The sequence below is a fragment of the Microtus oregoni genome, unplaced genomic scaffold (assembly GCF_018167655.1).
Source record: "Microtus oregoni isolate MIOR12 unplaced genomic scaffold, Mior012 000066F_ref0000041, whole genome shotgun sequence".
Taxonomy (NCBI): domain Eukaryota; kingdom Metazoa; phylum Chordata; class Mammalia; order Rodentia; family Cricetidae; genus Microtus; species Microtus oregoni.
In genome coordinates this window covers 6,789,368-6,921,291 of record NW_024543952.1, presented here as the reverse complement: position 1 = coordinate 6,921,291, position 131,924 = coordinate 6,789,368, and positions in this window count along the sequence as shown.

Here is a 131,924-nt window from a genome sequence, read left to right as displayed (position 1 = left end):
ACTCAGTGTGCTCAGTGATCGGGGAGCTCGGGGCTCAGTACTCAGGGTGCTGGGTGCTCAGTTCTCAGTGCTCGGTGTCCTGGGTGCTCCGTGCTCGGGGTGCTGGGTGCTCAGTACTCAGCGTGCTGGGTGCTCAGTACTCAGGGTGCTGGGTGCTCAGTGCTCAGGGTGCTGGGTGCTCAGTGCTCAGGGTGCTGGGTGCTCAGTGATCGGGGTGCTGGGTGCTCAGTACTCAGTGTGCTCAGTGCTCGGGGAGCTCGGTGCTCAGTACTCAGGGTGCTGGGTGCTCAGTTCTCAGTGCTCGGGGTCCTGGGTGCTCCGTGCTCGGGGTGCTGGGTGCTCAGTGCTCTGGGTGCTTAGTGCTCAGTACTCAGGGAGCTGGGTGCTCAGTACTCATGGTGCTGGGTGCTCATTCTCAGGGTGCTGGGTGCTCAGTGCTCGGGTTGCTGGGTGCTCAGTACTCAGGGTGCTGGGGGCTCAGTACTCAGGGTGCTGGGTGCTCAGTACTCAGGGTGCTCGGTTCTCAGTACTCAGGGTGCTGGGTGCTCATTCTCGGGGTGCTGGGTGCTCAGTGCTCGGGGTGCTGGGTGCTCAGTACTCGGGGTGCTCAGTGCTCAGTACTCAGGGTGCTGGGTGCTCAGTACTCAGGGTGCTGGGTGCTCAGTGCTCGGGGTGCTCGGTGCTCAGTACTCGGTGTGCAGGGTGCTCAGTACTCGGGGTGCTGGGTGCTCAGTGCTCAGGGTGCTGGGTGCTCAGTACTCAGTGTGCTGAGTGCTCAGTACTCAGGGTGCTGGGTGCTCAGTACTCAGGTTGCTGGTTGCTCAGTACTCAGGGTGATGGGTGCTCAGTGCTCAGGGTGCTGGGTGCTCAGTGCTCAGGGAGCTGGGTGCTCAGTGCTCGGGGTGCTGGGTGCTCAGTGCTGAGGGTGGTGCTGGGTGCTCAGTACTCACGGTGCTGGGTGCTCAGTGCTCAGGGTGCTGGGTGCTCAGTACTAAGGGTGCTGGGTGCTCAGTACTCAGGGTGCTCGGTGCTCAGTACTCAGGGTGCTGGGTGCTCAGAGCTCAGGGTGCTGGGTACTCAGTACTCAGGGTGCTGGGTGCTCAGTACTCTGGGTGTTGGGTGCTCAGTACTCAGGGTGCTGGGTGCTCCGTGCTCAGGGTGCTGGGCGCTCAGTGCTCAGGGTTCTGGGTGCTCAGTGCTCAGGGTGCTGGGTGCTCAGTACTCAGGGTGCTGGGTGCTTAGTGCTCGAGGTGCTCGGCGCTCAGTACTCAGGGTGCTCGGTTCTCAGTACTCAGGGTGCTGGGTGCTCATTCTTGGGGTGCTGGGTGCTCAGTGCTCGGGGTGCTGGGTGCTCAGTACTCAGGGTGCTGGGCCCTCAGTACTCAGGGAGCTATGTGCTCAGTACTCAGGGTGATCTGTTCTCAGTACTCAGGTTGCTGGGTGCTCAGTGCTCGGGGTGCTCAGTGCTCAGTACTCAGGGTGCTGGGTGCTCAGTACTCAGGGTGCTGGGTGCTCAGTGCTCGGGGTGCTCGGTGCTCAGTACTCGGGGTGCAGGGTGCTCAGTACTTGTGCTGCTGGGTGCTCAGTGTTCAGGGAGCTGGGTGCTCATTGCTCAGGGTGCTGGGTGCTCAGTGCTCAGGGTGCTGGGTGCTCAGAACAAGGGTGCTGGGTGCTCAGTACTCAGGGTGCTCGGTGCTCAGTACTCAGGGTGCTGGGTGCTCAGAGCTCAGGGTGCTGGGTACTCAGTACTCAGGGTGCTGGGTGCTCAGTACTCTGGGTATTGGGTGCTCAGTACTCAGGGTCCTGGGTGCTCCGTGATCAGGGTGCTGGGTGCTCAGTGCTCAGGGTTCTGGGTGCTCAGTGCTCAGGGTGCTGGGTGCTCAGTACTCAGGGTGCTGGGTGCTCAGTGCTCGTTGTGCTCGGTGCTCAGTCCTCGGGGTGCTCCGTGCTCAGTGATCAGGGTGCTGGGTGCTCAGTACTCAGGGTGCTCGGTGCTCAGTACTCAGGGTTCTCAGTGCTCAGTACTCAGGGTGCTGGGTGCTCAGTGCTCAGGGTGCTGGGTGCTCAGTACTCAGGGTGCTCAGTGATCAGTTCTCGGTGTGCTTGGTGCTCAGTACTCAGGGTGCTCAGTGCTCAGTACTCGGGGTGCTGGGTGCTCAGTGCTCAGGGTGCTCAGTGCTCAGTGCTAGGGGTGCTGGGTGCTCAGTGCTCGGGGCGCTGGGTGCTCAGTGCTCGGGGCGCTGGGTGCTCAGTACTCGGGGTGCTGGGTGCTCAGTGCTCAGAGTGCTCAGTGCTCAGTACTCAGTGCTCAGGGTGCTCAGTGCTCAGTGCTCAGGGTGCTGGGTGTTCAGTACTCAGGGTGCTGGGTGCTCAGTACTCAGTGTGTTCAGTGCTCGGGGAGCTCGGTGCTCAGTACTCAGGGTGCTGGGTGCTCAGTTCTCAGTGCTCGGGGTCCTGGGTGCTCCGTGCTCAGGGTGCTGGGTGCTCAGTGCTCTGGGTGCTTAGTGCTCAGTACTCAGGGTGCTGGGTGCTCAGTACTCATGGTGCTGGGTGCTCATTCTCAGGGTGCTGGGTGCTCAGTGCTCGGGTTGCTGGGTGCTGAGTACTCAGGGTGCTGGGGGCTCAGTACTCAGGGTGCTGGGTGCTCAGTACTCAGGGTGCTCGGTTCTCAGTACTCAGGGTGCTGGGTGCTCATTGTCGGGGTGCTGGGAGCTCAGTGCTCAGGGTGCTGGGTGCTCAGTACTCAGGGTGCTGGGGGCTCAGTACTCAGGGTGCTGGGTGCTCAATACTCAGGGTGATCTGTTCTCAGTACTCAGGTTGCTGGGTGCTCAGTGCTCCAGGTGCTGGGTGCTCAGTACTCGGGGTGCTCAGTGCTCAGTACTCAGGGTGCTGGGTGCTCAGTACTCAGGGTGCTGGGTGCTCAGTGCTCGGGGTGCTCGGTGCTCAGTACTCGGGGTGCAGGGTGCTCAGTACTCGGGGTGCTGGGTGCTCAGTGCTCAGGGAGCTGGGTGCTCAGTGCTCGGGGTGCTGGGTGCTCAGTGCTGAGGGTGGTGCTGGGTGCTCAGTACTCAGGGTGTTGGGTGCTCAGTGCTCAGGGTGCTGGGTGCTCAGTACTAAGGGTGCTGTGTGCTCAGTACTCAGGGTGCTGGGTGCTCAGTACTCAGGGTGCTGGGTGCTCAGTGCTCAGGGTGCTGGGTGCTCAGTACTAAGGGTGCTGGGTGCTCAGTACTCAGGGTGCTCGGTGCTCAGTACTCAGGGTGCTGGGTGCTCAGAGCTCAGGGTGCTGGGTACTCAGTACTCAGGGTGCTGGGTGCTCAGTACTCTGGGTGTTGGGTGCTCAGTACTCAGGGTGCAGGGTGCTCCATGCTCAGGGTGCTGGGTGCTCAGTGCTCAGTCCTCGGGGTGCTCCGTGCTCAGGGTGCTGAGTGCTCAGTACTCAGGGTGCTGGGTGCTCAGTGCTCGGGTTGTTGGGTGCTCAGTACTCAGTGTGCTCAGTGCTCGGGGAGCTCGGTGCTCAGTACTCAGGGTGCTGCGTGCTCAGTTCTCAGTGCTCGGGGTCCTGGTTGCTCCGTGCTCGGGGTGCTGGGTGCTCAGTACTCATGGTGCTGGGTGCTCATTCTCAGGGTGCTGGGTGCTCAGTGCTCGGGTTGCTGGGTGCTCAGTACTCAGGGTGCTGGGGGCTCAGTACTCAGGGTGCTGGGTGCTCAGTACTCAGGGTGCTCGGTTCTCAGTACTCAGGGTGCTGGGTGCTCATTCTCGGGGTGCTGGGTGCTCAGTGCTCGGGGTGCTGGGTGCTCAGTACTCAGGGTGCTGGGGGCTCAGTACTCAGGGAGCTGGGTGCTCAGTACTCAGTGTGATCTGTTCTCAGTACTCAGGTTGCTGGGTGCTCAGTGCTCGGGGTGCTGGGTGCTCAGTACTCGGGGTGCTCAGTGCTCAGTACTCAGGGTGCTGGGTGCTCAGTACTTAGGGTGCTGGGTGCTCAGTGCTCGAGGTGCTCGGTGCTCAGTACTCGGGGTGCAGGGTGCTCAGTACTCGGGGTGCTGGGTGCTCAGTGTTCAGGGAGCTGGGTGCTCAGTGCTCAGGGTGCTGGGTGCTCAGTACTAAGGGTGCTGGGTGCTCAGTACTCAGGGTGCTCGGTGCTCAGTACTCAGGGTGCTGGGTGCTCAGAGCTCAGGGTGCTGGGTACTCAGTACTCAGGGTGCTGAGTGCTCAGTACTCAGGGTGCTGGGTGCTCAGTGCTCAGGGTGCTGGGTGCTCAGTGCTCAGGGTGCTGGGTGCTCAGTGCTCGGGGTGCTGGGTGCTCAGTACTCAGGATGCTCGGTGCTCAGTGCTCAGTAATCAGGGTGCTCAGTACTCAGGGTGCAGGGTGCTCAGTGCTCGGGGTGCTGGGTGCTCAGTACTCAGGGTGCTGGGTGCTCAGTACTCGGGGTGCTGGGTGCTCAGTACTCAGGTTGCTGAGTGCTCAGTGCTCGGGGTGCTGGGTGCTCACTGCTCAGGGTGATCGGTGCTCAGTGCTCAGGGTGCTGGGTGCTCAGTCCTCCGGGTGCTCAGTGCTCAGGGTGCTGGGTGCTCATTGCTCGGTGTGCTCGGTGCTCAGTACTCAGGGTGCTGAGTGCTCAGTACTCAGGGTGCTGGGTGCTCAGTACTCAGGTTGCTGGTTGCTCAGTACTCAGGGTGCTGGGTGCTCAGTGCTCAGGGTGCTGGGTGCTCAGTGCTCAGTGCTCAGGGTGCTGGTTGCTCAGTACTCAGGGTGCTGGGTGCTCAGTAATCAGGGTGCTGGGTGCTCAGTGCTCAGAGTGCTCTGTGCTCAGTACTCAGGGTGCTGGGTGCTCAGTGCTCGGGGTGCTGGGTGCTCAGTGCTCAGGGTGCTGGGTGCTCAGTACTCAGGGTGCTGGGTGCTCAGTACTCAGGGTGCTTGGTGCTCAGTACTCAGGGTGCTCAGTGCTCAGTACTCGGGGTGCTGGGTGCTCAGTGCTCAGGGTGCTCCATGCTCAGTGCTCGGGGTGCTGGGTGCTCAGTGCTCGGGGTGCTGGGTGTTCAGTACTCGGGGTGCTGGGTGCTCAGTGCTCAGTGTGCTCAGTGCTCAGTACTCAGTGCTCAGGGTGCTCAGTGCTCAGTGCTCAGGGTGCTGGGTGTTCAGTACTCAGGGTGCTGGGTGCTCAGTACTCAGGGTGCTGGGTCCTCAGTACTCAGGGTGCTGGGTGCTCAGTGCTCGGGGTGCTCGGTGCTCAGTACTCGGGGTGCAGGGTGCTCAGTACTCGGGGTGCTGGGTGCTCAGTGCTCAGGGAGCTGGGTGCTCAGTGCTCGGGGTGCTGGGTGCTCAGTGCTGAGGGTGGTGCTGGGTGCTCAGTACTCAGGGGGCTGGGTGCCCAGTGCTCAGGGTGCTCGGTGCTCAGTACTCAGGGTGCTGGGTGCTCAGTACTAAGGGTGCTGGGTGCTCAGTACTCAGGGTGCTGGGTGCTCAGTACTCAGGGTGCTGGGTGCTCAGAGCTCAGGGTGCTGGGTACTCAGTTCTCAGGGTGCTGGGTGCTCAGTACTTTGGGTGTTGGGTGCTCAGTACTCAGGGTGCTGGGTGCTCCGTGCTCAGGGTGCTGGGTGCTCAGTGCTCAGGGTTCTGGGTGCTCAGTGCTCAGGGTGCTGGGTGCTCAGTACTCAGGGTGCTGGGTGCTTAGTGCTCGAGGTGCTCGGTGCTCAGTACTCAAGGTGCTGGGTGCTCAGTGCTCAGGGTGCTGGGTGCTCAGTCCTCGGGGTGCTCCGTGCTCATGGTGCTGGGTGCTCAGTGCTCAGGGTGCTGGGTGCTCAGTGCTCGGGGTGCTGGGTGCTCAGTACTCAGTGTGCTCAGTGCTCGGGGAGCTCGGTGCTCAGTACTCAGGGTGCTGGGTGCTCAGTTCTCAGTGCTTGGGGTCCTGGTTGTTCCGTGCTCAGGGTGCTGGGTGCTCAGTGCTCTGGGTGCTTAGTGCTCAGTACTCAGGGTGCTGGGTGCTCAGTACTCATGGTGCTGGGTGCTCATTCTCAGTGTGCTGGGTGCTCAGTGCTCAGGTTGCTGGGTGCTCAGTACTCAGCGTGCTGGGGGCTCAGTACTCAGGGTGCTGGGTGCTCAGTACTCATGGTGCTGGGTGCTCATTGTCAGGGTGCTGGGTGCTCAGTGCTCGGGGTGCTGGGTGCTCAGTACTCAGGGTGCTGGGGGCTCAGTACTCAGGGTGCTGGGTGCTCAGTACTCAGGTTGCTGGGTGCTCAGTGCTCGGGGTGCTCGGTGCTCAGTACTCGGGGTGCTCAGTGCTCAGTACTCAGGGTGCTGGGTGCTCAGTACTCAGGGTGCTGGGTGCTCAGTGCTCGGGGTGCTCGGTGCTCAGTACTCGGGGTGCAGGGTGCTCAGTACTCGGGGTGCTGGGTGCTCAGTGTTCAGGGAGCTGGGTGCTCAGTGCTCGGGGTGCTGGGTGCTCAGTGCTGAGGGTGGTGCTGGGTGCTCAATACTCAGGGTGCTGGGTGCTCAGTGCTCAGGGTGCTGGGTGCTCAGTACTAAGGGTGCTGGGTGCTCAGTACTCAGGGTGTTCGGTGCTCAGTACTCAGGGTGCTGGGTGCTCAGAGCTCAGGGTGCTGGGTACTCAGTACTCAGGGTGCTGAGTGCTCAGTACTCAGGGTGCTGGGTTCTCAGTGCTCAGGGTGCTGGGTGCTCAGTGCTCGGGGTGCTGGGTGCTCAGTACTCAGGATACTCGGTGCTCAGTGCTCAGTAATCAGGGTGCTCAGTACTCAGGGTGCTGGGTGCTCAGTGCTCGGTGTGCTGGGTGCTCAGTACTCAGGGTGCTGAGTGCTCAGTACTCGGGGTGCTTGGTGCTCAGTACTCAGGGTGCTGAGTGCTCAGTGCTCAGGGTGCTGGGTGCTCATTCCTCCGGGTGCTCAGTGCTCAGGGTGCTGGGTGCTCATTGCTCGGTGTGCTCGGTGCTCAGTACTCAGGGTGCTGAGTGCTCAGTACTCAGGGTGCAGGTTGCTCAGTACTCAGGTTGCTGGTTGCTCAGTACTCAGGGTGCTGGGTGCTCAGTGCTCAGGGTGCTGGGTGCTCAGTGCTCGGGGTGCTGGGTGCTCAGGGCTGTGGTGCTGGGTGCTCAGTGCTCAGTGCTCAGGGTGCTGGGTGCTCAGTGCTCAGTGCTCAGGGTGCTGGTTGCTCAGTACTCAGGGTGCTGGGTGCTCAGTACTCAGGGTGCTGGGTGCTCAGTGCTCAGAGTGCTCTGTGCTCAGTACTCAGGGTGCTGGGTGCTCAGTGCTCGGGGTGCTGGGTGCTCAGTGCTCAGGGTGCTGGGTGCTCAGTACTCAGGGTGCTGGGTGCTCAGTACTCAGGGTGCTTGGTGCTCAGTACTCAGGGTGCTCAGTGCTCAGTACTCGGGGTGCTGGGTGCTCAGTGCTCAGGGTGCTCAGTGCTCAGTGCTCGGGGTGCTGGGTGCTCAGTGCTCGGGGTGCTGGGTGCTCAGTACTCGGGGTGCTGGGTGCTCAGTGCTCATTGTGCTCAGTGCTCAGTACTCAGTGCTCAGGGTGCTCAGTGCTCAGTGCTCAGGGTGCTGGGTGTTCAGTACTCAGGGTGCTGTGTGCTCAGTACTCAGGGTGCTGGGTGCTCAGTGCTCAGGGTGCTGGGTGCTCAGTTCTCGGGGTGCTGGGTGCTCAGTGCTCAGGGTGCTGGGTGCTCAGTGCTCAGGGTGCTGGGTGCTCAGTACTCAGGGTGCTGGGTGCTCAGTGCTCGGGGTGCTCGGTGCTCAGTACTCAAGGTGCTGGGTGCTCAGTGCTCAGGGTGCTGGGTGCTCAGTACTCGGGGTGCTCCGTGCTCAGTGCTCAGGGTGCTGGGTGCTCAGTACTCAGGGTGCTGGGTGCTCAGTGCTCGGGGTGCTCGGTGCTCAGTACTCAAGGTGCTGGTTGCTCAGTGCTCAGGGTGCTGGGTGCTCAGTCCTCGGGGTGCTCCTTGCTCAGTGATCAGGGTGCTGGGTGCTCAGTACTCAGGGTGCTCAGTGTTCAGTACTCAGGGTTCTCAGTGCTCAGTACTCAGGGTGCTGGGTGCTCAGTGCTCAGGGTGCTGGGTGCTCAGTACTCAGGGTGCTCAGTGCTCAGTACTCGGGGTGCTGGGTGCTCAGTGCTCAGTACTCAGCGTGCTGGGTGCTCAGTGCTCAGGGTGCTGGGTCCTCAGTGCTCAGGGTGCTGGGTGCTCAGTGCTCAGGGTGCTGGGTGCTCAGTCCTCGGGGTGCTCAGTGCTCAGTGCTCGGGGTGCTGGGTGCTCAGTACTCAGGGTGCTCGGTGCTCAGTACTAAGGGTGCTCAGTGCTCAGTACTCAGGTTGCTCAGTGCTCAGTGCTTGGGGTGCTGGGTGCTCAGTACTCAGGGTGCTGGGTGCTCAGTACTCAGGGTGCTGGGTGCTCAGTGCTCAGTACTCAGCGTGCTGGGTGCTCAGTGCTCGGGGTGCTGGGTCCTCAGTGCTCAGGGTGCTGGGTGCTCAGTACTCAGGGTGCTGGGTGCTCAGTGCTCGGGGTGCTGGGTCCTCAGTGCTCAGGGTGCTGGGTGCTCAGTGCTCTGGGTGCTGGGTGCTCAGCACTCAGGTTGCTCAGTGCTCAGTGCTCGGGGTGCTGGGTGCTCAGTACTCAGGGTGCTCGGTGCTCAGTACTAAGTGTGCTCAGTGCTCAGTACTCAGGTTGCTCAGTGCTCAGTGCTTGGGGTGCTGGGTGCTCAGTACTCAGGGTGCTGGGTGCTCAGTACTCAGGGTGCTGGGTGCTCAGTGCTCAGTACTCAGCGTGCTGGGTGCTCAGTGCTCGGGGTGCTGGGTCCTCAGTGCTCAGGGTGCTGGGTGCTCAGTACTCAGGGTGCTGGGTGCTCAGTGCTCGGGGTGCTGGGTCCTCAGTGCTCAGGGTGCTCAGTGCTCAGTGGTCGGGGTGCTGGGTGCTCAGTGCTCGGGGTGCTGGGTGCTCAGTGCTCAGGGTGCTGGTTGCTCAGTACTCAGTGTGCTCAGTGCTCAGGGTGCTGGGTGCTCAGAACTCAGGGTGCTGGCTGCGCAGTACTCAGGGTGCTGGGTGCTCAGAACTCAGGGTGCTTGATGCTCAGTACTCAGGGTGCTGGGTGCTCATTCTCGGGGTACTGGGTGCTCAGGACTCAGGTTGCTCAGTACTCTGGGTGCTCGGGGCTCAGTACTCATGGTGCTGGGTGCTCAGTACTCAGGGTGCTCGGTGCTCAGTTCTCAGGGTGCTCGGTGCTCAGTGTTTGGGGTGCTGGGTGCTCAGTACTCAGGGTGCTTGGTGCTCAGTGCTCAGGGTGCTGGCTGCTCAGTGCTCAGGGTGCTGGGTGCTCAGTACTCAGTGCTCAGGATGCTGGCTTCTCAGTGCTCAGGGTGCTGGGTGCTCAGTGCTCAGGGTGGTCAGTGCTCAGTGCTCAGTACTCAGGGTGCTTGGTGCTCAGTACTCAGGGTGCTGGGTGCTCAGTGCTCGGGTTACCCGGTGCTCAGTGCTCGGGTTGCTCAGTGCTCAGTACTCAGGGTGCTGAGTGCTCAGTGCTCAGGGTGCTGGGTGCTCAGTGCTCAGGGTGCTGGGTTCTCAGTGCTCAGCGTGCTTGATGCTCAGTACTCAGGGTGCTGGGTGCTCAGTGCTCAGGGTGCTTGATGCTCAGTGCTCAGGGTGCTGGGTGCTCAGTGCTCTGGGTGCTTGGTGCTCAGTGCTCAGGGTGCTGGGTGCTCAGTGCTCAGGGTGCTGGGTGCTCAGTGACCGGGGTGATGGGTGCTGAGTGCTCAGGGTGCTGGGTGCTCAGTGCTCGGGGTGCTCGGTGCTCAGTGCTAGGGGTGCTGGGTGCTCAGTACTCAGGGTGCTGGGTGCTTAGTACTCAGGGTGCTCAGTGCTCAGTACACAGGGTGCTGGGTGCTCAGTGCTCGGGGTGCTGGGTGCTCAGTGCTCAGTACTCAGGGTGCTTGGTGCTCAGTGCTCAGGGTGCTGAGTGCTCAGTACTCAGCGTGCTGGGTGCTCAGTACTCAGGGTGCTGGGTGCTCAGTGCTCAGGGTGCTGGGTGCTCCGTGCTCAGGGTGCTGGGTGCTCAGTGCTCGGGGAGCTCGGTGCTCAGTACTCAGGGTGCTGGGTGCTCAGTACTCAGTGCTCGGGGTCCTGGGTGCTCCGTGCTCGGGGTGCTGGGTGCTCAGTACTCAGGGTGCTGGGTGCTCATTCTCGGGGTGCTGGGTGCTCAGTGCTCGGGGTGCTGGGTGCTCAGTACTCAGGGTGCTGGGGGCTCAGTACTCAGGGTGCTGGGTGCTCAGTACTCAGGGTGCTCGGTTCTCAGTACTCAGGGTGCTGGGTGCTCATTCTCGGGGTGCTGGGTGCTCAGTGCTCGGGTTGCTGGGTGCTCAGTACTCAGGGTGCTGGGGGCTCAGTACTCAGGGTGCTGGGTGCTCAGTACTCAGGGTGCTCGGTTCTCAGTACTCAGGGTGCTGGGTGCTCATTCTCGGGGTGCTGGGTGCTCAGTGCTCGGGTTGCTGGGTGCTCAGTACTCAGGGTGCTGGGGGCTCAGTACTCAGGGTGCTGGGTGCTCAGTACTCAGGGTGATCTGTTCTCAGTACTTAGGCTGCTGGGTGCTCAGTGTTCGGGGTGCTGGGTGCTCAGTGCTCAGGGTGATCGGTGCTCAGTACTCAGGGTGCTGGGTGCTCAGTGCTCAGGGTGCTGGGTGCTCAGTCCTCAGGTTGCTCAGTGCTCAGGGTGCTGGGTGCTAAGTGCTCGGGATGCTCGGTGTTCAGTACTCAGGGTGCTGAGTGCTCAGTACTCAGGGTGCTGGGTGCTCAGTACTCGGGGTGCTGGGTGCTCAGTGCTCAGGGTGCTGGGTGCTCAGTGCTCAGGGTGCTGGGTGCTCAGTACTCAGTGCTCAGGATGCTGGGTGCTCAGTGCTCGGGCTGCTGGGTGCTCAGTGCTCAGAATGCTGGGTGCTCAGTGCTAGGGGTGATGGGTCCTCAGTGCTCGGGGTCTGGGTGCTCAGTACTCAGGGTGCTGGGTGCTCAGTACTCAGGGTGCTGGGTGCTCATTGCTCAGGGTGCTGGGTGCTCAGTGCTCTGGGTGCTGGGTGCTCAGTGCTCAGGGTGCTGGGTGCTCAGTGCTTAGGGTGCTGGGTGCTCAGTGATCTGGGTGATGGGTGCTGAGTGCTCAGGGTGCTGGGTGGTCAGTGCTCGGGGTGCTCGGTGCTCAGTGCTCAGGGTCCTGGGTGCTCAGTACTCAGGGTGCTGGGTGCTTAGTACTCAGGGTGCTCAGTGCTCAGTACACAGGGTGCTGGATGCTCAGTGCTCGGGGTGCTGGGTGCTCAGTGCTCAGTACTCAGGGTGCTGGGTGCGCAGTGCTCAGGGTGCTGGGTGCTCAGTGCTCGGGGTGCTGGGTGCTCAGTGCTCAGGGTGATCGGTGCTCAGTACTCAGGGTGCTCAGTGCTCAGGGTGCTGGGTGCTCAGTCCTCAGGGTGCTCAGTGCTCAGGGTGCTGGGTGCTCAGTGCTCGGGGTGCTCGGTGCTCAATACTCAGGGTGCTGAGTGCTCAGTACTCAGGGTGCTGGGTGCTCAGTACTCATGGTGCTGGGTGCTCAGTGCTCAGGGCGCTGGGTGCTCAGTGCTCGGGGTGCTGGGTGCTCAGTGCTCATGGTGCTGGGTGCTCAGTGCTCAGGGCGCTGGGTGCTCAGTGCTCGGGGTGCTGGGTGCTCAGTGCTCGGGGTGCTGGGTGCTCAGTGCTCAGTGCTCAAGGTGGTGGGTGCTCAGTGCTCAGTGCTCAGGGTGCTGGGTGCTAAGTACTCAGGGTGCTGGGTGCTCAGTTCTCAGGGTGCTGGGTGCTCAGTACTCTGGGTGTTGGGTGCTCAGTACTCAGGGTGCTGGGTGCTCAGTTCTCGGGGTGCTGGGGGCTCAGTGCTCAGGGTGCTGGGTGCTCAGTGCTCAGGGTGCTGGGTGCTCAGTACTCCGGGTGCTGGGTGCTCAGTGCTCGGGGTGCTCGGTGCTCAGTACTCAACGTGCTGTGTGCTCAGTGCTCAGGGTGCTGGGTACTCAGTCCTCGGGGTGCTCCGTGCTCAGTGCTCAGGGTGCTGGGTGCTCAGTACTCAGGGTGCTGGGTGCTCAGTGCTCGGGGAGCTCGGTGCTCAGTACTCAAGGTGCTGGTTGCTCAGTGCTCAGGGTGCTGGGTGCTCAGTCCTCGGGGTGCTCCGTGCTCAGTGATCAGGGTGCTGGGTGCTCAGTACTCAGGGTGCTCAGTGTTCAGTACTCAGGGTTCTCAGTGCTCAGTACTCAGGGTGCTGGGTGCTCAGTGCTCAGGGTGCTGGGTGCTCAGTACTCAGGGTGCTCAGTGCTCAGTACTCGGGGTGCTGGGTGCTCAGTGCTCAGTACTCAGCGTGCTGGGTGCTCAGTGCTCGGGGTGCTGGGTCCTCATTGCTCAGGGTGCTCTGTGCTCAGTGCTCAGGGTGCTGGGTGCTCAGTCCTCGGGGTGCTCAGTGCTCAGTGCTCGGGGTGCTGGGTGCTCAGTACTCAGGGTGCTCGGTGCTCAGTACTAAGGGTGCTCAGTGCTCAGTACTCAGGTTGCTCAGTGCTCAGTGCTTGGGGTGCTGGGTGCTCAGTACTCAGGGTGCTGGGTGCTCAGTACTCAGGGTGCTGGGTGCTCTGTGCTCAGTACTCAGCGTGCTGCGTGCTCAGTGCTCGGGGTGCTGGGTCCTCAGTGCTCAGGGTGCTGGGTTCTCAGTACTCAGGGTGCTGGGTGCTCAGTGCTCGGGGTGCTGGGTCCTCAATGCTCAGGGTGCTGGGTGCTCAGTGCTCGGGGTGCTGGGTGCTCAGTACTCAGGTTGCTCAGTGCTCAGTACTCGGGTTGCTTGGTGCTCAGTACTCAGGGTGCTCAGTGCTCAGTACTCGGGGTGCTGGGTGCTCAGTGCTCAGGGTGCTCAGTGCTCAGTGCTCGGGGTGCTGTGTGCTCAGTGCTCGGGGCGCTGGGTGCTCAGTGCTCGGGGTGCTGGGTGCTCAGTACTCGGCGTGCTGGGTGCTCAGTGCTCAGGGTGCTCATTGCTCAGTACTCAGTGCTCAGGGTGCTCAGTGCTCAGGGTGCTGGGTGTTCAGTACTCAGGGTGCTGGGTGCTCAGTACTCAGGGTGCTGGGTGCTCAGTGCTCAGGGTGCTGGGTGCTCAGTACTCTGGGTGTTGGGTGCTCAGTACTCAGGGTGCTTTGTGCTCCGTGCTCTGGGTGCTGGGTGCTCAGTGCTCAGGGTGCTGGGTGCTCAGTGCTCAGGGTGCTGGGTGCTCAGTACTCAGGGTGCTGGGTGCTTAGTGCTCGAGGTGCTCGGTGCTCAGTACTCAAGGTGCTGTGTGCTCAGTGCTCTGGGTGCTGGGTGCTCAGTCCTCGGGGTGCTCCGTGCTCAGGGTGCTGGGTGCTCAGTGCTCAGGGTGCTGGGTGCTCAGTGCTAGGGGTGCTGGTTGCTGAGTGCTCAGGGTGCTGGGTGCTCAGTGCTCGGGGTGCTCGGTGCTCAGTGCTCAGGGTCCTGGGTGCTCAGTACTCAGGGTGCTGGGTGCTCAGTGCTCAGGGTGCTGGGTGCTCAGTGCTCGGGGTGCTGGGTGCTCAGTGCTCAGGGTGATCGGTGCTCAGTACTCAGGGTGCTGGGTGCTCAGTGCTCAGTGTGCTGGGTGCTCAGTCCTCAGGGTGCTCAGTGCTCAGGGTGATGGGTGCTCAATGCTCGGGGTGCTCGGTGCTCAGTACTCAGGGTGCTGAGTGCTCAGTACTCAGGGTGCTGGGTGCTCAGTACTCATGGTGCTGGGTGCTCAGTTCTCGGGGTGCTGGGTGCTCAGTACTCAGCGTGCTGCGTGCTCAGTACTCAGGGTGCTGGGTGCTCAATACTCAGTGCTCGGGGTCCTGGGTGCTGAGTGCTCAGGGTGCTGGGTGCTCAGTGCTCTGGGTGCTGGGTGCTCAGTACTCAGGGTGCTGGGTGCTCAGTACTCAGGATGCTGGGTGCTCAGTGCTCAGGGTGGTGGGTGCTCAGTACTCAGGGTTCTAGGTGCTCAGTACTCAGGGTGCTCGGTGCTCAGTACTCAGGGTGCTGGGTGCTCAGTGCGCAGGGTGCTGGGTACTCAGTACTCAGGGTGCTGGGTGCTCAGTACTCAGGGTGCTGGTTGCTCAGTACTCAGGGTGCTGGGTGCTCAGTGCTCAGGGTGCTGGGTGCTCAATACTCAGGGTGCTGGGTGCTCAGTGCTCAGGGTGATCGGTGCTCAGTACTCAGGGTGCTCAGTACTCAGGGTGCTGGGTGCCCAGTTCTCAGGGTGCTGGGTGCTCAGTACTCAGGGTGCTGGGTGCTCAGTGCTCGGGGTGCTGGGTGCTCAGTGCTCAGGGTGATCGGTGCTCCGTACTCAGGGTGCTGGGTGCTCAGTGCTCAGGGTGCTGGGTGCTCAGTCCTCAGGGTGCTCAGTGCTCAGGGTGCTGGGTGCTCAGTGCTGGGGGGGCTCGGTGCTCAGTACTCAGGGTGCTGACTGCTCAGTACTCAGGGTGCTGGGTGCTCAGTACTCATGGTGCTGGGTGCTCAGTACTCAGGGGACTGGGTGCTCAGTGCTCAGGGTGCTGGGTGCTCAGTGCTCAAGGCGCTGGGTGCTCAGTGCTCGGGGTGCTGGGTGCTCAGTGCTCGGGGTGCTGGGTGGTCAGTGCTCAGTGCTCAAGGTGCTGGGTGCTCAGTGCTCAGTGCTCAGGGTGCTGGGTGCTCAGTACTCAGGGTGCTGGGTGCTCAGTACTCAGGGTGCTGGGTGCTCAGTTCTCAGGGTGCTGGGTGCTCAGTACTCTGGGTGTTGGGTGCTCAGTACTCAGGGTGCTGGGTGCTCAGTTCTCGGGGTGCTGGGTGCTCAGTGCTCAGGGTCCTGGGTGCTCAGTGCTCGGGGTGCTCGGTGCTCAGTACTAAAGGTGCTGGGTGCTCAGTGCTCAGGGTGCTGGGTGCTCAGTCCTCGGGGTGCTCCGTGCTCAGTGCTCAGGGTGCTGGGTGCTCAGTACTCAGGGTGCTGGGTGCTCAGTGCTCGGGGTGCTCGGTGCTCAGTACTCAAGGTGCTGGGTGCTCAGTGCTCAGGGTGCTGGGTGCTCAGTCCTCGGGGTGCTCCGTGCTCAGTGATCAGGGTGCTGGGTGCTCAGTACTCAGGGTGCTCGGTGTTCAGTACTCAGGGTTCTCAGTGCTCAGTACTCAGGGTGCTGGGTGCTCAGTGCTCAGGGTGCTGGGTGCTCAGTACTCAGGGTGCTCAGTGCTCAGTACTCGGGGTGCTTGTTGCTCAGCACTCAGGTTGCTCAGTGCTCAGTGCTCGGGGTGCTGGGTGCTCAGTACTCAGGGTGCTCGGTGCTCAGTACTAAGGGTGCTCAGTGCTCAGTACTCAGGTTGCTCAGTGCTCAGTGCTTGGGGTGCTGGGTGCTCAGTACTCAGGGTGCTGGGTGCTCAGTACTCAGGGTGCTGGGTGCTCAGTGCTCAGTACTCAGCGTGCTGGGTGCTCAGTGCTCGGGATGCTGGGTCCTCAGTGCTCAGGGTGCTGGGTGCTCAGTACTCAGGGTGCTGGGTGCTCAGTGCTCGGGGTGCTGGGTCCTCAGTGCTCAGGGTGCTCAGTGCTCAGTGGTCGGGGTGCTGGGTGCTCAGTGCTCGGGGTGCTGGGTGCTCAGTGCTCACGGTGCTGGTTGCTCAGTACTCTGTGTGCTCAGTGCTCAGGGTGCTGGGTGCTCAGAACTCAGGGTGCTCGGTGCTCAGTACTCATGGTGCTGGGTGCTCATTCTCGGGGTACTGGGTGCTCAGTACTCAGGTTGCTCAGTACTCTGGGTGCTCGGGGCTCTGTACTCATTGTGCTGGGTGCTCAGTACTCAGGGTGCTGGGTGCTCAGAACTCAGGGTGCTTGGTGCTCAGTACTCAGGGTGCTGGGTGCTCAGTGCTCAGGGTGCTCGGTGCTCAGTACTCATGGTGCTGGGTGCTCATTCTCGGGGTACTGGGTGCTCAGTACTCAGGTTGCTCAGTACTCTGCGTGCTCGGGGCTCAGTACTCATGGTGCTGGGTGCTCAGTACTCAGGGTGCTCGGTGCTCAGTTCTCAGGGTGCTCGGTGCTCAGTGTTTGGGGTGCTGGGTGCTCAGTACTCAGGGTGCTTGGTGCTCAGTGCTCAGGGTGCTGGCTGCTCAGTGCTCAGTGTGCTGGGTGCTCAGTACTCAGTGCTCAGGATGCTGGGTTCTCAGTGCTCAGGGTGCTGGGTGCTCAGTGCTCAGGGTGGTCAGTGCCCAGTGCTCAGTACTCAGGGTGCTTGGTGCTCAGTACTCAGGGTGCTGGGTGCTCAGTGCTCGGGTTACCCGGTGCTCAGTGCTCGGGTTGCTCGGTGCTCAGTACTCAAGGTGCTGAGTGCTCAGTGCTCAGGTTGCTGGGTGCTCAGTGCTCAGGGTGCTGGGTGCTCAGTGCTCAGCGTGCTTGATGCTCAGTACTCAGGGTGTTGGGTGCTCAGTGCTCAGGGTGCTGGGTGCTCAGTGCTCGGGGTGCTGGGTGCTCATTACTCAGGGGGCTGGGTGCTCAGTACTCAGGGAGCTGGGTGCTTAGTACTCGGGGTGCTGGGTGCTCAGTGCCCAGTGCTCAGGATGCTGGGTGCTCAGTGCTCGGGCTGCTGGGTGCTCAGTGCTCAGGGTGTTGGGTGCTAAGTACTCAGGGTGCTGGGTTCTCAGTACTCAGGGTGCTGGGTGCACAGTGCTAGGGGTGCTGGGTCCTCAGTGCTCGGGGTCTGGGTGCTCAGTACTCAGGGTGCTGGGTGCTCAGTACTCAGGGTGCTGGGTGCTCAGTGCTCAGGGTGCTGGGTGCTCAGTGCTCTGGGTGCTGGGTGCTCAGTGCTCAGGGTGCTGGGTGCTCAGTGCTCAGGGTGCTGGGTGCTCAGTGATCGGGGTGATGGGTGCTGAGTGCTCAGGGTGCTGGGTGCTCAGTGCTCGGGGTGCTCGGTGCTCAGTGCTCAGGGTCCTGGGTGCTCAGTACTCAGGGTGCTGGGTGCTTAGGACTCAGGGTGCTCAGTGCTCAGTACACAGGGTGCTGGGTGCTCAGTGCTCAGGGTGCTGGGTGCTCAGTCCTTGGGGTGCTCCGTGCTCGGTGCTCAGGGTGCTGGGTGCTCAGTACTCAGGGTGCTCGGTGTTCAGTACTCAGGGTTCTCAGTGCTCACTACTCAGGGTGCTGGGTGCTCAGTGCTCAGGGTGCTGGGTGCTCAGTACTCAGGGTGCTCAGTGCTCAGTACTCGGGGTGCTTGTTGCTCAGCACTCAGGTTGCTCAGTGCTCTGTACTCGGGGTGCTGTGTGCTCAGTACTCAGGGTGCTCGGTGCTCAGTACTAAGGGTGCTCAGTGCTCAGTACTCAGGTTGCTCAGTGCTCAGTGCTTGGGGTGCTGGGTGCTCAGTACTCAGGGTGCTGGGTGCTCAGTACTCAGGGTGCTGGGTTCTCAGTGCTCAGTACTCAGCGTGCTGGGTGCTCAGTGCTCGGGATGCTGGGTTCTCAGTGCTCAGGGTGCTGGGTGCTCAGTACTCAGGGTGCTGGGTGCTCAGTGCTCGGGGTGCTGGGTCCTCAGTGCTCAGGGTGCTCAGTGCTCAGTGGTCGGGTGCTGGGTGCTCAGTGCTCGGGGTGCTGGGTGCTCAGTGCTCATGGTGCTGGTTGCTCAGTACTCTGTGTGCTCAGTGCTCAGGGTGCTGGGTGCACAGAACTCAGGGTGCTCGGTGCTCAGTACTCATGGTGCTGGGTGCTCATTCTCGGGGTACTGGGTGCTCAGTACTCAGGTTGCTCAGTACTCTGGGTGCTCGGAGCTCAGTACTCATGGTGCTGGGTGCTCAGTACTCAGGGTGCTGGGTGCTCAGAACTCAGGGTGCTTGGTGCTCAGTACTCAGGGTGCTGGGTGCTCAGTGCTCAGGGTGCTCGGTGCTCAGTACTCATGGTGCTGGGTGCTCATTCTCGGGGTACTGGCTGCTCAGTACTCAGGTTGCTCAGTACTCTGGGTGCTCGGGGCTCAGTACTCATGGTGCTGGGTGCTGAGTACTCAGGGTGCTCGGTGCTCAGTTCTCAGGGTGCTCGGTGCTCAGTGTTTGGGGTGCTGGGTGCTCAGTAGTCAGGGTGCTTGGTGCTCAGTGCTCAGGGTGCTGGCTGCTCAGTGCTCAGGGTGCTGGGTGCTCAGTACTCAGTGCTCAGGATGCTGGGTGCTCAGTGCTCAGGGTGCTGGGTGCTCAGTGCTCAGGGTGGTCAGTGCTCAGTGCTCAGTACTCAGGGTGCTTGGTGCTCAGTGCTCAGGGTGCTGGGTGCTCAGTACTCAGTACTCAGGGTGCTTGGTGCTCAGTACTCATGGTGCTGGGTGCTCAGTACTCAGGGTGCTCGGTGCTCAGTACTCAAGGTGCTGAGTGCTCAGTGCTCAGGGTGCTGGGTGCTCAGTGCTCAGGGTGCTGGGTGCTCAGTGCTCAGCGTGCTTGATGCTCAGTACTCAGGGTGTTGGGTGCTCAGTGCTCAGGGTGCTGGGTGCTCAGTGCTCGGTGTGCTGGGTGCTCATTACTCAGGGTGCTGGGTGCTCAGTACTCAGGGTGCTGGGTGCTTAGTACTCGGGGTGCTGGGTGCTCAGTGCCCAGTGCTCAGGATGCTGGGTGCTCAGTGCTCGGGCTGCTGGGTGCTCAGTGCTCAGGGTGCTGGGTGCTCAGTACTCAGGGTGCTGGGTTCTCAGTACTCAGGGTGCTGGGTGCACAGTGCTAGCGGTGCTGGGTCCTCAGTGCTCGGGGTCTGGGTGCTCAGTACTCAGGGTGCTGGGTGCTCAGTACTCAGGGTGCTGGGTGCTCAGTGCTCAGGGTGCTGGGTGCTCAGTGCTCTGGGTGCTGGGTGCTCAGTGCTCAGGGTGCTGGGTGCTCAGTGCTCAGGGTGCTGGGTGGTCAGTGATCGGGGTGATGGGTGCTGAGTTCTCAGGGTGCTGGGTGCTCAGTGCTCGGGGTGCTCGGTGCTCAGTGCTCAGGGTCCTGGGTGCTCAGTACTCAGGGTGCTGGGTGCTTAGTACTCAGGGTGCTCAGTGCTCAGTACACAGGGTGCTGGGTGCTCAGTGCTAGGGGTGCTGGGTGCTCAGTGCTCAGTACTCAGGGTGCTGTGTGCTCAGTGCTCAGGGTGCTGAGTGCTCAGTACTCAGCGTGCTGGGTGCTCAGTACTCAGGGTGCTGGGTGCTCAGTGCTCAGGGTGCTGGGTGCTCCGTGCTCAGGGTGCTGGGTGCTCAGTGCTCAGGGTGCTGGGTGCTCAGTACTCAGCGTGCTGGGTGCTCAGTACTCAGGGTGCAGGGTGCTCAGTGCTCAGGGTGCTGAGTGCTCAGTACTCACCGTGCTGGGTGCTCAGTACTCAGGGTGCTGGGTGCTCAGTGCTCAGGGTGCTGGGTGCTCAGTACTCAGGGTGCTGGGTGCTCAGTGCTCAGTGTGCTGGGTGCTCAGTGCTCAGGGTGCTGGGTGCTCAGTGCTCGGGGAGCTCGGTGCTCAGTACTCAGGGTGCTGGGTGCTCAGTACTCAGTGCTCGGGGTCCTGGGTGCTCCGTGCTCGGGGTGCTGGGTGCTCAGTACTCAGGGTGCTGGGTGCTCATTCTCGGGGTGCTGGGTGCTCAGTGCTCGGTGTGCTGGGTGCTCAGTGCTCAGGGTGCTGGGGTCTCAGTACTCAGGGTGCTGCGTGCTCAGTACTCAGGGTGCTCGGTTCTCAGTACTCAGGGTGCTGGGTGCTCATTCTCGGGGTGCTGGGTGCTCAGTGCTCGGGTTGCTGGGTGCTCAGTACTCAGGGTGCTGGGGGCTCAGTACTCAGGGTGCTGGGTGCTCAGTACTCAGGGTGATCTGTTCTCAGTACTCAGGGTGCTGGGTGCTCAGTGCTCGGGGTGCTGGGTGCTCAGTACACGGTGTGCTCAGTACTCAGGGTACTGGGTGCTCAGTACTCAGGGTGCTGGGTGCTCAGTGCTCGGGGTGCTCGGTGCTCAGTACTCGGGGTGCTGGGTGCTCAGTACTCGGGGTGCTGGGTGCTCAGTGCTCAGGGTGCTGGGTGCTCAGTGCTCGGGGTGCTGGGTGCTCAGTGCTGAGGGTGCTGGCTGCTCAGTGCTCAGGGTGCTGGGTGCTCAGTACTCAGGGTGTTAGGTGCTCAGTACTCAGGGTGCTGGGTGCTCAGTACTCAGGGTGCTGGGTGCTCAGTTCTCAGGGTCCTCGGTGCTCAGAACTCCGGGTGATCAGTGCTCAGTACTCAGCGTGCTTTGTGCTCAGTGCTCAGGGTGCTGGGTGCTCAGTACTCAGGGTGCTGGGTGCTCAGTACTCAGGGTGCTGGGTGCTCAGTACTCAGGGTGCTGGGTGCTCAGTGCTCGGGGTGCTCTGTGATCAGTACTCAGGGTGCTGGGTGCTCAGTGCTCAGGGTGCTGAGTACTCAGTACTCAGGGTGCTGGGTGCTCAGTGCTCAGGGTGCTGGGTGCTCAGTGCTCAGGGTGCTGGGTGCTCAGTGCTCGGGGTGCTGGGTGCTCAGTACTCAGGGTGCTGGGTGCTCAGTACTCAGGGTGCTGGGTGCTCAGTGCTCGGGGTGCTCTGTGATCAGTACTCAGGGTGCTCGGTGCTCAGTGCTCAGGGTGCTGAGTACTCAGTACTCAGGGTGCTGGGTGCTCAGTGCTCAGGGTGCTGGGTGCTCAGTGCTCAGGGTGCTGGGTGCTCAGTGCTCGGGGTGCTGGGTGCTCAGAGCTCGGGGTGCTGGGTGCTCAGTGCTCGGGGTGCTGGGTGCTCAGTGCTCAGGGTGCTGGGTGCTCAGTACTCAGGGTGCTGGGGGCTCAGTACTCAGGGTGCTGGGTGCTCAGTGTTCAGGGTGCTGGGTGCTCAGTCCTCAGGGTGCTGGGTGCTCAGTACTCAGGGTGTTCGGTGCTCAGTACTCAGGGTGCTCAGTGCTCAGTACTCAGGGTGCTGGTTGCTCAGTGCTCGGGGTGCTCGGTGCTCAGTACTCAGGGTGCTGGGTGCTCAGTACTCAGGGTGCTGGGTGCTCAGTACTCAGGGTGCTGGGTGCTCAGTACTCAGGGTGCTGGGTGCTCAGTACTCAGGGTGCTGGGTGCTCAGTGCTCAGGGTGCTGGGTGCTCAGTACTCAGGGTGCTTGGTGCTCAGTACTTAGTGTGCTCGGTGCTCAGTACTCAGGGTGCTGGGTGCTCAGTGCTCAGGGTGCTTTGTACTCAGTACTCAGGGTTCTGGGTGCTCAGTACTCAGGGTGCTGGGTGCTCAGTGCTCAGGGTGCTGGGTGCTCAGTGATCGGGGTGATGGGTGCTGAGTGCTCAGGGTGCTGGGTGCTCAGTGCTCGGGGTGCTCAGTGCTCAGTGCTCAGGGTCCTGGGTGCTCAGTACTCAGGGTGCTGGGTGCTTAGTACTCAGGGTGCTCAGTGCTCAGTACACAGGGTGCTGGGTGCACAGTGCTAGGGGTGCTGGGTGCTCAGTGCTCAGTACTCAGGGTGCTGGGTGCTCAGTGCTCAGGGTGCTGAGTGCTCAGTACTCAGCGTGCTGGGTGCTCAGTACTCAGGGTGCTGGGTGCTCAGTGCTCAGGGTGCTGGGTGCTCCGTGCTCAGGGTGCTGGGTGCTCAGTGCTCAGGGTGCTGGGTGCTCAGTACTCAGCGTGCTGGGTGCTCAGTACTCAGGGTGCAGGGTGCTCAGTGCTCAGGGTGCTGAGTGCTCAGTACTCAGCGTGCTGGGTGCTCAGTACTCAGGGTGCTGGGTGCTCAGTGCTCAGGGTGCTGGGTGCTCAGTACTCAGGGTGCTGGGTGCTCAGTGCTCAGTGTGCTGGGTGCTCAGTGCTCAGGGTGCTGGGTGCTCAGTGCTCGGGGAGCTCGGTGCTCAGTACTCAGGGTGCTGGGTGCTCAGTACTCAGTGCTCGGGGTCCTGGGTGCTCCGTCTTCGGGGTGCTGGGTGCTCAGTACTCAGGGTGCTGGGTGCTCATTCTCGGGGTGCTGGGTGCTCAGTGCTCGGTGTGCTGGGTGCTCAGTGCTCAGGGTGCTGGGGGCTCAGCTCTCAGTGCTCGGGGTCCTGGGTGCTCCGTCCTCGGGGTGCTGGGTGCTCAGTACTCAGGGTGCTGGGTGCTCATTCTCGGGGTGCTGGGTGCTCAGTACTCAGGGTGCTCGGTTCTCAGTACTCAGGGTGCTGGGTGCTCATTCTCGGGGTGCTGGGTGCTCAGTGCTCGGGTTGCTGGGTGCTCAGTACTCAGGGTGCTGGGGGCTCAGTACTCAGGGTGCTGGGTGCTCAGTACTCAGGGTGATCTGTTCTCAGTACTCAGGGTGCTGGGTGCTCAGTGCTCGGGGTGCTGGGTGCTCAGTACACGGTGTGCTCAGTACTCAGGGTACTGGGTGCTCAGTACTCAGGGTGCTGGGTGCTCAGTGCTCGGGGTGCTCGGTGCTCAGTACTCGGGGTGCTGGGTGCTCAGTACTCGGGGTGCTGGGTGCTCAGTGCTCAGGGTGCTGGGTGCTCAGTGCTCGGGGTGCTGGGTGCTCAGTGCTGAGGGTGCTGGCTGCTCAGTGCTCAGGGTGCTGGGTGCTCAGTACTCAGGGTGTTAGGTGCTCAGTACTCAGGGTGCTGGGTGCTCAGTACTCAGCGTGCTGGGTGCTCAGTACTCAGCGTGCTGGGTGCTCAGTTCTCAGGGTCCTCGGTGCTCAGTACTCCGGGTGCTCAGTGCTCAGTACTCAGCGTGCTTTGTGCTCAGTGCTCAGGGTGCTGGGTGCTCAGTACTCAGGGTGCTGGGTGCTCAGTACTCAGGGTGCTGGGTGCTCAGTACTCAGGGTGCTGGGTGCTCAGTGCTCGGGGTGCTCTGTGATCAGTACTCAGGGTGCTGTGTGCTCAGTGCTCAGGGTGCTGAGTACTCAGTACTCAGGGTGCTGGGTGCTCAGTGCTCAGGGTGCTGGGTGCTCAGTGCTCAGGGTGCTGGGTGCTCAGTGCTCGGGGTGCTGGGTGCTCAGAGCTCGGGGTGCTGGGTGCTCAGTGCTCGGGGTGCTGGCTGCTCAGTGCTCAGGGTGCTGGGTGCTCAGTACTCAGGGTGCTGGGGGCTCAGTACTCAGGGTGCTGGGTGCTCAGTGTTCAGGGTGCTGGGTGCTCAGTCCTCAGGGTGCTGGGTGCTCAGTACTCAGGGTGTTCGGTGCTCAGTACTCAGGGTGCTCAGTGCTCAGTACTCAGGGTGCTGGTTGCTCAGTGCTCAGGGTGCTCGGTGCTCAGTACTCAGGGTGCTGGGTGCTCAGTACTCAGGGTGCTGGGTGCTCAGTACTCAGGGTGCTGGGTGCTCAGTACTCAGGGTGCTGGGTGCTCAGTACTCAGGGTGCTGGGTGCTCAGTGCTCAGGGTGCTGGGTGCTCAGTACTCAGGGTGCTTGGTGCTCAGTACTTAGTGTGCTCGGTGCTCAGTACTCAGGGTGCTGGGTGCTCAGTGCTCAGGGTGCTTTGTACTCAGTACTCAGGGTTCTGGGTGCTCAGTACTCAGGGTGCTGGGTGCTCAGTGCTCAGGGTGCTGGGTGCTCAGTGATCGGGGTGATGGGTGCTGAGTGCTCAGGGTGCTGGGTGCTCAGTGCTCGGGGTGCTCAGTGCTCAGTGCTCAGGGTCCTGGGTGCTCAGTACTCAGGGTGCTGGGTGCTTAGTACTCAGGGTGCTCAGTGCTCAGTACACAGGGTGCTGGGTGCTCAGTGCTAGGGGTGCTGGGTGCTCAGTGCTCAGTACTCATGGTGCTGGGTGCTCAGTGCTCAGGGTGCTGAGTGCTCAGTACTCAGCGTGCTGGGTGCTCAGTACTCAGGGTGCTGGGTGCTCAGTGCTCAGGGTGCTGGGTGCTCCGTGCTCAGGGTGCTGGGTGCTCAGTGCTCAGGGTGCTGGGTGCTCAGTACTCAGCGTGCTGGGTGCTCAGTACTCAGGGTGCAGGGTGCTCAGTGCTCAGGGTGCTGAGTGCTCAGTACTCAGCGTGCTGGGTGCTCAGTACTCAGGGTGCTGGGTGCTCAGTGCTCAGGGTGCTGGGTGCTCAGTACTCAGGGTGCTGGGTGCTCAGTGCTCAGTGTGCTGGGTGCTCAGTGCTCAGGGTGCTGGGTGCTCAGTGCTCGGGGAGCTCGGTGCTCAGTACTCAGGGTGCTGGGTGCTCAGTACTCAGTGCTCGGGGTCCTGGGTGCTCCGTCCTCGGGGTGCTGGGTGCTCAGTACTCAGGGTGCTGGGTGCTCATTCTCGGGGTGCTGGGTGCTCAGTGCTCGGTGTGCTGGGTGCTCAGTGCTCAGGGTGCTGGGGGCTCAGCTCTCAGTGCTCGGGGTCCTGGGTGCTCCGTCCTCGGGGTGCTGGGTGCTCAGTACTCAGGGTGCTGGGTGCTCATTCTCGGGGTGCTGGGTGCTCAGTACTCAGGGTGCTCGGTTCTCAGTACTCAGGGTGCTGGGTGCTCATTCTCGGGGTGCTGGGTGCTCAGTGCTCTGGTTGCTGGGTGCTCAGTACTCAGGGTGCTGGGGGCTCAGTACTCAGGGTGCTGGGTGCTCAGTACTCAGGGTGATCTGTTCTCAGTACTCAGGGTGCTGGGTGCTCAGTGCTCGGGGTGCTGGGTGCTCAGTACACGGTGTGCTCAGTACTCAGGGTACTGGGTGCTCAGTACTCAGGGTGCTGGGTGCTCAGTGCTCGGGGTGCTCGGTGCTCAGTACTCGGGGTGCTGGGTGCTCAGTACTCGGGGTGCTGGGTGCTCAGTGCTCAGGGTGCTGGGTGCTCAGTGCTCGGGGTGCTGGGTGCTCAGTGCTGAGGGTGCTGGCTGCTCAGTGCTCAGGGTGCTGGGTGCTCAGTACTCAGGGTGTTAGGTGCTCAGTACTCAGGGTGCTGGGTGCTCAGTACTCAGCGTGCTGGGTGCTCAGTACTCAGCGTGCTGGGTGCTCAGTTCTCAGGGTCCTCGGTGCTCAGTACTCCGGGTGCTCAGTGCTCAGTACTCAGCGTGCTTTGTGCTCAGTGCTCAGGGTGCTGGGTGCTCAGTACTCAGGGTGCTGGGTGCTCAGTACTCAGGGTGCTGGGTGCTCAGTACTCAGGGTGCTGGGTGCTCAGTGCTCGGGGTGCTCTGTGATCAGTACTCAGGGTGCTGTGTGCTCAGAGCTCAGGGTGCTGAGTACTCAGTACTCAGGGTGCTGGGTGCTCAGTGCTCAGGGTGCTGGGTGCTCAGTGCTCAGGGTGCTGGGTGCTCAGTGCTCGGGGTGCTGGGTGCTCAGTGCTCAGGGTGCTGGGTGCTCAGTGCTCGGGGTGCTGGGTGCTCAGTGCTCAGGGTGCTGGGTGCTCAGTACTCAGGGTGCTGGGGGCTCAGTACTCAGGGTGCTTTGTGCTCAGTGTTCAGGGTGCTGGGTGCTCAGTCCTCAGGGTGCTGGGTGCTCAGTACTCAGGGTGTTCGGTGCTCAGTACTCAGGGTGCTCAGTGCTCAGTACTCAGGGTGCTGGTTGCTCAGTGCTCGGGGTGCTCGGTGCTCAGTACTCAGGGTGCTGGGTGCTCAGTACTCAGGGTGCTGGGTGCTCAGTACTCAGGGTGCTGGGTGCTCAGTACTCAGGGTGCTGGGTGCTCAGTACTCAGGGTGCTGGGTTCTCAGTACTCAGGGTGCTGGGGGCTCAGTACTCAGGGTGCTGCGTGCTCAGTACTCAGGGTGCTCGGTTCTCAGTACTCAGGGTGCTGGGTGCTCATTCTCGGGGTGCTGGGTGCTCAGTGCTCGGGTTGCTGGGTGCTCAGTACTCAGGGTGCTGGGGGCTCAGTACTCAGGGTGCTGGGTGCTCAGTACTCAGGGTGATCTGTTCTCAGTACTCAGGGTGCTGGGTGCTCAGTGCTCGGGGTGCTGGGTGCCCAGTACACGGTGTGCTCAGTACTCAGGGTACTGGGTGCTCAGTACTCAGGGTGCTGGGTGCTCAGTGCTCGGGGTGCTCGGTGTTCAGTACTCGGGGTGCTGGGTGCTCAGTACTCGGGGTGCTGGGTGCTCAGTGCTCAGGGTGCTGGGTGCTCAGTGCTCGGGGTGCTGGGTGCTCAGTGCTGAGGGTGCTGGCTGCTCAGTGCTCAGGGTGCTGGGTGCTCAGTACTCAGGGTGTTAGGTGCTCAGTACTCAGGGTGCTGGGTGCTCAGTACTCAGGGTGCTGGGTGCTCAGTACTCAGCCTGCTGGGTGCTCAGTTCTCAGGGTCCTCTGTGCTCAGTACTCCGGGTGCTCAGTGCTCAGTACTCAGCGTGCTTTGTGCTCAGTGCTCAGGGTGCTGGGTGCTCAGTACTCAGGGTGCTGGGTGCTCAGTACTCAGGGTGCTGGGTGCTCATTACTCAGGGTGCTGGGTGCTCAGTGCTCGGGGTGCTCTGTGATCAGTACTCAGGGTGCTGGGTGCTCAGTGCTCAGGGTGCTGAGTACTCAGTACTCAGGGTGCTGGGTGCTCAGTGCTCAGGGTGCTGGGTGCTCAGTGCTCAGGGTGCTGGGTGCTCAGTGCTCGGGGTGCTGGGTGCTCAGTGCTCGGGGTGCTGGGTGCTCAGTGCTCGGGGTGCTGGGTGCGCAGTGCTCGGGGTGCTGGGTGCTCAGTACTCAGGGTGCTGGGGGCTCAGTACTCAGGGTGCTGGGTGCTCAGTGTTCAGGGTGCTGGGTGCTCAGTCCTCAGGGTGCTGGGTGCTCAGTACTCAGGGTGTTCGGTGCTCAGTACTCAGGGTGCTCAGTGCTCAGTACTCAGGGTGCTGGTTGCTCAGTGCTCAGGGTGCTCGGTGCTCAGTACTCAGGGTGCTGGGTGCTCAGTACTCAGGGTGCTGGGTGCTCAGTACTCAGGGTGCTGGGTGCTCAGTACTCAGGGTGCTGGGTGCTCAGTACTCAGGGTGCTGGGTGCTCAGTGCTCAGGGTGCTGGGTGCTCAGTTCTCAGGGTGCTTGGTGCTCAGTACTTAGTGTGCTCGGTGCTCAGTACTCAGGGTGGTGGGTGCTCAGTGCTCAGGGTGCTTTGTACTCAGTACTCAGGGTTCTGGGTGCTCAGTACTCAGGGTGCTGTGTGCTCAGTGCTCAGGGTGCTGGGTGCTCAGTGCTCAGGGTGCTTTGTACTCAGTACTCAGGGTTCTGTGTGCTCAGTACTCAGGGTGCTGTGTGCTCAGTGCTCAGGGTCCTGGGTGCTCAGTGCTCAGTACTCAGGGTGCTCAGTACTCAGGGTGCTGGGTGCTCAGTGCTCAGGGTGATGGGTGCTCAGTACTCAGGGTGCTGGGTGCTCAGTGCTCGGTGTGCTGGGTGCTCAGTGCTCAGGGTGCTCAGTGCTCAGGGTGCTGGGTGCTCAGTGCTCGGGGTGCTCGGTGCTCAGGGTGCTGGGTGCTCAGTCCTCAGGGTGCTCAGTGCTCAGGGTGCTGGGTGCTCAGTGCTCGGGGTGCTCGGTGCTCAGTACTCAGGGTGCTGGGTGCTCAGTACTCATGGTGCTGGGTGCTCAGTACTCAGGGGGCTGGGTGCTCAGTGCTCAGGGCGCTGGGTGCTCAGTGCTCGGGGTGCTGGGTGCTCAGTGCTCAGGGTGCTGGGTGGTCAGTGCTCAGTGCTCAGGGTGCTGGGTGCTCAGTGCTCAGTGCTCAGGGTGCTGGGTGCTCAGTACTCAGGGTGCTGGGTGCTCAGTACTCTGGGTGTTGGGTGCTCAGTACTCAGGGTGCTGGGTGCTCAGTGCTCGCGGTGCTCGGTGCTCAGTACTCAAGGTGCTGGGTGCTCAGTGCTCAGGGTGGGGGTGCTCTGTCCTCGGGGTGCTCCGTGCTCAGTGCTCAGGGGGCTGGGTGCTCAGTACTCAGTGTGCTCGGTGCTCAGTACTCAGGGTTCTCAGCGCTCAGGGTGCTGGGTGCTCAGTACTCAGGGTGCTCAGTGCTCAGTACTCGGGGTGCTGGGTGCTCAGTACTCAGGGCGCTCAGTGCTCAGTACTCGGGGTGCTGGGTGCTCAGTGCTCAGTGTGCTCAGTGCTCAGTGCTCGGGGTGCTGGGTGCTCAGTGCTCGGGGCGCTGGGTGCTCAGTGCTCGGGGTGCTGGGTACTCAGTACTCAGGGTGCTGTGTGCTCAGTGCTCAGTACTCAGCGTGCTGGGTGCTCAGTGCTCAGAGTGTTGGGTGCTCAGTACTCAGGGTGCTGGGTGCTCAGTGCTCAGTGCTCAGGGTGCTCAGTGCTCAGGGTGCTCAGTGCTCAGGGTGCTGGGTGCTCAGGGTGCTGGGTGCTCAGTGCTCGGGGTGCTGGGTGCTCAGTGCTCAGTGCTCAGGGTGCTGGGTGCTCAGTGCTGAGTGCTCAAGGTGCTGGGTGTTCAGTACTCAGGGTTCTCGGTGCTCAGTGCTCAGGGTGCTGGGTGCTCAGTACTCAGGGTGCTGGGTGCTCAGTGCTCGGGGTGCTGGGTGCTCAGTGCTCAGGGTGATCAGTGCTCAGTACTCAGGGTGCTGGGTTCTCAGTGCTCTGGGTGCTGGGTGCTCAGTCCTCAGAGTGCTCAGTACTCAGGATGCTCTGTGCTCAGTGCTCAGTACTCAGGGTGCTCAGTACTCAGGGTGCTGGGTGCTCAGTGCTCGGGGTGCTGGGTGCTCAGTACTCAGGGTGCTGGGTGCTCAGTACTCGGGGTGCTGGGTGCTCAGTACTCAGGGTGCTGGGTGCTCAGTGCTCGGGGTGCTGGGTGCTCACTGCTCAGAGTGATCTGTGCTCAGTGCTCAGAGTGCTGGGTGCTCAGTCCTCCGGGTGCTCAGTGCTCAGGGTGCTGGGTGCTCATTGCTCGGTGTGCTCGGTGCTCAGTACTCAGGCTGCTGAGTGCTCAGTACTCAGGGTGCTGGGTGCTCAGTACTCAGGTAGCTGGTTGCTCAGTACTCAGGGTGCTGGGTGCTCAGTGCTCAGGGTGCTGGGTGCTCAGTGCTCGGGGTGCTGGGTGCTCAGGGCTGTGGTGCTGGGTGCTCAGTGCTCAGTGCTCAGGGTGCTGGGTGCTCAGTGCTCAGTGCTCAGGGTGCTGGTTGCTCAGTACTCAGTGTGCTGGGTGCTCAGTACTCAGGGTGCTGGGTGCTCAGTGCTCAGGGTGCTCTGTGCTCAGTACTCAGGGTGCTGGTTGCTGAGTGCTTGGGGTGCTGCGTGCTCAGTGCTCAGGGAGCTGGGTGCTCAGTGCTCAGGGTGCTGGGTGCTCAGTACTCAGGGTGCTGGGTGCTCAGTGCTCGTTGTGCTCGGTGCTCAGTACTCAAGGTGCTGGGTGCTCAGTGCTCAGGGTGCTGGGTGCTCAGTCCTCGGGGTGCTCCGTGCTCAGTGATCAGGGTGCTGGGTGCTCAGTACTCAGGGTGCTCGGTGCTCAGTACTCAGGGTTTTCAGTGCTCAGTACTCAGGGTGCTGGGTGCTCAGTGCTCAGGGTGCTGGGTGCTCAGTACTCAGGGTGCTCAGTGCTCAGTACTCGGCGTGCTTGGTGCTCAGTACTCAGGGTGCTCAGTGCTCAGTACTCGGGGTGCTTGGTGCTCAGTGCTCAGGGTGCTCAGTGCTCAGTGCTCGGGGTGCTGGGTGCTCAGTGCTCGGGGCGCTGGGTGCTCAGTGCTCGGGGTGCTGGGTGCTCAGTACTCGGGGTGCTGGGTGCTCAGTGCTCAGGGTGCTCAGTGCTCAGTACTCAGTGCTCAGGGTGCTCAGTGCTCAGTGCTCAGGGTGCTGGGTGTTCAGTACTCAGGGTGCTGGGTGCTCAGTACTCAGGGTGCTGGGTGCTCAGTGCTCAGGGTGCTGGGAGCTCAGTAGTCTGGGTGTTGGGTGCTCAGTACTCAGGGTGCTGGGTGCTCCGTGCTCAGGGTGCTGGGTGCTCAGTGCTCAGGGTTCTGGGTGCTCAATGCTCAGGGTGCTGGGTGCTCAGTACTCAGGGTGCTGGGTGCTTAGTGCTCGAGGTGCTCGGTGCTCAGTACTCAAGGTGCTGGGTGCTCAGTGCTCAGGATGCTGGGTGCTCAGTACTCGGGGTGCTCCGTGCTCATGGTGCTGGGTGCTCAGTGCTCAGGGTGCTGGGTGCTCAGTGCTCGGGGTGCTGGGTGCTGAGTGCTCAGGGTGCTGGGTGCTCAGTGCTCGGGGTGCTCGGTGCTCAGTGCTCGGGGTGCTGGGTGCTGAGTGCTCAGGGTGCTGGGTGCTCAGTGCTCGGTGTGCTCGGTGCTCAGTGCTCAGGGTGCTCAGTGCTCAGTACACAGGGTGCTGGGTGCTCAGTGCTCGGGGTGCTGGGTGCTCAGTGCTCAGTACTCAGGGTGCTGCCTGCTCAGTGCTCAGGGTGCTGGGTGCTCAGTACTCAGCGTGCTGGGTGCTCAGTACTCAGGGTGCTGGGTGCTCAGTGCTCAGGGTGCTGGGTGCTCAGTGCACAGGGTGCTGGGTGCTCAGTGATCGGGGTGCTGGGTGCTCATTACTCAGGGTGCTCAGTGCTCGGTTAGCTCGGTGCTCAGTACTCAGGGTGCTGGGTGCTCAGTACTCAGTGCTCGGTGTCCTGGGTGCTCCGTGCTCGGGGTGCTGGGTGCTCAGTGCTCTGGGTGCTGGGTGCTCAGTACTCAGGGTGCTGGGTGCTCAGTACTCAGGGTGCTGGGTGCTCAGTGCTCAGGGTGCTGTGTGCTCATTACTCAGGGTGCTGGGTGCTCAGTACTCAGGGTGCTCGGTGCTCAGTACTCAGGGTGCTGGGTCCTCAGTGCTCAGGGTGCTGGGTACTCAGTACTCAGTGTGCTGGGTGCTCAGTACTCAGGGTGCTGGGTGCTCAGTGCTCGGGGTGCTGGGTGCTCAGTGCTCAGGGTGATCGGTGCTCAGTACTCAGGGTGCTGGGTGCTCAGTGCTCAGGGAGCTGGGTGCTCAGTCCTCAGGGTGCTCAGTGCTCAGGGTGCTGGGTGCTCAGTACTCATGGTGCTGGGTGCTCAGTACTCAGGGGGCTGGGTGCTCAGTGCTCAGTGTGCTGGGTGCTCAGTGCTCAGGGCGCTGGGTGCTCAGTGCTTGGGGTGCTGGGTGCTCAGTGCTCGGGGTGCTGGGTGGTCAGTGCTCAGTGCTCAAGGTGCTGGGTGCTCAGTGCTCAGTGCTCAGGGTGCTGGGTGCTCAGTACTCAGGGTGCTGGGTGCTCAGTACTCAGGGTGCTGGGTGCTCAGTTCTCAGGGTGCTGGGTGATCAGTACTCTGGGTGTTGGGTGCGCAGTACTCAGGGTGCTCAGTGCTCAGTACTCGGGGTGCTGGGTGCTCAGTGCTCAGTGTGCTCAGTGCTCAGTGCTCAGGGTGCTGGGTGCTCAGTGCTCGGGGCGCTGGGTGCTCAGTGCTCAGGGTGCTGGGTGCTCAGTACTCAGGGTGCTGTGTGCTCAGTGCTCAGTACTCAGCGTGCTGGGTGCTCAGTGCTCAGAGTGTTGGGTGCTCAGTACTCAGGGTGCTGGGTGCTCAGTGCTCAGTGCTCAGGGTGCTCAGTGCTCAGGGTGCTCAGTGCTCAGGGTGCTGGGTGCTCAGGGTGCTGGGTGCTCATTGCTCGGGGTGCTGGGTGCTCAGTTCTCAGTGCTCAGGGTGCTGGGTGCTCAGTGCTCAGTGCTCAGGGTGCTGGGTGTTCAGTACTCAGGGTGCTCGGTGCTCAGTGCTCAGGGTGCTAGGTGCTCAGTACTCAGGGTGCTGGGTGCTCAGTGCTAGGGGTGCTGGGTGCTCAGTACTCAGGGTGCTGGGTGCTCAGTACTCAGGGTGCTGGGTGCTCAGTGCTCAGGGTGCTGGGTGTTCAGTACTCAGGGTGCTCGGTGCTCAGTACTCAGGGGGCTCGGTGCTCAGTACTCAGGTTGCTGGGTGCTCAGTACTCAGGGTGCTGGGTGCTCAGTACTCAGGGTGCTGGGTGCTCAGTGCTCAGGGTGATGGGTGCTCAGTACTCAGGGTGCTGGGTGCTCAGTGCTCGGTGTGCTGGGTGCTCAGTGCTCAGGGTGCTCAGTGCTCAGGGTGCTGGGTGCTCAGTGCTCGGGGTGCTCGGTGCTCAGGGTGCTGGGTGCTCAGTCCTCAGGGTGCTCAGTGCTCAGGGTGCTGGGTGCTCAGTGCTCGGGGTGCTCGGTGCTCAGTACTCAGGGTGCTGGGTGCTCAGTACTCATGGTGCTGGGTGCTCAGTACTCAGGGGGCTGGGTGCTCAGTGCTCAGGGCGCTGGGTGCTCAGTGCTCGGGGTGCTGGGTGCTCAGTGCTCAGGGTGCTGGGTGGTCAGTGCTCAGTGCTCAGGGTGCTGGGTGCTCAGTGCTCAGTGCTCAGGGTGCTGGGTGCTCAGTACTCAGGGTGCTGGGTGCTCAGTACTCTGGGTGTTGGGTGCTCAGTACTCAGGGTGCTGGGTGCTCAGTGCTCGCGGTGCTCGGTGCTCAGTACTCAAGGTGCTGGGTGCTCAGTGCTCAGGGTGGGGGTGCTCTGTCCTCGGGGTGCTCCGTGCTCAGTGCTCAGGGGGCTGGGTGCTCAGTACTCAGTGTGCTCGGTGCTCAGTACTCAGGGTTCTCAGCGCTCAGGGTGCTGGGTGCTCAGTACTCAGGGTGCTCAGTGCTCAGTACTCGGGGTGCTGGGTGCTCAGTACTCAGGGCGCTCAGTGCTCAGTACTCGGGGTGCTGGGTGCTCAGTGCTCAGTGTGCTCAGTGCTCAGTGCTCGGGGTGCTGGGTGCTCAGTGCTCGGGGCGCTGGGTGCTCAGTGCTCGGGGTGCTGGGTACTCAGTACTCAGGGTGCTGTGTGCTCAGTGCTCAGTACTCAGCGTGCTGGGTGCTCAGTGCTCAGAGTGTTGGGTGCTCAGTACTCAGGGTGCTGGGTGCTCAGTGCTCAGTGCTCAGGGTGCTCAGTGCTCAGGGTGCTCAGTGCTCAGGGTGCTGGGTGCTCAGGGTGCTGGGTGCTCAGTGCTCGGGGTGCTGGGTGCTCAGTGCTCAGTGCTCAGGGTGCTGGGTGCTCAGTGCTGAGTGCTCAAGGTGCTGGGTGTTCAGTACTCAGGGTTCTCGGTGCTCAGTGCTCAGGGTGCTGGGTGCTCAGTACTCAGGGTGCTGGGTGCTCAGTGCTCGGGGTGCTGGGTGCTCAGTGCTCAGGGTGATCAGTGCTCAGTACTCAGGGTGCTGGGTTCTCAGTGCTCTGGGTGCTGGGTGCTCAGTCCTCAGAGTGCTCAGTACTCAGGATGCTCTGTGCTCAGTGCTCAGTACTCAGGGTGCTCAGTACTCAGGGTGCTGGGTGCTCAGTGCTCGGGGTGCTGGGTGCTCAGTACTCAGGGTGCTGGGTGCTCAGTACTCGGGGTGCTGGGTGCTCAGTACTCAGGGTGCTGGGTGCTCAGTGCTCGGGGTGCTGGGTGCTCACTGCTCAGAGTGATCTGTGCTCAGTGCTCAGAGTGCTGGGTGCTCAGTCCTCCGGGTGCTCAGTGCTCAGGGTGCTGGGTGCTCATTGCTCGGTGTGCTCGGTGCTCAGTACTCAGGCTGCTGAGTGCTCAGTACTCAGGGTGCTGGGTGCTCAGTACTCAGGTAGCTGGTTGCTCAGTACTCAGGGTGCTGGGTGCTCAGTGCTCAGGGTGCTGGGTGCTCAGTGCTCGGGGTGCTGGGTGCTCAGGGCTGTGGTGCTGGGTGCTCAGTGCTCAGTGCTCAGGGTGCTGGGTGCTCAGTGCTCAGTGCTCAGGGTGCTGGTTGCTCAGTACTCAGTGTGCTGGGTGCTCAGTACTCAGGGTGCTGGGTGCTCAGTGCTCAGGGTGCTCTGTGCTCAGTACTCAGGGTGCTGGTTGCTGAGTGCTTGGGGTGCTGCGTGCTCAGTGCTCAGGGAGCTGGGTGCTCAGTGCTCAGGGTGCTGGGTGCTCAGTACTCAGGGTGCTGGGTGCTCAGTGCTCGTTGTGCTCGGTGCTCAGTACTCAAGGTGCTGGGTGCTCAGTGCTCAGGGTGCTGGGTGCTCAGTCCTCGGGGTGCTCCGTGCTCAGTGATCAGGGTGCTGGGTGCTCAGTACTCAGGGTGCTCGGTGCTCAGTACTCAGGGTTTTCAGTGCTCAGTACTCAGGGTGCTGGGTGCTCAGTGCTCAGGGTGCTGGGTGCTCAGTACTCAGGGTGCTCAGTGCTCAGTACTCGGCGTGCTTGGTGCTCAGTACTCAGGGTGCTCAGTGCTCAGTACTCGGGGTGCTTGGTGCTCAGTGCTCAGGGTGCTCAGTGCTCAGTGCTCGGGGTGCTGGGTGCTCAGTGCTCGGGGCGCTGGGTGCTCAGTGCTCGGGGTGCTGGGTGCTCAGTACTCGGGGTGCTGGGTGCTCAGTGCTCAGGGTGCTCAGTGCTCAGTACTCAGTGCTCAGGGTGCTCAGTGCTCAGTGCTCAGGGTGCTGGGTGTTCAGTACTCAGGGTGCTGGGTGCTCAGTACTCAGGGTGCTGGGTGCTCAGTGCTCAGGGTGCTGGGAGCTCAGTAGTCTGGGTGTTGGGTGCTCAGTACTCAGGGTGCTGGGTGCTCCGTGCTCAGGGTGCTGGGTGCTCAGTGCTCAGGGTTCTGGGTGCTCAATGCTCAGGGTGCTGGGTGCTCAGTACTCAGGGTGCTGGGTGCTTAGTGCTCGAGGTGCTCGGTGCTCAGTACTCAAGGTGCTGGGTGCTCAGTGCTCAGGATGCTGGGTGCTCAGTACTCGGGGTGCTCCGTGCTCATGGTGCTGGGTGCTCAGTGCTCAGGGTGCTGGGTGCTCAGTGCTCGGGGTGCTGGGTGCTGAGTGCTCAGGGTGCTGGGTGCTCAGTGCTCGGGGTGCTCGGTGCTCAGTGCTCGGGGTGCTGGGTGCTGAGTGCTCAGGGTGCTGGGTGCTCAGTGCTCGGTGTGCTCGGTGCTCAGTGCTCAGGGTGCTCAGTGCTCAGTACACAGGGTGCTGGGTGCTCAGTGCTCGGGGTGCTGGGTGCTCAGTGCTCAGTACTCAGGGTGCTGCCTGCTCAGTGCTCAGGGTGCTGGGTGCTCAGTACTCAGCGTGCTGGGTGCTCAGTACTCAGGGTGCTGGGTGCTCAGTGCTCAGGGTGCTGGGTGCTCAGTGCACAGGGTGCTGGGTGCTCAGTGATCGGGGTGCTGGGTGCTCATTACTCAGGGTGCTCAGTGCTCGGTTAGCTCGGTGCTCAGTACTCAGGGTGCTGGGTGCTCAGTACTCAGTGCTCGGTGTCCTGGGTGCTCCGTGCTCGGGGTGCTGGGTGCTCAGTGCTCTGGGTGCTGGGTGCTCAGTACTCAGGGTGCTGGGTGCTCAGTACTCAGGGTGCTGGGTGCTCAGTGCTCAGGGTGCTGTGTGCTCATTACTCAGGGTGCTGGGTGCTCAGTACTCAGGGTGCTCGGTGCTCAGTACTCAGGGTGCTGGGTCCTCAGTGCTCAGGGTGCTGGGTACTCAGTTCTCAGTGTGCTGGGTGCTCAGTACTCAGGGTGCTGGGTGCTCAGTGCTCGGGGTGCTGGGTGCTCAGTGCTCAGGGTGATCGGTGCTCAGTACTCAGGGTGCTGGGTGCTCAGTGCTCAGGGAGCTGGGTGCTCAGTCCTCAGGGTGCTCAGTGCTCAGGGTGCTGGGTGCTCAGTACTCATGGTGCTGGGTGCTCAGTACTCAGGGGGCTGGGTGCTCAGTGCTCAGTGTGCTGGGTGCTCAGTGCTCAGGGCGCTGGGTGCTCAGTGCTTGGGGTGCTGGGTGCTCAGTGCTCGGGGTGCTGGGTGGTCAGTGCTCAGTGCTCAAGGTGCTGGGTGCTCAGTGCTCAGTGCTCAGGGTGCTGGGTGCTCAGTACTCAGGGTGCTGGGTGCTCAGTACTCAGGGTGCTGGGTGCTCAGTTCTCAGGGTGCTGGGTGATCAGTACTCTGGGTGTTGGGTGCGCAGTACTCAGGGTGCTCAGTGCTCAGTACTCGGGGTGCTGGGTGCTCAGTGCTCAGTGTGCTCAGTGCTCAGTGCTCAGGGTGCTGGGTGCTCAGTGCTCGGGGCGCTGGGTGCTCAGTGCTCAGGGTGCTGGGTGCTCAGTACTCAGGGTGCTGTGTGCTCAGTGCTCAGTACTCAGCGTGCTGGGTGCTCAGTGCTCAGAGTGTTGGGTGCTCAGTACTCAGGGTGCTGGGTGCTCAGTGCTCAGTGCTCAGGGTGCTCAGTGCTCAGGGTGCTCAGTGCTCAGGGTGCTGGGTGCTCAGGGTGCTGGGTGCTCATTGCTCGGGGTGCTGGGTGCTCAGTTCTCAGTGCTCAGGGTGCTGGGTGCTCAGTGCTCAGTGCTCAGGGTGCTGGGTGTTCAGTACTCAGGGTGCTCGGTGCTCAGTGCTCAGGGTGCTAGGTGCTCAGTACTCAGGGTGCTGGGTGCTCAGTGCTAGGGGTGCTGGGTGCTCAGTACTCAGGGTGCTGGGTGCTCAGTACTCAGGGTGCTGGGTGCTCAGTGCTCAGGGTGCTGGGTGTTCAGTACTCAGGGTGCTCGGTGCTCAGTACTCAGGGGGCTCGGTGCTCAGTACTCAGGTTGCTGGGTGCTCAGTACTCAGGGTGCTGGGTGCTCAGTACTCAGGGTGCTGGGTGCTCAGTGCTCAGGGTGCTGGGTGCTCATTGCTCTGGGTGCTGGGTGCTCAGTGCTCAGGGTGCTGGGTGCTCAGTGCTCAGGGTGCTGGGTGCTCAGTGATCGGGGTGATGGGTGCTGAGTGCTCAGGGTGCTGAGTGCTCAGTGCTCGGGGTGCTCGGTGCTCAGTGCTCAGGGTCCTGGGTGCTCAGTACTCAGGGTGCTAGGTGCTTAGTTATCAGGGTGCTCAGTGCTCAGTACACAGGGTGCTGGGTGCTCAGTGCTCCGGGTGCTGGGTGCTCAGTGCTCAGTACTCAGGGTGCTGGGTGCTCAGTGCTCAGGGTGCTGAGTGCTCAGTACTCAGCGTGCTGGGTGCTCAGTACTCAGGGTGCTGGGTGTTCAGTGCTCAGGGTGCTGGGTGCTCAGTGCTCAGGGTGCTGGGTGCTCAGTACTCAGTGTTCGGGGTACTGGGTGCTCCGTGCTCGGGGTGATCTGTTCTCAGTACTCAGGGTGCTGGGTGCTCAGTGCTCGGGGTGCTGGGTGCTCAGTACTCGGGGTGCTCAGTACTCAGGGTACTGGGTGCTCAGTACTCAGGGTGCTGGGTGCTCAGAGCTCGGGGTGCTCGGTGCTCAGTACTCGGGGTGCTGGGTGCTCAGTGCTCAGGGTGCTGGGTGCTCAGTGCTCGGGGTGCTGGGTGCTCAGTGCTGAGGGTGCTGGCTGCTCAGTGCTCAGGGTGCTGGGTGCTCAGTACTCAGGGTGCTAGGTGCTCAGTACTCAGGGTGCTCAGTGCTTAGTACTCAGCTTGCTGGGTGCTGAGTGCTCAGGGTCCTCGGTGCTCAGTACTCAGGGTGTTCAGTGCTCAGTACTCAGCGTGCTTTGTGCTCAGTGCTCAGGGTGCTGGGTGCTCAGTACTCAGGGTGCTGGGTGCTCAGTGCTCGGGGTGCTCGGTGATCAGTACTCAGGGTGCTGGGTGCTCAGTGCTCAGGGTGCTGAGTACTCAGTACTCAGGGTGCTGGGTGCTCAGTGCTCAGGGTGCTGGGTGCTCAGTGCTCAGGGTGCTGGGTGCTCAGTGCTCGGGGTGCTGGGTGCTCAGTGCTCGGGGTGCTGGGTGCTCAGTGCTCAGGGTGCTGGGTGCTCAGTACTCAGGGTGCTGGGTGCTCAGTGCTCAGTGCTCAGGGTGCTCAGTGCTCAGGGTGCTCAGTGCTCAGGGTGCTGGGTGCTCAGGGTGCTGGGTGCTCAGTGCTCGGGGTGCTGGGTGCTCAGTTCTCAGTGCTCAGGGTGCTGGGTGCTCAGTGCTCAGTGCTCAGGGTGCTGGGTGTTCAGTACTCAGGGTGCTCGGTGCTCAGTGCTCAGGGTGCTAGGTGCTCAGTACTCAGGGTGCTGGGTGCTCAGTGCTAGGGGTGCTGGGTGCTCAGTACTCAGGGTGCTGGGTGCTCAGTACTCAGGGTGCTGGGTGCTCAGTGCTCAGGGTGCTGGGTGCTCAGTACTCAGGGTGCTCGGTGCTCAGTACTCAGGGTGCTCGGTGCTCAGTACTCAGCGTGCTGGGTGCTCAGTACTCAGGGTGCTGGGTGCTCAGTACTCAGGGTGCTGGGTGCACAGTGCTCAGGGTGCTGGGTGCTCAGTGCTCTGGGTGCTGGGTGCTCAGTGCTCAGGGTGCTGGGTGCTCAGTGCTCAGGGTGCTGGGTGCTCACTGATCGGGGTGATGGGTGCTGAGTGCTCAGGGTGCTGAGTGCTCAGTGCTCGGGGTGCTCGGTGCTCAGTGCTCAGGGTCCTGGGTGCTCAGTACTCAGGGTGCTAGGTGCTTAGTAATCAGGGTGCTCAGTGCTCAGTACACAGGGTGCTGGGTGCTCAGTGCTCGGGGTGCTGGGTGCTCAGTGCTCAGTACTCAGGGTGCTGGGTGCTCAGTGCTCAGGGTGCTGAGTGCTCAGTACTCAGCGTGCTGGGTGCTCAGTACTCAGGGTGCTGGGTGTTCAGTGCTCAGGGTGCTGGGTGCTCAGTGCTCAGGGTGCTGGGTGCTCAGTGCTCGGGGAGCTCGGTGCTCAGTACTCAGGGTGCTGGGTGCTCAGGACTCAGTGCTCGGGGTACTGGGTGCTCCGTGCTCGGGGTGATCTGTTCTCAGTACTCAGGGTGCTGGGTGCTCAGTGCTCGGGGTGCTGGGTGCTCAGTACTCGGGGTGCTCAGTACTCAGGGTACTGGGTGCTCAGTACTCAGGGTGCTGGGTGCTCAGAGCTCGGGGTGCTCGGTGCTCAGTACTCGGGGTGCTGGGTGCTCAGTGCTCAGGGTGCTGGGTGCTCAGTGCTCGGGGTGCTGGGTGCTCAGTGCTGAGGGTGCTGGCTGCTCAGTGCTCAGGGTGCTGGGTGCTCAGTACTCAGGGTGCTAGGTGCTCAGTACTCAGGGTGCTCAGTGCTTAGTACTCAGCGTGCTGGGTGCTGAGTGCTCAGGGTCCTCGGTGCTAAGTACTCAGGGTGTTCAGAGCTCAGTACTCAGCGTGCTTTGTGCTCAGTGCTCAGGGTGCTGGGTGCTCAGTACTCAGGGTGCTGAGTACTCAGTACTCAGGGAGCTGGGTGCTCAGTGCTCAGGGTGCTGGGTGCTCAGTGCTCAGGGTGCTGGGTGCTCAGTGCTCGGGGTGCTGGGTGCTCAGTGCTCGGGGTGCTGGGTGCTCAGTGCTCAGGGTGCTGGGTGCTCAGTACTCAGGGTGCTGGGTGCTCATTACTCAGGGTGCTGGGTGCTCAGTGCTCAGGGTGCTGGGTGCTCAGTCCTCAGGGTGCTGGGTGCTCACTACTCAGGGTGTTCGGTGCTTAGTACTCAGGGTGCTCAGTGCTCAGTACTCAGGGTGCTGGTTGCTCAGTGCTCGGGTGCTCGGTGCTCAGTACTCAGGGTGCTGGGTGCTCAGTACTCAGGGTGCTGGGTGCTCCGTACTCAGGGTGCTGGGTGCTCAGTACTCAGGGTGCTGGGTGCTCAGTACTCAGGGTGCTGGGTGCTCAGTGCTCAGGGTGCTGGGTGCTCAGTACTCAGGGTGCTGGGAGCTCAGTACTCAGGGTGCTCGGTGCTCAGTACTCAGGGTGCTGGGTGCTCAGTGCTCAGGGTGCTTTGTACTCAGTACTCAGGGTTCTGGGTGCTCAGTACTCAGGGTGCTGGGTGCTCAGTGCTCAGGGTGCTGGGTGCTCAGTGCTCAGGGTGCTGTGTGCTCAGTACTCAGGGTGCTGGGTGCTCAGTGCTCAGGGTGATCAGTGCTCACTACTCAGGGTGCTCAGTACTCAGGGTGCTGTGTGCTCACTGCTCAGGGTGCTGGGTGCTCAGTACTCAGGGTGCTCAGTGCTCAGGGTGCTGGGTGCTCAGGGTGCTGGGTGCTCAGTGGTCGGGGTGCTGGGTGCTCAGTGCTCAGTGCTCAGGGTGCTGGGTGCTCAGTGCTCAGGGTGCTGTGTGCTCAGTGCTCAGTACTCAGCGTGCTGGGTGCTCATTGCTCAGAGTGTTGGGTGCTCAGTACTCAGGGTGCTGGGTGCTCAGTGCTCAGTGCTCAGGGTGCTCAGTGCTCAGGGTGCTCAGTGCTCAGGGTGCTGGGTGCTCAGGGTGCTGGGTGCTCAGTGCTCGGGGTGCTGGGTGCTCAGTGCTCAGTGCTCAGGGTGCTGGGTGCTCAGTGCTCAGTGCTCAGGGTGCTGGGTGTTCAGTACTCAGGGTGCTCGGTGCTCAGTGCTCAGGGTGCTAGGTGCTCAGTACTCAGGGTGCTGGGAGCTCAGTGCTCGGGGTGCTGGGTGCTCAGTACTCAGGGTGCTGGGTGCTCAGTGCTCAGGGTGCTGGGTGCTCAGTACTCAGGGTGCTGGGTGCTCAGTACTCAGGGTGCTCCGTGCTCAGTACTCAGGGTGCTGGGTGCTCAGTGCTCAGGGTGCTTTGTACTCAGTACTCAGGGTTCTGGGTGCTCAGTACTCAGGGTGCTGGGTGCTCAATGCTCAGGGTGCTGGGTGCTCAGTGCTCAGGGTGCTGGGTGCTCAGTACTCAGGGTGCTGGGTGCTCAGTGCTCAGGGTGATCGGTGCTCAGTACTCAGGGTGCTCAGTACTCAGGGTGCTGGGTGCTCAGTACTCAGGGTGCTGGGTGCTCAGTGCTCAGGGTGCTGGGTGCTCAGTGCTCTGGGTGCTGGGTGCTCAGTGCTCAGGGTTCTGGGTGCTCAGTGCTCAGGGTGCTGGGTGCTCAGTGCTCAGGGTGCTGGGTGCTCAGTGCTCAGGGTGCTGGGTGCTCAGTGCTCGGGGAGCTCGGTGCTCAGTACTCAGGGTGCTGGGTGCTCAGTACTCAGTGCTCGGGGTCCTGGGTGCTCCGTGCTCGGGGTGCTGGGTGCTCAGTACTCAGGGTGCTGGGTGCTCATTCTCGGGGTGCTGGGTGCTCAGTGCTCGGTGTGCTGGGTGCTCAGTGCTCAGGGTGCTGGGGGCTCAGTACTCAGGGTGCTGGGTGCTCAGTACTCAGGGTGCTCGGTTCTCAGTACTCAGGGTGCTGGGTGCTCATTCTCGGGGTGCTGTGTGCTCAGTGCTCGGGTTGCTGGGTGCTCAGTACTCAGGGTGCTGGGGGCTCAGTACTCAGGGTGCTGGGTGCTCAGTACACAGGGTGATCTCTTCTCAGTACTCAGGGTGCTGGGTGCTCAGTGCTCGGGGTGCTGGGTGCTCAGTACTCGGGGTGCTCAGTACTCAGGGTGCTGAGTACTCAGTACTCAGGGTGCTGGGTGCTCAGTGCTCAGGGTGCTGGGTGCTCAGTGCTCAGGGTGCTGGGTGCTCAGTGCTCGGGGTGCTGGGTGCTCAGTGCTCGGGGTGCTGGGTGCTCAGTGCTCAGGGTGCTGGGTGCTCAGTACTCAGGGTGCTGGGTGCTCAGTGCTCAGTGCTCAGGGTGCTCAGTGCTCAGGGTGCTCAGTGCTCAGGGTGCTGGGTGCTCAGGGTGCTGGGTGCTCAGTGCTCGGGGTGCTGGGTGCTCAGTTCTCAGTGCTCAGGGTGCTGGGTGCTCAGTGCTCAGTGCTCAGGGTGCTGGGTGTTCAGTACTCAGGGTGCTCGGTGCTCAGTGCTCAGGGTGCTAGGTGCTCAGTACTCAGGGTGCTGGGTGCTCAGTGCTAGGGGTGCTGGGTGCTCAGTACTCAGGGTGCTGGGTGCTCAGTACTCAGGGTGCTGGGTGCTCAGTGCTCAGGGTGCTAGGTGCTCAGTACTCAGTGTGCTCGGTGCTCAGTACTCAGGGTGCTCGGTGCTCAGTACTCAGGGTGCTGGGTGCTCAGTACTCAGGGTGCTGGGTGCTCAGTACTCAGGGTGCTGGGTGCACAGTGCTCAGGGTGCTGGGTGCTCAGTGCTCTGGGTGCTGGGTGCTCAGTGCTCAGGGTGCTGGGTGCTCAGTGCTCAGGGTGCTGGGTGCTCAGTGATCGGGGTGATGGGTGCTGAGTGCTCAGGGTGCTGAGTGCTCAGTGCTCGGGGTGCTCGGTGCTCAGTGCTCAGGGTCCTGGGTGCTCAGTACTCAGGGTGCTAGGTGCTTAGTAATCAGGGTGCTCAGTGCTCAGTACACAGGGTGCTGGGTGCTCAGTGCTCGGGGTGCTGGGTGCTCAGTGCTCAGTACTCAGGGTGCTGGGTGCTCAGTGCTCAGGGTGCTGAGTGCTCAGTACTCAGCGTGCTGGGTGCTCAGTACTCAGGGTGCTGGGTGCTCAGTGCTCAGGGTGCTGGGTGCTCAGTGCTCGGGGTGCTGGGTGCTCAGTGCTGAGGGTGCAGGCTGCTCAGTGCTCGGGGTACTGGGTGCTCCGTGCTCGGGGTGATCTGTTCTCAGTACTCAGGGTGCTGCGTGCTCAGTGCTCGGGGTGCTGGGTGCTCAGTACTCGGGGTGCTCAGTACTCAGGGTACTGGGTGCTCAGTACTCAGGGTGCTGGGTGCTCAGAGCTCGGGGTGCTCGGTGCTCAGTACTCGGGGTGCTGGGTGCTCAGTGCTCAGGGTGCTGGGTGCTCAGTGCTCGGGGTGCTGGGTGCTCAGTGCTGAGGGTGCAGGCTGCTCAGTGCTCAGGGTGCTGGGTGCTCAGTACTCAGGGTGCTAGGTGCTCAGTACTCAGGGTGCTCAGTGCTTAGTACTCAGCGTGCTGGGTGCTGAGTGCTCAGGGTCCTCGGTGCTAAGTACTCAGGGTGTTCAGAGCTCAGTACTCAGCGTGCTTTGTGCTCAGTGCTCAGGGTGCTGGGTGCTCAGTACTCAGGGTGCTGGGTGCTCAGTGCTCGGGGTGCTCGGTGATCAGTACTCAGGGTGCTGGGTGCTCAGTGCTCAGGGTGCTGAGTACTCAGTACTCAGGGTGCTGGGTGCTCAGTGCTCAGGGTGCTGGGTGCTCAGTGCTCAGGGTGCTGGGTGCTCAGTGCTCGGGGTGCTGGGTGCTCAGTGCTCGGGGTGCTGGGTGCTCAGTGCTCAGGGTGCTGGGTGCTCAGTACTCAGGGTGCTGGGTGCTCATTACTCAGGGTGCTGGGTGCTCAGTGCTCAGGGTGCTGGGTGCTCAGTCCTCAGGGTGCTGGGTGCTCACTACTCAGGGTGTTCGGTGCTTAGTACTCAGGGTGCTCAGTGCTCAGTACTCAGGGTGCTGGTTGCTCAGTGCTCGGCTGCTCGGTGCTCAGTACTCAGGGTGCTGGGTGCTCAGTACTCAGGGTGCTGGGTGCTCCGTACTCAGGGTGCTGGGTGCTCAGTACTCAGGGTGCTGGGTGCTCAGTACTCAGGGTGCTGGGTGCTCAGTGCTCAGGGTGCTGGGTGCTCAGTACTCAGGGTGCTGGGTGCTCAGTACTCAGGGTGCTCGGTGCTCAGTACTCAGGGTGCTGGGTGCTCAGTGCTCAGGGTGCTTTGTACTCAGTACTCAGGGTTCTGGGTGCTCAGTACTCAGGGTGCTGGGTGCTCAGTGCTCAGGGTGCTGGGTGCTCAGTGCTCAGGGTGCTGTGTGCTCAGTACTCAGGGTGCTGGGTGCTCAGTGCTCAGGGTGATCAGTGCTCACTACTCAGGGTGCTCAGTACTCAGGGTGCTGTGTGCTCAGTGCTCAGGGTGCTGGGTGCTCAGTACTCAGGGTGCTCAGTGCTCAGGGTGCTGGGTGCTCAGGGTGCTGGGTGCTCAGTGGTCGGGGTGCTGGGTGCTCAGTGCTCAGTGCTCAGGGTGCTGGGTGCTCAGTGCTCAGGGTGCTGTGTGCTCAGTGCTCAGTACTCAGCGTGCTGGGTGCTCATTGCTCAGAGTGTTGGGTGCTCAGTACTCAGGGTGCTGGGTGCTCAGTGCTCAGTGCTCAGGGTGCTCAGTGCTCAGGGTGCTCAGTGCTCAGGGTGCTGGGTGCTCAGGGTGCTGGGTGCTCAGTGCTCGGGGTGCTGGGTGCTCAGTGCTCAGTGCTCAGGGTGCTGGGTGCTCAGTGCTCAGTGCTCAGGGTGCTGGGTGTTCAGTACTCAGGGTGCTCGGTGCTCAGTGCTCAGGGTGCTAGGTGCTCAGTACTCAGGGTGCTGGGAGCTCAGTGCTCGGGGTGCTGGGTGCTCAGTACTCAGGGTGCTGGGTGCTCAGTGCTCAGGGTGCTGGGTGCTCAGTACTCAGGGTGCTGGGTGCTCAGTACTCAGGGTGCTCCGTGCTCAGTACTCAGGGTGCTGGGTGCTCAGTGCTCAGGGTGCTTTGTACTCAGTACTCAGGGTTCTGGGTGCTCAGTACTCAGGGTGCTGGGTGCTCAATGCTCAGGGTGCTGGGTGCTCAGTGCTCAGGGTGCTGGGTGCTCAGTACTCAGGGTGCTGGGTGCTCAGTGCTCAGGGTGATCGGTGCTCAGTACTCAGGGTGCTCAGTACTCAGGGTGCTGGGTGCTCAGTACTCAGGGTGCTGGGTGCTCAGTGCTCAGGGTGCTGGGTGCTCAGTGCTCTGGGTGCTGGGTGCTCAGTGCTCAGGGTTCTGGGTGCTCAGTGCTCAGGGTGCTGGGTGCTCAGTGCTCAGGGTGCTGGGTGCTCAGTGCTCAGGGTGCTGGGTGCTCAGTGCTCGGGGAGCTCGGTGCTCAGTACTCAGGGTGCTGGGTGCTCAGTACTCAGTGCTCGGGGTCCTGGGTGCTCCGTGCTCGGGGTGCTGGGTGCTCAGTACTCAGGGTGCTGGGTGCTCATTCTCGGGGTGCTGGGTGCTCAGTGCTCGGTGTGCTGGGTGCTCAGTGCTCAGGGTGCTGGGGGCTCAGTACTCAGGGTGCTGGGTGCTCAGTACTCAGGGTGCTCGGTTCTCAGTACTCAGGGTGCTGGGTGCTCATTCTCGGGGTGCTGGGTGCTCAGTGCTCGGGTTGCTGGGTGCTCAGTACTCAGGGTGCTGGGGGCTCAGTACTCAGGGTGCTGGGTGCTCAGTACACAGGGTGATCTCTTCTCAGTACTCAGGGTGCTGGGTGCTCAGTGCTCGGGGTGCTGGGTGCTCAGTACTCGGGGTGCTCAGTACTCAGGGTACTGGGTGCTCAGTACTCAGGGTGCTGGGTGCTCAGTGCTCGGGGTGCTCGGTGCTCAGTACTTGGGGTGCTGGGTGCTCAGTACTCGGGGTGCTGGGTGCTCAGTGCTCAGGGTGCTGGGTGCTCAGTGCTCGGGGTGCTGGGTGCTCAGTGCTGAGGGTGCTGGCTGCTCAGTGCTCAGGGTGCTGGGTGCTCAGTACTCAGGGTGCTAGGTGCTCAGTACTCAGGGTGCTCAGTGCTCAGTACTCAGCGTGCTGGGTGCTCAGTGCTCAGAGTCCTCGGTGCTCAGTACTCAGGGTGCTCAGTGCTCAGTACTCAGCGTGCTTTGTGCTCAGTGCTCAGGGTGCTGGGTGCTCAGTACTCAGGGTGCTGGGTGCTCAGTACTCAGGGTGCTGGGTGCTCAGTACTCAGGGTGCTGGGTGCTCAGTGCTCGGGGTGCTCGGTGATCAGTACTCAGGGTGCTGGGTGCTCAGTGCTCAGGGTGCTGAGTACTCAGTACTCAGGGTGCTGGGTGCTCAGTGCTCAGGGTGCTGGGTGCTCAGTGCTCAGGGTGCTGGGTGGTCAGTGCTCAGTGCTCAAGGTGCTGGGCGCTCAGTGCTCAGTGCTCAGGGTGCTGGGTGCTCAGTACTCAGGGTGCTGGGTGCTCAGTACTCAGGGTGCTGGGTGCTCAGTTCTCAGGGTGCTGGGTGATCAGTACTCTGGGTGTTGGGTGCGCAGTACTCAGGGTGCTCAGTGCTCAGTACTCAGGGTGCTGGGTGCTCATTGCTCAGTGTGCTCAGTGCTCAGTGCTCAGGGTGCTGGGTGCTCAGTGCTCGGGGCGCTGGGTGCTCAGTGCTCGGGGTGCTGGGTGCTCAGTACTCAGGGTGCTGTGTGCTCAGTGCTCAGTACTCAGCGTGCTGGGTGCTCAGTGCTCAGAGTGTTGGGTGCTCAGTACTCAGGGTGCTGGGTGCTCAGTGCTCAGTGCTCAGGGTGCTCAGTGCTCAGGGTGCTCAGTACTCAGGGTGCTGGGTGCTCAGGGTGCTGGGTGCTCAGTGCTCGGGGTGCTGGGTGCTCAGTTCTCAGTGCTCAGGGTGCTGGGTGCTCAGTGCTCAGTGCTCAGGGTGCTGGGTGTTCAGTACTCAGGGTGCTCGGTGCTCAGTGCTCAGGGTGCTAGGTGCTCAGTACTCAGGGTGCTGGGTGCTCAGTGCTCGGGGTGCTGGGTGCTCAGTACTCAGGGTGCTGGGTGCTCAGTACTCAGGGTGCTGGGTGCTCAGTGCTCAGGGTGCTGGGTGCTCAGTACTCAGGGTGCTCGGTGCTCAGTACTCAGGGTGCTCGGTGCTCAGTACTCAGGGTGCTGGGTGCTCAGTACTCAGGGTGCTGGGTGCTCAGTACTCAGGGTGCTGGGTGCTCAGTGATCAGGGTGCTGGGTGCTCAGTGCTCTGGTTGCTGGGTGCTCAGTGCTCAGGGTGCTGGGTGCTCAGTGCTCAGGGTGCTGGGTGCTCAGTGATCGGGGTGATGGGTGCTGAGTGCTCAGGGTGCTGAGTGCTCAGTGCTCGGGGTGCTCGGTGCTCAGTGCTCAGGGTCCTGGGTGCTCAGTACTCAGGGTGCTAGGTGCTTAGTAATCAGGGTGCTCAGTTCACAGTACACAGGGTGCTGGGTGCTCAGTGCTCGGGGTGCTGGGTGCTCAGTGCTCAGTACTCAGGGTGCTGGGTGCTCAGTGCTCAGGGTGCTGAGTGCTCAGTACTCAGCGTGCTGGGTGCTCAGTACTCAGGGTGCTGGATGTTCAGTGCTCAGGGTGCTGGGTGCTCAGTGCTCAGGGTGCTGGGTGCTCAGTGCTCGGAGAGCTCGGTGCTCAGTACTCAGGGTGCTGGGTGCTCAGTACTCAGTCCTCGGGGTACTGGGTGCTCCGTGCTCGGGGTGATCTGTTCTCAGTACTCAGGGTGCTGGGTGCTCAGAGCTCGGGGTGCTCGGTGCTCAGTACTCGGGGTGCTGGGTGCTCAGTGCTCAGGGTGCTGGGTGCTCAGTGCTCGGGGTGCTGGGTGCTCAGTGCTCAGGGTGCTGGCTGCTCAGTGCTCAGGGTGCTGGGTGCTCAGTACTCAGGGTGCTAGGTGCTCAGTACTCAGGGTGCTCAGTGCTTAGTACTCAGCGTGCTGGGTGCTGAGTGCTCAGGGTCCTCGGTGCTCAGTACTCAGGGTGTTCAGTGCTCAGTACTCAGCGTGCTTTGTGCTCAGTGCTCAGGGTGCTGGGTGCTCAGTACTCAGGGTGCTGGGTGCTCAGTGCTCGGGGTGCTCGGTGATCAGTACTCAGGGTGCTGGGTGCTCAGTGCTCAGGGTGCTGAGTACTCAGTACTCAGGGTGCTGGGTGCTCAGTGCTCAGGGTGCTGGGTGCTCAGTGCTCAGGGTGCTGGGTGCTCAGTGCTCGGGGTGCTGGGTGCTCAGTGCTCGGGGTGCTGGGTGCTCAGTGCTCAGGGTGCTGGGTGCTCAGTACTCAGGGTGCTGGGTGCTCATTACTCAGGGTGCTGGGTGCTCAGTGCTCAGGGTGCTGGGTGCTCAGTCCTCAGGGTGCTGGGTGCTCAGTACTCAGGGTGTTCGGTGCTTAGTACTCAGGGTGCTCAGTGCTCAGTACTCAGGGTGCTGGTTGCTCAGTGCTCGGGGTGCTCGGTGCTCAGTACTCAGGGTGCTGGGTGCTCAGTACTCAGGGTGCTGGGTGCTGCGTACTCAGGGTGCTGGGTGCTCAGTACTCAGGGTGCTGGGTGCTCAGTGCTCAGGGTGCTTTGTACTCAGTACTCAGGGTTCTGGGTGCTCAGTACTCAGGGTGCTGGGTGCTCAGTGCTCAGGGTGATCTGTTCTCAGTACTCAGGGTGCTGGGTGCTCAGTGCTCGGGGTGCTGGGTGCTCAGTACTCGGGGTGCTCAGTACTCAGGGTACTGGGTGCTCAGTACTCAGGGTGCTGGGTGCTCAGTGCTCGGGGTGCTCGGTGCTCAGTACTCGGGGTGCTGGGTGCTCAGTACTCGGGGTGCTGGTTGCTCAGTGCTCAGGGTGCTGGGTGCTCAGTGCTCGGGGTGCTGGGTGCTCAGTGCTGAGGGTGCTGGCTGCTCAGTGCTCAGGGTGCTGGGTGCTCAGTACTCAGGGTGCTAGGTGCTCAGAACTCAGGGTGCTCAGTGCTCAGTACTCAGCGTGCTGGGCGCTCAGTGCTCAGGGTCCTCGGTGCTCAGTACTCAGGGTGCTCAGTGCTCAGTACTCAGCGTGCTTTGTGCTCAGTGCTCAGGGTGCTGGGTGCTCAGTACTCAGGGTGCTGGGTGCTCAGTACTCAGGGTGCTGGGTGCTCAGTACTCAGGGTGCTGGGTGCTCAGTGCTCGGGGTGCTCGGTGATCAGTATTCAGGGTACTGGGTGCTCAGTGCTCAGGGTGCTGAGTACTCAGTACTCAGGGTGCAGGGTGCTCAGTGCTCAGGGTGCTGGGTGCTCAGTGCTCAGGGTGCTGGGTGGTCAGTGCTCAGTGCTCAAGGTGCTGGGTGCTCAGTGCTCAGTGCTCAGGGTGCTGGGTGCTCAGTACTCAGGGTGCTGGGTGCTCAGTACTCAGGGTGCTGGGTGCTCAGTTCTCAGGGTGCTGGGTGAACAGTACTCTGGGTGTTGGGTGCGCAGTACTCAGGGTGCTCAGTGCTCAGTACTCGGGGTGCTGGGTGCTCAGTGCTCAGTGTGCTCAGTGCTCAGTGCTCAGGGTGCTGGGTGCTCAGTGCTCGGGGCGCTGGGTGCTCAGTGCTCGGGGTGCTGGGTGCTCAGTACTCAGGGTGCTGTGTGCTCAGTGCTCAGTACTCAGCGTGCTGGGTGCTCAGTACTCAGAGTGTTGGGTGCTCAGTACTCAGGGTGCTTGGTGCTCAGTGCTCAGTGCTCAGGGTGCTCAGTGCTCAGGGTGCTCAGTGCTCAGGGTGCTGGGTGCTCAGGGTGCTGGGTGCTCAGTGCTCGGGGTGCTGGGTGCTCAGTTCTCAGTGCTCAGGGTGCTGGGTGCTCAGTGCTCAGTGCTCAGGGTGCTGGGTGTTCAGTACTCAGGGTGCTCGGTGCTCAGTGCTCAGGGTGCTAGGTGCTCAGTACTCAGGGTGCTGGGTGCTCAGTACTCAGGGTGCTGGGTGCTCAGTGCTCAGGGTGCTGAGTGCTCAGTACTCAGCGTGCTGGGTGCTCAGTACTCAGGGTGCTGGGTGTTCAGTGCTCAGGGTGCTGGGTGCTCAGTGCTCAGGGTCCTGGGTGCTCAGTGCTCGGGGAGCTCGGTGCTCAGTACTCAGGGTGCTGGGTGCTCAGTACTCAGTGCTCGGGGTACTGGGTGCTCCGTGCTCGGGGTGATCTGTTCTCAGTACTCAGGGTGCTGGGTGCTCAGTGCTCGGGGTGCTGGGTGCTCAGTACTCGGGGTGCTCAGTACTCAGGGTACTGGGTGCTCAGTACTCAGGGTGCTGGGTGCTCAGAGCTCGGGGTGCTCGGTGCTCAATACTCGGGGTGCTGGGTGCTCAGTGCTCAGGGTGCTGGGTGCTCAGTGCTCGGGGTGCTGGGTGCTCAGTGCTGAGGGTGCTGGCTGCTCAGTGCTCAGGGTGCTGGGTGCTCAGTACTCAGGGTGCTAGGTGCTCAGTACTCAGGTTGCTCAGTGCTTAGTACTCAGCGTGCTGGGTGCTGAGTGCTCAGGGTCCTCGGTGCTAAGTACTCAGGGTGTTCAGTGCTCAGTACTCAGCGTGCTTTGTGCTCAGTGCTCAGGGTGCTGTGTGCTCAGTACTCAGGGTGCTGGGTGCTCAGTGCTCGGGGTGCTCGGTGATCAGTACTCAGGGTGCTGGGTGCTCAGTGCTCAGGGTGCTGAGTACTCAGTACTCAGGGTGCTGGGTGCTCAGTGCTCAGGGTGCTGGGTGCTCAGTGCTCAGGGTGCTGGGTGCTCAGTGCTCGGGGTGCTGGGTGCTCAGTGCTCGGGGTGCTGGGTGCTCAGTGCTCAGGGTGCTGGGTGCTCAGTACTCAGGGTGCTGGTTGCTCATTACTCAGGGTGCTGGGTGCTCAGTGCTCAGGGTGCTGGGTGCTCAGTCCTCAGGGTGCTGGGTGCTCACTACTCAGGGTGTTCGGTGCTTAGTACTCAGGGTGCTCAGTGCTCAGTACTCAGGGTGCTGGTTGCTCAGTGCTCGGGTGCTCGGTGCTCAGTACTCAGGGTGCTGGGTGCTCAGTACTCAGGGTGCTGGGTGCTCCGTACTCAGGGTGCTGGGTGCTCAGTACTCAGGGTGCTGGGTGCTCAGTACTCAGGGTGCTGGGTGCTCAGTGCTCAGGGTGCTGGGTGCTCAGTGCTCAGGGTGCTGGGTGCTCAGTACTCAGGGTGCTGGGTGCTCAGTGCTCAGGGTGATCAGTGCTCAGTACTCAGGGTGCTCAGTACTCAGGGTGCTGTGTGCTCAGTCCTCAGGGTGCTGGGTGCTCAGTGCTCAGTACTCAGGGTGCTGGGTGCTCAGTGCTCAGGGTGCTGGGTGCTCAGTGCTCAGGGTGCTGTGTGCTCAGTACTCAGGGTGCTGGGTGCTCAGTGCTCAGGGTGATCAGTGCTCAGTACTCAGGGTGCTCAGTACTCAGGGTGCTGTGTGCTCAGTGCTCAGGGTGCTGGGTGCTCAGTACTCAGGGTGCTCAGTGCTCAGGGTGCTGGGTGCTCAGGGTGCTGGGTGCTCAGTGCTCGGGGTGCTGGGTGCTCAGTGCTCAGTGCTCAGGGTGCTGGGTGCTCAGTGCTCAGGGTGCTGTTTGCTCAGTGCTCAGTACTCAGCGTGCTGGGTGCTCATTGCTCAGAGTGTTGGGTGCTCAGTACTCAGGGTGCTGGGTGCTCAGTGCTCAGTGCTCAGGGTGCTCAGTGCTCAGGGTGCTCAGTGCTCAGGGTGCTGGGTGCTCAGGGTGCTGGGTGCTCAGTGCTCGGGGTGCTGGGTGCTCAGTGCTCAGTGCTCAGGGTGCTGGGTGCTCAGTGCTCAGTGCTCAGGGTGCTGGGTGTTCAGTACTCAGGGTGCTCGGTGCTCAGTGCTCAGGGTGCTAGGTGCTCACTACTCAGGGTGCTGGGTGCTCAGTGCTCGGGGTGCTGGGTGCTCAGTGCTCAGGGTGATCAGTGCTCAGTACTCAGGGTGCTGGGTGCTCAGTACTCAGGGTGCTGGGTGCTCAGTGCTCAGGGTGTTGGGTGCTCAGTACTCAGGGTGCTGGGTGCTCAGTACTCAGGGTGCTCCGTGCTCAGTACTCAGGGTGCTGGGTGCTCAGTGCTCAGGGTGCTTTGTACTCAGTACTCAGGGTTCTGGGTGCTCAGTACTCAGGGTGCTGGGTGCTCAATGCTCAGGGTGCTGGGTGCTCAGTGCTCAGGGTGCTGGGTGCTCAGTACTCAGGGTGGTGGGTGCTCAGTGCTCAGGGTGATCGGTGCTCAGTACTCAGGGTGCTCAGTACTCAGGGTGCTGGGTGCTCAGTACTCAGGGTGCTGGGTGCTCATTGCTCAGGGTGCTGGGTGCTCAGTGCTCTGGGTGCTGGGTGCTCAGTGCTCAGGGTGCTGGGTGCTCAGTGCTCAGGCTGCTGGGTGCTCAGTGCTCAGGGTGCTGGGTGCTCAGTGCTCAGGGTGCTGGGTGCTCAGTGCTCGGGGAGCTCGGTGCTCAGTACTCAGGGTGCTGGGTGCTCAGTACTCAGTGCTCGGGGTCCTGGGTGCTCCGTGCTCGGGGTGCTGGGTGCTCAGTACTCAGGGTGCTGGGTGCTCATTCTCGGGGTGCTGGGTGCTCAGTGCTCGGTGTGCTGGGTGCTCAGTGCTCAGGGTGCTGGGGGCTCAGTACTCAGGGTGCTGGGTGCTCAGTACTCAGGGTGCTCGGTTCTCAGTACTCAGGGTGCTGGGTGCTCATTCTCGGGGTGCTGGGTGCTCAGTGCTCGGGTTGCTGGGTGCTCAGTACTCAGGGTGCTGGGGGCTCAGTACTCAGGGTGCTGGGTGCTCAGTACTCAGGGTGATCTGTTCTCAGTACTCAGGGTGCTGGGTGCTCAGTGCTCGGGGTGCTGGGTGCTCAGTACTCGGGGTGCTCAGTACTCAGGGTACTGGGTGCTCAGTACTCAGGGTGCTGGGTGCTCAGTGCTCGGGGTGCTCGGTGCTCAGTACTCGGGGTGCTGGGTGCTCAGTACTCGGGGTGCTGGGTGCTCAGTGCTCAGGGTGCTGGGTGCTCAGTGCTCGGGGTGCTGGGTGCTCAGTGCTGAGGGTGCTGGCTGCTCAGTGCTCAGGGTGCTGGGTGCTCAGTGCTCAGGGTGCTGGGTGCTCAGTGCTCAGGGTGCTGGGTGCTCAGTGCTCAGGGTGCTGGGTGGTCAGTGCTCAGTGCTCAAGGTGCTGGGTGCTCAGTGCTCAGTGCTCAGGGTGCTGGGTGCTCAGTACTCAGGGTGCTGGGTGCTCAGTACTCAGGGTGCTGGGTGCTCAGTTCTCAGGGTGCTGGGTGATCAGTACTCTGGGTGTGGGGTGCGCAGTACTCAGGGTGCTCAGTGCTCAGTACTCGGGGTGCTGGGTGCTCAGTGCTCAGTGTGCTCAGTGCTCAGTGCTCAGGGTGCTGGGTGCTCAGTGCTCGGGGCGCTGGGTGCTCAGTGCTCGGGGTGCTGGGTGCTCAGTACTCAGGGTGCTGTGTGCTCAGTGCTCAGTACTCAGCGTGCTGGGTGCTCAGTGCTCAGAGTGTTGGGTGCTCAGTACTCAGGGTGCTGGGTGCTCAGTGCTCAGTGCTCAGGGTGCTCAGTGCTCAGGGTGCTCAGTGCTCAGGGTGCTGGGTGCTCAGGGTGCTGGGTGCTCAGTGCTCGGGGTGCTGGGTGCTCAGTTCTCAGTGCTCAGGGTGCTGGGTGCTCAGTGCTCAGTGCTCAGGGTGCTGGGTGTTCAGTACTCAGGGTGCTCGGTGCTCAGTGCTCAGGGTGCTAGGTGCTCAGTACTCAGGGTGCTGGGTGCTCAGTACTCAGGGTGCTGGGTGCTCAGTGCTCAGGGTGCTGAGTGCTCAGTACTCAGCGTGCTGGGTGCTCAGTACTCAGGGTGCTGGGTGTTCAGTGCTCAGGGTGCTGGGTGCTCAGTGCTCAGGGTCCTGGGTGCTCAGTGCTCGGGGAGCTCGGTGCTCAGTACTCAGGGTGCTGGGTGCTCAGTACTCAGTGCTCGGGGTACTGGGTGCTCCGTGCTCGGGGTGATCTGTTCTCAGTACTCAGGGTGCTGGGTGCTCAGTGCTCGGGGTGCTGGGTGCTCAGTACTCGGGGTGCTCAGTACTCAGGGTACTGGGTGCTCAGTACTCAGGGTGCTGGGTGCTCAGAGCTCGGGGTGCTCGGTGCTCAATACTCGGGATGCTGGGTGCTCAGTGCTCAGGGTGCTGGGTGCTCAGTGCTCGGGGTGCTGGGTGCTCAGTGCTGAGGGTGCTGGCTGCTCAGTGCTCAGGGTGCTGGGTGCTCAGTACTCAGGGTGCTAGGTGCTCAGTACTCAGGGTGCTCAGTGCTTAGTACTCAGCGTGCTGGGTGCTGAGTGCTCAGGGTCCTCGGTGCTAAGTACTCAGGGTGTTCAGTGCTCAGTACTCAGCGTGCTTTGTGCTCAGTGCTCAGGGTGCTGTGTGCTCAGTACTCAGGGTGCTGGGTGCTCAGTGCTCGGGGTGCTCGGTGATCAGTACTTAGGGTGCTGGGTGCTCAGTGCTCAGGGTGCTGAGTACTCAGTACTCAGGGTGCTGGGTGCTCAGTGCTCAGGGTGCTGGGTGCTCAGTGCTCAGGGTGCTGGGTGCTCAGTGCTCGGGGTGCTGGGTGCTCAGTGCTCGGGGTGCTGGGTGCTCAGTGCTCAGGGTGCTGGGTGCTCAGTACTCAGGGTGCTGGGTGCTCATTACTCAGGGTGCTGGGTGCTCAGTGCTCAGGGTGCTGGGTGCTCAGTCCTCAGGGTGCTGGGTGCTCACTACTCAGGGTGTTCGTTGCTTAGTACTCAGGGTGCTCAGTGCTCAGTACTCAGGGTGCTGGTTGCTCAGTGCTCGGGTGCTCGGTGCTCAGTACTCAGGGTGCTGGGTGCTCAGTACTCAGGGTGCTGGGTGCTCCGTACTCAGGGTGCTGGGTGCTCAGTACTCAGGGTGCTGGGTGCTCAGTACTCAGGGTGCTGGGTGCTCAGTGCTCAGGGTGCTGGGTGCTCAGTGCTCAGGGTGCTGGGTGCTCAGTACTCAGGGTGCTGGGTGCTCAGTGCTCAGGGTGATCAGTGCTCAGTACTCAGGGTGCTCAGTACTCAGGGTGCTGTGTGCTCAGTGCTCAGGGTGCTGGGTGCTCAGTGCTCAGTACTCAGGGTGCTGGGTGCTCAGTGCTCAGGGTGCTGGGTGCTCAGTGCTCAGGGTGCTGTGTGCTCAGTACTCAGGGTGCTGGGTGCTCAGTGCTCAGGGTGATCAGTGCTCAGTACTCAGGGTGCTCAGTACTCAGGGTGCTGTGTGCTCAGTGCTCAGGGTGCTGGGTGCTCAGGGTGCTGGGTGCTCAGTGCTCGGGGTGCTGGGTGCTCAGTGCTCGGGGTGCTGGGTGCTCAGTGCTCAGTGCTCAGGGTGCTGGGTGCTCAGTGCTCAGGGTGCTGTGTGCTCAGTGCTCAGTACTCAGCGTGCTGGGTGCTCATTGCTCAGAGTGTTGGGTGCTCAGTACTCAGGGTGCTGGGTGCTCAGTGCTCAGGGTGCTCAGTGCTCAGGGTGCTCAGTGCTCAGGGTGCTGGGTGCTCAGGGTGCTGGGTGCTCAGTGCTCGGGGTGCTGGGTGCTCAGTGCTCAGTGCTCAGGGTGCTGGGTGCTCAGTGCTCAGTGCTCAGGGTGCTGGGTGTTCAGTACTCAGGGTGCTCGGTGCTCAGTGCTCAGGGTGCTAGGTGCTCAGTACTCAGGGTGCTGGGTGCTCAGTGCTCGGGGTGCTGGGTGCTCAGTGCTCAGGGTGATCAGTGCTCAGTACTCAGGGTGCTGGGTGCTCAGTACTCAGGGTGCTGGGTGCTCAGTGCTCAGGGTGTTGGGTGCTCAGTACTCAGGGTGCTGGGTGCTCAGTACTCAGGGTGCTCCGTGCTCAGTACTCAGGGTGCTGGGTGCTTAGTGCTCAGGGTGCTTTGTACTCAGTACTCAGGGTTCTGGGTGCTCAGTACTCAGGGTGCTGGGTGCTCAATGCTCAGGGTGCTGGGTGCTCAGTGCTCAGGGTGCTGGGTGCTCAGTACTCAGGGTGCTGGGTGCTCAGTGCTCAGGGTGATCGGTGCTCAGTACTCAGGGTGCTCAGTACTCAGGGTGCTGGGTGCTCAGTACTCAGGGTGCTGGGTGCTCAGTGCTCAGGGTGCTGGGTGCTCAGTGCTCTGGGTGCTGGGTGCTCAGTGCTCAGGGTGCTGGGTGCTCAGTGCTCAGGGTGCTGGGTGCTCAGTGCTCAGGGTGCTGGGTGCTCAGTGCTCAGGGTGCTGGGTGCTCAGTGCTCGGGGAGCTCGGTGCTCAGTACTCAGGGTGCTGTGTGCTCAGTACTCAGTGCTCGGGGACCTGGGTGCTCCGTGCTCGGGGTGCTGGGTGCTCAGTACTCAGGGTGCTGGGTGCTCATTCTCGGGGTGCTGGGTGCTCAGTGCTCGGTGTGCTGGGTGCTCAGTGCTCAGGGTGCTGGGGGCTCAGTACTCAGGGTGCTGGGTGCTCAGTACTCAGGGTGCTCGGTTCTCAGTACTCAGGGTGCTGGGTGCTCATTCTCGCGGTGCTGGGTGCTCAGTGCTCGGGTTGCTGGGTGCTCAGTACTCAGGGTGCTGGGGGCTCAGTACTCAGGGTGCTGGGTGCTCAGTACTCAGGGTGATCTGTTCTCAGTACTCAGGGTGCTGGGTGCTCAGTGCTCGGGGTGCTGGGTGCTCAGTACTCGGGGTGCTCAGTACTCAGGGTACTGGGTGCTCAGTACTCAGGGTGCTGGGTGCTCAGTGCTCGGGGTGCTCGGTGCTCAGTACTCGGGGTGCTGGGTGCTCAGTACTCGGGGTGCTGGGTGCTCAGTGCTCAGGGTGCTGGGTGCTCAGTGCTCGGGGTGCTGGGTGCTCAGTGCTGAGGGTGCTGGCTGCTCAGTGCTCAGGGTGCTGGGTGCTCAGTACTCAGGGTGCTAGGTGCTCAGTACTCAGGGTGCTCAGTGCTCAGTACTCAGCGTGCTGGGTGCTCAGTGCTCAGGGTCCTCGGTGCTCAGTACTCAGGGTGCTGGGTGCTCAGTACTCAGCGTGCTTTGTGCTCAGTGCTCAGGGTGCTGGGTGCTCAGTACTCAGGGTGCTGGGTGCTCAGTACTCAGGGTGCTGGGTGCTCAGTACTCAGGGTGCTGGGTGCTCAGTGCTCGGGGTGCTCGGTGATCAGTACTCAGGGTGCTGGGTGCTCAGTGCTCAGGGTGCTGAGTACTCAGTACTCAGGGTGCTGGGTGCTCAGTGCTCAGGGTGCTGGGTGCTCAGTGCTCAGGGTGCTGGGTGGTCAGTGCTCAGTGCTCAAGGTGCTGGGTGCTCAGTGCTCAGTGCTCAGGGTGCTGGGTGCTCAGTACTCAGGGTGCTGGGTGCTCAGTACTCAGGGTGCTGGGTGCTCAGTTCTCAGGGTGCTGGGTGATCAGTACTCTGGGTGTTGGGTGCGCAGTACTCAGGGTGCTCAGTGCTCAGTACTCGGGGTGCTGGGTGCTCAGTGCTCAGTGTGCTCAGTGCTCAGTGCTCAGGGTGCTGGGTGCTCAGTGCTCGGGGCGCTGGGTGCTCAGTGCTCGGGGTGCTGGGTGCTCAGTACTCAGGGTGCTGTGTGCTCAGTGCTCAGTACTCAGCGTGCTGGGTGCTCAGTGCTCAGAGTGTTGGGTGCTCAGTACTCAGGGTGCTGGGTGCTCAGTGCTCAGTGCTCAGGGTGCTCAGTGCTCAGGGTGCTCAGTGCTCAGGGTGCTGGGTGCTCAGGGTGCTTGGTGCTCAGTGCTCGGGGTGCTGGGTGCTCAGTTCTCAGTGCTCAGGGTGCTGGGTGCTCAGTGCTCAGTGCTCAGGGTGCTGGGTGTTCAGTACTCAGGGTGCTCGGTGCTCAGTGCTCAGGGTGCTAGGTGCTCAGTACTCAGGGTGCTTCGTGCTCAGTGCTCGGGGTGCTGGGTGCTCAGTACTCAGGGTGCTGGGTGCTCAGTACTCAGGGTGCTGGGTGCTCAGTGCTCAGGGTGCTGGGTGCTCAGTACTCAGGGTGCTGGGTGCTCAGTACTCAGGGTGCTGGGTGCTCAGTACTCAGGGTGCTGGGTGCTCAGTGCTCAGGGTGCTGGGTGCTCAGTGCTCTGGTTGCTGGGTGCTCAGTGCTCAGGGTGCTGGGTGCTCAGTGCTCAGGGTGCTGGGTGCTCAGTGATCGGGGTGATGGGTGCTGAGTGCTCAGGGTGCTGACTGCTCAGTGCTCGGGGTGCTCGGTGCTCAGTGCTCAGGGTCCTGGGTGCTCAGTACTCAGGGTGCTAGGTGCTTAGTAATCAGGGTGCTCAGTGCACAGTACACAGGGTGCTGGGTGCTCAGTGCTCGGGGTGCTGGGTGCTCAGTGCTCAGTACTCAGGGTGCTGGGTGCTCAGTGCTCAGGGTGCTGAGTGCTCAGTACTCAGCGTGCTGGGTGCTCAGTACTCAGGGTGCTGGGTGTTCAGTGCTCAGGGTGCTGGGTGCTCAGTGCTCAGGGTGCTGGGTGCTCAGTGCTCGGGGAGCTCGGTGCTCAGTACTCAGGGTGCTGGGTGCTCAGTACTCAGTGCTCGGGGTACTGGGTGCTCCGTGCTCGGGGTGATCTGTTCTCAGTACTCAGGGTGCTGGGTGCTCAGAGCTCGGGGTGCTCGGTGCTCAGTACTCGGGGTGCTGGGTGCTCAGTGCTCAGGGTGCTGGGTGCTCAGTGCTCGGGGTGCTGGGTGCTGAGTGCTGAGGGTGCTGGCTGCTCAGTGCTCAGGGTGCTGGGTGCTCAGTGCTCGGGGTGCTGGGTGCTCAGTGCTCGGGGTGCTGGGTGCTCAGTGCTCAGGGTGCTGGGTGCTCAGTACTCAGGGTGCTGGGTGCTCATTACTCAGGGTGCTGGGTGCTCAGTGCTCAGGGTGCTGGGTGCTCAGTCCTCAGGGTGCTGGGTGCTCAGTACTCAGGGTGTTCGGTGCTTAGTACTCAGGGTGCTCAGTGCTCAGTACTCAGGGTGCTGGTTGCTCAGTGCTCGGGGTGCTCGGTGCTCAGTACTCAGGGTGCTGGGTGCTCAGTACTCAGGGTGCTGGGTGCTCCGTACTCAGGGTGCTGGGTGCTCAGTACTCAGGGTGCTGGGTGCTCAGTACTCAGGGTGCTGGGTGCTCAGTGCTCAGGGTGCTGGGTGCTCAGTACTCAGGGTGCTGGGTGCTCAGTACTCAGGGTGCTCGGTGCTCAGTACTCAGGGTGCTGGGTGCTCAGTGCTCAGGGTGCTTTGTACTCAGTACTCAGGGTTCTGGGTGCTCAGTACTCAGGGTGCTGGGTGCTCAGTGCTCAGGGTGATCTGTTCTCAGTACTCAGGGTGCTGGGTGCTCAGTGCTCGGGGTGCTGGGTGCTCAGTACTCGGGGTGCTCAGTACTCAGGGTACTGGGTGCTCAGTACTCAGGGTGCTGGGTGCTCAGTGCTCGGGGTGCTCGGTGCTCAGTACTCGGGGTGCTGGGTGCTCAGTACTCGGGGTGCTGGTTGCTCAGTGCTCAGGGTGCTGGGTGCTCAGTGCTCGGGGTGCTGGGTGCTCAGTGCTGAGGGTGCTGGCTGCTCAGTGCTCAGGGTGCTGGGTGCTCAGTACTCAGGGTGCTAGGTGCTCAGAACTCAGTGTGCTCAGTGCTCAGTACTCAGCGTGCTGGGTGCTCAGTGCTCAGGGTCCTCGGTGCTCAGTACTCAGGGTGCTCAGTGCTCAGTACTCAGCGTGCTTTGTGCTCAGTGCTCAGGGTGCTGGGTGCTCAGTACTCAGGGTGCTGGGTGCTCAGTACTCAGGGTGCTGGGTGCTCAGTACTCAGGGTGCTGGGTGCTCAGTGCTCGGGGTGCTCGGTGATCAGTACTCAGGGTGCTGGGTGCTCAGTGCTCAGGGTGCTGAGTACTCAGTACTCAGGGTGCTGGGTGCTCAGTGCTCAGGGTGCTGGGTGCTCAGTGCTCAGGGTGCTGGGTGGTCAGTGCTTAGTGCTCAAGGTGCTGGGTGCTCAGTGCTCAGTGCACAGGGTGCTGGGTGCTCAGTACTCAGGGTGCTGGGTGCTCACTACTCAGGGTGCTGGGTGCTCAGTTCTCAGGGTGCTGGGTGATCAGTACTCTGGGTGTTGGGTGCGCAGTACTCAGGGTGCTCAGTGCTCAGTACTCGGGGTGCTGGGTGCTCAGTGCTCAGTGTGCTCAGTGCTCAGTGCTCAGGGTGCTGGGTGCTCAGTGCTCGGGGCGCTGGGTGCTCAGTGCTCGGGGTGCTGGGTGCTCAGTACTCAGGGTGCTGTGTGCTCAGTGCTCAGTACTCAGCGTGCTGGGTGCTCAGTGCTCAGAGTGTTGGGTGCTCAGTACTCAGGGTGCTTGGTGCTCAGTGCTCAGTGCTCAGGGTGCTCAGTGCTCAGGGTGCTCAGTGCTCAGGGTGCTGGGTGCTCAGTGTGCTGGGTGCTCAGTGCTCGGGGTGCTGGGTGCTCAGTTCTCAGTGCTCAGGGTGCTGGGTGCTCAGTGCTCAGTGCTCAGGGTGCTGGGTGTTCAGTACTCAGGGTGCTCGGTGCTCAGTGCTCAGGGTGCTAGGTGCTCAGTACTCAGGGTGCTGGGTGCTCAGTGCTCGGGGTGCTGGGTGCTCAGTACTCAGGGTGCTGGGTGCTCAGTACTCAGGGTGCTGGGTGCTCAGTGCTCAGGGTGCTGGGTGCTCAGTACTCAGGGTGCTCGGTGCTCAGTACTCAGGGTGCTCGGTGCTCAGTACTCAGGGTGCTGGGTGCTCAGTACTCAGGGTGCTGGGTGCTCAGTACTCAGGGTGCTGGGTGCTCAGTGCTCAGGGTGCTGGGTGATCAGTGCTCTGGTTGCTGGGTGCTCAGTGCTCAGGGTGCTGGGTGCTCAGTGCTCAGGGTGCTGGGTGCTCAGTGATCGGGGTGATGGGTGCTGAGTGCTCAGGGTGCTGAGTGCTCAGTGCTCGGGGTGCTCGGTGCTCAGTGCTCAGGGTCCTGGGTGCTCATTACTCAGGGTGCTAGGTGCTTAGTAATCAGGGTGCTCAGTGCTCAGTACACAGGGTGCTGGGTGCTCAGTGCTCGGGGTGCTGGGTGCTCAGTGCTCAGTACTCAGGGTGCTGGGTGCTCAGTGCTCAGGGTGCTGAGTGCTCAGTACTCAGCGTGCTGGGTGCTCAGTACTCAGGGTGCTGGGTGTTCAGTGCTCAGGGTGCTGGGTGCTCAGTGCTCAGGGTGCTGGGTGCTCAGTGCTCGGGGAGCTCGGTGCTCAGTACTCAGCGTGCTGGGTGCTCAGTGCTCAGGGTGCTGAGTACTCAGTACTCAGGGTGCTGGGTGCTCAGTGCTCAGGGTGCTGGGTGCTCAGTGCTCAGGGTACTGGGTGCTCAGTGCTCGGGGTGCTGGGTGCTCAGTGCTCGGGGTGCTGGGTGCTCAGTGCTCAGGGTGCTGGGTGCTCAGTACTCAGGGTGCTGGGTGCTCATTACTCAGGGTGCTGGGTGCTCATTGCTCAGGGTGCTGGGTGCTCAGTCCTCAGGGTGCTGGGTGCTCAGTACTCAGGGTGTTCGGTGCTTAGTACTCAGGGTGCTCAGTGCTCAGTACTCAGGGTGCTGGTTGCTCAGTGCTCAGGGTGCTCGGTGCTCAGTACTCAGGGTGCTGGGTGCTCAGTACTCAGGGTGCTGGGTGCTCCGTACTCAGGGTGCTGGGTGCTCAGTACTCAGGGTGCTGGGTGCTCAGTACTCAGGGTGCTGGGTGCTCAGTGTTCAGGGTGCTGGGTGCTCAGTACTCAGGGTGCTGGGTGCTCAGTACTCAGGGTGCTCGGTGCTCAGTACTCAGGGTGCTGGGTGCTCAGTGCTCAGGGTGCTTTGTACTCAGTACTCAGGGTTCTGGGTGCTCAGTACTCAGGGTGCTGGGTGCTCAGTGCTCAGGGTGCTGGGTGCTCAGTGCTCAGGGTGCTGTGTGCTCAGTACTCAGGGTGCTGGGTGCTCAGTGCTCAGGGTGATCATTGCTCAGTACTCAGCGTTCTCAGTACTCAGGGTGCTGTGTGCTCAGTGCTCAGGGTGCTGGGTGCTCAGTACTCAGGGTGCTCAGTGCTCAGGGTGCTGGGTGCTCAGGGTGCTGGGTGCTCAGTGCTCGGGGTGCTGGGTGCTCAGTGCTCAGTGCTCAGGGTGCTGGGTGCTCAGTGCTCAGGGTGCTGTGTGCTCAGTGCTCAGTACTCAGCGTGCTGGGTGCTCATTGCTCAGAGTGTTGGGTGCTCAGTACTCAGGGTGCTGGGTGCTCAGTGCTCAGTGCTCAGGGTGCTCAGTGCTCAGGGTGCTCAGTGCTCAGGGTGCTGGGTGCTCAGGGTGCTGGGTGCTCAGTGCTCGGGGTGCTGGGTGCTCAGTGCTCAGTGCTCAGGGTGCTGGGTGCTCAGTGCTCAGGGTGCTGGGTGTTCAGTACTCAGGGTGCTCGGTGCTCAGTGCTCAGGGTGCTAGGTGCTCAGTACTCAGGGTGCTGGGTGCTCAGTGCTCGGGGTGCTATGTGCTCAGTGCTCAGGGTGATCAGTGCTCAGTACTCAGGGTGCTGGGTGCTCAGTACTCAGGGTGCTGGGTGCTCAGTGCTCAGGGTGCTGGGTGCTCAGTACTCAGGGTGCTGGGTGCTCAGTACTCAGGGTGCTCCGTGCTCAGTACTCAGGGTGCTGGGTGCTCAGTGCTCAGGGTGCTTTGTACTCAGTACTCAGGGTTCTGGGTGCTCAGTACTCAGGGTGCTGTGTGCTCAATGCTCAGGGTGCTGGGTGCTCAGTGCTCAGGGTGCTGGGTGCTCAGTGCTCAGGGTGCTGGGTGCTCAGTGCTCGGGGAGCTCGGTGCTCAGTACTCAGGGTGCTGGGTGCTCAGTACTCAGTGCTCGGGGTCCTGGGTGCTCCGTGCTCGGGGTGCTGGGTGCTCAGTACTCAGTGTGCTGGGTGCTCATTCTCGGGGTGCTGGGTGCTCAGTGCTCGGTGTGCTGGGTGCTCAGTGCTCAGGGTGCTGGGGGCTCAGTACTCAGGGTGCTGGGTGCTCAGTACTCAGGGTGCTCGGTTCTCAGTACTCAGGGTGCTGGGTGCTCATTCTCGGGGTGCTGGGTGCTCAGTGCTCGGGTTGCTGGGTGCTCAGTACTCAGGGTGCTGGGGGCTCAGTACTCAGGGTGCTGGGTGCTCAGTACTCAGGGTGATCTGTTCTCAGTACTCAGGGTGCTGGGTGCTCATTGCTCGGGGTGCTGGGTGCTCAGTACTCGGGGTGCTCAGTACTCAGGGTACTTGGTGCTCAGTACTCAGGGTGCTGGGTGCTCAGTACTCGGGGTGCTGGGTGCTCAGTGCTCAGGGTGCTGGCTGCTCAGTGCTCAGGGTGCTGGGTGCTCAGTACTCAGGGTGCTAGGTGCTCAGAACTCAGTGTGCTCAGTGCTCAGTACTCAGCGTGCTGGGTGCTCAGTGCTCAGGGTCCTCGGTGCTCAGTACTCAGGGTGCTCAGTGCTCAGTACTCAGCGTGCTTTGTGCTCAGTGCTCAGGGTGCTGGGTGCTCAGTACTCAGGGTGCTGGGTGCTCAGTACTCAGGGTGCTGGGTGCTCAGTACTCAGGGTGCTGGGTGCTCAGTGCTCGGGGTGCTCGGTGATCAGTACTCAGGGTGCTGGGTGCTCAGTGCTCAGGGTGCTGAGTACTCAGTACTCAGGGTGCTGGGTGCTCAGTGCTCAGGGTGCTGGGTGCTCAGTGCTCAGGGTGCTGGGTGGTCAGTGCTTAGTGCTCAAGGTGCTGGGTGCTCAGTGCTCAGTGCACAGGGTGCTGGGTGCTCAGTACTCAGGGTGCTGGGTGCTCACTACTCAGGGTGCTGGGTGCTCAGTTCTCAGGGTGCTGGGTGATCAGTACTCTGGGTGTTGGGTGCGCAGTACTCAGGGTGCTCAGTGCTCAGTACTCGGGGTGCTGGGTGCTCAGTGCTCAGTGTGCTCAGTGCTCAGTGCTCAGGGTGCTGGGTGCTCAGTGCTCGGGGCGCTGGGTGCTCAGTGCTCGGGGTGCTGGGTGCTCAGTACTCAGGGTGCTGTGTGCTCAGTGCTCAGTACTCAGCGTGCTGGGTGCTCAGTGCTCAGAGTGTTGGGTGCTCAGTACTCAGGGTGCTTGGTGCTCAGTGCTCAGTGCTCAGGGTGCTCAGTGCTCAGGGTGCTCAGTGCTCAGGGTGCTGGGTGCTCAGGGTGCTGGGTGCTCAGTGCTCGGGGTGCTGGGTGCTCAGTTCTCAGTGCTCAGGGTGCTGGGTGCTCAGTGCTCAGTGCTCAGGGTGCTGGGTGTTCAGTACTCAGGGTGCTCGGTGCTCAGTGCTCAGGGTGCTAGGTGCTCAGTACTCAGGGTGCTGGGTGCTCAGTGCTCGGGGTGCTGGGTGCTCAGTACTCAGGGTGCTGGGTGCTCAGTACTCAGGGTGCTGGGTGCTCAGTGCTCAGGGTGCTGGGTGCTCAGTACTCAGGGTGCTCGGTGCTCAGTACTCAGGGTGCTCGGTGCTCAGTACTCAGGGTGCTGGGTGCTCAGTACTCAGGGTGCTGGGTGCTCAGTACTCAGGGTGCTGGGTGCTCAGTGCTCAGGGTGCTGGGTGATCAGTGCTCTGGTTGCTGGGTGCTCAGTGCTCAGGGTGCTGGGTGCTCAGTGCTCAGGGTGCTGGGTGCTCAGTGATCGGGGTGATGGGTGCTGAGTGCTCAGGGTGCTGAGTGCTCAGTGCTCGGGGTGCTCGGTGCTCAGTGCTCAGGGTCCTGGGTGCTCATTACTCAGGGTGCTAGGTGCTTAGTAATCAGGGTGCTCAGTGCTCAGTACACAGGGTGCTGGGTGCTCAGTGCTCGGGGTGCTGGGTGCTCAGTGCTCAGTACTCAGGGTGCTGGGTGCTCAGTGCTCAGGGTGCTGAGTGCTCAGTACTCAGCGTGCTGGGTGCTCAGTACTCAGGGTGCTGGGTGTTCAGTGCTCAGGGTGCTGGGTGCTCAGTGCTCAGGGTGCTGGGTGCTCAGTGCTCGGGGAGCTCGGTGCTCAGTACTCAGCGTGCTGGGTGCTCAGTGCTCAGGGTGCTGAGTACTCAGTACTCAGGGTGCTGGGTGCTCAGTGCTCAGGGTGCTGGGTGCTCAGTGCTCAGGGTACTGGGTGCTCAGTGCTCGGGGTGCTGGGTGCTCAGTGCTCGGGGTGCTGGGTGCTCAGTGCTCAGGGTGCTGGGTGCTCAGTACTCAGGGTGCTGGGTGCTCATTACTCAGGGTGCTGGGTGCTCATTGCTCAGGGTGCTGGGTGCTCAGTCCTCAGGGTGCTGGGTGCTCAGTACTCAGGGTGTTCGGTGCTTAGTACTCAGGGTGCTCAGTGCTCAGTACTCAGGGTGCTGGTTGCTCAGTGCTCAGGGTGCTCGGTGCTCAGTACTCAGGGTGCTGGGTGCTCAGTACTCAGGGTGCTGGGTGCTCCGTACTCAGGGTGCTGGGTGCTCAGTACTCAGGGTGCTGGGTGCTCAGTACTCAGGGTGCTGGGTGCTCAGTGTTCAGGGTGCTGGGTGCTCAGTACTCAGGGTGCTGGGTGCTCAGTACTCAGGGTGCTCGGTGCTCAGTACTCAGGGTGCTGGGTGCTCAGTGCTCAGGGTGCTTTGTACTCAGTACTCAGGGTTCTGGGTGCTCAGTACTCAGGGTGCTGGGTGCTCAGTGCTCAGGGTGCTGGGTGCTCAGTGCTCAGGGTGCTGTGTGCTCAGTACTCAGGGTGCTGGGTGCTCAGTGCTCAGGGTGATCATTGCTCAGTACTCAGCGTTCTCAGTACTCAGGGTGCTGTGTGCTCAGTGCTCAGGGTGCTGGGTGCTCAGTACTCAGGGTGCTCAGTGCTCAGGGTGCTGGGTGCTCAGGGTGCTGGGTGCTCAGTGCTCGGGGTGCTGGGTGCTCAGTGCTCAGTGCTCAGGGTGCTGGGTGCTCAGTGCTCAGGGTGCTGTGTGCTCAGTGCTCAGTACTCAGCGTGCTGGGTGCTCATTGCTCAGAGTGTTGGGTGCTCAGTACTCAGGGTGCTGGGTGCTCAGTGCTCAGTGCTCAGGGTGCTCAGTGCTCAGGGTGCTCAGTGCTCAGGGTGCTGGGTGCTCAGGGTGCTGGGTGCTCAGTGCTCGGGGTGCTGGGTGCTCAGTGCTCAGTGCTCAGGGTGCTGGGTGCTCAGTGCTCAGGGTGCTGGGTGTTCAGTACTCAGGGTGCTCGGTGCTCAGTGCTCAGGGTGCTAGGTGCTCAGTACTCAGGGTGCTGGGTGCTCAGTGCTCGGGGTGCTATGTGCTCAGTGCTCAGGGTGATCAGTGCTCAGTACTCAGGGTGCTGGGTGCTCAGTACTCAGGGTGCTGGGTGCTCAGTGCTCAGGGTGCTGGGTGCTCAGTACTCAGGGTGCTGGGTGCTCAGTACTCAGGGTGCTCCGTGCTCAGTACTCAGGGTGCTGGGTGCTCAGTGCTCAGGGTGCTTTGTACTCAGTACTCAGGGTTCTGGGTGCTCAGTACTCAGGGTGCTGTGTGCTCAATGCTCAGGGTGCTGGGTGCTCAGTGCTCAGGGTGCTGGGTGCTCAGTGCTCAGGGTGCTGGGTGCTCAGTGCTCGGGGAGCTCGGTGCTCAGTACTCAGGGTGCTGGGTGCTCAGTACTCAGTGCTCGGGGTCCTGGGTGCTCCGTGCTCGGGGTGCTGGGTGCTCAGTACTCAGTGTGCTGGGTGCTCATTCTCGGGGTGCTGGGTGCTCAGTGCTCGGTGTGCTGGGTGCTCAGTGCTCAGGGTGCTGGGGGCTCAGTACTCAGGGTGCTGGGTGCTCAGTACTCAGGGTGCTCGGTTCTCAGTACTCAGGGTGCTGGGTGCTCATTCTCGGGGTGCTGGGTGCTCAGTGCTCGGGTTGCTGGGTGCTCAGTACTCAGGGTGCTGGGGGCTCAGTACTCAGGGTGCTGGGTGCTCAGTACTCAGGGTGATCTGTTCTCAGTACTCAGGGTGCTGGGTGCTCATTGCTCGGGTTGCTGGGTGCTCAGTACTCGGGGTGCTCAGTACTCAGGGTACTTGGTGCTCAGTACTCAGGGTGCTGGGTGCTCAGTACTCGGGGTGCTGGGTGCTCAGTGCTCAGGGTGCTGGGTGCTCAGTGCTCGGGGTGCTGGGTGCTCAGTGCTGAGGGTGCTGGCTGCTCAGTGCTCAGGGTGCTGTGTGCTCAGTATTCAGGGTGCTAGGTGCTCAGTACTCAGGGTGCTCAGTGCTCAGTACTCAGCGTGCTGGGTGCTCAGTGCTCAGGGTCCTCGGTGCTCAGTACTCAGGGTGCTCAGTGCTCAGTACTCAGCGTGCTTTGTGCTCAGTGCTCAGGGTGCTGGGTGCTCAGTACTCAGGGTGCTGGGTGCTCAGTACTCAGGGTGCTGGGTGCTCAGTACTCAGGGTGCTGGGTGCTCAGTGCTCGGGGTGCTCGGTGATCAGTACTCAGGGTGCTGGGTGCTCAGTGCTCAGGGTGCTGAGTACTCAGTACTCAGGGTGCTGGGTGCTCAGTGCTCAGGGTGCTGGGTGCTCAGTGCTCAGGGTGCTGGGTGCTCAGTGCTCGGGGTGCTGGGTGCTCAGTGCTCGGGGTGCTGGGTGCTCAGTGCTCGGGGTGCTGGGTGCTCAGTGCTCAGGGTGCTGGGTGCTCAGTACTCAGGGTGCTGGGGGCTCAGTACTCAGGGTGCTGGGTGCTCAGTGTTCAGGGTGCTGGGTGCTCAGTCCTCAGGGTGCTGGGTGCTCAGTACTCAGGGTGTTCGGTGCTCAGTACTCAGGGTGCTCAGTGCTCAGTACTCAGGGTGCTGGTTGCTCAGTGCTCGGGGTGCTCGGTGCTCAGTACTCAGGGTGCTGGGTGCTCAGTACTCAGGGTGCTGGGTGCTCAGTACTCAGGGTGCTGGGTGCTCAGTACTCAGGGTGCTGGGTGCTCAGTACTCAGGGTGCTGGGTGCTCAGTGCTCAGGGTGCTGGGTGCTCAGTACTCAGGGTGCTTGGTGCTCAGTACTTAGTGTGCTCGGTGCTCAGTACTCAGGGTGCTGGGTGCTCAGTGCTCAGGGTGCTTTGTACTCAGTACTCAGGGTTCTGGGTCCTCAGTACTCAGGGTGCTGGGTGCTCAGTGCTCAGGGTTCTGGGTGCTCAGTGCTCAGGGTGCTGGGTGCTCAGTACTCAGGGTGCTGGGTGCTCAGTGCTCAGGGTGATCGGTGCTCAGTACTCTGGGTGCTCGGTGCTCAGGGAGCTGGGTGCTCAGTGCTCAGGGTGCTGGGTGCTCAGTACTCAGGGTGCTGGGTGCTCAGTGCTCGGTGTGCTCGGTGCTCAGTACTCAGGGTGCTGGGGGCTCAGTACTCAGGGTGCTGGGTGCTCAGTGTTCAGGGTGCTGGGTGCTCAGTCCTCAGGGCGCTGGGTGCTCAGTGCTCGGGGTGCTGGGTGCTCAGTGCTCTGGGTGCTGGGTGGTCAGTGCTCAGTGCTCAGGGTGCTGGGTGCTCAGTGCTCAGTGCTCAGGGTGCTGGGTGCTCAGTACTCAGGGTGCTGGGTGCTCAGTACTCAGGGTGCTGGGTGCTCAGTGATCAGGGTGCTGGGTGCTCAGTACTCTGGGTGTTGGGTGCTCAGTACTCAGGGTGCTGGGTGCTCAGTGCTCGGGGTGCTCGGTGCTCAGTACTCAAGGTTCTGGGTGCTCAGTGCTCAGGGTGCGGGGTGCTCAGTCCTCGGGGTGCTCCGTGCTCAGTGCTCAGGGGGCTGGGTGCTCAGTACTCAGGGTGCTCGGTGCTCAGTACTCAGGGTTCTCAGTGCTCAGGGTGCTGGGTGCTCAGTACTCAGGGTGCTCAGTGCTCAGTACTCGGGGTGCTGGGTGCTCAGTACTCAGGGCGCTCAGTGCTCAGTACTCGGGGTGCTGGGTGCTCAGTGCTCAGTGTGCTCAGTGCTCAGTGCTCGGGGTGCTGGGTGCTCAGTGCTCGGGGCGCTGGGTGCTCAGTGCTCGGGGTGCTGGGTGCTCAGTACTCAGGGTGCTGTGTGCTCAGTGCTCAGTACTCAGCGTGCTGGGTGCTCAGTGCTCAGAGTGTTGGGTGCTCAGTACTCAGGGTGCTGGGTGCTCAGTGCTCAGTGCTCAGGGTGCTCAGTGCTCAGGGTGCTCAGTGCTCAGGGTGCTGGGTGCTCAGGGTGCTGGGTGCTCAGTGCTCGGGGTGCTGGGTGCTCAGTGCTCAGTGCTCAGGTTGCTGGGTGCTCAGTGCTGAGTGCTCAGGGTGCTGGGTGTTCAGTACTCAGGGTGCTCGGTGCTCAGTGCTCAGGGTGCTGGGTGCTCAGTACTCAGGGTGCTGGGTGCTCAGTGCTCGGGGTGCTGGGTGCTCAGTGCTCAGGGTGATCAGTGCTCAGTACTCAGGGTGCTGGGTTCTCAGTTCTCTGCGTGCTGGGTGCTCAGTCCTCAGGGTGCTCAGTACTCAGGATGCTCTGTGCTCAGTGCTCAGTACTCAGGGTGCTCAGTACTCAGGGTGCTGGGTGCTCAGTGCTCGGGGTGCTGGGTGCTCAGTACTCAGGGTGCTGGGTGCTCAGTACTCGGGGTGCTGGGTGCGCAGTACTCAGGGTGCTGGGTGCTCAGTGCTCGGGGTGCTGGGTGCTCACTGCTCAGAGTGATCGGTGCTCAGTGCTCAGGGTGCTGGGTGCTCAGTCCTCCGGGTGCTCAGTGCTCACGGTGCTGGGTGCTCATTGCTCGGTGTGCTCGGTGCTCAGTACTCAGGGTGCTGAGTGCTCAGTACTCAGGGTGCTGGGTGCTCAGTACTCAGGTTGCTGGTTGCTCAGTACTCAGGGTGCTGGGTGCTCAGTGCTCAGGGTGCTGGGTGCTCAGTGCTCGGAGTGCTGGGTGCTCAGGGCTGTGGTGCTGGGTGCTCAGTGCTCAGTGCTCAGGGTGCTGGGTGCTCAGTGCTCAGTGCTCAGGGTGCTGGTTGCTCAGTACTCAGGGTGCTGGGTGCTCAGTACTCAGGGTGCTGGGTGCTCAGTGCTCAGGGTGCTCTGTGCTCAGTACTCAGGGTGCTGGGTGCTCAGTGCTCGGGGTGCTGGGTGCTCAGTGCTCGGGGTGCTGGGTGCTCAGTGCTCGGGGTGCTGGGTGCTCAGTGCTCAGGGTGCTGGGTGCTCAGTACTCAGGGTGCTGGGGGCTCAGTACTCAGGGTGCTGGGTGCTCAGTGTTCAGGGTGCTGGGTGCTCAGTCCTCAGGGTGCTGGGTGCTCAGTACTCACGGTGTTCGGTGCTCAGTACTCAGGGTGCTCAGTGCTCAGTACTCAGGGTGCTGGTTGCTCAGTGCTCGGGGTGCTCGGTGCTCAGTACTCAGGGTGCTGGGTGCTCAGTACTCAGGGTGCTGGGTGCTCAGTACTCAGGGTGCTGTGTGCTCAGTACTCAGGGTGCTGGGTGCTCAGTACTCAGGGTGCTGTGTGCTCAGTGCTCAGGGTGCTGTGTGCTCAGTACTCAGGGTGCTTGGTGCTCAGTACTTAGTGTGCTCGGTGCTCAGTACTCAGGGTGCTGGGTGCTCAGTGCTCAGGGTGCTTTGTACTCAGTACTCAGGGTTCTGGGTGCTCAGTACTCAGGGTGCTGGGTGCTCAGTGCTCAGGGTGCTGGGTGCTCAGTGCTCAGGGTGCTGGGTGCTCAGTACTCAGGGTGCTGGGTGCTCAGTGCTCAGGGTGATCGGTGCTCAGTACTCAGGGTGCTCAGTACTCAGGGTGCTGGGTGCTCAGTGCTCAGGGTGCTGGGTGCTCAGTACTCAGGGTGCTGGGTGCTCAGTGCTTGGTGTGCTGGGTGCTCAGTGCTCAGGGTGCTCAGTGCTCAGGGTGCTGGGTGCTCAGTGCTCGGTGTGCTCGGTGCTCAGGGTGCTGGGTGCTCAGTCCTCAGGGTGCTCAGTGCTCAGGGTGCTGGGTGCTCAGTGCTCGGGGTGCTCGGGGTGCTCGGTGCTCAGTACTCAGGGTGCTGGGTGCTCAGTACTCATGGTGCTGGGTGCTCAGTACTCAGGGGGCTGGGTGCTCAGTGCTCAGGGTGCTGGGTGCTCAGTGCTCAGGGCGCTGGGTGCTCAGTGCTCGGGGTGCTGGGTGCTCAGTGCTCGGGGTGCTGGGTGGTCAGTGCTCAGTGCTCAGGGTGCTGGGTGCTCAGTGCTCAGGGTGCTGGGTGCTCAGTACTCAGGGTGCTGGGTGCTCAGTACTCAGGGTGCTGGGTGCTCAGTGATCAGGGTGCTGGGTGCTCAGTACTCTGGGTGTTGGGTGCTCAGTACTCAGGGTGCTGGGTGCTCAGTGCTCGGGGTGCTCGGTGCTCAGTACTCAAGGTGCTGGGTGCTCAGTGCTCAGGGTGCGGGGTGCTCAGTCCTCGGGGTGCTCCGTGCTCAGTGCTCAGGGGGCTGGGTACTCAGTACTCAGGGTGCTCGGTGCTCAGTACTCAGGGTTCTCAGTGCTCAGGGTGCTGGGTGCTCAGTACTCAGGGTTCTCAGTGCTCAGTGTGCTCAGTGCTCAGTGCTCGGGGTGCTGGGTGCTCAGTGCTCGGGGCGCTGGGTGCTCAGTGCTCGGGGTGCTGGGTGCTCAGTACTCAGGGTGCTGTGTGCTCAGTGCTCAGTACTCAGCGTGCTGGGTGCTCAGTGCTCAGAGTGTTGGGTGCTCAGTACTCAGGGTGCTGGGTGCTCAGTGCTCAGTGCTCAGGGTGCTCAGTGCTCAGGGTGCTCAGTGCTCAGGGTGCTGGGTGCTCAGGGTGCTGGGTGCTCAGTGATCGGGGTGCTGGGTGCTCAGTTCTCAGTGCTCAGGGTGCTGGGTGCTCAGTGCTGAGTGCTCAGGGTGCTGGGTGTTCAGTACTCAGGGTGCTCGGTGCTCAGTGCTCAGGGTGCTGGGTGCTCAGTACTCAGGGTGCTGGGTGCTCAGTGCTCGGGGTGCTGGGTGCTCAGTGCTCAGGGTGATCAGTGCTCAGTACTCAGGGTGCTGGGTTCTCAGTGCTCTGGGTGCTGGGTGCTCAGTCCTCAGGGTGCTCAGTACTCAGGATGCTCTGTGCTCAGTGCTCAGTACTCAGGGTGCTCAGTACTCAGGGTGCTGGGTGCTCAGTGCTCGGGGTGCTGGGTGCTCAGTACTCAGGGTGCTGGGTGCTCAGTACTCGGGGTGCTGGGTGCTCAGTACTCAGGGTGCTGGGTTCTCAGTGCTCGGGTTGCTGGGTGCTCACTGCTCAGAGTGATCGGTGCTCAGTGCTCAGGGTGCTGGGTGCTCAGTCCTCCGGGTGCTCAGTGCTCAGGGTGCTGGGTGCTCATTGCTCGGTGTGCTCGGTGCTCAGTACTCAGGGTGCTGACTGCTCAGTACTCAGGGTGCTGGGTGCTCAGTACTCAGGTTGCTGGTTGCTCAGTACTCAGGGTGCTGGGTGCTCAGTGCTCAGGGTGCTGGGTGCTCAGTGCTCGGGGTGCTGGGTGCTCAGGGCTGTGGTGCTGGGTGCTCAGTGCTCAGGGTGCTGGGTGCTCAGTGCTCAGTGCTCAGGGTGCTGGTTGCTCAGTACTCAGGGTGCTGGGTGCTCAGTACTCAGGGTGCTCAGTGCTCAGTACTCGGGGTGCTTGGTGCTCAGTACTTAGGGTGCTCAGTGCTCAGTACTCCGGGTGCTGGGTGCTCAGTACTCAGGGTGCTGGGTGCTCAGTCCTCGGGGTGCTCCGTGCTCAGTGATCAGGGTGCTGGGTGCTCAGTACTCAGGGTGCTCGGTGCTCAGTACTCAGGGTTTTCAGTGCTCAGTACTCAGGGTGCTGGGTGCTCAGTGCTCAGGGTGCTGGGTGCTCAGTACTCAGGGTGCTCAGTGCTCAGTACTCGGGGTGCTTGGTGCTCAGTACTCAGGGTGCTCAGTGCTCAGTACTCCGGGTGCTGGGTGCTCAGTGCTCAGGGTGCTCAGTGCTCAGTGCTCGGGGTGCTGGGTGCTCAGTGCTCGGGGCGCTGGGTGCTCAGTACTCGGGGTGCTGGGTGCTCAGTGCTCAGGGTGCACAGTGCTCAGTACTCAGTGCTCAGGGTGCTCAGTGCTCAGTGCTCAGGGTGCTGGGTGTTCAGTACTCAGGGTGCTGGGTGCTCAGTACTCAGGGTGCTGGCTGCTCAGTGCTCAGTGTTGTGGGAGCTCAGAAGTCTGGGTGTTGGGTGCTCAGTACTCAGGGTGCTGGGTGCTCCGTGCTCAGGGTGCTCTGTGCTCAGTGCTCAGGGTTCTGGGTGCTCAGTGCTCAGGGTGCTGGGTGCTCAGTACTCAGGGTGCTGGATGCTTAGTGCTCGAGGTGCTCAGTGCTCAGTACTCAAGGTGCTGGGTGCTCAGTGCTCAGGGTGCTGGGTGCTCAGTACTCGGGGTTCTCCGTGCTCATGGTGCTGGGTGCTCAGTGCTCAGGGTGCTTGGTGCTCAGTGCTCGGGGTGCTGGGTGCTGAGTGCTCAGGGTGCTGGGTGCTCAGTGCTCAGGGTGCTGGGTGCTCAGTACTCAGCGTGCTGGGTGCTCAGTACTCAGGGTGCTGGGTGCTCAGTGCTCAGGGTGCTGGGTGCTCAGTACTCAGGGTGCTGGGTGCTCAGTACTCAGTGCTCGGGGTCCTGGGTGCTCCATGCTCGGGGTGCTGGGTGCTCAGTGCTCTGGGTGCTGGGTGCTCAGTACTCAGGGTGCTGGGTGCTCAGTACTCAGGGTGCTGGGTGCTCAGTGCTCAGGGTGCTGTGTGCTCAGTACTCAGGGAGCTGGGTGCTCAGTACTCAGGGTGCTCGGTGCTCAGTACTCAGGGTGCTGGGTCCTCAGTGCTCAGGGTGCTGGGTACTCAGTACTCAGGGTGCTGGGTGCTCAGTACTCAGGGTGCTGGGTGCTCAGTGCTCAGGGTGCTGGGTGCTCAGTGCTCAGGGTGCTGGGTGCTCAGTACTCAGGGTGCTGGGTGCTCAGTGCTCAGGGTGATCGGTGCTCAGTACTCAGGGTGCTCAGTACTCAGGGTGCTGGGTGCTCAGTGCTCAGGATGCTGGGTGCTCAGTACTCAGGGTGCTGGGTGCTCAGTGCTCGGGGTGCTGGGTGCTCAGTGCTCAGGGTGATCGGTGCTCAGTACTCAGGGTGCTGGGTGCTCAGTGCTCAGGGTGCTGGGTGCTCAGTCCTCAGGGTGCTCAGTGCTCAGGGTGCTGGGTGCTCAGTACTCATGGTGCTGGGTGCTCAGTACTCAGGGGGCTGGGTGCTCAGTGCTCAGTGTGCTGGGTGCTCAGTGCTCAGGGCGCTGGGTGCTCAGTGCTCGGGGTGCTGGGTGCTCAGTGCTCGGGGTGCTGGGTGGTCAGTGCTCAGTGCTCAAGGTGCTGGGTGCTCAGTGCTCAGTGCTCAGGGTGCTGGGTGCTCAGTACTCAGGGTGCTGGGTGCTCAGTACTCAGGGTGCTGGGTGCTCAGTTCTCAGGGTGCTGGGTGATCAGTACTCGGGGTGTTGGGTGCTCAGTACTCAGGGTGCTCAGTGCTCAGTACTCGGGGTGCTGGGTGCTCAGTGCTCAGTGTGCTCAGTGCTCAGTGCTCAGGGTGCTGGGTTCTCAACGCTCGGGGCGCTGGGTGCTCAGTGCTCGGGGTGCTGGGTGCTCTGTACTCAGGGTGCTGTGTGCTCAGTGCTCAGTCCTCAGCGTGCTGGGTGCTCAGTGCTCAGAGTGTTGGGTGCTCAGTACTCAGGGTGCTGGGTGCTCAGTGCTCAGTGCTGAGGGTGCTCAGTGCTCAGGGTGCTCAGTGCTCAGGGTGCTGGGTGCTCAGGGTGCTGGGTGCTCAGTGCTCGGGGTGCTGGGTGCTCAGTTCTCAGTGCTCAGGGTGCTGTGTGCTCAGTGCTCAGTGCTCAGGGTGCTGGGTGTTCAGTACTCAGGGTGCTCGGTGCTCAGTGCTCAGGGTGCTAGGTGCTCAGTACTCAGGGTTCTGGGTGCTCAGTGCTCGGGGTGCTGGGTGCTCAGTACTCAGGGTGCTGGGTGCTCAGTACTCAGGGTGCTGGGTGCTCAGTGCTCAGGGTGCTGGATGCTCAGTACTCAGGGTGCTCGGTGCTCAGTACTCAGGGTGCTCGGTGCTCAGTACTCAGGGTGCTGGGTGCTCAGTACTCAGGGTGCTGGGTGCTCAGTACTCAGGGTGCTGGGTGCTCAGTGCTCAGGGTGCTGGGTGCTCAGTACTCAGGGTGCTCAGTGCTCAGGGTGCTGGGTGCTCAGGGTGCCTGGTGCTCAGTGCTCGGGATGCTGGGTGCTCAGTGCTCAGTGCTCAGGGTGCTGGGTGCTCAGTGCTCAGGGTGCTGTGTGCTCAGTGCTCAGTACTCAGCGTGCTTGGTGCTCAGTGCTCAGAGTGTTGGGTGCTCAGTACTCAGGGTGCTGGGTGCTCAGTGCTCAGTGCTCAGGGTGCTCAGTGCTCAGGGTGCTCAGTGCTCTGGGTGCTGGGTGCTCAGGGTGCTGGGTGCTCAGTGCTCGGGGTGCTGGGTGCTCAGTGCTCAGTGCTCAGGGTGCTGGGTGCTCAGTGCTCAGTGCTCATGTTGCTGGGTGCTCAGTACTCAGGGTGCTGGCTGCTCAGTACTCAGGGTGCTGGGTGCTCAGTGCTCAGGGTGCTGTGTGCTCAGTACTCAGGGTGCTGGGTGCTCAGTACTCAGGGTGCTCGGTGCTCAGTACTCAGGGTGCTGGGTCCTCCGTGCTCAGGGTGCTGGGTACTCAGTACTCAGGGTGCTGGGTGCTCAGTACTCAGGGTGCTGGGTGCTCAGTGCTCAGGGTGCTGGGTGCTCAGTGCTCAGGGTGCTGGGTGCTCAGTACTCAGGGTGCTGGGTGCTCAGTGCTCAGGGTGATCGGTGCTCAGTACTCAGGGTGCTCAGTGCTCAGGGTGCTGGGTGCTCAGTGCTCAGGGTGCTGGGTGCTCAGTACTCAGGGTGCTGGGTGCTCAGTGCTCAGGGTGATCGGTGCTCAGTACTCAGGGTGCTCAGTACTCAGGGTGCTGGGTGCTCAGTGCTCAGGGTGCTGGGTGCTCAGTACTCAGGGTGCTGGGTGCTCAGTGCTCAGGGTGATCGGTGCTCAGTACTCAGGGTGCTCAGTGCTCAGTGTGCTGGGTGCTCAGTGCTCAGGGCGCTGGGTGCTCAGTGCTCGGGGTGCTGGGTGCTCAGTGCTCGGGGTGCTGGGTGGTCAGTGCTCAGTGCTCAAGGTGCTGGGTGCTCAGTGCTCAGTGCTCAGGGTGCTGGGTGCTCAGTACTCAGGGTGCTGGGTGCTCAGTACTCAGGGTGCTGGGTGCTCAGTTCTCAGGGTGCTGGGTGATCAGTACTCGGGGTGTTGGGTGCTCAGTACTCAGGGTGCTCAGTGCTCAGTACTCGGGGTGCTGGGTGCTCAGTGCTCAGTGTGCTCAGTGCTCAGTGCTCAGGGTGCTGGGTTCTCAACGCTCGGGGCGCTGGGTGCTCAGTGCTCGGGGTGCTGGGTGCTCTGTACTCAGGGTGCTGTGTGCTCAGTGCTCAGTACTCAACGTGCTGGGTGCTCAGTGCTCAGAGTGTTGGGTGCTCAGTACTCAGGGTGCTGGGTGCTCAGTGCTCAGTGCTGAGGGTGCTCAGTGCTCAGGGTGCTCAGTGCTCAGGGTGCTCAGTGCTCAGGGTGCTGGGTGCTCAGGGTGCTGGGTGCTCAGTGCTCGGGGTGCTGTGTGCTCAGTGCTCAGTGCTCAGGGTGCTGGGTGTTCAGTACTCAGGGTGCTCGGTGCTCAGTGCTCAGGGTGCTAGGTGCTCAGTACTCAGGGTTCTGGGTGCTCAGTGCTCGGGGTGCTGGGTGCTCAGTACTCAGGGTGCTGGGTGCTCAGTACTCAGGGTGCTGGGTGCTCAGTGCTCAGGGTGCTGGGTGCTCAGTACTCAGGGTGCTCGGTGCTCAGTACTCAGGGTGCTCGGTGCTCAGTACTCAGGGTGCTGGGTGCTCAGTACTCAGGGTGCTGGGTGCTCAGTACTCAGGGTGCTGGGTGCTCAGTGCTCAGGGTGCTGGGTGCTCAGTGCTCTGGGTGCTGGGTGCTCAGTGCTCAGAGTGCTGGGTGCTCAGTGCTCAGGGTGCTGGGTGCTCAGTGATCGGGGTGATGGGTGCTGAGCGCTCAGGGTGCTGAGTGCTCAGTGCTCGGGGTGCTCGGTGCTCAGTGCTTAGGGTCCTGGGTGCTCAGTACTCAGGGTGCTGGGTGCTCAGTGCTCAGGGTGCTGGGTGCTCAGTGCTCTGGGTGCTGGGTGCTCAGTGCTCAGGGTGATCGGTGCTCAGTACTCAGGGTGCTCAGTACTCAGGGTGCTGTGTGCTCAGTGCTCAGGGTGCTGGGTGCTCAGTACTCAGGGTGCTCAGTGCTCAGGGTGCTGGGTGCTCAGGGTGCCTGGTGCTCAGTGCTCGGGATGCTGGGTGCTCAGTGCTCAGTGCTCAGGGTGCTGGGTGCTCAGTGCTCAGGGTGCTGTGTGCTCAGTGCTCAGTACTCAGCGTGCTGGGTGCTCAGTGCTCAGAGTGTTGGGTGCTCAGTACTCAGGGTGCTGGGTGCTCAGTGCTCAGTGCTCAGGGTGCTCAGTGCTCAGGGTGCTCAGTGCTCTGGGTGCTGGGTGCTCAGGGTGCTGGGTGCTCAGTGCTCGGGGTGCTGGGTGCTCAGTGATCAGTGCTCAGGGTGCTTTGTGCTCAGTGCTCAGTGCTCAGGTTGCTGGGTGTTCAGTACTCAGGGTGCTCGGTGCTCAGTGCTCAGGGTGCTAGGTGCTCAGTACTCAGGGTGCTGGGTGCTCAGTGCTCGGGGTGCTGGGTGCTCAGTGCTCAGGGTGATCAGTGCTCAGTACTCAGGGTGCTGGGTGCTCAGTACTCAGGGTGATGGGTGCTCAGTGCTCAGGGTGCTGGGTGCTCAGTACTCAGGGTGCTGGGTGCTCAGTACTCAGGGTGCTCCGTGCTCAGTACTCAGGGTGCTGGGTGCTCAGTGCTCAGGGTGCTTTGTACTCAGTACTCAGGGTTCTGGGTGCTCAGTACTCAGGGTGCTGGGTGCTCAATGCTCAGGGTGCTGGGTGCTCAGTGCTCAGGGTGCTGGGTGCTCAGTACTCAGGGTGCTGGGTGCTCAGTGCTCAGGGTGATCGGTGCTCAGTACTCAGGGTGCTCAGTACTCAGGGTGCTGGGTGCTCAGTACTCAGGGTGCTGGGTGCTCAGCGCTCAGGGTGCTGGGTGCTCAGTGCTCTGGGTGCTGGGTGCTCAGTGCTCAGGGTGCTGGGTGCTCAGTGCTCAGGGTGCTGGGTGCTCAGTGATCGGGGTGATGGGTGCTGAGTGCTCAGGGTGCTGGGTGCTCAGTGCTCGGGGTGCTCGGTGCTCAGTGCTCAGGGTCCTGGGTGCTCAGTACTCAGGGTGCTAGGTGCTTAGTAATCAGGGTGCTCAGTGCTCAGTACACAGGGTGCTGGGTGCTCAGTGCTCGGGGTGCTGGGTGCTCAGTGCTCAGTACTCAGGGTGCTGGGTGCTCAGTGCTCAGGGTGCTGAGTGCTCAGTACTCAGCGTGCTGGGTGCTCAGTACTCAGGGTGCTGGGTGCTCAGTGCTCAGGGTGCTGGGTGCTCAGTGCTCAGGGTGCTGGGTGCTCAGTGCTCGGGGAGCTCGGTGCTCAGTACTCCGGGTGCTGGGTGTTCAGTACTCAGTGCTCGGGGTCCTGGGTGCTCCGTGCTCGGGGTGCTGGGTGCTCAGTACTCAGGGTGCTGGGTGCTCATTCTCGGGGTGCTGGGTGCTCAGTGCTCGGGGTGCTGGGTGCTCAGTACTCAGGGTGCTGGGGGCTCAGTACTCAGGGTGCTGGGTGCTCAGTACTCAGGGTGCTCGGTTCTCAGTTCTCAGGGTGCTGGGTGCTCAGTGCTCGGGGTGCTGGGTGCTCAGTACTCGGGGTGCTCAGTACTCAGGGTACTGGGTGCTCAGTACTCAGGGTGCTGGGTGCTCAGTGCTCGGGGTGCTCGGTGCTCAGTACTCGGGGTGCTGGGTGCTCAGTACTCGGGGTGCTGGGTGCTCAGTGCTCAGGGTGCTGGGTGCTCAGTGCTCGGGGTGCTGGGTGCTCAGTGCTGAGGGTGCTGGCTGCTCAGTGCTCAGGGTGCTGGGTGCTCAGTACTCAGGGTGCTAGGTGCTCAGTACTCATTGTGCTCAGTGCTCAGTACTCAGCGTGCTGGGTGCTCAGTGCTCAGGGTCCTCGGTGCTCAGTACTAAGGGTGCTCAGTGCTCAGTACTCAGCGTGCTTTGTGCTCAGTGCTCAGGGTGCTGGGTGCTCAGTACTCAGGGTGCTGGGTGCTCAGTACTCAGGGTGCTGGGTGCTCAGTACTCAGGGTGCTGGGTGCTCAGTGCTCGGGGTGCTCGGTGATCAGTACTCAGGGTGCTGGGTGCTCAGTGCTCAGGGTGCTGAGTACTCAGTACTCAGGGTGCTGGGTGCTCAGTGCTCAGGGTTCTGGGTGCTCAGTGCTCAGGGTGCTGGGTGCTCAGTGCTCGGGGTGCTGGGTGCTCAGTGCTCAGGGTGCTGGGTGCTCAGTGCTCGGGGTGCTGGGTGCTCAGTGCTCAGGGTGCTGGGTGCTCAGTACTCAGGGTGCTGGGGGCACAGTACTCAGGGTGCTGGGTGCTCAGTGTTCAGGGTGCTGGGTGCTCAGTCCTCAGGGTGCTGGGTGCTCAGTACTCAGGGTGTTCGGTGCTCAGTACTCAGGGTGATCAGTGCTCAGTACTCAGGGTGCTGGTTGCTCAGTGCTCGGGGTGCTCGGTGCTCAGTACTCAGGGTGCTGGGTGCTCAGTACTCAGGGTGCTGGGTGCTCAGTACTCAGGGTGCTGTGTGCTCAGTACACAGGGTGCTGGGTGCTCAGTACTCAGGGTGCTGTGTGCTCAGTGCTCAGGGTGCTGTGTGCTCAGTACTCAGGGTGCTTGGTGCTCAGTACTTAGTGTGCTCGGTGCTCAGTACTCAGGGTGCTGGGTGCTCAGTGCTCAGGGTGCTTTGTACTCAGTACTCAGGGTTCTGGGTGCTCAGTACTCAGGGTGCTGGGTGCTCAGTGCTCAGGGTGCTGGGTGCTCAGTGCTCAGGGTGCTGGGTGCTCAGTACTCAGGGTGCTGGGTGCTCAGTGCTCAGGGTGATCGGTGCTCAGTACTCAGGGTGCTCAGTACTCAGGGTGCTGGGTGCTCAGTGCTCAGGGTGCTGGGTGCTCAGTACTCAGGGTGCTGGGTGCTCAGTGCTCGGTGTGCTGGGTGCTCAGTGCTCAGGGTGCTCAGTGCTCAGGGTGCTGGGTGCTCAGTGCTCGGTGTGCTCGGTGCTCAGGGTGCTGGGTGCTCAGTCCTCAGGGTGCTCAGTGCTCAGGGTGCTGGGTGCTCAGTGCTCGGGGTGCTCGGTGCTCAGTACTCAGGGTGCTGGGTGCTCAGTACTCATGGTGCTGGGTGCTCAGTACTCAGGGGGCTGGGTGCTCAGTGCTCAGGGTGCTCGGTGCTCAGTGCTCAGGGCGCTGGGTGCTCAGTGCTCGGGGTGCTGGGTGCTCAGTGCTCGGGGTGCTGGGTGGTCAGTGCTCAGTGCTCAGGGTGCTGGGTGCTCAGTGCTCAGTGCTCAGGGTGCTGGGTTCTCAGTACTCAGGGTGCTGGGTGCTCAGTACTCAGGGTGCTGGGTGCTCAGTGATCAGGGTGCTGGGTGCTCAGTACTCTGGGTGTTGAGTGCTCAGTACTCAGGGTGCTGGGTGCTCAGTGCTCGGGGTGCTCGGTGCTCAGTACTCAAGGTGCTGGGTGCTCAGTGCTCAGGGTGCGGGGTGCTCAGTCCTCGGGGTGCTCCGTGCTCAGTGCTCAGGGGGCTCCGTACTCAGTACTCAGGGTGCTCGGTGCTCAGTACTCAGGGTTCTCAGTGCTCAGGGTGCTGGGTGCTCAGTACTCAGGGTTCTCCGTGCTCAGTGTGCTCAGTGCTCAGTGCTCGGGGTGCTGGGTGCTCAGTGCTCGGGGCGCTGGGTGCTCAGTGCTCGGGGTGCTGGGTGCTCAGTACTCAGGGTGCTGTGTGCTCAGTGCTCAGTACTCAGCGTGCTGGGTGCTCAGTGCTCAGAGTGTTGGGTGCTCAGTACTCAGGGTGCTGGGTGCTCAGTGCTCAGTGCTCAGGGTGCTCAGTGCTCAGGGTGCTCAGTGCTCAGGGCGCTGGGTGCTCAGGGTGCTGGGTGCTCAGTGATCGGGGTGCTGGGTGCTCAGTGCTCAGTGCTCAGGGTGCTGGGTGCTCAGTGCTGAGTGCTCAGGGTGCTGGGTGTTCAGTAATCAGGGTGCTCGGTGCTCAGTGCTCAGGGTGCTGGGTGCTCAGTACTCAGGGTGCTGGGTGCTCAGTGCTCGGGGTGCTGGGTGCTCAGTGCTCAGGGTGATCAGTGCTCAGTACTCAGGGTGCTGGGTTCTCAGTGCTCTGGGTGCTGGGTGCTCAGTCCTCAGGGTGCTCAGTACTCAGGATGCTCTGTGCTCAGTGCTCAGTACTCAGGGTGCTCAGTACTCAGGGTGCTGGGTGCTCAGTGCTCGGCGTGCTGGGTGCTCAGTACTCAGGGTGCTCAGTGCTCAGTACTCGGGGTGCTTGGTGCTCAGTACTCAGGGTGCTCAGTGCTCAGTACTCCGGGTGCTGGGTGCTCAGTGCTCATGGTGCTCAGTGCTCAGTGCTCGGGGTGCTGGGTGCTCAGTGCTCGGGGCGCTGGGTGCTCAGTGCTCGGGGTGCTGGGTGCTCAGTACTCGGGGTGCTGGGTGCTCAGTACTCAGGGTGCTGGCTGCTCAGTGATCAGTGTGCTGGGAGCTCAGTACTCGGGGTGCTGGGTGCTCAGTGCTCAGGGTGCTCAGTGCTCAGTACTCAGTGCTCAGGGTGCTCAGTGCTCAGTGCTCAGGGTGCTGGGTGTTCAGTACTCAGGGTGCTGGGTGCTCAGTACTCAGGGTGCTGGCTGCTCAGTGCTCAGTGTGCTGGGAGCTCAGTAGTCTGGGTGTTGGGTGCTCAGTACTCAGGGTGCTGGGTGCTCCGTGCTCAGGGTGCTCTGTGCTCAGTGCTCAGGGTTCTGGGTGCTCAGTGCTCAGGGTGCTGGGTGCTCAGTACTCAGGGTGCTGGGTGCTTAGTGCTCGAGGTGCTCGGTGCTCAGTACTCAAGGTGCTGGGTGCTCAGTGCTCAGGGTGCTGGGTGCTCAGTACTCGGGGTTCTCCGTGCTCATGGTGCTGGGTGCTCAGTGCTCAGGGTGCTTGGTGCTCAGTGCTCGGGGTGCTGGGTGCTGAGTGCTCAGGGTGCTGGGTGCTCAGTGCTCGGGGTGCTCGGTGCTCAGTGCTCAGGGTGCTGGGTGCTCAGTACTCAGGGTGCTGGGTGCTTAGTACTCAGGGTGCTCAGTGCTCAGTACACAGGGTGCTGGGTGCTCAGTGCTCAGGGTGCTGGGTGCTCAGTACTCAGCGTGCTGGGTGCTCAGTACTCAGGGTGCTGGGTGCTCAGTGCTCAGGGTGCTGGGTGCTCAGTGCTCAGGGTGCTGGGTGCTCAGTGATCGGGGTGCTGGGTGCTCAGTACTCAGGGTGCTCAGTGCTCGGTTAGCTCGGTGCTCAGTACTCAGGGTGCTGGGTGCTCAGTACTCAGTGCTCGGGGTCCTGGGTGCTCCATGCTCGGGGTGCTGGGTGCTCAGTGCTCTGGGTGCTGGGTGCTCAGTACTCAGGGTGCTGGGTGCTCAGTACTCAGGGTGCTGGGTGCTCAGTGCTCAGGGTGCTGTGTGCTCAGTACTCAGGGTGCTGGGTGCTCAGTACTCAGGGTGCTCGGTGCTCAGTACTCAGGGTGCTGGGTCCTCAGTGCTCAGGGTGCTGGGTACTCAGTGCTCAGGGTGCTGGGTGCTCAGTACTCAGGATGCTGGGTGCTCAGTGCTCAGGGTGCTGGGTGCTCAGTGCTCAGGGTGCTGGGTGCTCAGTACTCAGGGTGCTGGGTGCTCAGTGCTCAGGGTGATCGGTGCTCAGTACTCAGGGTGCTCAGTACTCAGGGTGCTGGGTGCTCAGTGCTCAGGGTGCTGGGTGCTCAGTACTCAGGGTGCTGGGTGCTCAGTGCTCGGGGTGCTGGGTGCTCAGTGCTCAGGGTGATCGGTGCTCAGTACTCAGGGTGCTGGGTGCTCAGTGCTCAGGTTGCTGGGTGCTCAGTCCTCAGGGTGCTCAGTGCTCAGGGTGCTGGGTGCTCAGTACTCATGGTGCTGGGTGCTCAGTACTCAGGGGGCTGGGTGCTCAGTGCTCAGTGTGCTGGGTGCTCAGTGCTCAGGGCGCTGGGTGCTCAGTGCTCGGGGTGCTGGGTGCTCAGTGCTCGGGGTGCTGGGTGGTCAGTGCTCAGTGCTCAAGGTGCTGGGTGCTCAGTGCTCAGTGCTCAGGGTGCTGGGTGCTCAGTACTCAGGGTGCTGGGTGCTCAGTACTCAGGGTGCTGGGTGCTCAGTTCTCAGGGTGCTGGGTGATCAGTACTCGGGGTGTTGGGTGCTCAGTACTCAGGGTGCTCAGTGCTCAGTACTCGGGGTGCTGGGTGCTCAGTGCTCAGTGTGCTCAGTGCTCAGTGCTCAGGGTGCTGGGTTCTCAACGCTCGGGGCGCTGGGTGCTCAGTGCTCGGGGTGCTGGGTGCTCTGTACTCAGGGTGCTGTGTGCTCAGTGCTCAGTACTCAGCGTGCTGGGTGCTCAGTGCTCAGAGTGTTGGGTGCTCAGTACTCAGGGTGCTGGGTGCTCAGTGCTCAGTGCTGAGGGTGCTCAGTGCTCAGGGTGCTCAGTGCTCAGGGTGCTGGGTGCTTAGGGTGCTGGGTGCTCAGTGCTCGGGGTGCTGGGTGCTCAGTTCTCAGTGCTCAGGGTGCTGTGTGCTCAGTGCTCAGTGCTCAGGGTGCAGGGTGTTCAGTACTCAGGGTGCTCGGTGCTCAGTGCTCAGGGTGCTAGGTGCTCAGTACTCAGGGTTCTGGGTGCTCAGTGCTCGGGGTGCTGGGTGCTCAGTACTCAGGGTGCTGGGTGCTCAGTACTCAGGGTGCTGGGTGCTCAGTGCTCAGGGTGCTGGGTGCTCAGTACTCAGGGTGCTCGGTGCTCAGTACTCAGGGTGCTCGGTGCTCAGTACTCAGGGTGCTGGGTGCTCAGTACTCAGGGTGTTGGGTGCTCAGTACTCAGGGTGCTGGGTGCTCAGTGCTCAGGGTGCTGGGTGCTCAGTGCTCTGGGTGCTGGGTGCTCAGTGCTCATAGTGCTGGGTGCTCAGTGCTCAGGGTGCTGGGTGCTCAGTGATAGGGGTGATGGGTGCTGAGTGCTCAGGGTGCTGAGTGCTCAGTGCTCAGGGTGCTCGGTGCTCAGTGCTTAGGCTCCTGGGTGCTCAGTACTCAGGGTGCTGGGTGCTTAGTAATCAGGGTGTTCAGTGCTCAGTACACAGGGTGCTGGGTGCTCAGTGCTCGGGGTGCTGGGTGCTCAGTGCTCAGTACTCAGGGTGCTGGGTGCTCAGTGCTCAGGGTGCTGAGTGCTCAGTACTCAGGGTGCTGGGTGCTCAGTATTCAGGGTGCTGGGTGCTCAGTACTCAGGGTGCTGGGTGCTCAGTGCTCGGGGTGCTCGGTGATCAGTACTCAGGGTGCTGGGTGCTCAGTACTCAGGGTGCTGGGTGCTCAGTGCTCGTTGTGCTCGGTGCTCAGTACTCAAGGTGCTGGGTGCTCAGTGCTCAGGGTGCTGGGTGCTCAGTGCTCGGGGTGCTCCGTGCTCAGTGATCAGGGTGCTGGGTGCTCAGTACTCAGGGTGCTCGGTGCTCAGTACTCAGGGTTTTCAGTGCTCAGTACTCAGGGTGCTGGGTGCTCAGTGCTCAGGGTGCTGGGTGCTCAGTACTCAGGGTGCTCAGTGCTCAGTACTCGGGGTGCTTGGTGCTCAGTACTCAGGGTGCTCAGTGCTCAGTACTCCGGGTGCTGGGTGCTCAGTGCTCAGGGTGCTCAGTGCTCAGTGCTCGGGGTGCTGGGTGCTCAGTGCTCGGGGCGCTGGGTGCTCAGTGCTCGGGGTGCTGGGTGCTCAGTACTCGGGGTGCTGGGTGCTCAGTACTCAGGGTGCTGGCTGCTCAGTGCTCAGTGTGCTGGGAGCTCAGTACTCGGGGTGCTGGGTGCTCAGTGCTCAGGGTGCTCAGTGCTCAGTACTCAGTGCTCAGGGTGCTCAGTGCTCAGGGTGCTGGGTGTTCAGTACTCAGGGTGCTGGGTGCTCAGTACTCAGGGTGCTGGCTGCTCAGTGCTCAGTGTGCTGGGAGCTCAGTAGTCTGGGTGTTGGGTGCTCAGTACTCAGGGTGCTGGGTGCTCCGTGCTCAGGGTGCTCTGTGCTCAGTGCTCAGGGTTCTGGGTGCTCAGTGCTCAGGGTGCTGGGTGCTCAGTACTCAGGGTGCTGGGTGCTTAGTGCTCGAGGTGCTCGGTTCTCAGTACTCAAGGTGCTGGGTGCTCAGTGCTCAGGGTGCTGGGTGCTCAGTACTCGGGGTTCTCCGTGCTCACGGTGCTGGGTGCTCAGTGCTCAGGGTGCTTGGTGCTCAGTGCTCGGGGTGCTGGGTGCTGAGTGCTCAGGGTGCTGGGTGCTCAGTGCTCGGGGTGCTCGGTGCTCAGTGCTCAGGGTGCTGGGTGCTCAGTACTCAGGGTGCTGGGTGCTTAGTACTCAGGGTGCTCAGTGCTCAGTACACAGGGTGCTGGGTGCTCAGTGCTCGGGGTGCTGGGTGCTCAGTGCTCAGTACTCTGGGTGCTGGGTGCTCAGTGCTCAGGGTGCTGGGTGCTCAGTACTCAGCGTGCTGTGTGCTCAGTACTCAGGGTGCTGGGTGCTCAGTGCTCAGGGTGCTGGGTGCTCAGTGCTCAGGGTGCTGGGTGCTCAGTGATCGGGGTGCTGGGTGCTCAGTACTCAGGGTGCTCAGTGCTCGGTTAGCTCGGTGCTCAGTACTCAGGGTGCTGGGTGCTCAGTACTCAGTGCTCGGGGTCCTGGGTGCTCCATGCTCGGGGTGCTGGGTGCTCAGTGCTCTGGGTGCTGGGTGCTCAGTACTCAGGGTGCTGGGTGCTCAGTACTCAGGGTGCTGGGTGTTCAGTGCTCAGGGTGCTGTGTGCTCAGTACTCAGGGTGCTGGGTGCTCAGTACTCAGGGTGCTCGGTGCTCAGTACTCAGGGTGCTGGGTCCTCAGTGCTCAGGGTGCTGGGTACTCAGTACTCAGGGTGCTGGGTGCTCAGTACTCAGGGTGCTGGGTGCTCAGTGCTCAGGGTGCTGGGTGCTCAGTGCTCAGGGTGCTGGGTGCTCAGTACTCAGGGTGCTGGGTGCTCAGTGCTCAGGGTGATCGGTGCTCAGTACTCAGGGTGCTCAGTACTCAGGGTGCTGGGTGCTCAGTGCTCAGGGTGCTGGGTGCTCAGTACTCAGGGTGCTGGGTGCTCAGTACTCAGGGTGCTGGGTGCTCAGTACTCATGGTGCTGGGTGCTCAGTACTCAGGGGGCTGGGTGCTCAGTGCTCAGTGTGCTGGGTGCTCAGTGCTCAGGGCGCTGGGTGCTCAGTGCTCGGGGTGCTGGGTGCTCAGTGCTCGGGGTGCTGGGTGGTCAGTGCTCAGTGCTCAAGGTGCTGGGTGCTCAGTGCTCAGTGCTCAGGGTGCTGGGTGCTCAGTACTCAGGGTGCTGTGTGCTGAGTACTCAGGGTGCTGGGTGCTCAGTTCTCAGGGTGCTGGGTGATCAGTACTCGGGGTGTTGGGTGCTCAGTACTCAGGGTGCTCAGTGCTCAGTACTCGGGGTGCTGGGTGCTCAGTGCTCAGTGTGCTCAGTGCTCAGTGCTCAGGGTGCTGGGTTCTCAACGCTCGGGGCGCTGGGTGCTCAGTGCTCGGGGTGCTGGGTGCTCTGTACTCAGGGTGCTGTGTGCTCAGTGCTCAGTACTCAGCGTGCTGGGTGCTCAGTGCTCAGAGTGTTGGGTGCTCAGTACTCAGGGTGCTGGGTGCTCAGTGCTCAGTGCTGAGGGTGCTCAGTGCTGAGCGTGCTCAGTGCTCAGGGTGCTGGGTGCTCAGGGTGCTGGGTGCTCAGTGCTCGGGGTGCTGGGTGCTCAGTTCTCAGTGCTCAGGGTGCTGTGTGCTCAGTGCTCAGTGCTCAGGGTGCAGGGTGTTCAGTACTCAGGGTGCTCGGTGCTCAGTGCTCAGGGTGCTAGGTGCTCAGTACTCAGGGTTCTGGGTGCTCAGTGCTCGGGGTGCTGGGTGCTCAGTACTCAGGGTGCTGGGTGCTCAGTACTCAGGGTGCTGGGTGCTCAGTGCTCAGGGTGCTGGGTGCTCAGTACTCAGGGTGCTCGGTGCTCAGTACTCAGGGTGCTCGGTGCTCAGTACTCAGGGTGCTGGGTGCTCAGTACTCAGGGTGCTCAGTGCTCAGTACTCGGGGTGCTGGGTGCTCAGTACTCAGGGTGCTCAGTGCTCGGTTAGCTCGGTGCTCAGTACTCAGGGTGCTGGGTGCTCAGTACTCAGTGCTCGGGGTCCTGGGTGCTCCATGCTCGGGGTGCTGGGTGCTCAGTGCTCTGGGTGCTGGGTGCTCAGTACTCAGGGTGCTGGGTGCTCAGTACTCAGGGTGCTGGGTGTTCAGTGCTCAGGGTGCTGTGTGCTCAGTACTCAGGGTGCTGGGTGCTCAGTACTCAGGGTGCTCGGTGCTCAGTACTCAGGGTGCTGGGTCCTCAGTGCTCAGGGTGCTGGGTGCTCAGTACTCAGGGTGCTGGGTGCTCAGTGCTCAGGGTGCTGGGTGCTCAGTGCTCAGGGTGCTGGGTGCTCAGTGATCGGGGTGCTGGGTGCTCAGTACTCAGGGTGCTCAGTGCTCGGTTAGCTCGGTGCTCAGTACTCAGGGTGCTGGGTGCTCAGTACTCAGTGCTCGGGGTCCTGGGTGCTCCATGCTCGGGGTGCTGGGTGCTCAGTGCTCTGGGTGCTGGGTGCTCAGTACTCAGGGTGCTGGGTGCTCAGTACTCAGGGTGCTGGGTGCTCAGTGCTCAGGGTGCAGTGTGCTCAGTACTCAGGGTGCTGGGTGCTCAGTACTCAGGGTGCTCGGTGCTCAGTACTCAGGGTGCTGGGTCCTCAGTGCTCAGGGTGCTGGGTACTCAGTACTCAGGGTGCTGGGTGCTCAGTACTCAGGGTGCTGGGTGCTCAGTGCTCAGGGTGCTGGGTGCTCAGTGCTCAGGGTGCTGGGGGCTCAGTACTCAGGGTGCTGGGTGCTCAGTGCTCAGGGTGATCGGTGCTCAGTACTCAGGGTGCTCAGTACTCAGGGTGCTGGGTGCTCAGTGCTCAGGGTGCTGGGTGCTCAGTACTCAGGGTGCTGGGTGCTCAGTGCTCGGGGTGCTGGGTGCTCAGTGCTCAGGGTGATCGGTGCTCAGTACTCAGGGTGCTGGGTGCTCAGTGCTCAGGTTGCTGGGTGCTCAGTCCTCAGGGTGCTCAGTGCTCAGGGTGCTGGGTGCTCAGTACTCATGGTGCTGGGTGCTCAGTACTCAGGGGGCTGGGTGCTCAGTGCTCAGTGTGCTGGGTGCTCAGTGCTCAGGGCGCTGGGTGCTCAGTGCTCGGGGTGCTGGGTGCTCAGTGCTCGGGGTGCTGGGTGGTCAGTGCTCAGTGCTCAAGGTGCTGGGTGCTCAGTGCTCAGTGCTCAGGGTGCTGGGTGCTCAGTACTCAGGGTGCTGGGTGCTCAGTACTCAGGGTGCTGGGTGCTCAGTTCTCAGGGTGCTGGGTGATCAGTACTCGGGGTGTTGGGTGCTCAGTACTCAGGGTGCTCAGTGCTCAGTACTCGGGGTGCTGGGTGCTCAGTGCTCAGTGTGCTCAGTGCTCAGTGCTCAGGGTGCTGGGTTCTCAACGCTCGGGGCGCTGGGTGCTCAGTGCTCGGGGTGCTGGGTGCTCTGTACTCAGGGTGCTCTGTGCTCAGTGCTCAGTACTCAGCGTGCTGGGTGCTCAGTGCTCAGAGTGTTGGGTGCTCAGTACTCAGGGTGCTGGGTGCTCAGTGCTCAGTGCTGAGGGTGCTCAGTGCTGAGGGTGCTCAGTGCTCAGGGTGCTGGGTGCTCAGGGTGCTGGGTGCTCAGTGCTCGGGGTGCTGGGTGCTCAGTTCTCAGTGCTCAGGGTGCTGTGTGCTCAGTGCTCAGTGCTCAGGGTGCAGGGTGTTCAGTACTCAGGGTGCTCGGTGCTCAGTGCTCAGGGTGCTAGGTGCTCAGTACTCAGGGTTCTGGGTGCTCAGTGCTCGGGGTGCTGGGTGCTCAGTACTCAGGGTGCTGGGTGCTCAGTACTCAGGGTGCTGGGTGCTCAGTGCTCAGGGTGCTGGGTGCTCAGTACTCAGGGTGCTCGGTGCTCAGTACTCAGGGTGCTCGGTGCTCAGTACTCAGGGTGCTGGGTGCTCAGTACTCAGGGTGTTGGGTGCTCAGTACTCAGGGTGCTGGGTGCTCAGTGCTCAGGGTGCTGGGTGCTCAGTGCTCTGGGTGCTGGGTGCTCAGTGCTCATAGTGCTGGGTGCTCAGTGCTCAGGGTGCTGGGTGCTCAGTGATAGGGGTGATGGGTGCTGAGTGCTCAGGGTGCTGAGTGCTCAGTGCTCAGGGTGCTCGGTGCTCAGTGCTTAGGCTCCTGGGTGCTCAGTACTCAGGGTGCTGGGTGCTTAGTAATCAGGGTGTTCAGTGCTCAGTACACAGGGTGCTGGGTGCTCAGTGCTCGGGGTGCTGGGTGCTCAGTGCTCAGTACTCAGGGTGCTGGGTGCTCAGTGCTCAGGGTGCTGAGTGCTCAGTACTCAGGGTGCTGGGTGCTCAGTATTCAGGGTGCTGGGTGCTCAGTACTCAGGGTGCTGGGTGCTCAGTGCTCGGGGTGCTCGGTGATCAGTACTCAGGGTGCTGGGTGCTCAGTACTCAGGGTGCTGGGTGCTCAGTGCTCGTTGTGCTCGGTGCTCAGTACTCAAGGTGCTGGGTGCTCAGTGCTCAGGGTGCTGGGTGCTCAGTGCTCGGGGTGCTCCGTGCTCAGTGATCAGGGTGCTGGGTGCTCAGTACTCAGGGTGCTCGGTGCTCAGTACTCAGGGTTTTCAGTGCTCAGTACTCAGGGTGCTGGGTGCTCAGTGCTCAGGGTGCTGGGTGCTCAGTACTCAGGGTGCTCAGTGCTCAGTACTCGGGGTGCTTGGTGCTCAGTACTCAGGGTGCTCAGTGCTCAGTACTCCGGGTGCTGGGTGCTCAGTGCTCAGGGTGCTCAGTGCTCAGTGCTCGGGGTGCTGGGTGCTCAGTGCTCGGGGCGCTGGGTGCTCAGTGCTCGGGGTGCTGGGTGCTCAGTACTCGGGGTGCTGGGTGCTCAGTACTCAGGGTGCTGGCTGCTCAGTGCTCAGTGTGCTGGGAGCTCAGTACTCGGGGTGCTGGGTGCTCAGTGCTCAGGGTGCTCAGTGCTCAGTACTCAGTGCTCAGGGTGCTCAGTGCTCAGGGTGCTGGGTGTTCAGTACTCAGGGTGCTGGGTGCTCAGTACTCAGGGTGCTGGCTGCTCAGTGCTCAGTGTGCTGGGAGCTCAGTAGTCTGGGTGTTGGGTGCTCAGTACTCAGGGTGCTGGGTGCTCCGTGCTCAGGGTGCTCTGTGCTCAGTGCTCAGGGTTCTGGGTGCTCAGTGCTCAGGGTGCTGGGTGCTCAGTATTCAGGGTGCTGGGTGCTTAGTGCTCGAGGTGCTCGGTGCTCAGTACTCAAGGTGCTGGGTGCTCAGTGCTCAGGGTGCTGGGTGCTCAGTACTCGGGGTTCTCCGTGCTCACGGTGCTGGGTGCTCAGTGCTCAGGGTGCTTGGTGCTCAGTGCTCGGGGTGCTGGGTGCTGAGTGCTCAGGGTGCTGGGTGCTCAGTGCTCGGGGTGCTCGGTGCTCAGTGCTCAGGGTGCTGGGTGCTCAGTACTCAGGGTGCTGGGTGCTTAGTACTCAGGGTGCTCAGTGCTCAGTACACAGGGTGCTGGGTGCTCAGTGCTCGGGGTGCTGGGTGCTCAGTGCTCAGTACTCTGGGTGCTGGGTGCTCAGTGCTCAGGGTGCTGGGTGCTCAGTACTCAGCGTGCTGTGTGCTCAGTACTCAGGGTGCTGGGTGCTCAGTGCTCAGGGTGCTGGGTGCTCAGTGCTCAGGGTGCTGGGTGCTCAGTGATCGGGGTGCTGGGTGCTCAGTACTCAGGGTGCTCAGTGCTCGGTTAGCTCGGTGCTCAGTACTCAGGGTGCTGGGTGCTCAGTACTCAGTGCTCGGGGTCCTGGGTGCTCCATGCTCGGGGTGCTGGGTGCTCAGTGCTCTGGGTGCTGGGTGCTCAGTACTCAGGGTGCTGGGTGCTCAGTACTCAGGGTGCTGGGTGTTCAGTGCTCAGGGTGCTGTGTGCTCAGTACTCAGGGTGCTGGGTGCTCAGTACTCAGGGTGCTCGGTGCTCAGTACTCAGGGTGCTGGGTCCTCAGTGCTCAGGGTGCTGGGTACTCAGTACTCAGGGTGCTGGGTGCTCAGTACTCAGGGTGCTGGGTGCTCAGTGCTCAGGGTGCTGGGTGCTCAGTGCTCAGGGTGCTGGGTGCTCAGTACTCAGGGTGCTGGGTGCTCAGTGCTCAGGGTGATCGGTGCTCAGTACTCAGGGTGCTCAGTACTCAGGGTGCTGGGTGCTCAGTGCTCAGGGTGCTGGGTGCTCAGTACTCAGGGTGCTGGGTGCTCAGTGCTCGGGGTGCTGGGTGCTCAGTGCTCAGGATGATCGGTGCTCAGTACTCAGGGTGCTGGGTGCTCAGTACTCATGGTGCTGGGTGCTCAGTACTCAGGGGGCTGGGTGCTCAGTGCTCAGTGTGCTGGGTGCTCAGTGCTCAGGGCGCTGGGTGCTCAGTGCTCGGGGTGCTGGGTGCTCAGTGCTCGGGGTGCTGGGTGGTCAGTGCTCAGTGCTCAAGGTGCTGGGTGCTCAGTGCTCAGTGCTCAGGGTGCTGGGTGCTCAGTACTCAGGGTGCTGGGTGCTGAGTACTCAGGGTGCTGGGTGCTCAGTTCTCAGGGTGCTGGGTGATCAGTACTCGGGGTGTTGGGTGCTCAGTACTCAGGGTGCTCAGTGCTCAGTACTCGGGGTGCTGGGTGCTCAGTGCTCAGTGTGCTCAGTGCTCAGTGCTCAGGGTGCTGGGTTCTCAACGCTCGGGGCGCTGGGTGCTCAGTGCTCGGGGTGCTGGGTGCTCTGTACTCAGGGTGCTGTGTGCTCAGTGCTCAGTACTCAGCGTGCTGGGTGCTCAGTGCTCAGAGTGTTGGGTGCTCAGTACTCAGGGTGCTGGGTGCTCAGTGCTCAGTGCTGAGGGTGCTCAGTGCTGAGCGTGCTCAGTGCTCAGGGTGCTGGGTGCTCAGGGTGTTGGGTGCTCAGTGCTCGGGGTGCTGGGTGCTCAGTTCTCAGTGCTCAGGGTGCTGTGTGCTCAGTGCTCAGTGCTCAGGGTGCAGGGTGTTCAGTACTCAGGGTGCTCGGTGCTCAGTGCTCAGGGTGCTAGGTGCTCAGTACTCAGGGTTCTGGGTGCTCAGTGCTCGGGGTGCTGGGTGCTCAGTACTCAGGGTGCTGGGTGCTCAGTACTCAGGGTGCTGGGTGCTCAGTGCTCAGGGTGCTGGGTGCTCAGTACTCAGGGTGCTCGGTGCTCAGTACTCAGGGTGCTCGGTGCTCAGTACTCAGGGTGCTGGGTGCTCAGTACTCAGGGTGTTGGGTGCTCAGTACTCAGGGTGCTGGGTGCTCAGTGCTCAGGGTGCTGGGTGCTCAGTGCTCTGGGTGCTGGGTGCTCAGTGCTCAGAGTGCTGGGTGCTCAGTGCTCAGGGTGCTGGGTGCTCAGTGATAGGGGTGATGGGTGCTGAGTGCTCAGGGTGCTGAGTGCTCAGTGCTCAGGGTGCTCGGTGCTCAGTGCTTAGGCTCCTGGGTGCTCAGTACTCAGGGTGCTGGGTGCTTAGTAATCAGGGTGTTCAGTGCTCAGTACACAGGGTGCTGGGTGCTCAGTGCTCGGGGTGCTAGGTGCTCAGTGCTCAGTACTCAGGGTGCTGGGTGCTCAGTGCTCAGGGTGCTGAGTGCTCAGTACTCAGGGTGCTGGGTGCTCAGTATTCAGGGTGCTGGGTGCTCAGTACTCAGGGTGCTGGGTGCTCAGTGCTCGGGGTGCTCGGTGATCAGTACTCAGGGTGCTGGGTGCTCAGTACTCAGGGTGCTGGGTGCTCAGTGCTCGTTGTGCTCGGTGCTCAGTACTCAAGGTGCTGGGTGCTCAGTGCTCAGGGTGCTGGGTGCTCAGTCCTCGGGGTGCTCCGTGCTCAGTGATCAGGGTGCTGGGTGCTCAGTACTCAGGGTGCTCGGTGCTCAGTACTCAGGGTTTTCAGTGCTCAGTACTCAGGGTGCTGGGTGCTCAGTGCTCAGGGTGCTGGGTGCTCAGTACTCAGGGTGCTCAGTGCTCAGTACTCGGGGTGCTTGGTGCTCAGTACTCAGGGTGCTCAGTGCTCAGTACTCCGGGTGCTGGGTGCTCAGTGCTCAGGGTGCTCAGTGCTCAGTGCTCGGGGTGCTGGGTGCTCAGTGCTCGGGGCGCTGGGTGCTCAGTGCTCGGGGTGCTGGGTGCTCAGTACTCGGGGTGCTGGGTGCTCAGTACTCAGGGTGCTGGCTGCTCAGTGCTCAGTGTGCTGGGAGCTCAGTACTCGGGGTGCTGGGTGCTCAGTGCTCAGGGTGCTCAGTGCTCAGTACTCAGTGCTCAGGGTGCTCAGTGCTCATTGTGCTGGGTGTTCAGTACTCAGGGTGCTGGGTGCTCAGTACTCAGGGTGCTGGCTGCTCAGTGCTCAGTGTGCTGGGAGCTCAGTAGTCTGGGTGTTGGGTGCTCAGTACTCAGGGTGCTGGGTGCTCCGTGCTCAGGGTGCTCTGTGCTCAGTGCTCAGGGTTCTGGATGCTCAGTGCTCAGGGTGCTGGGTGCTCAGTACTCAGGGTGCTGGGTGCTTAGTGCTCGAGGTGCTCGGTGCTCAGTACTCAAGGTGCTGGGTGCTCAGTGCTCAGGGTGCTGGGTGCTCAGTACTCGGGGTTCTCCGTGCTCACGGTGCTGGGTGCTCAGTGCTCAGGGTGCTTGGTGCTCAGTGCTCGGGGTGCTGGGTGCTGAGTGCTCAGGGTGCTGGGTGCTCAGTGCTCGGGGTGCTCGGTGCTCAGTGCTCAGGGTGCTGGGTGCTCAGTACTCAGGGTGCTGGGTGCTTAGTACTCAGGGTGCTCAGTGCTCAGTACACAGGGTGCTGGGTGCTCAGTGCTCGGGGTGCTGGGTGCTCAGTGCTCAGTACTCTGGGTGCTGGGTGCTCAGTGCTCAGGGTGCTGGGTGCTCAGTACTCAGCGTGCTGGGTGCTCAGTACTCAGGGTGCTGGGTGCTCAGTGCTCAGGGTGCTGGGTGCTCAGTGCTCAGGGTGCTGGGTGCTCAGTGATCGGGGTGCTGGGTGCTCAGTACTCAGGGTGCTCAGTGCTCGGTTAGCTCGGTGCTCAGTACTCAGGGTGCTGGGTGCTCAGTACTCAGTGCTCGGGGTCCTGGGTGCTCCATGCTCGGGGTGCTGGGTGCTCAGTGCTCTGGGTGCTGGGTGCTCAGTACTCAGGGTGCTGGGTGCTCAGTACTCAGGGTGCTGGGTGCTCAGTGCTCAGGGTGCTGTGTGCTCAGTACTCAGGGTGCTGGGTGCTCAGTACTCAGGGTGCTCGGTGCTCAGTACTCAGGGTGCTGGGTCCTCAGTGCTCAGGGTGCTGGGTACTCAGTACTCAGGGTGCTGGGTGCTCAGTACTCAGGGTGCTGGGTGCTCAGTGCTCAGGGTGCTGGGTGCTCAGTGCTCAGGGTGCTGGGTGCTCAGTACTCAGGGTGCTGGGTGCTCAGTGCTCAGGGTGATCGGTGCTCAGTACTCAGGGTGCTCAGTACTCAGGGTGCTGGGTGCTCAGTGCTCAGGGTGCTGGGTGCTCAGTACTCAGGGTGCTGGGTGCTCAGTGCTCGGGGTGCTGGGTGCTCAGTGCTCAGGATGATCGGTGCTCAGTACTCAGGGTGCTGGGTGCTCAGTGCTCAGGGTGCTGGGTGCTCAGTCCTCAGGGTGCTCAGTGCTCAGGGTGCTGGGTGCTCAGTACTCATGGTGCTGGGTGCTCAGTACTCAGGGGGCTGGGTGCTCAGTGCTCAGTGTGCTGGGTGCTCAGTGCTCAGGGCGCTGGGTGCTCAGTGCTCGGGGTGCTGGGTGCTCAGTGCTCGGGGTGCTGGGTGGTCAGTGCTCAGTGCTCAAGGTGCTGGGTGCTCAGTGCTCAGTGCTCAGGGTGCTGGGTGCTCAGTACTCAGGGTGCTGGGTGCTCAGTACTCAGGGTGCTGGGTGCTCAGTTCTCAGGGTGCTGGGTGATCAGTACTCGGGGTGTTGGGTGCTCAGTACTCAGGGTGCTCAGTGCTCAGTACTCGGGGTGCTGGGTGCTCAGTGCTCAGTGTGCTCAGTGCTCAGTGCTCAGGGTGCTGGGTTCTCAACGCTCGGGGCGCTGGGTGCTCAGTGCTCGGGGTGCTGGGTGCTCTGTACTCAGGGTGCTGTGTGCTCAGTGCTCAGTACTCAGCGTGCTGGGTGCTCAGTGCTCAGAGTGTTGGGTGCTCAGTACTCAGGGTGCTGGGTGCTCAGTGCTCAGTGCTGAGGGTGCTCAGTGCTCAGGGTGCTCAGTGCTCAGGGTGCTGGGTGCTCAGGGTGCTGGGTGCTCAGTGCTCGGGGTGCTGGGTGCTCAGTTCTCAGTGCTCAGGGTGCTGTGTGCTCAGTGCTCAGTGCTCAGGGTGCTGGGTGTTCAGTACTCAGGGTGCTCGGTGATCAGTGCTCAGGGTGCTAGGTGCTCAGTACTCAGGGTTCTGGGTGCTCAGTGCTCGGGGTGCTGGGTGCTCAGTACTCAGGGTGCTGGGTGCTCAGTACTCAGGGTGCTGGGTGCTCAGTGCTCAGGGTGCTGGGTGCTCAGTACTCAGGGTGCTCGGTGCTCAGTACTCAGGGTGCTCGGTGCTCAGTACTCAGGGTGCTGGGTGCTCAGTACTCAGGGTGCTGGGTGCTCAGTACTCAGGGTGCTGGGTGCTCAGTGCTCAGGGTGCTGGGTGCTCAGTGCTCTGGGTGCTGGGTGCTCAGTGCTCAGAGTGCTGGGTGCTCAGTGCTCAGGGTGCTGGGTGCTCAGTGATCGGGGTGATGGGTGCTGAGTGCTCAGGGTGCTGAGTGCTCAGTGCTCGGGGTGCTCGGTGCTCAGTGCTTAGGGTCCTGGGTGCTCAGTACTCAGGGTGCTGGGTGCTTAGTAATCAGGGTGCTCAGTGCTCAGTACACAGGGTGCTGGGTGCTCAGTGCTCGGGGTGCTGGGTGCTCAGTGCTCAGTACTCAGGGTGCTGGGTGCTCAGTGCTCAGGGTGCTGAGTGCTCAGTACTCAGGGTGCTGGGTGCTCAGTATTCAGGGTGCTGGGTGCTCAGTACTCAGGGTGCTGGGTGCTCAGTACTCAGGGTGCTGGGTGTTCAGTGCTCAGGGTGCTGGGTGCTCAGTGCTCAGGGTGCTGGGTGCTCAGTGCTCGGGGAGCTCGGTGCTCAGTACTCAGGGTGCTGGCTGCTCAGTACTCAGTGCTCGGGGTCCTGGGTGCTCTGAGCTCGGGGTGATCTGTTCTCAGTACTCAGGGTGCTGGGTGCTCAGTACTCGGGGTGCTCAGTACTCAGGGTACTGGGTGCTCAGTACTCAGTGTGCTGGGTGCTCAGAGCTCGGGGTGCTCGGTGCTCAGTACTCGGGGTGCTGGGTGCTCAGTGCTCAGGGTGCTGGGTGCTCAGTGCTCGGAATGCTGGGTGCTCAGTGCTGAGGGTGCTGGCTGCTCAGTGCTCAGGGTGCTGGGTGCTCAGTACTCAGGGTGCTAGGTGCTCAGTACTCAGGGTGCTCAGTGCTCAGTACTCAGCGTGCTGGGTGCTCAGTGCTCAGGGTCCTCGGTGCTCAGTACTCACGGTGTTCAGTGCTCAGTACTCAGCGTGCTTTGTGCTCAGTGCTCAGGGTGCTGGGTGCTCAGTACTCAGGGTGCTGGGTGCTCAGTATTCAGGGTGCTGGGTGCTCAGTACTCAGGGTGCTGGGTGCTCAGTGCTCGGGGTGCTCGGTGATCAGTACTCAGGGTGCTGGGTGCTCATTACTCAGGGTGCTGGGTGCTCAGTGCTCAGGGTGCTGGGTGCTCAGTGCTCGGGGTGCTCGGTGATCAGTACTCAGGGTGCTGGGTGCTCAGTGCTCAGGGTGCTGAGTACTCAGTACTCAGGGTGCTGGGTGCTCAGTGCTCGGGGTGCTGGGTGCTCAGTGCTCAGGGTGCTGGGTGCTCAGTACTCAGGGTTCTGGGTGCTCATTACTCAGGGTGCTGGGTGCTCAGTGCTCAGGGTGCTGGGTGCTCAGTCCTCAGGGTGCTGGGTGCTCAGTACTCAGGGTGTTCGGTGCTTAGTACTCAGGGTGCTCAGTGCTCAGTACTCAGGGTGCTGGTTGCTCAGTGCTCGGGGTGCTCGGTGCACAGTACTCACGGTGCTGGGTGCTCAGTACTCAGGGTGCTGGGTGCTCCTTACTCAGGGTGCTGGGTGCTCAGTACTCAGGGTGCTGGGTGCTCAGTACTCAGGGTGCTGGGTGCTCAGTGCTCAGGGTGCTGGGTGCTCAGTACTCAGGGTGCTGGGTGCTCAGTACACAGGGTGCTCGGTGCTCAGTACTCAGGGTGCTGGGTGCTCAGTGCTCAGGGTGCTTTGTACTCAGTACTCAGGGTTCTGGGTGCTCAGTACTCAGGGTGCTGGGTGCTCAGTGCTCAGGGTGCTGGGTGCTCAGTGCTCAGGGTGCTGTGTGCTCAGTACTCAGGGTGCTGGGTGCTCAGTGCTCAGGGTGATCGGTGCTCAGTACTCAGGGTGCTCAGTACTCAGGGTGCTGTGTGCTCAGTGCTCAGGGTGCTGGGTGCTCAGTACTCAGGGTGCTCAGTGCTCAGGGTGCTGGGTGCTCAGGGTGACTGGTGCTCAGTGCTCGGGATGCTGGGTGCTCAGTGCTCAGTGCTCAGGGTGCTGGGTGCTCAGTGCTCAGGGTGCTGTGTGCTCAGTGCTCAGTACTCAGCGTGCTGGGTGCTCAGTGCTCAGAGTGTTGGGTGCTCAGTACTCAGGGTGCTGGGTGCTCAGTGCTCAGTGCTCAGGGTGCTCAGTGCTCAGGGTGCTCAGTGCTCTGGGTGCTGGGTGCTCAGGGTGCTGGGTGCTCAGTGCTCGGGGTGCTGGGTGCTCAGTGCTCAGGGTGCTGGGTGCTCAGTGCTCAGTGCTCAGGTTGCTGGGTGTTCAGTACTCAGGGTGCTGGGTGCTTAGTGCTCGAGGTGCTCGGTGCTCAGTACTCAAGGTGCTGGGTGCTCAGTGCTCAGGGTGCTGGGTGCTCTGTACTAGGGGTTCTCCGTGCTCATGGTGCTGGGTGCTCAGTGCTCAGGGTGCTTGGTGCTCAGTGCTCGGGGTGCTGGGTGCTGAGTGCTCAGGGTGCTGGGTGCTCAGTGCTCGGGGTGCTCGGTGCTCAGTGCTCAGGGTGCTGGGTGCTCAGTACTCAGGGTGCTGGGTGCTTAGTACTCAGGGTGCTCAGTGCTCAGTACACAGGGTGCTGGGTGCTCAGTGCTCGGGGTGCTGGGTGCTCAGTGCTCAGTACTCAGGGTGCTGGGTGCTCAGTGCTCAGGGTGCTGGGTGCTCAGTACTCAGCGTGCTGGGTGCTCAGTACTCAGGGTGCTGGGTGCTCAGTGCTCAGGGTGCTGGGTGCTCAGTGCTCAGGGTGCTGGGTGCTCAGTGATCGGGGTGCTGGGTGCTCAGTACTCAGGGTGCTCAGTGCTCGGTTAGCTCGGTGCTCAGTACTCAGGGTGCTGGGTGCTCAGTATTAAGTGCTCGGGGTCCTGGGTGCTCCATGCTCGGGGTGCTGGGTGCTCAGTGCTCTGGGTGCTGGGTGCTCAGTACTCAGGGTGCTGGGTGCTCAGTACTCAGGGTGCTGGGTACTCAGTACTCAGGGTGCTGGGTGCTCAGTACTCAGGGTGCTGGGTGCTCAGTGCTCAGGGTGCTGGGTGCTCAGTGCTCAGGGTGCTGTGTGCTCAGTACTCAGGGTGCTGGGTGCTCAGTACTCAGGGTGCTCGGTGCTCAGTACTCAGGGTGCTGGGTCCTCAGTGCTCAGGGTGCTGGGTACTCAGTACTCAGGGTGCTGGGTGCTCAGTACTCAGGGTGCTGGGTGCTCAGTGCTCAGGGTGCTGGGTGCTCAGTGCTCAGGGTGCTGGGTGCTCAGTACTCAGGGTGCTGGGTGCTCAGTGCTCAGGGTGATCGGTGCTCAGTACTCAGGGTGCTCAGTACTCAGGGTGCTGGGTGCTCAGTGCTCAGGGTGCTGGGTGCTCAGTACTCAGGGTGCTGGGTGCTCAGTGCTCGGGGTGCTGGGTGCTCAGTGCTCAGGGTGATCGGTGCTCAGTACTCAGGGTGCTGGGTGCTCAGTGCTCAGGGTGCTGGGTGCTCAGTCCTCAGGGTGCTCAGTGCTCAGGGTGCTGGGTGCTCAGTACTCATGGTGCTGGGTGCTCAGTACTCAGGGGGCTGGGTGCTCAGTGCTCAGTGTGCTGGGTGCTCAGTGCTCAGGGCGCTGGGTGCTCAGTGCTCGGGGTGCTGGGTGCTCAGTGCTCGGGGTGCTGGGTGGTCAGTGCTCAGTGCTCAAGGTGCTGGGTGCTCAGTGCTCAGTGCTCAGGGTGCTGGGTGCTCAGTACTCAGGGTGCTGGGTGCTCAGTACTCAGGGTGCTGGGTGCTCATTTCTCAGGGTGCTGGGTGATCAGTACTCGGGGTGTTTGGTGCTCAGTACTCAGGGTGCTCAGTGCTCAGTACTCGGGGTGCTGGGTGCTCAGTGCTCAGTGTGCTCAGTGCTCAGTGCTCAGGGTGCTGGGTTCTCAACGCTCGGGGCGCTGGGTGCTCAGTGCTCGGGGTGCTGGGTGCTCTGTACTCAGGGTGCTGTGTGCTCAGTGCTCAGTACTCAGCGTGCTGGGTGCTCAGTGCTCAGAGTGTTGGGTGCTCAGTACTCAGGGTGCTGGGTGCTCAGTGCTCAGTGCTGAGGGTGCTCAGTGCTCAGGGTGCTCAGTGCTCAGGGTGCTGGGTGCTCAGGTTGCTGGGTGCTCAGTGCTCGGGGTGCTGGGTGCTCAGTTCTCAGTGCTCAGGGTGCTGTGTGCTCAGTGCTCAGTGCTCAGGGTGCTGGGTGTTCAGTACTCAGGGTGCTCGGTGCTCAGTGCTCAGGGTGCTAGGTGCTCAGTACTCAGGGTTCTGGGTGCTCAGTGCTCGGGGTGCTGGGTGCTCAGTACTCAGGGTGCTGGGTGCTCAGTACTCAGGGTGCTGGGTGCTCAGTGCTCAGGGTGCTGGGTGCTCAGTACTCAGGGTGCTCGGTGCTCAGTACTCAGGGTGCTCGGTGCTCAGTACTCAGGGTGCTGGTTGCTCAGTACTCAGGGTGCTGGGTGCTCAGTACTCAGGGTGCTGGGTGCTCAGTGCTCAGGGTGCTGGGTGCTCAGTGCTCTGGGTGCTGGGTGCTCAGTGCTCAGAGTGCTGGGTGCTCAGTGCTCAGGGTGCTGGGTGCTCAGTGATCGGGGTGATGGGTGTTGAGCGCTCAGGGTGCTGAGTGCTCAGTGCTCGGGGTGTTCGGTGCTCAGTGCTTAGGGTCCTGGGTGCTCAGTACTCAGGGTGCTGGGTGCTTAGTAATCAGGGTGCTCAGTGCTCAGTACACAGGGTGCTGCGTGCTCAGTGCTCGGGGTGCTGGGTGCTCAGTGCTCAGTACTCAGGGTGCTGGGTGCTCAGTGCTCAGGGTGCTGAGTGCTCAGTACTCAGGGTGCTGGGTGCTCAGTATTCAGGGTGCTGGGTGCTCAGTACTCAGGGTGCTGGGTGCTCAGTGCTCGGGGTGCTCGGTGATCAGTACTCAGGGTGCTGGGTGCTCAGTACTCAGGGTGCTGGGTGTTCAGTGCTCAGGGTGCTGGGTGCTCAGTGCTCAGGGTGCTGGTTGCTCAGTGCTCGGGGAGCTCGGTGATCAGTACTCAGGGTGCTGGGTGCTCAGTACTCAGGGTGCTGGGTGTTCAGTGCTCAGGGGGCTGGGTGCTCAGTGCTCAGGGTGCTGTGTGCTCAGTACTCAGGGTGCTGGGTGCTCAGTGCTCAGGGTGATCGGTGCTCAGTACTCAGGGTGCTCAGTACTCAGGGTGCTGTGTGCTCAGTGCTCAGGGTGCTGGGTGCTCAGTACTCAGGGTGCTCAGTGCTCAGGGTGCTGGGTGCTCAGGTTGCCTGGTGCTCAGTGCTCGGGATGCTGGGTGCTCAGTGCTCAGTGCTCAGGGTGCTGGGTGCTCAGTGCTCAGGGTGCTGTGTGCTCAGTGCTCAGTACTCAGCGTGCTGGGTGCTCAGTGCTCAGAGTGTTGGGTGCTCAGTACTCAGGGTGCTGGGTGCTCAGTGCTCAGTGCTCAGGGTGCTCAGTGCTCAGGGTGCTCAGTGCTCTGGGTGCTGGGTGCTCAGGGTGCTGGGTGCTCAGTGCTCGGGGTGCTGGGTGCTCAGTGATCAGTGCTCAGGGTGCTGGGTGCTCAGTGCTCAGTGCTCAGGTTGCTGGGTGTTCAGTACTCAGGGTGCTCGGTGCTCAGTGCTCAGGGTGCTAGGTGCTCAGTACTCAGGGTGCTGGGTGCTCAGTGCTCGGGGTGCTGGGTGCTCAGTGCTCAGGGTGATCAGTGCTCAGTACTCAGGGTGCTGGGTGCTCAGTACTCAGGGTGCTGGGTGCTCAGTGCTCAGGGTGCTGGGTGCTCAGTACTCAGGGTGCTGGGTGCTCAGTACTCAGGGTGCTCCGTGCTCAGTACTCAGGGTGCTGGGTGCTCAGTGCTCAGGGTGCTTTGTACTCAGTACTCAGGGTTCTGGGTGCTCAGTACTCAGGGTGCTGGGTGCTCAATGCTCAGGGTGCTGGGTGCTCAGTGCTCAGGGTGCTGGGTGCTCAGTACTCAGGGTGCTGGGTGTTCAGTGCTCAGGGTGATCGGTGCTCAGTACTCAGGGTGCTCAGTACTCAGGGTGCTGGGTGCTCAGTACTCAGGGTGCTGGGTGCTCAGCGCTCAGGGTGCTGGGTGCTCAGTGCTCTGGGTGCTGGGTGCTCAGTGCTCAGGGTGCTGGGTGCTCAGTGCTCAGGGTGCTGGGTGCTCAGTGTTCGGGGTGATGGGTGCTGAGTGCTCAGGGTGCTGGGTGCTCAGTGCTCGGGGTGCTCGGTGCTCAGTGCTCAGGGTCCTGGGTGCTCAGTACTCAGGGTGCTAGGTGCTTAGTAATCAGGGTGCTCAGTGCTCAGTACACAGGGTGCTGGGTGCTCAGTGCTCGGGGTGCTGGGTGCTCAGTGCTCAGTACTCAGGGTGCTGGGTGCTCAGTGCTCAGGGTGCTGAGTGCTCAGTACTCAGCGTGCTGGGTGCTCAGTACTCAGGGTGCTGGGTGCTCAGTGCTCAGGGTGCTGGGTGCTCAGTGCTCAGGGTGCTGGGTGCTCAGTGCTCGGGGAGCTCGGTGCTCAGTACTCCGGGTGCTGGGTGTTCAGTACTCAGTGCTCGGGGTCCTGGGTGCTCCGTGCTCGGGGTGCTGGGTGCTCAGTACTCAGGGTGCTGGGTGCTCATTCTCGGGGTGCTGGGTGCTCAGTGCTCGGGGTGCTGGGTGCTCAGTACTCAGGGTGCTGGGGGCTCAGTACTCAGGGTGCTGGGTGCTCAGTACTCAGGGTGCTCGGTTCTCAGTTCTCAGGGTGCTGGGTGCTCAGTGCTCGGGGTGCTGGGTGCTCAGTACTCGGGGTGCTCAGTACTCAGGGTACTGGGTGCTCAGTACTCAGGGTGCTGGGTGCTCAGTGCTCGGGGTGCTCGGTGCTCAGTACTCGGGGTGCTGGGTGCTCAGTACTCGGGGTGCTGGGTGCTCAGTGCTCAGGGTGCTGGGTGCTCAGTGCTCGGGGTGCTGGGTGCTCAGTGCTGAGGGTGCTGGCTGCTCAGTGCTCAGGGTGCTGGGTGCTCAGTACTCAGGGTGCTAGGTGCTCAGTACTCATTGTGCTCAGTGCTCAGTACTCAGCGTGCTGGGTGCTCAGTGCTCAGGGTCCTCGGTGCTCAGTACTAAGGGTGCTCAGTGCTCAGTACTCAGCGTGCTTTGTGCTCAGTGCTCAGGGTGCTGGGTGCTCAGTACTCAGGGTGCTGGGTGCTCAGTACTCAGGGTGCTGGGTGCTCAGTACTCAGGGTGCTGGGTGCTCAGTGCTCGGGGTGCTCGGTGATCAGTACTCAGGGTGCTGGGTGCTCAGTGCTCAGGGTGCTGAGTACTCAGTACTCAGGGTGCTGGGTGCTCAGTGCTCAGGGTGCTGGGTGCTCAGTGCTCAGGGTGCTGGATGCTCAGTGCTCGGGGTGCTGTGTGCTCAGTGCTCAGGGTGCTGGGTGCTCAGTGCTCGGGGTGCTGGGTGCTCAGTGCTCAGGGTGCTGGGTGCTCAGTACTCAGGGTGCTGGGGGCACAGTACTCAGGGTGCTGGGTGCTCAGTGTTCAGGGTGCTGGGTGCTCAGTCCTCAGGGTGCTGGGTGCTCAGTACTCAGGGTGTTCGGTGCTCAGTACTCAGGGAGATCAGTGCTCAGTACTCAGGGTGCTGGTTGCTCAGTGCTTGGGGTGCTCGGTGCTCAGTACTCAGGGTGCTGGGTGCTCAGTACTCAGGGTGCTGGGTGCTCAGTACTCTGGGTGCTGGGTGCTCAGTACTCAGGGTGCTGGGTGCTCAGTACTCAGGGTGCTGGGTGCTCAGTGCTCAGGGTGCTGGGTGCTCAGTACTCAGGATGCTTGGTGCTCAGTACTTAGTGTGCTCGGTGCTCAGTACTCAGGGTGCTGGGTGCTCAGTGCTCAGGGTGCTTTGTACTCAGTACTCAGGGTTCTGGGTGCTCAGTACTCAGGGTGCTGGGTGCTCAGTGCTCAGGGTGCTGGGTGCTCAGTACTCAGGGTGCTGGGTGCTCAGTGCTCAGGGTGATCGGTGCTCAGTACTCAGGGTGCTCAGTACTCAGGGTGCTGGGTGCTCAGTGCTCAGGGTGCTGGGTGCTCAGTACTCAGGGTGCTGGGTGCTCAGTGCTCGGGGTGCTGGGTGCTCAGTACTCAGGGTGCTGGGTGCTCAGTACTCAGGGTGCTGGGTGCTCAGTACTCAGGGTGCTGGGTGCTCAGTACTCAGGGTGCTGGGTGCTCAGTGCTCAGGGTGCTGGGTGCTCAGTACTCAGGATGCTTGGTGCTCAGTACTTAGTGTGCTCGGTGCTCAGTACTCAGGGTGCTGGGTGCTCAGTGCTCAGGGTGCTTTGTACTCAGTACTCAGGGTTCTGTGTGCTCAGTACTCAGGGTGCTGGGTGCTCAGTGCTCAGGGTGCTGGGTGCTCAGTACTCAGGGTGCTGGGTGCTCAGTGCTCAGGGTGATCGGTGCTCAGTACTCAGGGTGCTCAGTACTCAGGGTGCTGGGTGCTCAGTGCTCAGGGTGCTGGGTGCTCAGTACTCAGGGTGCTGGGTGGTCAGTGCTCGGGGTGCTGGGTGCTCAGTGCTCAGGGTGCTCAGTGCTCAGGGTGCTGGGTGCTCAGTGCTCGGGGTGCTCGGTGCTCAGGGTGCTGGGTGCTCAGTCCTCAGGGTGCTCAGTGCTCAGGGTGCTGGGTGCTCAGTGCTCGGGGTGCTCGGTGCTCAGTACTCAGGGTGCTGGGTGCTCAGTACTCATGGTGCTGGGTGCTCAGTACTCAGGGGGCTGGGTGCTCAGTGCTCAGGGTGCCGGGTGCTCAGTGCTCAGGGCGCTAGGTGCTCAGTGCTCGGGGTGCTGGGTGCTCAGTGCTCGGGGTGCTGGGTGGTCAGTGCTCAGTGCTCAGGGTGCTGGGTGCTCAGTACTCAGGGTGCTGGGTGCTCAGTACTCAGGGTGCTGGGTGCTCAGTATTCAGGGTGCTGGGTGCTCAGTGATCAGGGTGCTGGGTGCTCAGTACTCTGGGTGTTGGGTGCTCAGTACTCAGGGTGCTGGGTGCTCAGTGCTCGGGGTGCTCGGTGCTCAGTACTCAAGGTGCTGGTTGCTCAGTGCTCCGGGTGCGGGGTGCTCAGTCCTCGGGGTGCTCCGTGCTCAGTGCTCAGGGGGCTGGGTGCTCAGTACTCAGGGTGCTCGGTGCTCAGTACTCAGGGTTCTCAGTGCTCAGGGTGCTGGGTGCTCAGTACTCAGGGTGCTCAGTGCTCAGTACTCGGGGTGCTGGGTGCTCAGTACTCAGGGCGCTCAGTGCTCAGTACTCGGGGTGCTGGGTGCTCAGTGCTCAGTGTGCTCAGTGCTCAGTGCTCGGGGTGCTGGGTGCTCAGTGCTCGGGGCGCTGGGTGCTCAGTGCTCGGGGTGCTGGGTGCTCAGTACTCAGGGTGCTGTGTGCTCAGTGCTCAGTACTCAGCGTGCTGGGTGCTCAGTGCTCAGAGTGTTGGGTGCTCAGTACTCAGGGTGCTGGGTGCTCAGTGCTCAGTGCTCAGGGTGCTCAGTGCTCAGGGTGCTCAGTGCTCAGGGTGCTGGGTGCTCAGGGTGCTGGGTGCTCAGTGCTCGGTGTGCTGGGTGCTCAGTGCTCAGTGCTCAGGGTGCTGGGTGCTCAGTGCTGAGTGCTCAGGGTGCTGGGTGTTCAGTACTCAGGGTGCTCGGTGCTCAGTGCTCAGGGTGCTGGGTGCTCAGTGCTCGGGGTGCTGGGTGCTCAGTGCTCGGGGTGCTGGGTGCTCAGTGCTCAGGGTGATCAGTGCTCAGTACTCAGGGTGCTGGGTTCTCATTGCTCTGGGTGCTGGGTGCTCAGTCCTCAGGGTGCTCAGTACTCAGGATGATCTGTGCTCAGTTCTCAGTACTCAGGGTGCTCAGTACTCAGGGTGCTGTGTGCTCAGTGCTCGGGGTGCTGGGTGCTCAGTACTCAGGGTGCTGGGTGCTCAGTACTCGGGGTGCTGGGTGCTCAGTACTCAGGGTGCTGGGTGCTCAGTGCTCAGGGTGCTGGGTGCTCACTGCTCAGAGTGATCGGTGCTCAGTGCGCAGGGTGCTGGGTGCTCAGTCCTCCGGGTGCTCAGTGCTCAGGGTGCTGGGTGCTCATTGCACATTGTGCTCGGTGCTCAGTACTCAGGGTGCTGAGTGCTCAGTACTCAGGGTGCTGGGTGCTCAGTACTCAGGTTGCTGGTTGCTCAGTACTCAGTGTGCTGGGTGCTCAGTGCTCAGGGTGCTGGGTGCTCAGTGCTCGGGGTGCTGGGTGCTCAGGGCTGTGGTGCTGGGTGCTCAGTGCTCAGTGGTCAGGGTGCTGGGTGCTCAGTGCTCAGTGCTCAGGGTGCTGGTTGCTCAGTACTCAGGGTGCTGGGTGCTCAGTACTCAGGGTGCTGGGTGCTCAGTGCTCAGGGTGCTCTGTGCTCAGTACTCAGGGTGCTGGGTGCTCCGTGCTTGGGGTGCTGCGTGCTCAGTGCTCAGGGAGCTGGGTGCTCAGTGCTCAGGGTGCTGAGTGCTCAGTACTCAGGGTGCTGGGTGCTCAGTGCTCGTTGTGCTCGGTGCTCAGTACTCAAGGTGCTGGGTGCTCAGTGCTCAGGGTGCTGGGTGCTCAGTCCTCGGGGTGCTCCGTGCTCAGTGATCAGGGTGCTGGGTGCTCAGTACTCAGGGTGCTCGGTGCTCAGTACTCAGGTTTTTCAGTGCTCAGTACTCAGGGTGCTGGGTGCTCAGTGCTCAGGGTGCTGGGTGCTCAGTACTCAGGGTGCTCAGTGCTCAGTACTCGGGGTGCTTGGTGCTCAGTACTCAGGGTGCTCAGTGCTCAGTACTCGGGGTGCTGGGTGCTCAGTGCTCAGGGTGCTGAGTGCTCAGTGCTCGGGGCGCTGGGTGCTCAGTGCTCGGGGTGCTGGGTGCTCAGTACTCGGGGTGCTGGGTGCTCAGTGCTCAGGGTGCTCAGTGCTCAGTACTCAGTGCTCAGGGTGCTCAGTGCTCAGTGCTCAGGGTGCTGGGTGTTCAGTACTCAGGGTGCTGGGTGCTCAGTACTCAGGGTGCTGGGTGATCCGTGCTCAGGGTGCTGGGTGCTCAGTGCTCAGGGTTCTGGGTGCTCAGTGCTCAGGGTGCTGGGTGCTAAGAACTCAGGGTGCTGGGTGCTTAGTGCTCGAGGTGCTCGGTGCTCAGTACTCAAGGTGCTGGGTGCTCAGTGCTCAGGGTGCTGGGTGCTCAGTACTCGGGGTTCTCCGTGCTCATGGTGCTGGGTGCTCAGTGCTCAGGGTGCTGGGTGCTCAGTGCTCGGGGTGCTGGGTGCTGAGTGCTCAGGGTGCTAGGTGCTCAGTGCTCGGGGTGCTCGGTGCTCAGTGCTCAGGGTGCTGGGTGCTCAGTACTCAGGGTGCTGGGTGCTTAGTACTCAGGGTGCTCAGTGCTCAGTACACAGGGTGCTGGGTGCTCAGTGCTCCGGGTGCTGGGTGCTCAGTGCTCAGTACTCAGGGTGCTGGGTGCTCAGTGCTCAGGGTGCTGGGTGCTCAGTACTCAGCGTGCTGGGTGCTCAGTACTCAGGGTGCTGGCTGCTCAGTGCTCAGGGTGCTGGGTGCTCAGTGCTCAGGGTGCTGGGTGCTCAGTGATCGGGGTGCTGGGTGCTCAGTACTCAGGGTGCTCAGTGCTCGGTTAGCTCGGTGCTCAGTACTCAGGGTGCTGGGTGCTCAGTACTCAGTGCTCGGGGTCCTGGGTGCTCCGTGCTCGGGGTGCTGGGTGCTCAGTGCTCTGGGTGCTGGGTGCTCAGTACTCAGGGTGCTGGGTGCTCAGTACTCAGGGTGCTGGGTGCTCAGTGCTCAGGGTGCTGTGTGCTCAGTACTCAGGGTGCTGGGTGCTCAGTACTCAGGGTGCTCGGTGCTCAGTACTCAGGGTGCTGGGTCCTCAGTGCTCAGGGTGCTGGGTACTCAGTACTCAGGGTGCTGGGTGCTCAGTACTCAGGGTGCTGGGTGCTCAGTGCTCAGGGTGCTGGGTGCTCAGTGCTCAGGGTGCTGGGTGCTCAGTACTCAGGGTGCTGGGTGCTCAGTGCTCAGGGTGATCGGTGCTCAGTACTCAGGGAGCTCAGTACTCAGGGTGCTGGGTGCTCAGTGCTCAGGGTGCTTGGTGCTCAGTACTCAGGGTGCTGGGTGCTCAGTGCTCAGGGTGCTGAGTACTCAGTACTCAGGGTGCTGCGTGCTCAGTGCTCAGGGTGCTGGGTTTTCAGTGCTCAGGGTGCTGGGTGCTCAGTGCTCGGGGTGCTGGGTGCTCAGTGCTCGGGGTGCTGGGTGCTCAGTGCTCGGGGTGCTGGGTGCTCAGTGCTCGGGGTGCTGGGTGCTCAGTGCTCAGGGTGATCGGTGTTCAGTACTCAGTGTGCTGGGTGCTCAGTGCTCAGGGTGCTGGGTGCTCAGTCCTCAGGGTGCTCAGTGCTCAGGGTGCTGGGTGCTCAGTACTCATGGTGCTGGGTGCTCAGTACTCAGGGGGCTGGTTGCTCAGTGCTCAGTGCTCAGTGTGCTGGGTGCTCAGTGCTCAGGGCGCTGGGTGCTCAGTGCTCGGGGTGCTGGGTGCTCAGTGCTCGGGGTGCTGGGTGGTCAGTGCTCAGTGCTCAAGGTGCTGGGTGCTCAGTGCTCAGTGCTCAGGGTGCTGGGTGCTCAGTACTCAGGGTGCTGGGTGCTCAGTACTCAGGGTGCTGGGTGCTCAGTTCTCAGGGTGCTGGGTGATCAGTACTCTGGGTGTTGGGTGCTCAGTACTCAGCGTTCTCAGTGCTCAGTACTCGGGGTGCTGGGTGCTCAGTGCTCAGTGTGCTCAGTGCTCAGTGCTCAGGGTGCTGGGTGCTCAGTGCTCGGGGCGCTGGGTGCTCAGTGCTCGGGGTGCTGGGTGCTCAGTACTCAGGGTGCTGTGTGCTCAGTGCTCAGTACTCAGCGTGCTGGGTGCTCAGTGCTCAGAGTGTTGGGTGCTCAGTACTCAGGGTGCTGGGTGCTCAGTGCTCAGTGCTGAGGGTGCACAGTGCTCAGGGTGCTCAGTGCTCAGGGTGCTGGGTGCTCAGGGTGCTGGGTGCTCAGTGCTCGGGTTTGCTGGGTGCTCAGTTCTCAGTGCTCAGGGTGCTGGGTGCTCAGTGCTCGGGGTGCTGGGTGCTCAGTACTCAGGGTGCTGGGTGCTCAGTACTCAGGGTGCTGGGTGCTCAGTCCTCAGGGTGCTAAGTGCTCAGGGTGCTGGGTGCTCAGTGCTCAGGGTGCTGGGTGCTCTGTGCTCAGGGTGCTCGGTGCTCAGTGCTCAGGTTGCTGGGTGCTCAATACTCAGGGTGCTGGGTGCTCAGTACTCAGGGTGCTCAGTGCTCAGTAATCAGGGAGCTCAGTGTTCAGGGTGCTGGGTGCTCAGTGCTCGGGGTGCTGGGTACTCAGTCCTCAGGGTGCTGGGTGCTCAGTGCTCAGGGTGCTCGGTGCTCAGTGCTCAGGGTGCTGGGTGCTCAGTACTCACGGTGCTGGGTGCTCAGTGCTCGGGGTGCTGGGGGCTCAGTACTCAGGGTGCTGGGTGCTCAGTGCTCAGGGTGCTGGGTGCTCAGTGCTCAGGGTGCTCGGTGCTTAGTACTCATGGTGCTCGGTGCTCGGGGTGCTGGGTGCTCAGTGCTCGGTGTGCTGGGTGCTGAGTGCTCGGTGTGCTGGGTGCTCAGTGCTCGGGGTGCTGGGTGCTCAGTGCTCGGGTTGCTGGGTGCTCAGTACTGAGGGTGCTCGGTGCTCAGTACTCAGGGTGCTGGGTGCTCAGTGCTCAGGGTGCTGGGTGCTCAGTACTCAGGAAGCTGGGTGCTCGGTGCTCAGTACACTGGGTGCTCAGTACTCAGGGTGCTGGGTGCTCAGTACTCAGGGTGCTCGGTGCTCAATACTCAGGGTGCTGGGTGCTCAGTTCTCGGGGTGCCGGGTGCTCATTAATCAGGGTGCTCAGTGCTCAGTACTCAGCGTGCTGGGTGCTCAGTGCTCAGGGTGCTCGGTGCTCAGTACTCAGGGTGCTCAGTGCTCAGTACTCAGTGTGCTGGGTGCTCAGTGCTCAGGGTGCTGGGTGCTCAGTACTCAGGGTGCTGGGTGCTCAGTGGTCAGGGTGCTCAGTGCTCAGCACTCAGGGTGCTCGGTGCTCAGTGCTCAGGGTGCTCAGTGCTCAGTACTCAGGGTGCTCAGTGCTCTGGGTGCTGGGTGCTCAGTGCTCAGGGTGCTGGGTGCTCAGTGCTCAGGGTGCTGGGTGCTCAGTACTCAGGGTGCTCAGTGCTCAGGGTGCTGGGTGCTCAGTGCTCGGGGTGCTGGGTACTCAGTGCTCAGTACACAGGGTGCTGAGTGCTCAGTGCTCATTACTCAGAGTGCTCAGTGCTCAGGGTGCTGGGTGCTCAGTACTCAGGGTGCTGGGTGCTCAGTGCTCAGGGTGCTGGGTGCTCAGTACTCAGGGTGCTGGGTGCTCAGTGCTCAGGGTGCTCTGTGCTCAGTACTCAGGGTGCTGGGTGCTCCGTGCTTGGGGTGCTGCGTGCTCAGTGCTCAGGGAGCTGGGTGCTCAGTACTCAGGGTGCTCAGTGCTCAGGGTGCTGGGTGCTCAGTGCTCGGGGTGCTGGGTACTCAGTGCTCAGTACACAGGGTGCTGAGTGCTCAGTGCTCATTACTCAGAGTGCTCAGTGCTCAGGGTGCTGGGTGCTCAGTGCTCAGGGTGCTGGGTGCTCAGTGCTCAGGGTGCTGGGTGCTCAGTACTCAGGGTGCTGGGTGCTCAGTGCTCAGGGTGCTCTGTGCTCAGTACTCAGGGTGCTGGGTGCTCCGTGCTTGGGGTGCTGCGTGCTCAGTGCTCAGGGAGCTGGGTGCTCAGTGCTCAGGGTGCTGAGTGCTCAGTACTCAGGGTGCTGGGTGCTCAGTGCTCAGGGTGCTGGGTGCTCAGTCCTCGGGGTGCTCCGTGCTCAGTGATCAGGGTGCTGGGTGCTCAGTACTCAGGGTGCTCGGTGCTCAGTACTCAGGGTTTTCAGTGCTCAGTACTCAGGGTGCTGGGTGCTCAGTGCTCAGGGTGCTGGGTGCTCAGTACTCAGGGTGCTCAGTGCTCAGTACTCGGGGTGCTTGGTGCTCAGTACTCAGGGTGCTCAGTGCTCAGTACTCGGGGTGCTGGGTGCTCAGTGCTCAGGGTGCTGAGTGCTCAGTGCTCGGGGCGCTGGGTGCTCAGTGCTCGGGGTGCTGGGTGCTCAGTACTCGGGGTGCTGGGTGCTCAGTGCTCAGGGTGCTCAGTGCTCAGTACTCAGTGCTCAGGGTGCTCAGTGCTCAGTGCTCAGGGTGCTGGGTGTTCAGTACTCAGGGTGCTGGGTGCTCAGTACTCAGGGTGCTGGGTGATCCGTGCTCAGGGTGCTGGGTGCTCAGTGCTCAGGGTTCTGGGTGCTCAGTGCTCAGGGTGCTGGGTGCTAAGAACTCAGGGTGCTGGGTGCTTAGTGCTCGAGGTGCTCGGTGCTCAGTACACAGGGTGCTGGGTGCTCAGTGCTCCGGGTGCTGGGTGCTCAGTGCTCAGTACTCAGGGTGCTGGGTGCTCAGTGCTCAGGGTGCTGGGTGCTCAGTACTCAGCGTGCTGGGTGCTCAGTACTCAGGGTGCTGGGTGCTTAGTACTCAGGGTGCTCAGTGCTCAGTACACAGGGTGCTGGGTGCTCAGTGCTCCGGGTGCTGGGTGCTCAGTGCTCAGTACTCAGGGTGCTGGGTGCTCAGTGCTCAGGGTGCTGGGTGCTCAGTACTCAGCGTGCTGGGTGCTCAGTACTCAGGGTGCTGGCTGCTCAGTGCTCAGGGTGCTGGGTGCTCAGTGCTCAGGGTGCTGGGTGCTCAGTGATCGGGGTGCTGGGTGCTCAGTACTCAGGGTGCTCAGTGCTCGGTTAGCTCGGTGCTCAGTACTCAGGGTGCTGGGTGCTCAGTACTCAGTGCTCGGCGTCCTGGGTGCTCCGTGCTCGGGGTGCTGGGTGCTCAGTGCTCTGGGTGCTGGGTGCTCAGTACTCAGGGTGCTGGGTGCTCAGTACTCAGGGTGCTGGGTGCTCAGTGCTCAGGGTGCTGTGTGCTCAGTACTCAGGGTGCTGGGTGCTCAGTACTCAGGGTGCTCGGTGCTCAGTACTCAGGGTGCTGGGTCCTCAGTGCTCAGGGTGCTGGGTACTCAGTACTCAGGGTGCTGGGTGCTCAGTACTCAGGGTGCTGGGTGCTCAGTGCTCAGGGTGCTGGGTGCTCAGTGCTCAGGGTGCTGGGTGCTCAGTACTCAGGGTGCTGGGTGCTCAGTGCTCAGGGTGATCGGTGCTCAGTACTCAGGGAGCTCAGTACTCAGGGTGCTGGGTGCTCAGTGCTCAGGGTGCTTGGTGCTCAGTACTCAGGGTGCTGGGTGCTCAGTGCTCAGGGTGCTGAGTACTCAGTACTCAGGGTGCTGGGTGCTCAGTGCTCAGGGTGCTGGGTTTTCAGTGCTCAGGGTGCTGGGTGCTCAGTGCTCGGGGTGCTGGGTGCTCAGTGCTCGGGGTGCTGGGTGCTCAGTGCTCGGGGTGCTGGGTGCTCAGTGCTCGGGGTGCTGGGTGCTCAGTGCTCAGGGTGATCGGTGCTCAGTACTCAGTGTGCTGGGTGCTCAGTGCTCAGGGTGCTGGGTGCTCAGTCCTCAGGGTGCTCAGTGCTCAGGGTGCTGGGTGCTCAGTACTCATGGTGCTGGGTGCTCAGTACTCAGGGGGCTGGTTGCTCAGTGCTCAGTGCTCAGTGTGCTGGGTGCTCAGTGCTCAGGGCGCTGGGTGCTCAGTGCTCGGGGTGCTGGGTGCTCAGTGCTCGGGGTGCTGGGTGGTCAGTGCTCAGTGCTCAAGGTGCTGGGTGCTCAGTGCTCAGTGCTCAGGGTGCTGGGTGCTCAGTACTCAGGGTGCTGGGTGCTCAGTACTCAGGGTGCTGGGTGCTCAGTTCTCAGGGTGCTGGGTGATCAGTACTCTGGGTGTTGGGTGCTCAGTACTCAGGGTTCTCAGTGCTCAGTACTCGGGGTGCTGGGTGCTCAGTGCTCAGTGTGCTCAGTGCTCAGTGCTCAGGGTGCTGGGTGCTCAGTGCTCGGGGCGCTGGGTGCTCAGTGCTCGGGGTGCTGGGTGCTCAGTACTCAGGGTGCTGTGTGCTCAGTGCTCAGTACTCAGCGTGCTGGGTGCTCAGTGCTCAGAGTGTTGGGTGCTCAGTACTCAGGGTGCTGGGTGCTCAGTGCTCAGTGCTGAGGGTGCACAGTGCTCAGGGTGCTCAGTGCTCAGGGTGCTGGGTGCTCAGGGTGCTGGGTGCTCAGTGCTCGGGGTGCTGGGTGCTCAGTTCTCAGTGCTCAGGGTGCTGGGTGCTCAGTGCTCGGGGTGCTGGGTGCTCAGTACTCAGGGTGCTGGGTGCTCAGTACTCAGGGTGCTGGGTGCTCAGTCCTCAGGGTGCTAAGTGCTCAGGGTGCTGGGTGCTCAGTGCTCAGGGTGCTGGGTGCTCTGTGCTCAGGGTGCTCGGTGCTCAGTGCTCAGGTTGCTGGGTGCTCAATACTCAGGGTGCTGGGTGCTCAGTACTCAGGGTGCTCAGTGCTCAGTAATCAGGGAGCTCAGTGTTCAGGGTGCTGGGTGCTCAGTGCTCGGGGTGCTGGGTACTCAGTCCTCAGGGTGCTGGGTGCTCAGTGCTCAGGGTGCTCGGTGCTCAGTGCTCAGGGTGCTGGGTGCTCAGTACTCACGGTGCTGGGTGCTCAGTGCTCGGGGTGCTGGGGGCTCAGTACTCAGGGTGCTGGGTGCTCAGTGCCCAGGGTGCTGGGTGCTCAGTGCTCAGGGTGCTCGGTGCTTAGTACTCATGGTGCTCGGTGCTCGGGGTGCTGGGTGCTCAGTGCTCGGTGTGCTGGGTGCTGAGTGCTCGGTGTGCTGGGTGCTCAGTGCTCGGGGTGCTGGGTGCTCAGTGCTCGGGTTGCTGGGTGCTCAGTACTGAGGGTGCTCGGTGCTCAGTACTCAGGGTGCTGGGTGCTCAGTGCTCAGGGTGCTGGGTGCTCAGTACTCAGGAAGCTGGGTGCTCGGTGCTCAGTACACTGGGTGCTCAGTACTCAGGGTGCTGGGTGCTCAGTACTCAGGGTGCTCGGTGCTCAATACTCAGGGTGCTGGGTGCTCAGTTCTCGGGGTGCCGGGTGCTCATTAATCAGGGTGCTCAGTGCTCAGTACTCAGCGTGCTGGGTGCTCAGTGCTCAGGGTGCTCGGTGCTCAGTACTCAGGGTGCTCAGTGCTCAGTACTCAGTGTGCTGGGTGCTCAGTGCTCAGGGTGCTGGGTGCTCAGTACTCAGGGTGCTTTGTGCTTAGTACTCAGGGTGCTCGGTCCTCAGTGCTCAGGGTGCTGGGTGCTCAGTACTCAGGGTGCTGGGTGCTCAGTGGTCAGGGTGCTCAGTGCTCAGCACTCAGGGTGCTCGGTGCTCAGTGCTCAGGGTGCTCAGTGCTCAGTACTCAGGGTGCTCAGTGCTCTGGGTGCTGGGTGCTCAGTGCTCAGGGTGCTGGGTGCTCAGTGCTCAGGGTGCTGGGTGCTCAGTACTCAGGGTGCTCAGTGCTCAGGGTGCTGGGTGCTCAGTGCTCGGGGTGCTGGGTACTCAGTGCTCAGTACACAGGGTGCTGAGTGCTCAGTGCTCATTACTCAGAGTGCTCAGTGCTCAGGGTGCTGGGTGCTCAGTACTCAGGGTGCTGGGTGCTCAGTGCTCAGGGTGCTGGGTGCTCAGTACTCAGGGTGCTGGGTCCTCAGTGCTCAGGGTGCTGGGTGCTCAATGCTCAGGGTGCTCAGTACTCAGGGTGCTGTGTGTTCAGTGCTCAGGGTACAGGGTGCTCAGTACTCAGGGTGCTCGGTGCTTAGTACTCAGGGTGCTGGGTGCTCTGTACTCCGGGTGCTCATTGCTCAGGGTGCTGGGTGCTCAGTACTCAGGGTGCTGGGTGCTCAGTACTCAGGGTGCTCAGTGCTCAGTACTCAGGGTGTTCAGTGCTCAGTACTCAGGGTGCTCAGTGCTCAGGGTGCTGGGTGCTCAGTGCTCGGGGTGCTGGGTGCTCAGTGCTCACGGTGCTGTGTGCTCAGTACTCAGGGTGCTCAGTACTCAGGGTGCTTGGTGCTCAGTGCTCAGGGTGCTTGGTGCTCAGTGCTCAGGTTGCTGGGTGCTCAATACTCAGGGTGCTGGGTGCTCAGTACTCAGGGTGCTCTGTGCTCAGTACTCAGGGTGCTCAGTGCTCAGGGTGCTGTGTGCTCAGTGCTCGGGGTGCTGGGTGCTCAGTGCTCGGGGTGCTGGTTGCTCAGTACTCAGGGTGCTCGGTGCTCAGTACTCAGGGTGCTGGGTGCTCAGTGCTCAGGGTGCTGGGTGCTCAGTACTCAGGGTGCTGGGTGCTCGGTGCTCAGTACACTGGGTGCTCAGTACTCAGGGTGCTGGGTGCTCAGTACTCAGGGTGCTCGGTGCTCAATACTCAGGGTGCTGGGTGCTCAGTTCTCGGGGTGCTGGGTGCTCATTAATCAGGGTGCTGGGTGCTCAGTACTCAGGGTTCTCAGTGCTTGGGGTGCTGGGTGCTCAGTTCTCAGGGTGCTCAGTGCTTGGGGTGAAGGGTGCTCAGTACTCAGGGTGCTGGTTGCTCAGTGCTCAGGGTGCTGGGTGCTGAGTACTCAGGGTGCTGGGTGCTCAGTTCTCAGGGTGCTGTGTGCTCAGTGCTCGGGGTGCTGGGTGCTCAGTGCTCGGGTTGCTGGGTGCTTAGTGCTCGGGGTGCTGGGTGCTCAGTGCTCAGGGTGCTGGGTGCTCAGTGCTCAGGGTGCTGGGTGCTCAGTGCTCGGGGTGCTGGGTGCTCAGTGCTCGGTGTCCTCGGTGCTCAGTGCTCGGGGTGGTGGGTGCTCAGTACTCGGGGAGCTCAGTGCTCAGTACTCAGAGTGCTGGGTGCTCAGTGCTCAGGGTGCTGGGTGCTCAGTGCTCGGGGTGCTGGGTGCTCGGTGCTCAGGTTGCTGGGTGCTCAGTACTCGGGGTGCTGGGTGCTCAGTACTCAGGGTGCTGGGTGCTCATTTCTCGGGGTGCTGGGTCCTCAGTGCTACGGGTGCTGGGTGCTGAGTGCTCGGGGTGCTGGGTGCTCAGTGCTCGGGGCGCTGGGTGCTCAGTGCTCGGGGTGCTCGGTGCTCAGTACTCAGGGTGCTGGGTGCTCAGTGCTCAGGGTGCTCGGTGCTCAGTACTCAGGGTGCTGGGTGCTCAGTGCTCAGTGTGCTCGGTGCTCAGTACGTTGGGTGCTCAGTACTCAGGGTGTTGGGTGCTCAGTGCTCAGGGTGATCGGTGCTCAGTACTCAGGGTGCTCAGTACTCAGGGTGCTGGGTGCTCAGTACTCAGGGTGCTGGGTGCTCATTCTCGTGGTGCTGGGTGCTCAGTGCTCGGGGTGCTGGGTGCTCAGTACTCGGGGTGCTGGGTGCTCAGTGCTCAGCGTGCTGCGTGCTCAGTACTCAGGGTGCTCGGTTCTCAGTACTCAGAGTGATGGGTGCTCATTCTCGGTGTGCTGGGTGCTCAGTGCTCAGGGTGCTGGGTGCTCAGTGCTCAGGGTCCTCTATGCTCAGTACTCAGGGTGCTCAGTACTCAGTGTGCTTTGTGCTCAGTGCTCAGGGTGCTGGGTGCTCAGTACTCAGGGTGCTGGGTGCTCAGTGCTCGGGGTGCTGGGTGCTCAGTACTTGGGGTGCTGGGTGCTCATTACTCAGGGTGCTGGGTGCTCAGTGCTCAGGGTGCTCGCTGCTCAGTACACTTTTTGCTGGGTGCTCAGTACTCAGGGTGCTGGGTGCTCAGTGCTCGGGGTGCTCGGTGCTCAGTGCTCAGGATGCTCGGTGCTCAGTACTTTTAGTGCTGGGTGCTCAGTACTCAGGGTGCTGCGTGCTCAGTGCTCGGGGTGCTCGGTGCTCAGTACTCAGGGTGCCGGGTGCTCAGTGCTCAGGATGCTGGGTGCTCAGTACTCAGTGTGCTCAGTACTCAGTACTCAGGGTGCTGGGTGCTCAGTGCTTGGGGTGCTGGGTGCTCAGTGCTCAGTGTGCTGGGTGCTCAGTGCTCGGGGTGCTGGGTGCACAGTACTCGGAGTGCTCGGTGCTCAGTACTCAGGGTGCTGGGTGCTAAGTGCTCAGGTGCTGGGTGCTAAGTACTCAGGTTGCTGGGTGCTCAGTACTCAGGTTGCACAGTACTCAGGATGCTGGGTGCTCAGTGCTCGGGGTGCTGGGTGCTCAGTACTCAGGGTGCTCAGTACTCAGGATGCTGGGTGCTCAGTACTCAGGGTGCTGGGTGCTCAGTACTCAGGGTGCTGGGTGCTCAGTCCTCAGGGTGCTAAGTGCTCAGGGTGCTGGGTGCTCAGTGCTCAGGGTGCTGGGTGCTCAGTGCTCAGGGTGCTTGGTGCTCAGTGCTCAGGTTGCTGGGTGCTCAATACTCAGGGTGCTGGGTGCTCAGTACTCAGGGTGCTCAGTGCTCAGTAATCAGGGTGCTCAGTGCTCAGGGTGCTGGGTGCTCAGTGCTCGGGGTGCTGGGTACTCAGTCCTCAGGGTGCTGGGTGCTCAGTGCTCAGGGTGCTCGGTGCTCAGTGCTCAGGGTGCTGGGTGCTCAGTACTCACGGTGCTGGGTGCTCAGTGCTCGGGGTGCTGGGGGCTCAGTACTCAGGGTGCTGGGTGCTCAGTGCTCAGGGTGCTGGGTGCTCAGTGCTCAGGGTGCTCGGTGCTTAGTACTCATGGTGCTCGGTGCTCGGGGTGCTGGGTGCTCAGTGCTCGGTGTGCTGGGTGCTCAGTGCTCGGGGTGCTGGGTGCTGAGTGCTCGGTGTGCTGGGTGCTCAGTGCTCGGGGTGCTGGGTGCTCAGTGCTCGGGGTGCTGGGTGCTCAGTACTCAGGGTGCTCGGTGCTCAGTACTCAGGGTGCTGGGTGCTCGGTGCTCAGGGTGCTGGGTGCTCAGTACTCAGGGTGCTGGGTGCTCGGTGCTCAGTACACTGGGTGCTCAGTTCTCGGGGTGCTGGGTGCTCATTAATCAGGGTGCTCAGTGCTCAGTACTCAGCGTGCTGGGTGCTCAGTGCTCAGGGTGCTCGGTGCTCAGTACTCAGGGTGCTCAGTGCTCAGTACTCAGTGTGCTGGGTGCTCAGTGCTCAGGGTGCTGGGTGCTCAGTACTCAGGGTGCTTTGTGCTTAGTACTCAGGGTGCTCCGTCCTCAGTGCTCAGGGTGCTGGGTGCTCAGTACTCAGGGTGCTGGGTGCTCAGTGGTCAGGGTGCTCAGTGCTCAGCACTCAGGGTGCTCGGTGCTCAGTGCTCAGGGTGCTCAGTGCTCAGTACTCAGGGTGCTCAGTGCTCTGGGTGCTGGGTGCTCAGTGCTCAGGGTGCTGGGTGCTCAGTGCTAAGGGTGCTGGGTGCTCAGTACTCAGGGTGCTCAGTGCTCAGGGTGCTGGGTGCTCAGTGCTCGGGGTGCTGGGTACTCAGTGCTCAGTACACAGGGTGCTGAGTGCTCAGTGCTCGGGGTGCTGGGTGCTCAGTGCTCATTACTCAGGGTGCTGGGTGCTCAGTGCTCAGGGTGCTGGGTGCTCAGTACTCAGGGTGCTGGGTGCTCAGTGCTCAGGGTGCTGGGTGCTCAGTACTCAGGGTGCTGGGTCCTCAGTGCTCAGGGTGCTGGGTGCTCAATGCTCGGGGTTCTCAGTACTCAGGGTGCTGTGTGTTCAGTGCTCAGGGTACTGGGTGCTCAGTACTCAGGGTGCTCGGTGCTTAGTACTCAGGGTGCTGGGTGCTCAGTACTCCGGGTGCTCATTGCTCAGGGTGCTGGGTGCTCAGTACTCAGGGTGCTGGGTGCTCAGTACTCAGGGTGCTCAGTGCTCAGTACTCAGGGTGCTCAGTGCTCAGTACTCAGGGTGCTCAGTGCTCAGGGTGCTGGGTGCTCAGTTCTCGGGGTGCTGGGTGCTCAGTGCTCACGGTGCTGTGTGCTCAGTACTCAGGGTGCTCAGTACTCAGGGTGCTTGGTGCTCAGTGCTCAGGGTGCTCGGTGCTCAGTGCTCAGGTTGCTGGGTGCTCAATACTCAGGGTGCTATGTGCTCAGTACTCAGGGTGCTCAGTGCTCAGTACTCAGGGTGCTCAGTGCTCAGGTTGCTGGGTGCTCAGTGCTCGGGGTGCTGGGTGCTCAGTGCTCGGGGTGCTGGGTGCTCAGTACTCAGGGTGCTCGGTGCTCAGTACTCAGGGTGCTGGGTGCTCAGTGCTCAGGGGGCTGGGTGCTCAGTACTCAGGGTGCTGGGTGCTCGGTGCTCAGTACACTGGGTGCTCAGTACTCAGGGTGCTGGGTGCTCAGTACTCAGGGTGCTCGGTGCTCAATACTCAGGGTGCTGGGTGCTCAGTTCTCGGGGTGCTGGGTGCTCATTAATCAGGGTGCTGGGTGCTCAGTACTCAGGGTGCTCAGTGCTTGGGGTGCTGGGTGCTCAGTTCTCAGGGTGCTTAGTGCTTGGGGTGCAGGGTGCTCAGTACTCAGGGTGCTGGTTGCTCAGTGCTCAGGGTGCTGGGTGCTGAGTACTCAGGGTGCTGGGTGCTCAGTACTCAGGGTGCTGGGTGCTCAGTGCTCGGGGTGCTGGGTGCTCAGTGCTCGGGTTGCTGGGTGCTTAGTGCTCGGGGTGCTGGGTGCTCAGTGCTCAGTGTGCTGGGTGCTCAGTGCTCAGGGTGCTGGGTGCTCAGTGCTCGGGGTGCTGGGTGCTCAGTGCTCGGTGTCCTCGGTGCTCAGTGCACGGGGTGGTGGGTGCTCAGTACTCGGGGAGCTCAGTGCTCAGTACTCAGGGTGCTGGGTGCTCAGTGCTCAGGGTGCTGGGTGCTCAGTGCTCGGGGTGCTGGGTGCTCAGTGCTCGGGGTGCTCGGTGCTCAGTACTCAGGGTGCTGGGTGCTCAGTGCTCAGGGTGCTCGGTGCTCAGTACTCAGGGTGCTGGGTGCTCAGTGCTCAGTGTGCTCATTGCTCAGTACGGTCCGTGCTCAGTACTCAGGGTGTTGGGTGCTCAGTGCTCAGGGTGATCGGTGCTCAGTACTCAGGGTGCTCAGTACTCAGGGTGCTGGGTGCTCAGGGCTCGGGGTGCTGGGAGCTCAGTACTCAGGGTGCTGGGTGCTCAGTGCTCGGTGTGCTGGGTGCTGAGTGCTCAGGGTGCTGGGTGCTCAGTACTCGGGGTGCTCGGTGCTCAGTACTCAGGGTGCTGCGTGCTCAGTACTCAGGGTGCTGGGTGCTCAGTGATCAGGGTGCTCTCTGCTCAGTACTCAGGGTGCTGGGTGCTCAGTGCTCAGGGTGCTGGGTGCTCAGTACTCAGGGTGCTGGGTTCTCAGTGCTCATGGTGATCGGTGCTCAGTCCTCAGGGTGCTCAGTACTCAGGGTGCTGTGTGCTCAGTGCTCGTGGTGCTGGGTGCTCAGTACTCAGGGTGCTGTGTGCTCAGTGCTCAGGGTGCTGGGTGCTCAGTACTCAGGGTGCTGGGTGCTCAGTACTCAGGGTGCTCAGTGCTCGGGGAGCTCGGTGCTCAGTACTCAGGGTGCTGGGTGCTCAGTACTCCGTGCTCGGGGTCCTGGGTGCTCAGCGCTCTGGGTGCTTAGTGCACAGTACTCAGGGTGCTGGGTGCTCAGTATTCAGGGTGCTCATTGCTCAGGGTGCTGGGTGCTCAGTACTCAGGGTGCTGGGTGCTCAGTACTCAGGGTGCTCAGTGCTCAGTACTCAGGGTGCTGGGTGCTCAGTGGTCAGGGTGCTCAGTGCTCAGCACTCAGGGTGCTCGGTGCTCAGTGCTCAGGGTGCTCAGTGCTCAGTACTCAGGGTGCTCAGTGCTCTGGGTGCTGGGTGCTCAGTGCTCAGGGTGCTGGGTGCTCAGTGCTCAGGGTGCTGGGTGCTCAGTACTCAGGGTGCTCAGTGCTCAGGGTGCTGGGTGCTCAGTGCTCGGGGTGCTGGGTACTCAGTGCTCAGTACACAGGGTGCTGAGTGCTCAGTGCTCGGGGTGCTGGGTGCTCAGTGCTCATTACTCAGGGTGCTGGGTGCTCAGTGCTCAGGGTGCTGGGTGCTCAGTACTCAGGGTGCTGGGTGCTCAGTGCTCAGGGTGCTGGGTGCTCAGTACTCAGGGTGCTGGGTCCTCAGTGCTCAGGGTGCTGGGTGCTCAATGCTCGGGGTTCTCAGTACTCAGGGTGCTGTGTGTTCAGTGCTCAGGGTACTGGGTGCTCAGTACTCAGGGTGCTCGGTGCTTAGTACTCAGGGTGCTGGGTGCTCAGTACTCCGGGTGCTCATTGCTCAGGGTGCTGGGTGCTCAGTACTCAGGGTGCTGGGTGCTCAGTACTCAGGGTGCTCAGTGCTCAGTACTCAGGGTGCTCAGTGCTCAGTACTCAGGGTGCTCAGTGCTCAGGGTGCTGGGTGCTCAGTTCTCGGGGTGCTGGGTGCTCAGTGCTCACGGTGCTGTGTGCTCAGTACTCAGGGTGCTCAGTACTCAGGGTGCTTGGTGCTCAGTGCTCAGGGTGCTCGGTGCTCAGTGCTCAGGTTGCTGGGTGCTCAATACTCAGGGTGCTATGTGCTCAGTACTCAGGGTGCTCAGTGCTCAGTACTCAGGGTGCTCAGTGCTCAGGGTGCTGGGTGCTCAGTGCTCGGGGTGCTGGGTGCTCAGTGCTCGGGGTGCTGGGTGCTCAGTACTCAGGGTGCTCGGTGCTCAGTACTCAGGGTGCTGGGTGCTCAGTGCTCAGGGGGCTGGGTGCTCAGTACTCAGGGTGCTGGGTGCTCGGTGCTCAGTACACTGGGTGCTCAGTACTCAGGGTGCTGGGTGCTCAGTACTCAGGGTGCTCGGTGCTCAATACTCAGGGTGCTGGGTGCTCAGTTCTCGGGGTGCTGGGTGCTCATTAATCAGGGTGCTGGGTGCTCAGTACTCAGGGTGCTCAGTGCTTGGGGTGCTGGGTGCTCAGTTCTCAGGGTGCTTAGTGCTTGGGGTGCAGGGTGCTCAGTACTCAGGGTGCTGGTTGCTCAGTGCTCAGGGTGCTGGGTGCTGAGTACTCAGGGTGCTGGGTGCTCAGTACTCAGGGTGCTGGGTGCTCAGTGCTCGGGGTGCTGGGTGCTCAGTGCTCGGGTTGCTGGGTGCTTAGTGCTCGGGGTGCTGGGTGCTCAGTGCTCAGTGTGCTGGGTGCTCAGTGCTCAGGGTGCTGGGTGCTCAGTGCTCGGGGTGCTGGGTGCTCAGTGCTCGGTGTCCTCGGTGCTCAGTGCACGGGGTGGTGGGTGCTCAGTACTCGGGGAGCTCAGTGCTCAGTACTCAGGGTGCTGGGTGCTCAGTGCTCAGGGTGCTGGGTGCTCAGTGCTCGGGGTGCTGGGTGCTCAGTGCTCGGGGTGCTCGGTGCTCAGTACTCAGGGTGCTGGGTGCTCAGTGCTCAGGGTGCTCGGTGCTCAGTACTCAGGGTGCTGGGTGCTCAGTGCTCAGTGTGCTCATTGCTCAGTACGGTGGGTGCTCAGTACTCAGGGTGTTGGGTGCTCAGTGCTCAGGGTGATCGGTGCTCAGTACTCAGGGTGCTCAGTACTCAGGGTGCTGGGTGCTCAGGGCTCGGGGTGCTGGGAGCTCAGTACTCAGGGTGCTGGGTGCTCAGTGCTCGGTGTGCTGGGTGCTGAGTGCTCAGGGTGCTGGGTGCTCAGTACTCGGGGTGCTCGGTGCTCAGTACTCAGGGTGCTGCGTGCTCAGTACTCAGGGTGCTGGGTGCTCAGTGATCAGGGTGCTCTCTGCTCAGTACTCAGGGTGCTGGGTGCTCAGTGCTCAGGGTGCTGGGTGCTCAGTACTCAGGGTGCTGGGTTCTCAGTGCTCATGGTGATCGGTGCTCAGTCCTCAGGGTGCTCAGTACTCAGGGTGCTGTGTGCTCAGTGCTCGTGGTGCTGGGTGCTCAGTACTCAGGGTGCTGTGTGCTCAGTGCTCAGGGTGCTGGGTGCTCAGTACTCAGGGTGCTGGGTGCTCAGTACTCAGGGTGCTCAGTGCTCGGGGAGCTCGGTGCTCAGTACTCAGGGTGCTGGGTGCTCAGTACTCCGTGCTCGGGGTCCTGGGTGCTCAGCGCTCTGGGTGCTTAGTGCACAGTACTCAGGGTGCTGGGTGCTCAGTATTCAGGGTGCTCAGTGCTCGGGGTGCTGGGTGCTCAGTGCTCGGGGTGCTGGGTGCTCAGTGCTCAGGTTGCTGGGTGCTTAGTGCTCGGGGTGCTGGGTGCTTAGTGCTCGGGGTGCTGGGTGCTCAGTGCTCAGGGTGCTGGGTGCTCAGTGCTCAGGGTGCTGGGTGCTCAGTGCTCGGGGTGCTGGGTGCTCAGTGCTCGGTGTCCTCGGTGCTCAGTGCACGGGGTGGTGGGTGCTCAGTACTCGGGGAGCTCAGTGCTCAGTACTCAGGGTGCTGGGTGCTCAGTGCTCAGGGTGCTGGGTGCTCAGTGCTCGGGGTGCTGGGTGCTCAGTGCTCGGGGTGCTCGGTGCTCAGTACTCAGGGTGCTGGGTGCTCAGTATTCAGGGTGCTCAGTGCTCGGGGTGCTGGGTGCTCATTACTCAGGGTGCTGGGTGCTCAGTTCTCAGGGTGCTGGGTGCTCATTCTCGTGGTGCTGGGTGCTCAGTGCTCGGGGTGCTGGGTGCTCAGTACTCAGGGTGCTGGGTGCTCAGTGCTCAGCGTGCTGGGTGCTCAGTACTCAGGGTGCTCGGTTCTCAGTACTCAGGGTGCTGGGTGCTCATTCTCGGGGTGCTGGGTGCTCAGTGCTCAGGGTGCTGGGTGCTCAGTGCTCAGGGTCCTCTATGCTCAGTACTCAGGGTGCTCAGTACTCAGCGTGCTTTGTGCTCAGTGCTCAGGGTGCTGGGTGCTCAGTGCTCGGGGTGCTAGGTGCTCAGTACTCAGGGTGCTGGGTGCTCAGTGCTCGGGGTGCTGGGTGCTCAGTACTCAGGGTGCTGGGTGCTCAGTACTCAGGGTGCTGGGTGCTCAGTGCTCAGGGTGCTGGGTGCTCAGTACTCAGGGTGCTCGGTGCTCAGTACTCAGGGTGCTCGGTGCTCAGTACTCAGGGTGCTGGGTGCTCAGTACTCAGGGTGCTGGGTGCTCAGTACTCAGGGTGCTGGGTGCTCAGTGCTCAGGGTGCTGGGTGCTCAGTGCTCAGTACTCAGGGTGCTGGGTGCTCAGTGCTCAGGGTGCTGAGTGCTCAGTACTCAGCGTGCTGGGTGCTCAGTACTCAGGGTGCTGGGTGTTCAGTGCTCAGGGTGCTTGGTGCTCAGTGCTCAGGGTGCTGGGTGCTCAGTGCTCGGGGAGCTCGGTGCTCAGTACTCAGGGTGCTGGGTGCTCAGTACTCAGTGCTCGGGGTCCTGGGTGCTCCGTGCTCGGGGTGATCTGTTCTCAGTACTCAGGGTGCTGGGTGCTCAGTGCTCGGGGTGCTGGGTGATCAGTACTCGGGGTGCTCAGTACTCAGGGTACTGAGTACTCAGTACTCAGGCTGCTGGGTGCTCAGAGCTCGGGGTGCTCGGTGCTCAGTACTCGGGGTGCTGGGTGCTCAGTGCTCAGGGTACTTGGTGCTCAGTGCTCGGGGTGCTGGGTGCTCAGTGCTGAGGGTGCTGGCTGCTCAGTGCTCAGGGTGCTGGGTGCTCAGTACTCAGGGTGCTAGGTGCTCAGTACTCAGGGTGCTCAGTGCTCAGTACTCAGCGTGCTGGGTGCTCAGTGCTCAGGGTCCTCGGTGCTCAGTACTCAGGGTGTTCAGTGCTCAGTACTCAGCGTGCTTTGTGCTCAGTGCGCAGGGTGCTGGGTGCTCAGTACTCAGGGTGCTGGGTGCTCAGTATTCAGGGTGCTGGGTGCTCAGTACTCAGGGTGCTGGGTGCTCAGTGCTCGGGGTGCTCGGTGATCAGTACTCAGGGTGCTGGGTGCTCATTATTCAGGGTGCTGGGTGCTCAGTGCTCAGGGTGCTGGGTGCTCAGTGCTCGGGGTGCTCGGTGATCAGTACTCAGGGTGCTGGGTGCTCAGTGCTCAGGGTGCTGGGTGCTCAGTGCTCGGGGTGCTGGGTGCTCAGTGCTCGGGGTGCTCGGTGCTCAGTACTCAGGGTGCTGGGTGCTCAGTGCTCAGGGTGCTCGGTGCTCAGTACTCAGGGTGCTGGGTGCTCAGTGCTCAGTGTGCTCATTGCTCAGTACGGTGGGTGCTCAGTACTCAGGGTGTTGGGTGCTCAGTGCTCAGGGTGATCGGTGCTCAGTACTCAGGGTGCTCAGTACTCAGGGTGCTGGGTGCTCAGGGCTCGGGGTGCTGGGAGCTCAGTACTCAGGGTGCTGGGTGCTCAGTGCTCGGTGTGCTGGGTGCTGAGTGCTCAGGGTGCTGGGTGCTCAGTACTCGGGGTGCTCGGTGCTCAGTACTCAGGGTGCTGCGTGCTCAGTACTCAGGGTGCTGGGTGCTCAGTGATCAGGGTGCTCTCTGCTCAGTACTCAGGGTGCTGGGTGCTCAGTGCTCAGGGTGCTGGGTGCTCAGTACTCAGGGTGCTGGGTTCTCAGTGCTCATGGTGATCGGTGCTCAGTCCTCAGGGTGCTCAGTACTCAGGGTGCTGTGTGCTCAGTGCTCGTGGTGCTGGGTGCTCAGTACTCAGGGTGCTGTGTGCTCAGTGCTCAGGGTGCTGGGTGCTCAGTACTCAGGGTGCTGGGTGCTCAGTACTCAGGGTGCTCAGTGCTCGGGGAGCTCGGTGCTCAGTACTCAGGGTGCTGGGTGCTCAGTACTCAGTGCTCGGGGTCCTGGGTGCTCAGCGCTCTGGGTGCTTAGTGCACAGTACTCAGGGTGCTGGGTGCTCAGTATTCAGGGTGCTCAGTGCTCGGGGTGCTGGGTGCTCATTACTCAGGGTGCTGGGTGCTCAGTTCTCAGGGTGCTGGGTGCTCATTCTCGTGGTGCTGGGTGCTCAGTGCTCGGGGTGCTGGGTGCTCAGTACTCAGGTTGCTGGGTGCTCAGTGCTCAGCGTGCTGGGTGCTCAGTACTCAGGGTGCTCGGTTCTCAGTACTCAGGGTGCTGGGTGCTCATTCTCGGGGTGCTGGGTGCTCAGTGCTCAGGGTGCTGGGTGCTCAGTGCTCAGGGTCCTCTATGCTCAGTACTCAGGGTGCTCAGTACTCAGCGTGCTTTGTGCTCAGTGCTCAGGGTGCTGGGTGCTCAGTGCTCGGGGTGCTAGGTGCTCAGTACTCAGGGTGCTGGGTGCTCAGTGCTCGGGGTGCTGGGTGCTCAGTACTCAGGGTGCTGGGTGCTCAGTACTCAGGGTGCTGGGTGCTCAGTGCTCAGGGTGCTGGGTGCTCAGTACTCAGGGTGCTCGGTGCTCAGTACTCAGGGTGCTCGGTGCTCAGTACTCAGGGTGCTGGGTGCTCAGTACTCAGGGTGCTGGGTGCTCAGTACTCAGGGTGCTGGGTGCTCAGTGCTCAGGGTGCTGGGTGCTCAGTGCTCAGTACTCAGGGTGCTGGGTGCTCAGTGCTCAGGGTGCTGAGTGCTGAGTACTCAGCGTGCTGGGTGCTCAGTACTCAGGGTGCTGGGTGTTCAGTGCTCAGGGTGCTTGGTGCTCAGTGCTCAGGGTGCTGGGTGCTCAGTGCTCGGGGAGCTCGGTGCTCAGTACTCAGGGTGCTGGGTGCTCAGTACTCAGAGCTCGGGGTCCTGGGTGCTCCGTGCTCGGGGTGATCTGTTCTCAGTACTCAGGGTGCTGGGTGCTCAGTGCTCGGGGTGCTGGGTGATCAGTACTCGGGGTGCTCAGTACTCAGGGTACTGGGTGCTCAGTACTCAGGCTGCTGGGTGCTCAGAGCTCGGGGTGCTCGGTGCTCAGTACTCGGGGTGCTGGGTGCTCAGTGCTCAGGGTGCTTGGTGCTCAGTGCTCGGGGTGCTGGGTGCTCAGTGCTGAGGGTGCTGGCTGCTCAGTGCTCAGGGTGCTGGGTGCTCAGTACTCAGGGTGCTAGGTGCTCAGTACTCAGGGTGCTCAGTGCTCAGTACTCAGCGTGCTGGGTGCTCAGTGCTCAGGGTCCTCGGTGCTCAGTACTCAGGGTGTTCAGTACTCAGTACTCAGCGTGCTTTGTGCTCAGTGCGCAGGGTGCTGGGTGCTCAGTACTCAGGGTGCTGGGTGCTCAGTATTCAGGGTGCTGGGTGCTCAGTACTCAGGGTGCTGGGTGCTCAGTGCTCGGGGTGCTCGGTGATCAGTACTCAGGGTGCTGGGTGCTCATTATTCAGGGTGCTGGGTGCTCAGTGCTCAGGGTGCTGGGTGCTCAGTGCTCGGGGTGCTCGGTGATCAGTACTCAGGGTGCTGGGTGCTCAGTGCTCAGGGTGCTGAGTACTCAGTACTCAGGGTGCTGGGTGCTCAGTGCTCGGTGTGCTGGGTGCTCAGTGCTCAGGGTGCTGGGTGCTCAGTACTCAGGGTGCTGGGTGCTCATTACTCAGGGTGCTGGGTGCTCAGTGCTCAGGGTGCTGGGTGCTCAGTCCTCAGGGTGCTGGGTGCTCAGTACTCAGGGTGTTCGGTGCTTAGTACTCAGGGTGCTCAGTGCTCAGTACTCAGGGTGCTGGTTGCTCAGTGCTCGGGGTGCTCGGTGCTCAATACTCAGGGTGCTGGGTGCTCAGTACTCAGGGTGCTGGGTGCTCCGTACTCAGGGTGCTGGGTGCTCAGTACTCAGGGGGCTGGGGGCTCAGTACTCAGGGTGCTGGGTGCTCAGTGCTCAGGGTGCTGGGTGCTCAGTACTCAGGGTGCTGGGTGCTCAGTACTCAGGGTGCTCGGTGCTCAGTACTCAGGGTGCTGGGAGCTCAGTGCTCAGGGTGCTTTGTACTCAGTACTCAGGGTTCTGGGTGCTCAGTACTCAGGGTGCTGGGTGCTCAGTGCTCAGGGTGCTGGGTGCTCAGTGCTCAGGGTGCTGTGTGCTCAGTACTCAGGGTGCTGGGTGCTCAGTGCTCAGGGTGATCGGTGCTCAGTACTCAGGGTGCTCAGTACTCAGGGTGCTGTGTGCTCAGTGCTCAGGGTGCTGGGTGCTCAGTACTCAGGGTGCTCAGTGCTCAGGGTGCTGGGTGCTCAGGGTGCTGGGTGCTCAGTGCTCGGGGTGCTGGGTGCTCAGTGCTCAGTGCTCAGGGTGCTGGGTGCTCAGTGCTCAGGGTGCTGTGTGCTCAGTGCTCAGTACTCAGCGTGCTGGGTGCTCAGTGCTCAGAGTGTTGGGTGCTCAGTACTCAGGGTGCTGGGTGCTCAGTGCTCAGTGCTCAGGGTGCTCAGTGCTCAGGGTGCTCAGTGCTCAGGTTGCTGGGTGCTCAGGGTGCTGGGTGCTCAGTGCTCGGGGTGCTGGGTGCTCAGTGCTCAGTGCTCAGGGTGCTGGGTGCTCAGTGCTCAGTGCTCAGGGTGCTGGGTGTTCAGTACTCAGGGTGCTCGGTGCTCAGTGCTCAGGGTGCTAGGTGCTCAGTACTCAGGGTGCTGGGTGCTCAGTGCTCGGGGTGCTGGGTGCTCAGTGCTCAGGGTGATCAGTGCTCAGTACTCAGGGTGCTGGGTGCTCAGTACTCAGGGTGCTGTGTGCTCAGTGCTCAGGGTGCTGGGTGCTCAGTACTCAGGGTGCTGGGTGCTCAGTACTCAGGGTGCTCCGTGCTCAGTACTCAGGGTGCTCAGTGCTCAGGGTGCTTTGTACTCAGTACTCAGGGTTCTGGGTGCTCAGTACTCAGGGTGCTGGGTGCTCAATGCTCAGGGTGCTGGGTGGTCAGTGCTCAGGGTGCTGGGTGCTCAGTACTCAGGGTGCTGGGTGCTCAGTGCGCAGGGTGATCGGTGCTCAGTACTCAGGGTGCTCAGTACTCAGGGTGCTGGGTGCTCAGTACTCAGGGTGCTGGGTGCTCAGTGCTCTGGGTGCTGGGTGCTCAGTGCTCTGGGTGCTGGGTGCTCAGTGCTCAGGGTGCTGGGTGCTCAGTGCTCAGGGTGCTGGGTGCTCAGTGATGGGGGTGATGGGTGCTGAGTGCTCAGGGTGCTGGGTGCTCAGTGCTCGGGGTGCTCGGTGCTCAGTGCTCAGGGTCCTGGGTGCTCAGTACTCAGGGTGCTGGGTGCTTAGTAATCAGGGTGCTCAGTGCTCAGTACACAGGGTGCTGGGTGCTCAGTGCTCGGGGTGCTTTGTGCTCAGTGCTCAGTACTCAGGGTGCTGGGTGCTCAGTGCTCAGGGCGCTGAGTGCTCAGTACTCAGCGTGCTGGGTGCTCAGTACTGAGGGTGCTGGGTGCTCAGTGCTCAGGGTGCTGGGTGCTCAGTGCTCAGGGTGCTGGGTGCTCAGTGCTCGGGGAGCTCGGTGCTCAGTACTCAGGGTGCTGGGTGCTCAGTACTCAGTGCTCGGGGTCCTGGGTGCTCCGTGCTCGGGGTGCTGGGTGCTCAGTACTCAGGGTGCTGGGTGCTCATTCTCGGGGTGCTGGGTGCTCAGTGCTCGGGGTGCTGGGTGCTCAGTACTCAGGGTGCTGGGGGCTCAGTACTCAGGGTGCTGGGTGCTCAGTACTCAGGGTGCTCGGTTCTCAGTACTCAGGGTGCTGGGTGCTCATTCTCGGGGTGCTGGGTGCTCAGTGCTCGGGGTGCTGGGTGCTCAGTACTCAGGGTGCTGGGGGCTCAGTACTCAGGGTGCTGGGTGCTCAGTACTCAGGGTGATCTGTTCTCAGTACTCAGGGTGCTGGGTGCTCAGTGCTCGGGGTGCTGGGTGCTCAGTACTCGGGGAGCTCAGTACTCAGGGTACTGGGTGCTCAGTACTCAGGGTGCTGGGTGCTCAGTGCTCGGGGTGCTCGGTGCTAAGTACTCGGGGTGCTGTGTGCTCAGTACTCGGGGTGCTGGGTGCTCAGTGCTCAGGGTGCTGGGTGCTCAGTGCTCGGGGTGGTGGGTGCTCAGTGCTGAGGTTGCTGGCTGCTCAGTGCTCAGGGTGCTGGGTGCTCAGTACTCAGGGTGCTAGGTGCTCAGTACTCAGGGTGCTCAGTGCTCAGTACTCAGCGTGCATTGTGCTCAGTGCTCAGGGTGCTGGGTGCTCAGTACTCAGGGTGCTGGGTGCTCAGTACTCCCGGTGCTGGGTGCTCAGTACTCAGGATGCTGGGTGCTCAGTGCTCGGGGTGCTCGGTGATCAGTACTCAGGGTGCTGGGTGCTCAGTGCTCAGGGTGCTCGGTGATCAGTTCTCAGGGTGCTGGGTGCTCAGTGCTCAGGGTGCTGAGTACTCAGTACTCAGGGTGCTGGGTGCTCAGTGCTCAGGGTGCTGGGTTTTCAGTGCTCAGGGTGCTGGGTGCTCAGTGCTCGGGGTGCTGGGTGCTCAGTGCTCGGGGTGCTGGGTGCTCAGTGCTCGGGGTGCTGGGTGCTCAGTGCTCGGGGTGCTGGGTGCTCAGTGCTCAGGGTGCTGGGTGCTCAGTACTCAGGGTGCTGGGTGCTCAGTGCTCGGGGTGCTCGGTGATCAGTACTCAGGGTGCTGGGTGCTCAGTGCTCGGGGTGCTCGGTGATCAGTACTCAGGGTGCTGGGTGCTCAGTACTCAGGGTGCTGGGTGCTCAGTGCTCAGGGTGCTGGGTGCTCAGTGCTCAGGGTGCTGGGTGCTCAGTGCTCGGGGTGCTGGGTGCACAGTGCTCGGGGTGCTGGGTGCTCAGTGCTCGGGGTGCTGGGTGCTCAGTGCTCGGGGTGCTGTGTGCTCAGTGCTCAGGGTGCTGGATGCTCAGTACTCAGGGTGCTGGGTGCTCATTACTCAGGGTGCTGGGTGCTCAGTGCTCAGGGTGCTGGGTGCTCAGTCCTCAGGGTGCTGGGTGCTCAGTACTCAGGGTGTTAGGTGCTTAGTACTCAGGGTGCTCAGTGCTCAGTACTCAGGGTGCTGGTTGCTCAGTGCTCGGGGTGCTCGGTGCTCAGTACTCAGGGTGCTGGGTGCACAGTGCTCAGGGTGCTGGGTGCTCAGTACTCAGGGTGCTGGGTGCTCAGTACTCAGGGTGCTGGGTGCTCAGTACTCAGGGTGCTGGGTGCTCAGTGCTCAGGGTGCTGCGTGCTCAGTACTCAGGGTGCTGGGTGCTCAGTACTCAGGGTGCTCGGTGCTCAGTACTCAGGGTGCTGGGTGCTCAGTGCTCAGGGTGCTTTGTACTCAGTACTCAGGGTTCTGGGTGCTCATAACTCAGGGTGCTGGGTGCTCAGTGCTCAGGGTGCTGGGTGCTCAGTGCTCAGGGTGCTGGGTGCTCAGTACTCAGGGTGCTGGGTGCTCAGTGCTCAGGGTGATCGTTGCTCAGTACTCAGGGTGCTCAGTACTCAGGGTGCTGGGTGCTCAGTGCTCAGGGTGCTGGGTGCTCATTACTCAGGGTGCTGGGTGCTCAGTGCTCGGGGTGCTGGGTGCTCAGTGCTCAGGGTGATCGGTGCTCAGTACTCAGGGTGCTGGGTGCTCAGTGCTCAGGTTGCTGGGTGCTCAGTCCTCAGGGTGCTCAGTGCTCAGGGTGCAGGGAGCTCAGTGCTCGGGGTGCTCGGTGCTCAGTACTCAGGGTGCTGAGTGCTCAGTACTCAGGGTGATGGGTGCTCAGTACTCATGGGGCTGGGTGCTCAGTACTCAGGGGGCTGGGTGCTCAGTGCTCAGGGTGCTGGGTGCTCAGTGCTCAGGGTGCTGGGTGCTCAGTGCTCGGGGTGCTGGGTGCTCAGTTCTCGGGGTGCTGGGTGGTCAGTGCTCATTGCTCAGGGTGCTGCGTGCTCAGTGCTCAGTGATCAGGGTGCGGGGTGCTCAGTCCTCGGGGTGCTCCATGCTCAGTGCTCGGGGTGCTGGGTGCTCAGTGCTCGGGGTGCTGGGTGCACAGTGCTCAGTACTCAGGGTGCTGGGTGCTCAGTGCTCAGGGTGCTGAGTGCTCAGTACTCAGCGTGCTGGGTGCTCAGTACTCAGGGTGCTGGGTGCTCAGTGCTCAGGGTGCTGGGTGCTCAGTGCTCAGGGTGCTGGGTGCTCAGTGCTCGGGGAGCTCGGTGCTCAGTACTCAGGGTGCTGGGTGCTCAGTACTCAGTGCTCGGGGTCCTGGGTGCTCCGTGCTCAGGGTGCTGGGTGCTCAGTACTCAGGGTGCTGGGTGCTCAGTGCTCAGGGTGCTGGGTGCTCAGTGCTCAGGGTGCTGGGTGCTCAGTACTCAGGGTGATCGGTGCTCAGTACTCAGGGTGCTCAGTACTCAGGTTGCTGGGTGCTCAGTGCTCAGGGTGCTGGGTGCTCAGTACTCAGGGTGCTGGGTGCTCAGTGCTCGGAGTGCTGGGTGCTCAGTGCTCAGGGTGATCGGTGCTCAGTACTCAGGTTGCTGGGTGCTCAGTGCTCAGGGTGCTGGGTGCTCAGTCCTCAGGGTGCTCAGTGCTCAGGGTGCTTGGTGCTCAGTGCTCGGGGTGCTCGGTGCTCAGTACTCAGGGTGCTGAGTGCTCAGTACTCAGGGTACTGGGTGCTCAGTACTCATGGTACTGGGTGCTCAGTACTCAGGGGGCTGGGTGCTCAGTGCTCAGTGTGCTGGGTGCTCAGTGCTCAGGGCGCTGGGTGCTCAGTGCTCGGGGTGCTGGGTGCTCAGTGCTCGGGGTGCTGGGTGGTCAGTGCTCAGTGCTCAAGGTGCTGGGTGCTCAGTGCTCAATACTCAGGGTGCTGGGTGCTCAGTACTCAGGGTGCTGGGTGCTCCGTACTCAGGGTGCTGGGTGCTCAGTACTCAGGGTGCTGGGTGCTCAGTACTCAGGGTGCTGGGTGCTCAGTGCTCAGGGTGCTGGGTGCTCAGTACTCAGGGTGCTTGGTGCTCAGTACTCAGGGTGCTCGGTGCTCAGTACTCAGGGTGCTGGGTGCTCAGTGCTCAGGGTGCTTTGTACTCAGTACTCAGGGTTCTGGGTGCTCAGTACTCAGGGTGCTGGGTGCTCAGTGCTCAGGGTGCTGGGTGCTCAGTGCTCAGGGTGCTGTGTGCTCAGTACTCAGGGTGCTGGTTGCTCAGTGCTCAGGGTGATCGGTGCTCAGTACTCAGGGTGCTCAGTACTCAGGGTGCTGTGTGCTCAGTGCTCAGGGTGCTGGGTGCTCAGTACTCAGGGTGCTCAGTGCTCAGGGTGCTGGGTGCTCAGGGTGCTGGGTGCTCAGTGCTCGGGGTGCTGGGTGCTCAGTGCTCAGTGCTCAGGGTGCTGGGTGCTCAGTGCTCAGGGTGCTGTGTGCTCAGTGCTCAGTACTCAGCGTGCTGGGTGCTCAGTGCTCAGAGTGTTGGGTGCTCAGTACTCAGGGTGCTGGGTGCTCAGTGCTCAGTGCTCAGGGTGCTCAGTGCTCAGGGTGCTCAGTGCTCAGGGTGCTGGGTGCTCAGGGTGCTGGGTGCTCAGTGCTCGGGGTGCTGGGTGCTCAGTGCTCAGTGCTCAGGGTGCTTTGTGCTCAGTGCTCAGTGCTCAGGGTGCTGGGTGTTCAGTACTCAGGGTGCTCGGTGCTCAGTGCTCAGGGTGCTAGGTGCTCAGTACTCAGGGTGCTGGGTGCTCAGTGCTCGGGGTGCTGGGTGCTCAGTGCTCAGGGTGATCAGTGCTCAGTACTCAGGGTGCTGGGTGCTCAGTACTCAGGGTGCTGTGTGCTCAGTGCTCAGGGTGCTGGGTGCTCAGTACTCAGGGTGCTGGGTGCTCAGTACTCAGGGTGCTCCGTGCTCAGTATTCAGG